Source organism: Macrotis lagotis, chromosome 1 (assembly GCF_037893015.1).
Source record: "Macrotis lagotis isolate mMagLag1 chromosome 1, bilby.v1.9.chrom.fasta, whole genome shotgun sequence".
In the NCBI taxonomy this organism is placed as follows: domain Eukaryota; kingdom Metazoa; phylum Chordata; class Mammalia; order Peramelemorphia; family Peramelidae; genus Macrotis; species Macrotis lagotis.
The window spans coordinates 286,528,394-286,656,672 of NC_133658.1; the positions used below are offsets into that span (position 1 = coordinate 286,528,394).

At 40.5% G+C, this 128,279-nt stretch overlaps 2 protein-coding genes across 8 annotated transcripts; one reads left to right on the forward strand and one right to left on the reverse strand.

Moving 5' to 3' along the window:
- The first annotated feature begins 5,818 nt into the window (after positions 1 to 5,818).
- FAM163B (family with sequence similarity 163 member B) lies at positions 5,819 to 64,862 on the forward strand. 3 transcript variants are annotated; one of them, XM_074227678.1, is made up of 3 exons: positions 5,819 to 5,889; positions 61,903 to 62,018; positions 62,393 to 64,862. In XM_074227678.1, the coding sequence occupies exons 2-3, from the start codon at positions 61,926 to 61,928 to the stop codon at positions 62,783 to 62,785; spliced, it is 486 nt and encodes a 161-aa protein (XP_074083779.1). In that variant the 5' UTR covers positions 5,819 to 5,889; positions 61,903 to 61,925; the 3' UTR covers positions 62,786 to 64,862. The 3 variants fall into 3 exon arrangements, with proteins under 3 accessions (XP_074083779.1, XP_074083765.1, XP_074083772.1); XM_074227664.1 differs by lacking the exon at positions 5,819 to 5,889 and adding an exon at positions 6,011 to 6,299; XM_074227671.1 differs by lacking the exon at positions 5,819 to 5,889 and adding an exon at positions 6,801 to 6,846.
- A 3,584-nt stretch (positions 64,863 to 68,446) lies between these two features.
- ADAMTSL2 (ADAMTS like 2) lies at positions 68,447 to 117,748 on the reverse strand. Of its 5 annotated transcripts, XM_074210768.1 has the most exons (20): positions 117,632 to 117,748; positions 117,253 to 117,354; positions 115,005 to 115,116; positions 113,456 to 113,598; positions 112,580 to 112,655; positions 110,774 to 110,876; positions 108,855 to 109,000; positions 108,624 to 108,747; positions 105,589 to 105,669; positions 102,084 to 102,259; positions 100,074 to 100,422; positions 98,455 to 98,830; positions 86,822 to 86,919; positions 79,569 to 79,695; positions 76,757 to 76,970; positions 74,474 to 74,629; positions 73,658 to 73,828; positions 73,392 to 73,568; positions 70,788 to 70,932; positions 68,448 to 70,086 (listed from the first exon to the last, which is right to left on the reverse strand). In XM_074210768.1, the coding sequence occupies exons 1-20, from the start codon at positions 117,709 to 117,711 to the stop codon at positions 69,968 to 69,970; spliced, it is 3,075 nt and encodes a 1,024-aa protein (XP_074066869.1). In that variant the 5' UTR covers positions 117,712 to 117,748; the 3' UTR covers positions 68,448 to 69,967. The 5 variants fall into 5 exon arrangements, with proteins under 5 accessions (XP_074066871.1, XP_074066869.1, XP_074066870.1 ...); XM_074210770.1 differs by lacking the exon at positions 110,774 to 110,876 and having other exon boundaries at positions 68,447 to 70,086; positions 108,860 to 109,000; XM_074210769.1 differs by lacking the exon at positions 117,253 to 117,354.
- Between the last annotated feature and the right edge of the window lie 10,531 nt (positions 117,749 to 128,279).

Sequence of the window (128,279 nt, forward strand, 5' to 3'; positions counted from 1 at the left end):
ATAAAAAGGGTTGTCTCTATCCTCAAAGATATAAACTAATCTAGCTGGGAAGCTATTAGGAAGATACCTAAAGTTAACATGTGTATTTGAAATTGTCATCTGTTTAGCATCTAGCTAAGTAATAATAGATGATCTAACACCTTCAAGACTCCATTTGCCCTGTAAAATTATCACTACCTCATTGTCTCACATGTTTCAATGTTATTTGGGGGTTTTTCAACCCATCTTGGCCATCTGTTTGATTTTGGGACATGTCCAGTAAAGATGCGTGCTATGGAAAGATGTTGGCAGTAGGGACAAAGTGGCTGCCATCCCATGAAGTTGCCATGCAACTGAAGTGTATTGTGGAGAAAGGAACAGGCTGGCTAGAATCAAGTCTACCTCCCCAGCATGATCTAGCCTTAAGCCTATCCTGAGAGAGCTGTTTATAGAACAAATCCTCTTTCACATGTACTAGGTTCATTTGCTATTTAAAGGAATGCAAGGGTATATGTAACAATAAGAATGATCCCCTCTTCATACAGATATTTGGGCAAATGCAGGTTTTTCCTATATCATCTTTACTTTAAGTGAGGTACACTCATAAGTGAAGTAAATTGGTATCATTCAGTGACTAAGATCTGGTCCAGTTTGGGAGTGACTGGTGTCAAGTAAGCAAACATTTATTAAGCCCTTATTATGGGCTAGGTATTGGGAATGCAAATAAAAGAAGAGAGACAGATAGTCCCTGTCTTCAAAGAGCTTCGGTTTTTATGGGGGAAGACAATAAGTAAAAAGGAAGATGAAAATTGGAATGGGGGTTGTTATCATAAACAAATATCATTAACCTCTCGCTGAGAACTTTAATTTTACAGCAAATGGGAACCCATTCATATCTCAACCAATTTATCCTTTATAACATCTCTCTTACCCATTCATTCACACAGCCACCACCCTAGTTCAGACCCTATTAGAGCAGCTTCTGAATTGAATGTGTGTCTTCTAATCTCTAATAGCCCATCCCTACACAGTCAGGAGTCTCCATTTCCTAGCATCCCTAATTTACCTGACACAACAAGCATCTGTGGAGTGGGGGGAGGGGGGAGGGGACAGTTGATCAACTATGTGCTAAGTTTTAATGATACAAGATAAAAAACAGAACAGTCATCAAGGTGCATAGATGGAATTGAGGGGTGGAGGGGAACAATAAAATACAAATAAATATATACAAAATAAATACAGAGCAATTTAGAGGAGACAACTTGGGGAATTGGAAAAGGCTTCTTTTAGTCCTGAGTGGTTTCTTGAGGAAAGATAGAATTTCTAGAGGCACCTAGGTGACATAGTAGATGGAGTTTTGGACCTAGGGTCAGGAATATCTGAGTTCAAATCCTGCCTCAGACATTTACTAACTGTGTAAACTGAGGCAAATCAGTTAACCTTAACTCAGTTTCAATTTCTTAATCTATAAGATGAGGATAATAGCACCTATCTCCCAAGGTTATTATAAGTCACATGGAATAATATTGGCAAAAGGCTTCACAAACCTTAAAGCACCACATAAAAGCTAGGTATTGTTATTTAAGGAGGGTGGCGCATTCTAGGAGTGGGAAGTAGCCTATATAAAGGCATAAAGTGGAAAATGGAATCTCATCTATGAAGATCAACAAGAAGACCTATTTGGCTGATACATAGAATACTTGTTGGAGAATAGTTTACAATAGACCTGGAAAAATAAAGTGAAGCCAAATTGTGAAGGGTCTTACATGCCAAACAGAAAACTTTGTATTTTATCCTAGAAGAAATAGGAATTCACTGAATCTTCTTGGGCAAGGATGTGATATAATACTAACTTGAAAGCTATGTGAAGGATAGACTGGAGAAAGGAGAAGATGTAGACAGAGAGACCAGTTAAGAAGCTATTACAGTAGTTCAGGTGAGAGCTGAAAAGGGCCTAAATTAAAGTAGTACTGATATATGAGTGGAAACAAAGAGGTAGAGGTGGATACAAAAGATGTTGAAAGATTTTGTGAAAATAGAATTAATTCAACATTCAAAATGATTGGACATAAGGGAGGTGTTCTGAAGAGGTGAGGATGACCCTAGTTGTGAACTTGAGAAGGATAGTGGTGACTTCAAAGACAAATAGGGAAGCCAAGAAAATGGATTTGGGAAAGGAGAAGATGGTGAGTTTTGTTTTGGACAAATTGAGTTAGAGATTCCTTTTGGGACATCCTCCAAAGCCTGCTTCATATATTACCACCTTTTCAAAGAAGCCCCCTGAGCTATTGCTGCTATCTCCCTCTTCAAATTAACACATATATTCTTCTCCTCTCCTCTCATCCAAATCCTCTATTCCAGTATTCGGGTGTTGCTTTTTATTCTGTCTTTGTTTCCCCCAGTACCAAGCACAATGGTGCAATGAATAGAGCACCAGCCCTTAGACAAGTCACTTAACCTTGATTACCTCACATCCAGGGCCATCTCCAATTGTCCTATTACATATCTGACCACTGATCCCAGATGACTCCAGAGAAGAAAGTGAAACTGATGACTTTGTACAGCACCCCCTCACTCAAATCCAATTCATGAGCTTGTCATGTCAGGCTTCCACATCACAGAAAAAAATCATTGTTCTATCTATCCTCTATCATATGCACAAGAAAAACCAAGAGATTTCTTGAACCAAGAACTCAAACCACCATCAGGTCTGCAGATGTTTACAGATTCTCATGAATACAGCACATGGCTAAGGAATTTTATAAAGCTCAAAAAATAATTAAAAATTGACATTAAAGAATTCGACATATATTATATCATTATGTGCTATGTTCTAACATTGGATCTAACATTCCATGGTTCTAATAATTTGTGGTTCAAAGTACAAACTATCAGATGCATGATCTTGTATCAGTAAACCATCTCATTCACTTTCTATAATCATATCACACACACAAATGTGATCATTTATGGATAAAGAAAATAAAATTTCTTGGAGAAATTAAATAATTTGCTCATGGTTGTTCAGTTAATAATTGTCAAGGATGGGCTTTGAATCTTCCAAGTTGCAGGGCTTCAGCTCACTATCCACGGGGGTGCACTACCTTTCCAGGAGCAAAGATGACATTGCTTCCTAATTTTATTTGAGCTTCATGATAACCACATTTTACTATCCTCTCTGCCAGATTAATCGACTTAAAAATTAAAAAAAAAACTTATAAGACCTTAGAGCTGTTAAAAAAAATAAGTTTGGCTGTCATCACATACATCACAGTTTATGATAATAACTAGCTGTTATATAGTGATTTAAGGTTTGCAAAGCACTTTACATATTACCTCATTTGAGATCACCTGGGAAGCAGGTTATTATCTCCATTTTACAAATGAGGAAACTGAGGCTGAAATGACATCAAAGGTCACACAGTTAAGTGTTTGAGGTTTGAATTCAGGTCTTCCTGACTCCAAAACCAGATTTTTTTCTTCTAAATAAGTCACCTAGGTTATATCATTAAAAATGCTTTACATATATAATTTTATTGGATCACCTATCAATGATTTGGTGATAAAAAAATTGCTTCAAGTAATTGCTAATTGTTCCTTTTAAATTTCATTTTAGATTCAGTCCAGTGTCCTCATATGTTCTGGTTTAGATCTTTTTTATTTTTTTAAAACAAATTTATTTTTTTCCAATTACTTGAAAAGATGTTTTCAAAATCCTTTTTTTTTTGGAAAGATTTTGAGTTCCATATTTTTCTCCCTCCCTCCCCTGCCCTCTCCCCTTGTCAGCTAATAACCTGATATAAGTTATACATGTATAACTATGATAAACATATTTCCATATCAGTCTTGTGAAAGAATAATCAGAACAAAAGGGAAAAATTACAAGAGGAAAAAAATAAATTTTAATAATTAAAAATAGTCTGCTTTGTTCTGCATTCAGACTCCATAGTTCTTTCTCTGGATGTGGATGGTATTTTCCATCACAAGTTCTTTAAGAATTGACTTTGATCATTGTTCTGCTGAGAAGAGCTAAGTCTATCATAGTAGATTATTACACAATACATCCATTAATATGTATAAACTTCTGGTCCTGTTCACTTCACTCAGCATCAATTCATTTAAGTCTTTCTGAAGTCTGCCTGTTCATGATTTCTTAAAGCACTATAGTACTCCATCCCAGTCACATACCACAATTTGTTCAGTCATTACCCAATTAATGAACATCCCCCCTCAGTTTCCAATTCTTTGCCACTACAAAATGAGCTATTCCAAATATTTTCTTACATGCATTCTTTTCCCCTTTTTTATGATCTTTTAAAAATTCTGACAGACATCTAGTTTTTAGCTCTCTCACCTTTGTGTCATCCACAAAGGTGACAAATATGACAAAAAATTCTTTATTCAGAGCACTGATAGGCCAGGGAATGGATGATTTCACAGAAATAGGGAATTTCTGGATGAGAATACTCTGTCTACCAATGTAGATCAGCTCTTTCTATTAGAGAATTTCCTACAACAAAGTGATATCAAGTGACTGCCACTTGCCATACTACCACTTGTCAGAGGCAAGAAAGACTTAAACCCAGCTCTTCCTTCCTAAGAGGACAGCTCTCCATCTACTGCAGTACACTTCTTACACAAAGCACTGATAAAAACATTAAATACTAGAGGACCAAATACAAATTCTCTTTAGCACTTTACTGGAGACTACATTCCATTTTGACAGTGAACTATTTTGTTCACTCTCTGGATTCAACCAATCAACTAGCTTTCTAATCTACCTAAATGTATTTTTGTTTAGGTAATATCTTTGCTTCTTGTCCACATGAATAGCATCACTTTGTTAAAAGCTAGGTAAAGTTTGTCTACAACATTTTTAGTCTTACTATTGTAATGGGAAAGAAAGGAAAAAAGAAGAGAGAGGGGAGAGAGAGAGGAGGGAGAGGAGAGGAGAGGAGAGGAGAGGAGAGGAGAGGAGAGGAGAGGAGAGGAGAGGAGAGGAGAGAAGAGGAGAGGAGAGGAGAGAGAGAAAGACAAAGAAGAAAGAGGTGGAAAGAAAGAAAGAAAGAAAGAAAGAAAGAAAGAAAGAAAGAAAGAAAGAAAGAAAGAAAGAAAGAAAGAAAGAAAGAAAGAAAGAAAGAAGGTGGAGGGAAGGAAGAAGAAAGAGAAAGAAAGGAAGGAGGGAAGAAAAGAAAAGCTTATTTTGACATAGCCTGTGCTTGCTCTTTAAAATAATTTCTTTCTTTTCTAAATATTTCAGGGAGTCTGTCATGGGGACACAATGATGAAGTACTTGACTACACGTTTGAGGGGGGAGGAGGGGCAGAGGAAAGGCAAGTTTAACCATTTCTCTCTACATTCCTGCTGCATGATATCGTGCAAATTACTTCTCCTCTCTGACAATTAATTTCCCCATCTATAGAATGGGAGGATTGACTAGACTGGTCCTGGTTTCCTCAGTACAGTGACCTGACATCTCAGAACTGGAAGGGACTTTAGAAGCTATATGGTCTAGCTCCTATCTGAAGCAGAAATATCCCTCTTCAGTATCATTTGCCTGAGCTAGCCCAGCGATGGCATAGGCCTTCTCTGTGCAGCCAAAAAGATCCTCTTGTGGCACGTCTAACCGCTAGGAAGTTTTTCTCTATGGGGAGTCCAAAGCTGCTTCTCTGAAACTTCAACCCAACGTTCTTGGTTCTATCCCTTGGACTCTCAGAGAAAAAGAGCTTCCTCCTCCTTGCACACGACAAGCCGCTTCTTCTGGGGGCTGGCCGTCTCCGGCGCTGCGGTCCCCCTTGCTGAGCCACGTGAGGGGCCGGTGGTCGGGGCAGTGGGTGCTCGGAGAATTCGCCCTTGGAGGAGAGACTCCAGGCAGCCGCCGCCGCCCCTCATCCTCGGAACTGACGCAAGGTTAGTGGCGGGGCCGCATCGGGTTGTGTGGTCTTCGGGGAGGGCGCCCTGCGGGGCAGCCGGCAGCCTGGGCCCGGGGAGGCTTCACGGACAGAGCCTGGGCCCCTAGAGAGTGCCCCCCACACACGCACACGCACAGCACACGCACACACACACGCACACAGACACACAAGCACACAGACACACACGCACACACAGACACACACACGCACGCACACACACACACACAGACACACACGCACACACAGACACACACACGCGCACACAGAGACACGCACACACACGCACGCACACACACAAGCACACAGACACACACGCACACACAGACACACACACACACACACACACACACACACACACACACACACACACACACCGGCACACGCACACACACAGCGGGACCGAGGCAGGTGAGTGAGGCCGAGCCCGGCCCCTTTCTCACACCGCGGGCTCCAGGTGGCTCTGGAGCCGACACCTGCGGCACGAAAAGCCCCCGGACAGGGAGCGCCCCGGGCCCGAACGCAGGCGCGCGCCCTGCTCCCCTCGGCCCCCCTTCTCCCCGCACCGGGCACGCGCCCCTCCCCTCAAACTCTGGGCCGGAGGAGGCGGCACGCGCGGCGCGCTCCTCGCCGGCACCGGGCTGGGCTCGCGCCGCGCGTGCCGCTCGCTCCTCGCTCGCCGGGAGCCGGGGCAGGAGCCGGAGCGGCGGAGCTGCGAGGGGGGGCGGCGGCGCGGGCAGCGGCTCGCGACTGTCCCCGGAGGGGCGCGCCGACCCAGCCGGCCCGTGCCCGCTATGCCCCTGGGCACCCCCCCGGGCTGGCCTCGGCGGGGGCGGCCGCTCCTAGCGGGCGCGAAGGGCCCGTCACGTGCAGCCGCCTCGGACGCCGAGGCGCTGCGGGCGCGGGGCGCGGAGAGCCCGGTCCGGCCCCAGGGCAGCGGCCGTTCCCACGGTGAAAGGTAGGCGCTTCGGGCGCGGAGCCGGGGCGCGAGGGGCCGGGAGGAGGGCACGGCCCGGGGCCGGGGCTCCCGTCCGCTCGGGCCGGCCGCGTCCAATCCCCGGCCCGCCCGGGCCTGAGGCCGGCCCGGGGTGCCCGCGGAGCCCGCGGAGCCCGCGGAGTGCGGTCCGGCCGGGATCCTGGGCAGCCGCTGCAGGGGCGGGAGCCCCGAGGAGGGGAGCGGGGGGTGCATGCGGGCTCTGCCGCCTCCTGCGCCACATCCCCCCACGGCCCAACGACTGGCAGGCAGCAAAAGTTTCCCAAGGTGGTGACGGCGGGAAGCTGCCCCTCGTCTGGAGCCTGGAGCTTTCACTGACACCTCCGTTCTGCCGAGCCCCCAGCCCAGGCCCCCTGCAAACCCTCAAGGCCCAGGAAAAGCTTTTGTCCCAGCCGTGACGAACAGACCTTCACATCACCAGAAGCCAGAGGAGAGCCGAGAGACCTTGATTATCCCCTCACCTCACCCAGGAGCCCCCCTTCCCTCAAAGGTGACAAACAGGCTGGCAAGGACAAAATAGTCGAGTGTGCAAGGTCATTAGAGCCAATTTCAAGGAGAAATGGAGGTCTTTCCAAAGGGCATGTCAGCATTTGACCTGCAGCCTCACTGGAAACGGCCTCCTCCTCCTCCCCTCCCAAAGGGAAAGTATTGCCAAAAAAAAAAATAAGACCCCTAGTAAATTTCTAGGGGGCTGCCCGGATCCCCAGCACCCCCAAGCTAACATAGCCAGACCTAGGAGCTCCCAGGCAGTGGCAGGGATTCAAGCTGGAGAAAAGTTTTGACTGCATGGAAAGGAGTTGACTTTGAGGCTTTTTCCACCTTCTTGCTATTTTTATAATTAAAGATAAAATCCTTAAAGCATTTGAGAATGAATACATGAAAACTGGAGAGTAGATGGTTGAGGGTGGACCTTCGGGCCATGGATAAAGATTCTCTCCTTATGGCTAGAATGATGATTTTTAACCCATTTATAACTGGACCCAAGCCCCTCAAAGAAACTGGGGCTTAGCTAGCCAATTGAATTGTGATTGGGGCAGCAGGTTCAATCTACTGACCAAGCAGATTCAATGGCAGAAAAATGAATTAACTGACAGGAAAATGCCTTTAGAGGTGGATCGAAGTGCTTTCCAACCTGAACTGAGAATGAGAGTGGAAAAGCAGCATATGAAAGCAGGCAATTTTCTTAAGTCTCCCAAGTCCCCTTTTCCTGTAGAGCTAAAAAGAGGGGGACTTTTAGGATGAGCCTTTCCTTAAGAGTCAAGTCCAAGAGAAACCATTCTCTAAGTAGGGGACCATTAACCTGGGATCCACAGACTTTGGGAGTCTCTGGTTTCTCAGGAATGGTTGTAAATTTGGAACTTTGAACATTTTAATAACTATTTCAATATAATTGGTTTCTTTTGTAATTCTGTAGGTTCAAATTTATGCATTTAAAAACATCATTCCAAGAAGGAGTTCATAGGTTTCACCAGATTACCGGAGGGATCCAGCACCCCCAAAAAAATGGTGAAGAACCCCTTCTGACCTAGGTGTTTGATGCTGTCATGGCAGTGGTAACTTCTTAATTCAAACCAACAAGGTTTTATTGTATGCCTTCTGCAGGGATGGCATGGCAGTGGACCCAAAAGCTTATTTTTAGGAGCCAAGAAGGACACCTGGCACTGAAGAGGGATAGGGGATCAACTCTAGCCTTCCTACAGGACTTTTCCTAAGAATGCACATACCAGAACTGTGAAGGGAAGCTTTTAAGTTTAGATGGAATCAGAGAATTGGGTGGAGAGAATAGTTCTATTTTTTTTGTTGTTGTAGGGAAGGGTTAGGTAATGAATTAGAGGTTGATGGTAGATCTATCTATGAGTCTCAAGGCTATTTTCATACTAGATGGCAATCCCCCCACACACACACTTATTGGTCTACTTGAGTCACTGTCTATGGGTCTTTTTTACCATGGCTCTAAGGCAACTAGCTTCAGACAGCTCAGCCTCAGGCCCCCCAGTGAAGCCTTCAGAGCCCATAGAGAAGTGCCACTAGCTTGTTTTTTTGGTGTTCCTGATGGTAAAAGGCATCGGGATCAGCTCCTATAATTAGAGCTTTGAGTTCAGGCATGCTGGGCTTCAGCAGTAGAACAATGGCTTTGGAGAGCCTAGTGAGCAGTAATTACTGTGCTCAGGAGGGTAAAAGGGGGAGCAGAATTACTGAGAGTGATTTATTACATCTCAGTAAATTACATCTGACTTTAAAACTCTAGGGGCAGGGGGGAAATGGGAACAACTGTGCACTCATCTGTTATTTCCCTGTCCGGGAATGCAGATTAGTGATTTGCCTGTTTCCAAAATATCTGTTCCAGCAAAGGAAAGGGAGATTTGAAGCAAGAGAATTGGGATGGGAAGAAAAGAAGAATTGATTGGTGCAAGGAAGAAGGTAATTAGCCTACTGAATTGAAGACCTATCTCCCATGTGGTTGGGAAGGTTGGTTTGAATACCAGGCATTACTCAAGTCCCATAGCCTTACATCAAGTATTTTACTCCTAGAAACAGACCAGAGAGAAGGGGCATAGAACTCATGCTATTAGGGCTAGAAGAGACCTTTGACTTCACATAGAGTGTCAGAGCAGCAAAAGGGGCCTTGAATATAGATTGCTAAAACTGGAAGACCCTAAAGATCATCCAATCCATCCCCTTTCATTTCATAGATGAGAAAGATGAGACACAAAATGGGGAGTTATTTTGAAAATTGTAAAGTACCATATACAAGTAAGGATAGGAATGTGAATGTTCTCATATTGTGAACTTTCTAGTTAAGGAAACTCACTCTTCTCATATAGCTTGACCCCTTCTTTTCAAATGAATATCTTAGACAATACTAAGAAGCTAATTGATTTACTTAAGGATCCCATAACTGCATGAATCAGAGGCATAACTTCAAGTCAGATCTTCCTGATTTTGATACTGATTCTATCACATATTGCCTCTCACTACACATAAATTTGTTCAAAGTCTCAGACTTAGTGACTAAAACTAGGCTACAAACAGATCACCTGATTGATTCAGGAGGACAGGTCCAGGTCCAGGTGTTCTCCACTTTTGAAGAAGATAATTTTTGCAAGAAAACTTTCTTCTAAACACTGCTTAGGAACCATTTTGGCAAGGTGAGGAGGTTTGCAGCTAGTTTCACATCATTCTTAATCCTTTAATAGGTAGGTACTTTTCCCAGCGCTCATGTAAAAATGTACGAATCAAATTACGTAGCATACATCCCCAGGTAAGAATTGTACAGGAAGGTGCCTGGCCAAGTTGAAGCCAAGTCAAGTTAAAGCTACCCTCATATCACAAGACAAGTACCTGGAGGATTGCAAATATTTTTGAGCACTCTGTTCTCTTCTTTATTGATCACATGCTGCTTTGTTTCATAACTATTTGCAATGTATTATCTCTCCTATTACACTCCTTGAAGCAGGGACTCTTCTGCTTTTCTTCTCTGTATTTCATCCAGTCACAGTGTCTTGTATATAATAGGCACTTCATGACTGCTTATTGGATTCAGTTTTAAAGTCAGTATGTGAAACAAGATCTCGATGGAGAGAAACAGAAGACAGATCTCATATAAAACTTTTCTACCATTCTTCTGTTTCTCCTGCAAGGTAATGATTTTGTAGAGTTTGCTGAAGTAGGACTTTGGACATATCTTGTGGACTCAATGCATATAGTATTTTTCTATCAAGTGGTGGCATTTAATTGGTTGATGGAGAAGCTCCTAAATGTCTCAGTTTGCAAACTTCCTTGGGTTTTAGGAGTTAAAGAAAATTAAAAGTATTGAAAATTTTAGAAATCATTGAAAATTCAACAGAGCCAGGCCACAATACACTACCTACTAGGGAACAGAATTCCTAGTAAAGAAATCTGCCTTGAGTCTGCTAAAGAGCCCTTAATTTAGCTGGTTCACTACAAAAGTAAAACACAAAGAAACAACAACCTTTTATAATACTTTTCCCAATAAGATGGTTTCATGCCATGTACTCTACAAGATAAAAAGTATGAACTATTCCACCTGAGCATTTAAAAGAACTTTTCAAACCATAAAGCAATAATCCAAATTTAAGGAGTTGTCATCATTTTTTTCATTCATTATCATTTTCCTCCTTATTCTTTCTCCTTTTTTCCTATTTGCTTCACATGGGTGACCTAGGAATATTGGAATAGAGAAAGCCTTACTCTATAGGGCTCTACTCAAATGATCTTTCCTGATCTTTTAGCATTAATATGCTGTCAGGAATAGTCAATAAAGCAGAAGAAGCATTTATGAAGAAACATCATGAGGTTTCAAAGAAAGAGCACATTGAATTTTCAGTCAGTTTGAGTCCCAGGTGTGACACTCACAATCTAACACTTCTCCTTGCTTGGTCTGTTCATTCAACCAAAAAATAAAATAAAATAAGGAACTGGACTAGACCAGGAGATTATTCACCATTTTTGTGTCATGGCTCTGGCTGTTTGATGACCCTCATGGCCAGGGGATCTAGAAGACTCATGAATTTGTACAGCTGTACCTCACCTAAATCCAGTCCACTTACAAATCAAGATGTCACCCTCATGATAGCATTGGACCTCTTTGAGAATAAAGGTTGAACAACAAACAATGAGCCCTTCTTGGAACAATGTTACTAAATGCACAAAACAAAACACATTAGGATTACAAAGGAAACCAATAATATTGAAATATCATTTTCTTTTTAAAAACAAGTTTCCAGATCTCAGGTTAAGAAGTCTTGGATTAGATCATCTCTGGGAGCCAGATCTAACAGTTGATCATCCTGGCATGGAATCTCATCCACAATCAACAGTTCTACCCTAATTTCCACCTATTCCTTTATATGTCTATACACACACACACACACACACACACACACACACACACACACAGGTCCTTATTTCTAGTCACATTGCATTCATTCACCCTCCCGCAGACATACTCAGTACTTTTCTCAGTTTACATCTTTGCTCATTTTCCCTTACACCTAGAATGCCTCACTTCCTATTTACCATTATTGAAATACTGCACATCCTTCAAGGCCTAAATCAAATCTCCTCTCCTCCCTGAGTGTATACTTTAAAATCAAAGTGCTTTCTCCCTCCTCTGGTCAATGATGGTACCCATAGACCTAGAACAGAACAAAACTCAGTGGAGATTGAGTTTGCAAGACTCCTTGATAAGCACACCTGAGCTTACCTGTCTCTCAACAGCCCTGAAAGATTGTTTCTGGAGGAATTTTTCCTCCCCAGTGGAGTTCACACCAAATTTAAACATTCATTCCCTTCTACTGGTGTAGAAGTAATAAGGTCCATAAGAGAACTATTATGCTAGCACATCCTTCAGAAAAGGTATTCCATCCATTTCTTAGTTCAACATCAATCCCTTAGTCCATCGAGAATTGATTTGTCCCCTGCTTCAGGTTTGTTATCAAAGAGACCTAATCTTGTCAAATTTGAACTAGGATAATATTGGATCACCAACCAATTAACTTGTCCTAGGTGTGTTCTCCAAAATCGGCAGTGCTACTTAGAGGTATTTGGTTTTATCATTATTAGAGTCAGGAATGTTCCATAAACAGGGAGACCTAAACCACTGCAGCTAGGGGGCACTTAGGTGGCAGCTAGATGGCACAGTGAATAGTATGCCTGGTCTGGAGTAAGGAAGAGTCATCTTTCTGAGTTCAAGTCTGACCTTAGACACTAGCTATGTGACCCTGGGCAAGTCACCTAACCCTCTTAGTTTTTCTCATCTGTAAAAAAGAGCTAGAGAAGAAAATGGCAAACCACCCTAGAATCTTTGCCCAGGAAAACCCCAAAAGTAGTTATGAAGTGTCGGGCATGACTGACACATAGCAACATAGCAATAACAACATAGCAATAACAACAATAACAACTTCAGGTATCTAAGAGATGGGAAAGGCTGCTTTCCCAGCTGAACAGGGAATAACAATCCCAAAGACAAGTATTATCTCTTCAGGAGTATTCTATTGGTTAAAAGGATTTAATTCAGTAAATATATCTTGTGCTAAGCACTGAAAATACAAAAAAAAAAAAAAGCAAAAAACAGTCCCTGCCTTCAAGGAGCCAATGATCTAATGTAAACAAATATACACATGTATATATAAAGAAACTGCACTATATCCAGGTTAAATAGAAAGCAATTAGAAAAGAGAAATCATTGAAATTTTTAAAAGTTAGAGAAGGATGTATATAGAAGGTGGAATTTAAACTGGGACTTAAAGGAAGTCAGGAAGGGTCATAGTTGGAAAAGAGAGAGAAATGGTCTCAAATTAAGAAAGGCTTAGTTTGGAATTCTGCCTCTGATGCATGCAAGACAGAGAAAGTGACCAGAGCAGGGCAGCTAGGTGGCACAGTGGATAAAGCACCATTCCTGGAGTCAGGAGTACCTGGGTTCAAATCCAGTCTCAAACACTTAATAATTACCTAGCTGTGTGGCCTTGGGCAAGTCACTTAACCCCATTTGCCTTGCAAAAACCTGAAAAAAAGTTCCCAGAGGTGAGAGATGGAGTGTTTTGTTCATGTAACAACCAAGAGACCAGTATCTTAGAATTGAAGAATACATGTTGGGGTGTAATGTGTAAGAAGACTAGAAATGAAGTAGGGGGACAAGGAGAGGGGAAAATGGAAGAATATTTCCAGTCTCTCAAGAACAGTTTATTCAAAGTCAAGATCTTAGATGTCATTTCATAGGTTGAGAACTTCTCCAGATATCTTAAACTTATCCTTTTTGATGATTTATAGGCATATTCCCTCTGAATTTATCTAACACCTTCATGGACCAACTTAAAAATGACTAATACATGTTAGTAATTAACTAACAGAACAACTAGAATATTTTTTTCTAATTGTCTTTACCACTTGCATATTCTATTTTATTCACCTTTCATTGGGTTTATATCTTGTCTTTCTAACTAGACTTTTAGCAGGAACATGCATTTTCCTATGATAATCAGTTGCATAGCCCTTAACCTAAAGCATGGAACTTTCTTAGTAAAGATCTGCTTACTTGAGTCATTATCATAGAATGTCAAAGTTGGAAGGATCATCAGAGATTGTAATTGAGAAAGTCTCCTTAGTAACATCTCCAACAACTGATTATCCAACTTCAAGAGACCTCCACTGATGAGAGACTGTCAATGGTTTACCCATTCCACTTTTGGACAGTTCTAAGTGTTGATGATGTTTTGGTAGGATGGTATTATGCTAGTTGCAGTGATCCTTCAAGAGAGCCAATCTCAAACTTAAGAAGAGATATATTTGTCCTGCCTCTTACATATACTGGTTATGTGATCCTAGACAACTCCCTTATTAAATACTTCTCAGTTGACTGATTGACTGACAATTCCTTAATAGCCCAGGTAAATCTCTTAGATTTGTTATGGAACAGGTGCTGATCTCATGACTCTCCTTTAAATATTTGAAGATGGTGATCATGCCTGCATTCTCCTGTCAGATTCCTCTTTTTACCTCTATTCCTTCAACTTATCCTCATACAGCATGATCTCTAGCTCCCTCACCATCATAGTCACCCTCCTTTGAACATGCTTCAATATCAAGCTTTCTTACAAGGTTGTATTAGCTTATGAAGTCTGTGTCTACATAGCATTGAAACCATTTGACATTTTGTTCAGGTGCTGAATTGTGTGGGAAAAAACAAAACCAGTCAAGCTAACCTGCAGGGTATCTTATAGACAAACAAAGGCACTGATGAATAAAATTTATTACTACCACTGAGTGCTGTAGTATCACACAAAGTCCCCATTGGGAGAATGATATAGAATTTGTCCCACTTGGAAAGAGCAATTCAGCCATAGGAGTTATCCAAAGTCCATACCAAGCAAGGGTTCACTCTTGGCTGAATTGAGAAGGGAATAGGCAAAGGGAAGAGGTAGTATTCCATTTAGAATAAAAACATCTATTTATCTATAGTTTATAGATATAATTCTCAGAGCTCAGAATACCCTCTGCCACCTTCTCTACTTATGCAAATCCCATTCATCCTTCAAGGATGAATGAATGAATGAAACCCAGCCTTTGCTGTAAAGGCTTCCCTTTTTTCTCTAATAATAGAGAAAGAAAGAAGTCAGTGCTGATCAGCTTATCACCTGCCAATCACTGTGCCAAATGTTTTACAAATATTTGATCTTCATTTGATCCTCATGATGCTAGCTACCAGCTGTCTCTTTATCTCTCACCCTCTTGTGGCATTTACTAAATGGACCTTTTGTAGCATTGCAGAATGTCAGAGTTGATAATGGACATTTTTTTTTTCCTTTTGGGGAGGCAATCGGGGTTAAGTAACTTGATTTCACACAGCTAGTAAGTGTCAAGTGCCTGAGGTCAAATTTGTACTCAGGTTCTCCTGACTCCAGGTCCCATGTTCTTTCCACTGTAATACTCCCCTTTTGATTTGGATTTTAAAGGATCTTCTCCTCATTGTACAGATGAAGAAACTGTGGATGATATTGCAAATCACACAACTAGCTAGTAACAAAACCAAGACTTAGTCCCAGAGTCCATAACTCTTAGTCCAGTGTTTTTTCTCCAGTGCCACACTGAGCTTTAATTCACTGTATGCTAATGAAGAGTTGTCCCAAACATCTCTTTAGTGTGTTAAATATATGTCTTTGACTTGTGTTGTTATTAAACTTTTCATACATATATGCCATCTTTCCATTTAGATTGGCTACCTGTAGCTGAGACTCAGTTGTCACATATGGGAAGGAAGCTGGTTATTGTTGGTGTTAAGAATAATGAATGTGGTGATCACTGCTTTCCAGAAAGCTAAAGGCATTCAGGAAGAAGAGCTATAATAGCAAGAGCATAATAACTATAGCTATAATAATAAGAGCACAGAGCCTACAAGGTATCAGGCACTGTGCTGAGTGCTTTATAATTATTATTTCATTTGATCCTCATAACATCACCAGGAGAGAGGTGCTGTGTTGTTCATTTGTTTCAGTCATGTCCAACTCTTCGTGACCTCACTTGAAGTTTTCTTGGCAAAGATAATAGAGTGGTTTGCCTTCTCCAGTTCATATTATCAGTTGAAGTGACTTGTCCAGGGTCATACATCTTAGTAAATATCTGAGGTTGAATTTGAACTTCGGTCTTTCTGATTCCAGATCCAATATTGCATTACCTTTCATTCTTTCAGAAGTAATTTGGTGTCTCAGAGCTTTCTCTTCCTGCTTTTTCCTTTTGTGTTTAAGTTCAGATTCATTTCTTCCTTCAATATATATGTGTTTTTTAATAAGCCTAAGGTTGCCAGACACCAGAGCATAGAGAAAGGACTATCAAAGGGAAAAAAGGAAGCCTTAAAAGGACAAACATAATTCATTCCCACCCAAAGTTAATCTCTGAGGAAACTGGGAATGATAGAAAGATAATTCCTCCTGAAAGCAAAATTTTCTGTGAAAATGAATACTATTAAATTCAACATGATTTAATATGATTTTTTGAAAAATTTCCAAGTTATAAAAGATTGTATTAGGTATATTTCAAATGCTAACTATATGATACTTTAGGGAAAGGGGGAAACTACAACTCTGAGTGAAGCCCCCTTGTCCTAAAACCTTGTAGGACAAATGCATTTAGTCATTTAACATCATTTACCAAACGCTATGTGTTCAGCAAGTATAGTGGACACAGGAAAGATATAGGAAACAAAGGACATGGCCCCTGATCTTGAAAAACTTATAATGTACTCAGGGTGAGAAGACTCACATGAACAATTAAACAGAACCATAAAGGGATTTCACAAAATGTGTAGTCATAGAAACAATGAGTCAGGAAGCCCTGTACCCTGAGATGGCCAAGGCATTCTTAATAGAAGGGTTAGAATAAAAGCTGAACTCTGAAGGATAGTAGACTTAGGCTTTTATTAAGGAAATGGGAAAGAACACACCAGACTGAGAAAGAGACAAAGGCATGAAAGCAGCAATGGAATGGTGTATTAGGGTGATGGTCAGTAGCTATCAATAACGAGAATGCAACCAAACTTGGACAGAGGGATATTGCCCCCATAACCTCACTTGCAGTGTTGCATGATGAGAATTTAGATAATGGGTTCTTTCATCTATTTGAATTTTAAGCAAAAAAAAAAAAAGACAGACCCAGATTTGGAGATGGGTTATCATTGAGTTATTTTTCACTCATGACCCCATTTGGGGTTTTCTTGGCAAAGATACTGCAGTGGTTTGTCATTTCCTTTTCCAGCTCATTTTACAAATGAGGAAACTGAGATAAGGTTAAGTCACTTACCCAGGTAGTCACACATCTAGCAAGTATCTGAGGTTGGATTTGAACTCACAAAGATGAGTCTTTCTGACTCCAGGTGATTGATCCATTTTGCCACTTAGCTGCCCCTAGGAGATGGAAGGGAAGGCTATCTGGGTAACCCACAGAAAGTCACATAGATAGATTTGCATACTGATGTAACTAGATGTCTGGTATATACTCATACTTAAAGCAGACTTTTTAAAGTCATGAATTACAGAATATTTCTCATATATTACTATAAAGACTTCACAGGAGCTGTACCCAGTATATGCAGAGTGATTTATTCTTCCTAGGAGCAGGGGGATTTTAACATAGAGGAGTTACAGATGCTGCAAAGTATCTATTGAAGGTTCCTAATCATTAACATATTTAGGCATCTCCCTTATCCCACCAGCAGCAAGAAAACAGATAAAATCAACACATCCCCCTAGTGTTCTATCTTATTATTTTGCCAAACATGACATTATAGTAAAACTGGCAGTTGGGGGTGAGGGGAAAGAGAAAGGGTATCAAGGGAAGGTTTTTAACCAAATATCAATAAAAGACAGTGAATACATGCAGCAGCCCTTGGAAAATGTTATTAGTAGCTTTTTAACATTTGTCAAGGGCCTCACCTAACAGTTGTTTGAAATGTCATATTTACATCGTGTTTTCCAATTTCCTTTACTTGGTATTTGCAAAAGTTTTACAAATGAAATCTTACCAGTTACAAGAAGAGGTTTTAAAAGGGATGTTAAGGAGCTTTCAAGAGGCAAAATAAACATATACCACTTTTTCCCCTGCAAGTTCAAAGCAAGTCCTCATTTCATATGCTATACTTTCTTTATGAAGGGCAGTCAAATATCTATCTCCTATAAATTTTTATACAAGGAGAACCAGGGTTAGGCAAACTGATGCTTCTTAAAGAAGAATATCAGATTTTGAATGAATGCCTTCATTTATTTCTGTGTCAGGTTCTTGCTTTCATATGTTTCAATTCAAAAATTTATCTTGGTTTTAAGGTTGGTATAGATACTGTGCTTCAGTTTGGACTGAAGAGGAGATCTCTAAGGATAGGGAGGGGGCATGGGGATTGACTGGTATTCTACAAGGAAAATAATAGCTTTATAGTTATAATATAGAGTTTCTAAAATTATACAGATGTAAAAGCTGCAGTTTCTTACCTGTGCTTAGAGTTAGCCTGGTTTTTAAAAAAAAATTCATTATGTAAAAAGCTGTCCTGATTAGATAACATTTGCAAAATTAAAAATTTTGCAATAGAGATACTCAGTTTGAACTGGAAAGAAGATTTAGAAGGGAAAGAAAAGGCTAGTATTTTGTTAGAAAAATAACAGCTCCATGCTTATAATATGGTTTTGAAAGCTTCTGTTATTTACCTGTGTTTAGAATTTGTTTAGTTAAAAAACATTCATTATGCAAAAAGCTTCTGTCTGGATGAGACATTATTTGCAAAATTAAAAATAGTCAACTTTAATTTTATCCTCATGGAACTCCTCACTCATACATAAGTTTACCCACTAATTGCTTAACAGGTTTTCATTTCAGCTAATATACAAGTACAATAATGTGTCCTCTTGAATTTATCTGTTGTTGCGTTTTCTTAGCAATGAATCATCTCTTGTTTTTCCACAGCATCCTTCCTCAAAAGGGTTCAAGACATTTCATCAACATAAGATTGAAACAAGGAGAGAGTATTGTGGTTTGGCAATGTGTATTGCGGTTGTGCCATGAAGTCCTTTGGTGATATGTGTGTGTTTGTGTATGTTTATGATAGGATCTGTGTTTGGGATGAAGGATATCTATTGGATATGGGCACATTGGTGAGTGAACAGGGTTTGTGAATGTGTATTTTATGCCCAACTAATCCCTTGCATCATGTCTTATATGCCAAGATAAGTCATTGTTCTTCTGGTCATAAGAAAATCACATCAATTTTCAAAATCTAAATTCCTCACTTGAAAAATTAGGTTGTACATACTTGCAATGCCTAATTCAGGTATTAAAGAAAGCCTTTTGTAAACCTCAGAGTCCTGCAGAAATGTGAGCTATTATGTGAGCTATTATCGTAGAATTGTGAATTGTTCTACAACTGTGCAGCATGCACAGCTCTAAGACCAGCAATGAAGAGGAATTTAAATAATCAGTTTGTAATTCCATTGCTAGATTCTAATTTAACCAGGTCTCAGGGGTTAATGCTGCCATTCTTGGGGAAAGCGCCTCTGAATATTTAATGAATGCTACTTTTTTTTTAAATCATTTCATCTGCAGGATGGACCCTTTTAACAACACACCCACGCACATTTAAAAATGGCTGAGCTCACTTTTTTTTAAAAAGAGAAAATTGATAAAGTAAAAATTGCTCCAGGCAGGAACTTTGCTTCAACCTCCATCACAAAAGACTGCTCCAGGCAGAAAAGTTGCACACAGAAGTTTATAATAGAACTGCTGAGTCACAACAGAAACCTGCCTAGGATAAAGGGAAGGGTCTCTAGAAGACCAGGCCAGTAAGACCTCTACTATTCACCCATGAAAGTTAAAAACCACAAAACAAGTTGGTCTGGCCTTTGCAGATAAGAAGTATAGATTTTGCAACTAGATACAACATTGTTCCTTAGTTGGAAGATATATTTGGTATCACTCCTTTCTTTCTCAAATAAAAAATGACCAGAATCAGAGGCTAGATTACATCTTTAAGTAACTTGGCTAGGTACTTATTTTTAGAATCTCCTAAGGCTTATGAGTTCCTTCAGGTTCTAAGATTCTAAAATCTTGGTTCAGAGTCACTTTAATAATGTAGTTTATCAAGTATTTTCATGTTCTACTGACGTTTCCCCTTCTCCCAGAAAATTATCCTCCATTTTTTTTCAACCATTCCTGATATGATGGTTTCTAGATCTATTCCGTATCTTGGTAGCCTTTTTTCTTGAACAGCTTGTTGATATCCTTCTTGAAATACATTGTCCATCTTTATTTTTCCTCTATTGGCAAATGTGCCCAGTTATAGAACTTAACTTGAGAATTAACACAACCAATAAGTTGCCAACAATCTGTCCCAACAATGGCTGCCACAGAGACAGCCAATTATTTAATCACAGACAAGACGTACTCTCATGGTGTTCCCAGTGAAGATTATGGACCAGAACATTAGGTCTAGGTTAACATGGATTGGATTCAATTTTGAGAGGTGCTTCTCACATATCATTCTGTGGTTCATGTCTCTCCCCAGTTTTTCCCTGAGAATCTCAGAATTTGGCTCATTTCACATCTCTTCTGAAAATATTAGAATATATATTTATCTCTATATCACCTTGGATCTAAACCAAATAAGGGGTCAGCTCCCATACACTCTAACTACATATTGGATAACAGAACAACTTTTACTCTGTTCCAAAAAAGAAAGCAAAAAAATAAAAATAAAAAAAATTTTAAAAACCCACAAAGAATTCATAAGAGCCCAAAACTATCACTGTTCTCCTTCCCTTTCTGCTAAGTCCCACCTTTCTGTCAGACTTTCATTGTAATTGGTACTCAAATGGAAGAGTAAAGTACTTAGGGCTATAAAGAAATACTCCTTCTTCCTCTGTTGATGAGCGCCTCCCCCTAACATAAAATTTCTTCTTCCCTAAAGGTTGAAAGTCTCTTTAATGAAAAGTTTGTACTTAAGTTCCTAGAAATCAACTCCCTTCTCATGGATGCTACACTGTCCACATATGTTTGGACAGCAACCTGCGGTTGTTGTCATGATACCAAATGACTTCCCCTCAGAGATTAAAATCCATTCTCTGATATCTGTCTAAATTATGTTCTCTCCAGATCTTTAATCTCCCTATCAAATGAGTTTTCTCTCTTTTTTAAGCCTGAACCCCATGGGGTAGTATCTACAGTAACCCTGATCCAATCAAACTTAATCATCATAATATCAGTGAGGAAATGTCATCAGTCATCATAACTTCTTGTTAGTGGGGTTACCCATACTTTTTTTTTTAGTTTTCGCAAGGCAATGGGGTTAAGTAGCTTGCCCAAGGCCACACAGCTAGGTAATTATTAAGTGTCTGAGGCTGGATTTGAACTCAGGTACTCCTAACTCCAAGGCCAGTGCTCTATCCACTGCACCACCTAACTGCCCCCTACCCATACTTTCAATAAGGAAGTATCCTCAAAGATAGATCAAAGGCCTGATCCTTTCATATTCTCAGTCCTGGATCAAGACTTTCATCATTTCCCATATGTAGCTCCTGATAAAGTAATAAAGTGAAAATAAGTTTTAGCATTGCTTCTATTGTAGACTGAGCATCAAAATAAACTGTCCTCCCTATTCTAACTGTTCATGCCTGGAAAGATTTATAAATTCCACCAGTTTAGTTAAAGTTGCCCAGATTAAAGAATCTGTTAATATAATATGAAGATGACCTTTATTCCAAGTCTCACATATTTCTCAGGCATTCAAGGAGACACAATGAACTATGAAGGTGTTAGCCCACTTAGAAAAGTTGGTCATTGAATCTTCATTTTAAAAATAAATCTTTGAGGGGTACAGCCAGGTGGCACAGTGGATAGAGCTCTGGCCCTGGAGTCAGGAAGACCTGAGTTTATATCTGACCTCAAACACTTAATAATTATCTACCTAGCTGTGTGACCTTGGATAAGTCACTTAAACCCATTGCCTTGCAAAACTCAAATAAATAATCTTTGATAGTTGATAGATCCCATTTTCTATCTCCCATTATCTTTTTTTTTTATCATGATGGCAATACTGATTGTCTTATAGTGCCCATAAGAAAGTTTGTTTATCACCACTCCCAAGAAGAGGGAGGGGGAAGGGTCAGTCTCTATTTGGGACAAATATCTTCACAAAGAAAGGAACATAAATCTAGCTGAAGACTTGTTCTTTTAATCTTGGTCAGTTTCTTATAAATGCATATGGCAAGTTGCATTGCACACTGGGTGCAATGTGGTACAAGGAAAACAGTGGTTGTTTCTTTAAGTCAGAGGACCTGAGTTTGAATTAGGGATTTACTGTCTATGTGACCTTGGGCAAACCACTTAGCCTTTCCCAGCTTTAGTATCTAGTGTAATACTTTGTACAGAGTAAGCAATTAATAAACCTCTGTTAAATTAAACTGAATTAATTGGAAGGAGGGCACATCAATTTCTTTTTTCCTGCTCTGTGGCTACTATACCCTTTGGTTGTTTACCAGTCAAAAGGGCTACAGGGTGAAAGAAGATATCTTCAAAAGAATGACAGACAAATACTTATGATCAGAGACGCATGCCTCTGGCTATGGGCAAGACTGTTGTCATATTTGCATTGTTGTCTTGTACAGCAAGTTTATTTTTATGTTTATAACCATCTATAGAAAGAGCAGTTCCCTGGAGCAACCAAAATGTGTCTGATTTCCCCTTCCTCCTCTGAAGATACAAGTTATTACTCCAACCCCCATTAGTGTGATTAATTTATGCTTCTATTAAGGGATTATTAAAAGATTCAGTTCCCTTATTTGTTAAATGAGGGGGTTGAACTAGTAGATCTCTATAAGGACCCTTTTATCTCTGATCCATGTTCTAAGGTCCTTTCCAGGTCTGGCATTCTAACACTCTATATTTTACTATGCCTTTTAGCTCTGATAGTCTATGATTTTAAGATTCATTAAGAATATTATAGCTAGATGGCATAGTAGAACACAGAATGTTCAAATAGCCTTGGATTCTCTATTTTCTTGACCATGGCATATTCAAATGGCAAAATTTAGCTGCTGTCTGCTATATTTGTGCAAGTCAGAATTGCTAAAAGAGATTGAGAAAGAACAGATGAAGGTGACACTGGGTAGTGTACCTCTGTAAGAACAAATATTTGGGAACTGGACATCCTAGTCACTGCTTCTAATTGACTATGAAATCAAGTCTATTATATACCAGTAATTTTGATAGGGCATTATTCTCCCATTAGATCATAAACTCCTTGATGACAGGGACTGTTTCCTTCCAGGAAAGCTTCATTGAGGAGGTGATATATGAGTTGGATCTTAAAGGAAGAGAGAGACTTCACCAAATAGAAATTAGTGAAAGAATCCATTTTGGGTGCGTGGGGGGACCTCATGAATCAAAGGCACCAAGACAGAAGAAGACAGAATGATGACTTCTTTAGCTCTTTTTTTTAACATCACAGGTTAAAGTTACCACCTTCCAATGAGGACATTGGACCAAGTCCTCCTAATGTCGCTTCCATCTCTAAACCCTATGCTGTTCTGAGACATTCGTACAAACTAACTGGACTGGGCAGCAAGTTTCAGGAAAGGAGAAATAGTGCTAATGATGAAGGGTAGAAAAATCCCCAAAGAGAAGACTAAAATATTTTGAATCCTTTGGTCTGCTTATTCACTGTTTAGGATACCAAGGTAATCTTATTGATGGATTCTTACCTTCTCCAAGGAAGACATAATTATGGTCTTACCTGCCACAACTACTATAAATAAGTCAATTCCTGAATAAGTAAGAAGTAAGGATGACAGGAAGAATTTTGGATGAGGAGTCAAGAGACCTAGATTCTAGTCTAGATCTGCTACCAAATCACTATGATATTGGACATAATTCTCCATCTTCAAGTGCCTCAGCCTTTTTTCTCTCTGTAAAATAGGCATACATTCCCCCTTGCCTAAACCCAATATTGATTTTGAGGAGCCAATGATCATGGAAGTGCTTTGAAAATGGTGACATTCTGGATCTTAGATGTTCAAGGGAAGTGAGGCAGGAAGCATGGGACAGCCTTGTCTGAAGACAAGCCCCCTCCGTTTCTTGTGCTACAGGATGAGCAGCCATTTACACCCCAAGATTGGAATAAATAAGGAACCCAGATCTTTTTTGCCTTAGTGAAAGCTGAACCTATGTGCACATAAGAACAGCATAAAGTTGTAGCTAAAGAAACTCCCTGTAGCCTTTAAGAAGTGGATTTGAAATTGGGCTTTTAGCTTTGTTTTTTTGGGGGGGGGCAGGGTGGTTTTTAAAAAGAAGTCACTAGTATTTTTACCATATACAATTTCCCAGAGTTATAATTAACCTTTCAAGATAAAAATTGTATATATGATCATCTCTATCACTCATCCCATGTGCTTTTCATTTAGAAGGTGTGGGGAAAGTAGTATATATGTTCTAAATGAACTTCAGGCTTATCTTTGAAAGAGATTGGGGGTGGCTAGGTGGCACAGTGGATAGAGCACTGGCCCTGGAGTCAGGAATACCTGAGTCCTGAGTTCAAATCCAACCTCAGACACTTAATAATTACCTAGCTGTGTGGCCTTGGGCAAGCCACTTCTCCATTTGACTTGAAAAAACCTGAGAGAGAGAGAGAGAGAGAGAGAGATTAGGGTTGCAGATAGCAAAGAAATCCTTTGATTATCTTTTGCTTCCTTTCCAAGGCAGGCACATTTGAACTTATGAAAATGAATCTTCCTGATTTCAAGCACAGTGCTCTATACACTGTGCCACCTAGCTGCCCTTGATGTTTCCTCTACACTTTTTCCATTCCAGGAAAGAGAGAGTGGACTTATTCTGCTTGACTCCAAAGGGCAAACAAAGAGGAAATAGAGACAGGGGATGGGAGGGAAGGGGGTTGAAGAGAGAGACAGATTTGGGGTCTAGGAAAAGCATGATTATTAGAACCACCCTACAAATTTTGGCTGATAGGTGGTGCAGTGGCTAGAGCACCAGCCCTGGAGTCAGGAGAACCTGAGTTCAAATTCAACCTCGGACACTTACTAATTACCTAGCTGTGTGCAAGTCACTTAACCCCATTGCCTTGCAAACAAACTAACAACAAACAAATGAACAAAAAACTATCCTACAAATGATATGAACTGTCTCCTGCAGCAGTGAGCTCCCTGTCAGTGGAGGTGTTAAAGCACCATCTGCTTGGGACCCTGTGGGGGTGAGGTGGGGGAGGGAATGAGAGAAAGCTGCAACATCCAACATCCAAGTGACCAAATAAGCAGACGCTCAGCTAGAATATATAAGCCAATAATCAGAGAGGTTTTTTTTTAAATAAAAGAAAAGGTGGTTCGATTTTTTTCAGATTAATAGCAATAATATGTACTATTTTAGAACTGAAAACTTAAGAGACTGTCTAATCAAACACCCTCATTTTCTTGCATTGAATCCAAAACTGTCTCCCTGTAATCCCTCTCTAGCCCTTAAATCTTTTTCCCCTTTCCTCATGTCCCCTTTTATCCCCTTATGGGCCAAGCACAAAGATGTTTCTTTCCCCTGATAGAAAAAAGTATAGAGAAAAAAACATCTACAGCCCAGAGATTCCTAGGGTCACACAAGTAGGACAGAACAAAAATCTCTGATCTTTTGTCTCCCAATTCAGTTGCATCTGACACTTCTTGTCTTTACTTGGGGGTTACTTGGCAGAGATACTGGAGTAGTTTGGCATTTCCTTCTCCAGGTCATTTTACAAATGAGGAACCAAAGACAAACAGGGTTAAGTGATTCGTCCATAATCACAAAACTTGAAATGTCTAAGGCCAGAATTGAACTTAGGAAGGGGAGTCTTACAAATTCTAGGCCTATCACTCTATCCACTGTACCACCTCAGGGGCTCTTTACAATCTATACTTTCATCCACAATGCTCTAGAGTCACACCTCCCAGACCCTGACTATTCATTCCTATCATGGGCCAAATGCTATTGTGAGGCTAAAGGTACATAAGAATATTCTCTGAGGCAGATTAATTCATTATTCATCAGGTATTTATTGAACATCTACAATGTGCAAGGGTACTGTGAGAAAATATAGATTTGCCAAGATTATTTCTCCTTCCGAGAGCTTATCTTTTTGAAGTGGGGACTAGACATAGGCACAAAATACCTGTAATGAGAGGCAACATAAAATAAATGCCACATAAATAGTCCACACAATAAGAGTTCAGAGAGAGGATACACCTTTAAGAATTAGGATGATCAGGGAAGAGTTCCCGGTAGAGATGACATTTGACCTGGACTTTGAAGGAAAAAGAATAGTTTCAGTAGGTAGAGACTGGATGGAGGTGGGGGGAGAAGAAGGGAGAGGAGGAAAATGCAGAACTCATCAGCAAAGAGAATGACAGAACCATGGAAGCAAGGAAATATAAGGAGTATTTCATATAGAGCATAGTCTAATTTGGCTAGAGAGTCATTCAAAAGTTTAATAGGAGAGAAAAATAGAAAGGAAGACTGAAACTTGATTCATCTTAGAGTCAAGATGGCCAGATCTATTTTCCAGTTTTCAAAATTGAATCACATTCCCCCGACTATTGTGTTTTCCCACATTATCCCCTCTTTAAGATATTGTTGTTTTCAGCACCAATCCATTTCCTCAGGCTTCAAGTAAATGCTCAAGAGGCTCCAGTTTCCTCTCCTGGTCCCCACATTTATCTATTTGTGTCTCTGGTGAACTCACAGATTTCACTGACTGGGAGGTTGGGTCAGCAAAAAAGATGAGCAGAGGAGGGAGGAGGTATACATTTCAACTGAGCCATCAGATATGACAGGTAGTACCTTCTAGCTATAGCTTTGTAGGATGGGACAGCTATGTTCAAGGGCACCAGTGGAGCTGAAACTCATTTAATCAATTAATTAATTAATTAGCCTCAAAAAGAGAGGAAAGGAAAAGAGAGAAAAGGAAAGCTATGTAGTCCCTCCACACACAAGTGACTGCAATCCTTTATTATTTCATTACTCCTTATCTTCTCCAATGTATATACAACTTTGAAAACTATACAAGTTCTCCATTCTATTCTGGTTTTGGGTGATTTGGGTCAATGAGAGAATTGAGTCAAAAAATGTTTATAGTTAGAGCTCTAGCAAATACCATCCTCTCTACCTATAAGCAGGTAATCAGAGTTCAGTTATTTATTCATTTATAAAGATTGATTAGGACCTACTGTGGGCAAAACATGGGTTAATACTGCAGAGTATAGAAAGAAGAAGAGGGCAGAAGCCACCGCTCCCAAGGAATTTATAGACTAGCTGATAAACTCTTAAAAAGGGACACTTTAAACAAAAGAGTCATCTCATATCTTCCTAGAATAAAACTCCCATCACCCCAATCTGGAATTTCCTCCTACCTGCTCAAATACATATGCAATTTTAATAATTTAACAAATATTTTTACTTGAAAGGTTTGCAAGAAACACATCTATTGAAAACCTACTTATCCTTTGAGGTCCTTTCCAAGTTTCACCTCTTGCAGGGAATTTTCTCTGACATTTCAGCCCACAGCAATTTCACTATCTCTATCTCTGATCTCCCACAGGACTTTAAGTCTGTACCACATAACCCAGTAGCTTTGCTTTTTAATATTCGCTAGCTGTTTCAAGCTAGAGAATCTAGAATAAAGACTCTGAATGGAGAAAATATTCTTTCTTTACATTCCAAATTTCTATCCAGGTTACCATCATCCTTCCAGATCATCAGACCCACAAGCCTGGAATCATCCTGGATTCTTTTATCTCCCTCACTATATAAGCTAAGCAGTTGCCATGTCTTTTTATTTTATGTTTCAGCATCTATCCTGTTATTTCCACTCAAATGAACTTTACTCTCGTTCAAGCCCTCATCACATTATACCTGGACTGTTGCAATAGGTTTCTCATCCATTTCCTGCCTCGAGTCCCCCACTCACTCTCCTCCAACCCATCTTCGACATAGCTGCCAAAGGATTATACCTGTCAAAATGCATTACTTCCCTCTTCAGTAAATCCCAGTGACTTTCTATGCCTCCACAGTCTAGAACAAACTTTCATTTGCCATTCAAAGCCTTGGTGACCTGACTACTCTAACTACCTTTCCTGGTTTATCACACATTCATTTTATTTATGCACTTTTGATACAGTAACATTGACTTTGCTGTTCCTCACATAGAACATCCTAATTTCCACCTCCATGCTTTGTACAAATTGTCCCCTGTCCCTGTAATGCACTTCATTTTCCTCTTTGCTCCATGGAATCTTTGTTGTTATTGTTGTTTTGTCCTTGTTCAGTCCTTCAGTTTAATACACTCTTTGTGACCCCAGTGGACCAGCTTTCTGTTTCCCCATTGTTTCTTCACTATCTCTCCATTATCTCCCAAGTCTGTCCAAGTTTGTTCCTCCCTAGTAACATGTTGGATCCGCATTATATCCTTTTAGCATTTTAATACTGTCCATGGGGTTTTCTTGGAAAAGATATTGGAGTTGTTTGCCATTTCCTCCTCCAAAGGATTCCAGTTAGAATCTTCAGTTTTTTTTAAACTTAGACTGCCTAGATGTAGCCTTCCCTATTGCTTCTTGCTACTATTGTCTCTCCTATTCTCCAAAAAATATCTTGTAATTACTTTATAATTTGTAAGTTTACAAGTTGTTTTCCCTGATAGATTGTAACTTCCTTGAGGAGAGAGACTATTAAATTTGAGGGCTTATATCTCCAGCACCTAGCACAAAAAAGCTGATTAATGAATTTGCTAGTTGATTGATCAGTTCTACATGAGACTTTGCACAATGGAAGTCAGTAAAAAGGTTCAGTAAACAGTGAGTGTCCCACAGAGCACCTTTTCATTTGCCTGAATATGCTAAAGCTTAAACACAACAGCAGAGAAAGTTGAGGGAAGACATAGTATCTTATTACAATGAAATAGGCATTTTAAATAAATAGTCTCAAGTTCTTCTGAGTTTGAATGACAGTCTAGGGAAGTCAAAGTCTTCTTTCCCCTGGGGATATCCTAATACCTTCACTTAGTCTGGGTCCAAATCTCCCTAGTTCTCCAAGGATCTGGAAGGGTGTCCTCAGTTTTGCCAAGGTGACCAAATGGGACTTGGCCTGAAACTATTATTGGCCAATAAAGAAGAACCAGGGTGATTTGGGACCCGGAAACCCCAAGACACATTCATATTTATGTTCCCTTGGGCAGTATTCCCCTTACCTGCAGGTAAGGGAAGAAAGGAAGAATTAAAAAAAAGAAGAAAAACAATTGTGGATATCATACATGACTGAAACAACTGAACAACTTCTTGGTTCAATGTCCAGCCCTTCTCTCTCCATTACCACTTGAATATGTAAAAATAGTGGTACAAAGTGATTTTTAAAAAAAGGTTACAGAGCACTTTACATGAATTATCACATTTGACCTTCACAACAACCCCGTGGGATAGGTGCTGTAGCTATCAGTTTCTCCATTTTATAGATGAGAATCTAAGGTTGAGAGACTCGCTCATAATAACACAGCTAGTAAATGTAGTAGCCAGGATTCACAACCAGATCTTTCCTGGCTCCAAGCCTGGCTTTTTCTCCAATATACCAGAGACTTAGGTTAAGGCCAAAGTGGTTCCATCTCAGAGATTTCATTGGAACAAAACACTCTTTTTACTCTATTAACTTCCGAGTCTGAACAAGTTTGTTCTTTTAGACATGACTATTAGGGCATGACTTAAGTTTTTTCAACCAGTCCCCAAACAATAACTATTCAATGTCACTTTCCAAAAACTTTTCCAATAACTTGGTCCAGATTCTATGATTTATTATGTTATTGAAACTAAATCAGCAGTTGAGATTGATTGATTGAGACTTGTTCTCACTTAAAGTACCACGATATCATGGATGCAAAAATATCCAAAACTTTCTCAGGAAGGAAAAGTCTGAAAAATTATAGGCCAGTGAACTTGTCTTTAATTCCTGGCCAAACTCTTGAATGGTTAATTAAGGGGATAGTTTGGAAGGATCTAAAATGGAAGCAAGTGATCACTAAGAGCTAATATGGCTTCAACAAGACCTGGTCATGCCAGAATAACCTTATTTCCTTTCTTGACAGGGATTGATCACAGAAATATTATATAGAAATAACATGCTGGGATCTCAAACAGATATTTGAAAGCCCCACACAGCAAACTTGTGGAAATGTTGGAGAAATGTATGCTATACATTTGAAGTGTCTACTTGAATGAAGAGACACAATGAGTTGTCACTAATAGTTTAATGTCAACTTGGAAGTCTACCAAGGAGCTATGCTTGTCCCTATGCTATCTAACAATTTTAATCAATGACTTGCAAGAGGACTATATAGTATACTTACTAGATTTTTAGATATCAAAAGGCCAGAATGGATAGTTAGCACTTTGGAAGAAAAAGCCAGTATCCAAAAAAGTTTTGGCAGAGTAGGACATTGGGCTGAGTCCAGTAAATTGAAATTTAATAGGGAGAAGTATAAAACTCTACACTTGGATTCAAAAAGTGAACTTCTCAAGTACAAGATGGGTAGATAGGACCAAGAGCAGTTTGTGTAAAAAGCATATAGTTTTTGGATTTAAAGCATAAAAGTGTGAAAGGGTAAGCTGAAAGGTTTCATCAAGAGAGCACAGAGTCTAGGAATAGTCCCTTTGTAGTCTGCCCTGGTCATACCACATTTTGATTATAATGTAGAATTTGGGGTACCACATTTTGAGAAGGATTGACAAGCTGGGGTATCTAGATGAAGGTAACTGGGAAGATAAGGGAGCAGGAGACTTTGCCATTTGAAGGGTGGCTGAAGGAACCAGCAAGAGAAAAGAAGGTAAGGGATTAAAAGTGTCAAGGTATGGTAGTGTTTTTATGATTATCAAATGGAAGTATGATTTTGTGGGCCCAGAGAACAAAGTCAGAATCAATAAATGAAAGCTATGGAGTTAGATTTTGGCTTAATTTGTGAAAAATTTGATAATAATCAGAATTGTCCAAAGATGGGACAGGATCCCTTTAAAAAGGTAATGGTTTCCCCATGATTAGGAGGTATTCAAGATCAGTGGGTCCCTTGAGAGTTATACTATAGAAATTGTTTTATAAAAGTAGGTAGAATTAGATGTTCCTACTTGGAAATTCTGTGGATTCTGTTGTATAACTTCCTCTGAGTCTGGCTCAGAGTTTCTCAACAGACTCATGCCCACAGGTCCTTGGGGAAGCACCATTTAGCAATGAAACAAATAGAGCAGAACCCAAAGAGTATGGAAAGAGTTCTAGAATGTGCTGAACTAGGGTGGGTAAAAGGGAATGTGGTGGGAGAAACAGACTTTTTAATATTTCACTGGTAAGTTTATTGCTGATGATCTCATTTTAGGGTTGAGTAGGTGGTTCTTGATACTACACTCCCAAAAGGCTCAAAAGCAAGCCCTAGTCCTAAGTCCTTTTAAGCAGAATTCCTTCAAACAAAAATATTCATTGAGTGCCAATTATTGAATAAAACACTATACAGAGTGCTGGGGAAGATACTTTTTTCAATTAAATGGAGTTTACTGTCAAATGAGAGAATAAGAGTCATATTTAAATATCTCTAATATATAACATTACATGATAGCTTCATTAGAGAGATGCAAGCAAAATTCTATGTGAAGTTCAAGAAGAGAATCATTACTATTAGGGATAGATCAAAGAAAGTTTCCTGAGAGAAATTACATTTGAGATGGTCTCTAGAGAATGAGTGCCAGCAAATTGTGAATGGTCTTGAATGGCAGGTAAAAAAAACTGGAACTTTCCATTTGAGTAAAAAAGGTCTTAAGGCCAGATATCACCAGTCATTTTTAGGAAACTATTGAATATTTTTTGAATGGGAGAATGACTTGACCAGCAGGTGAAGAAGAGTTGGAGGAAGGTGCAGAGTAGAGGCAGACAGAAAGGTTACAATCATTAAGCAGTTCACACTGAGAGCCTATTCTAGGTGGTAGCTGTGGGAACAGAGATAAGAGGAGGTTGGAGAGAGCAGGTTTGAGAGATATTGCAAAGATAGAATCAATGGCTTTCTTTGGAAAATAATTAGACCTGAGAAGTGAAGGGAAGGCAGAGGAGGTTGGATGCATGATGAAACCAAGGACATGCTGGCAAATAACAAGGCCTTCATATTCTTCCTTCTCCTCTTGGTTAACCCCAGTCCTACCTTCCCATCAAGGCCCAGCAGAAGTCTTATCTCATTAACTCTCCCATGCTGATCTTTTCCTGACTTTGAGTCCCTCCAGCAATACACATACCACATTATGTTTACTCATACATTGTCAAGAGAGAAGGAAGGAAGGAGGAATAAAGGAAAAGAGAGGTAGAAGAAAGGAAAGGAGAAGAGACAGAAGGAAAGAAGAAGAAAAGGGAGGGAAGGAAGGAAAGGAGGTAGGTGGGAAGGAGGGAGGAGCAAAGGATAATCAACATACAGAAGTTCTTATAGGCCAGTGAAGTACAATGGAACACTGGTCCCTGGCATTTTGTGCTTCCTGTTCTCAAAACTCAATGCTGTCATTAACTGATTCATTTGACCAGCTTCCTCCTGTGAGAAATTGGTGCTAATGAACAAACTTGTCTTCTAAGTGATTGTACTGTTAATTACATAGTATTTGCAATGCTACAGTGTTTATACTTTGCCTCATAACTCAAGCTGTTGGTGTTATTGAGAGACTGAATTTATCACTTGTTTTGGTTCCCCTGAGTGGAAGAAAGATTGTTAAAACCCCATGAATGGTGCCAATATTCTCTTCTTTACTGGACCTGGGATATAATGTAATGTCTATGATCCAACCATCATCATTAGGATTAAGAGAGCTAACTCACTCTCCTTATTCAGAATCCACTAATGCCCACTGAGCAGCCTGCTGAGTGGGTGCTATACATTCCAAGAACAGATTGGTATCTAATTTTAGGAAGCAGAGATGGGATTTTGAAAACCTGCAGCACTCTCCATCATTCTTCATCCCCTGCAGAGGATTGAGGAAGGGGCTGCCCCCCAAAAAAGTCATAATGAGGTAACAGAGCTCACACCATTATACAATATCCCCTAAACTAACTGACTGACAACCGTAGAAACTCTTGATGGTTGTCACTACCTAATCAACATGCCTCAAGGTGCAGACCACAGTGGCTGTCAGTGAACAGACTTGGCTCAATCCCTAAATGTCTCAGGAATATCTAATCATCAAATTTGAGGAAAAATCTGATCTCACTCAGATTTTGGAAAACTTTCTGTATCTTCATTTTGTGGAACCTCAAGATCTAAAAGCTCATCAACAATAGAACCTCCTTAGTTCAGAATTTTACATCTGATAGGTGCTTCACAATGGTTATGTTTTTGTATAAAATATCAACTTTGCAAGTCATGGGGTATCTCCCAACATCTTCCAACTCTGAAGTTTTGTCTTTCTATAAATCCATTATTTTATTTTCCATCTTTACCTCTTCCAAGGAGAAGTTCCATACATTTGCTTCCTGTTATATTAAAAAAGGGTTATTGTTTCAGATGGGTTTATTTTATCTTACCAATTAGATTACAGACTCCTTGAGAGAAAAAATCCTGTCTGCTTCTTGAATTTTATTCTTGCAAACTATTAAAAGTTGAGACCTTTCTTCCAAAGCTCCCTCTTCTCACTTCTCTAATACCCCTTAAATGCCTTCTCCCACTTATTTCTTTCTTCACTCCTGTCTCTCGTGAAGAAGTGAAAGCTTTTCTTGACAAAGTAAAAACCCCTTTATATAATATGATCCCATGCCATTCCATTCTCCCGTCTATATCAGATTGCCCATTCTATTAGCCCCACTTTCTCATATATTTTCAATATCTCCCTGTCTCCTCACTGCTTCCCTACTGTCTACAAATATGTATCTATGTTTCCCTATCCTTAAAAAATCCTCACTTGATGCTATTACCATTCCTTTCATGACTAAAGTCATTGAGAAAGTGGTCTGATACTACCATTTCTTTCCTCTTGGTCTCATTTTAACTTTCTGCAATCTGACTTCTGACCCCATTCCTTAGTTGAAATGGCTTTCACAGTTATCAAAGGCAAATCTCTTAATTGTCAAATCTCTTGGCTTTTTTCCTCAATCCTTATCCTTCTTGATCTTTCTGCCTTTTGACATTGTTGATCCCCCTTTTTTCCTGGATTCTTTCCTTCTCTCCAGGTTTTCATTACATTAATCTCTACTAGTTTTTTCTTAACTTCCTAAGATTGACTTTGGTCATTCTTCATCCAGGTCATACCCAGTAACCACTAACCACTAATCACTAATCATGTATATTTCTCTAATTCCTGTCCTGGGCTTTCTTCTCTTCTATCCTATTATACTGATTCAATTATTATTTCTATGCAGATGATTCTCAAATCTACATATCCAGTCTCTTCTGACTTCCAGTTTCATATCTCCAGGTGCTTATTTGACTTCTCAAACTGTCCTGTAGACATCTTAAGCTTGGCACATCCAAAACAGAACCTGTTATCTTTTTTCCCAGTCTGCCCCCCCCCCCATTACTTACATCAATAGTAACACCATCCTCCCAGGTATCTAGGCTCAAAGCCTTGATGTCATTTCTGACTCCTCATTCTCTCACCCCATTCCCACCCTTATCAAGTCTGTTGCCAAGTCCTACCTTAATAAATCCTCATTTATGTCACCTTTTCTGACACTCTGCCATCATGATAACCACCCCTATTACTTCATACATGGATAAATGCGATAGTTTTCTGATTAGTTTCTTTGCCACAAGTCTCCCCCACTCCAATTCATCATCTACTCTGCTATCACAATGACCTTCCTAAAGTGTAAATCATGTTTCCTGCCTCCCACCCCATTCAGTCCATTCCAATAGCTACCTGACCCCTCCAGAATAAAATACAAAATCTTCTTTGATTTCTAAAGTCCTTTACCTGATTCCTTATGACTTTTCTTCTTATACCTTCATATATTCTTTCTTGTATTTCCATGTACCCTACAACTTAATGGCACTGGTTTCCTTGATATTCCTGGTATTCCATCTCTTAACTCTATATTTTCACTGGCTGTCCCCTGTGACTGAAATGCTCCCTCCATCTCAACTTTTTAGTTACCCTGGCTTCCTTAAAATCTCACTTAAGGGGTGGCTAGGTGGCGCAGTGGATAAAGCACTGGCCCTGGAATCAGGAGTACCTGGGTTCAAATCAGGTCTCACACTTAATAATTACCTAGCTGTGTGGCCTTGGGCAAGCCACTTAATCCCATTTGCCTTGCAAAAACCTAAAACAAACAAACAAACAAAAAAATCTTACTTAAAATCTACACAGCTAAGTGGCACTGTGGATAAAGTGCTGGACCTAACTTGAAATCTGACCCCAGGCCCTGGTCAAATCACTTAATCTGTTTGCCTCAGTTTTCTCATCTGTAAAATGAGTTGGAGAAGGAAATGTCAAACCACTCCTGTATCTTTGCCAAGAAAACTCCAAATGGGATCACAAAGAGTCATATATGACTGAACAACAACAAAATCTTACCTGCTGGAAGCCTTTCCTGGTTCTCCTTCTGGCTAGTGCCTTTTTCTAAGATTATATCCAGTTTATCCTGTCTAAGATTATATCTAGTTTATCCTAGTAGAATGAAAGCTCCATAAGGTCAAGGACTGTTTGTCTTTCTTTGTGTCTCCAGTGTATAGTACAGTGTGAAGCAACTAGTAAATGCTTAATAAACACTTGTTGACTATCATTGCTACAGTGTTTTGAAACATATAAATATATTTTATCCTCATAACAGTGCTGAGGTAGGTATTCCTATTTCCTAAATGAGGAAACTGAGTCTCAAAGAGATTGGTGAAATGATTTACCCAAAGACAGCAGAAATAGTAAGTGACAGAGTACAGATTTAAACTCTAATCCTTTCATTCCAATTTCAGTATTTGTTTGCTTGTTTCTTCTTAAACCATTGGTTGCCAAATGGAGCAAGTTAATCCCATCTATTTTTGGAAAAACCTAACCTAACCCATCTTCTTTCTTAAAATTCTCTTCTCAGAAATCCTCATCTATTTGGTATAGGAACTCTACATCATTAACTCTCCCATTTGACTCTGGCATCATTAAACAACTTTGTGGTCTTCAGAAAGTAGGCTATTTATTTATATGTGTGTGTGTGTGTGTGTGTGTGTGTGTGTGTATGTTCATATACAGGTATATATATGTATATGTGTATATGTATACATATATCTATATGTATTTATACATTTTATATATACATACATATATATATATATATATATATATTCATTTTGTTTAGGGGGAAGGGGATTCCCCACTAAAAGCCACTAAATTCTGCTAGGAATCATAGCTTCATCAATGTCAAGAAATATGTGGGCCCTTCTAAAATATGCCTGTTCAAACTTCCCATAGTGCAGTGTTTCCCTTTGAAGATAGCCTAGGGAATCATGCCAGAAATTTAGTGCGTCAGTCAGAGTGAGATCCCAAATTAAAAAGAGAAAGAGGGAAAGAAAAACACTATTAGTCTGACAGAGGTAAAATATTATTATCCCCTTGAATTTATAAATTTCATTAACTTTTCAATTACCTCAGAGAGCTGCCAGTAAGCCTGAAATCTGCATCATTGGCGAAAGGCACTCAAGACCTTTCAAGGGAAAATTCTGTTTTGTCCTCAAGGAAGACCAACCTAGATAGTCAATCAGGGAGCATTTATTACATACCCATTATGTGTCTAGCACTCCTTGAGGACAGGAATTATTTTATTTTTGTCCTGTATCTGCAACTTTTAAGATGTACCATTTAACAATGGATCCAAAACCAACACAGAATATGGCCCTTTTCTCCCTGGAGTTTCCACTTACTTAGGATAGACAAGACAATTATGTAACACAGTTCAACTTCAATCCTTTTGGCCAAAACTCATTGCCATGAAACAATGAAAGACTACAGTGCCAAATCAGCTAATATGGATGATATGTGCTATATGTATTCAAAGAAAGGAAAGATGGTTTATTAAAGCCCTGGAAGATCTTCATGGAAGAGAAGGGGCTTGACCTGGAACTTGAAGAACTTGAAGAAAGATTGAGATATGAATAGGCTGCATGAGGTTCTGGATTTCTCCAGAACTATGATGATATGATTGTAACTCAAGAGATGAACATCTAATCAATCCTCTCATTTTACAGATGGTTGAACTGAGGCCAGGGAGATTATGACTTGCTCAAGTTTGAACAGGTTAAAAAGCAGCAAAGGCAAGATTTGAATTGGAGGTCTCTGAGTCCATATCCATCATTTTTTCCACTGTATCATGCAACTCTTCTTCCCCTCTCTACATAATCCTCCATTGGTTTTTTGGGCAGTTAGGCCATGTTGTTACTCATTCATCTAAGTTCCTGGGGGGGAAAGCATGGAGATTTTTTTCCTAAGTACTAAGGACATAATCTAATACTTTTCTCTCATCCCTGAAAACTGGACATCAGATAACTTACATTATGTACTGGGGTCCTGCTTCAGCTCTTCAAAGCTCTAATGCAGATCCCAGAAATTACAATAAAGTGGCAAGCACAGACAACAGATCAATGATTGTTCTGTAGTCTCTTTTTTTCTCTTGATGACCAGCTCCATGGCAGGACAACCACAAAGATTAAGGAGGAAAAACTGAAGAGCTAATGAGAGCTATGAATTGGTCACTGTCTTCAATTAACTTTGTGCCTTCTTACCCCTCCCCACTGACTCTCCCAAGAAAATTCCATACCTTCATTCAGATATTGAGATATCAGTTCTCCTCTGTGCACTGAAATGTAACCTGGAACTAAATTCTATTGGAATAGGAGTTGTTTTGTGTGTGTGTGTGTGTGTGTGTGTATGTGTGTGTGTGAAATAAGTTTAAGACAAATTTTTCAGCTTATTTTCTCATCTGAGAATGAGTACTTTGGACCAAAGCATCTTCAGTGTTCCTTCCAATTCTGGCACTGCATAAATCTGTGATGCTCTGATCTGCTTAACTACTTTAATTCTTTCTTGGTCTCTAGTTACTTACCCTTATACTTATAGAGATATGTTTACTACAACTGTGAAGATGTGAAAGATACCATCATTTCCACTATCCTCTAATAAGATTCAGTTTTCTTGTTTGCATTACATGCCCTAGTGGGGGTTTTCTTCTTAATATAACCCAGTGACCTTTTTCTTAGATAACTGAAAAATTAATTAGCTTGTGTTTTAGATAGATAGATAAATGGAGTGAAAGAGAGAAAAAGAGTTAGATGACATACCTATGTGACCCTGGATAAATGACTTAACATCTGTTAACTTTACTAGTCTTAATCCACTGGAGAAGGAAATGACAAACTTCACCAGTATTCATACCAACAGTATAAACAGTATTCATGAACATTCATGAACAGTATGGTCCACAGGGTAACAGAGTTGAACATGATTCAGCAACAAGAATAACAAATATATATATATATATATATATATATATATGTACATTATTATCTTAGATGTAGAGCTATCTATAATTTATATATATATGTATACACACACACACACACACACACACACACACACACACACACACACATATTACCTTTTTAAAAAGAATGTTGGACCTAATCTGACCAGAGGAAAAAATAATAAGAATCATATTAGCTTCTGTGAAGTACATTCACTCCTTCATCTACCAAAGATATCATTAATTTGAAGGGTCATTAGATCTGTCTAGTGTTAATGATCTATGGCTTTTGTTGATAACCCTCTGGGCAGCTACATTCTGCAATGGATAGAGCACTAGACCCAGAATCCTGTTCAAGTCACTTAATCTATTTCAGTTTTTTCATCTGTAAAATTAGCATAATAATAGCACCTTGGGTTGTTGTGAAGGTCAAATGAGATAATATTTATGAAGCATTTTGCAAACCTTAAGGCACTATAAAATATTATTTTTATTATAACTATTATTTTATGGGAGTCAAATGAACTCTGCTCTCTAATCTCACCAAGAAGACTTGACCCTGACCTACAAATGATCATAAAGCTATTAAATATATCAGAAGCAAAATCTGAATCCACATCTTTCTAAATCTAAATCCATCCTACCAGCTGACAATACCATGGATAAGGCTCTGGATCTAGAGTCAGGAAAACTTCAGTTCAAATCCAGCCTTACATACTTACTAAGTGACCCTGGGCAAGTCATTTAACATGTTTCCTCAACTTCTATAATAGCCTCTACTTAAGTTGAGAGATTTGTAAAAAGCACTTAGCATGTACAAGTTACAATATAATTGCTTATTCCCTTCCTTCCCTGCTGCCCCGCCCAAGACATTTGGTCTTGGAACCTGAATTTAGACCAAGAATAATGGGTTCTGTATTCTACACCTAACCAGATCTATCCTTATGGGAAATGCAATGCACTTTTGTCAATAAATATTTAACTAAATTGAATTAAATTAGCTTCCATGAAACCTCACCCTCATTTACCCTTTTTTTCCCTCTCTTCCATTTTTCCTTTGGCCCTAGGTATTTCTATTTCTTTTGTCTTCTTTCTCCTCTTCTTTATGCCCTGTTTCTCTTCTTTTCTTCCCTTTTACATATTCTTTTCTCTCCCTCCTTCCTGCACTCACTTTTTTCCTCCCTTCTTCCCCTTCCTTTTCTATTCTTTCTTCTGTTTCCTCCATCCCTCTCTTTATCTCTCTTGTCTCTGTCTTTGTCTTTCTGCAATGATAGAGACTTCAGGAAAATAAATGCCTTCAGTCCTTGTGATTGCTCTAATCTGAGATAAGGGTCAGTTAATTTAGGGTAAAGGATTGAAAATAGGGTGGCAAGCAGCACTGTAACTAACTAGTAGAAGTATTAAACTCAGAATCTCTCTTGAATAAGCATTCAAACCAAAATAACCATTCTGTGAATCACAGTCCCACCCCCACAGTGAGCTGAATCTATTATCTTTGTGAATAGCAAGGAGAAAACCTTTTGGATGGCATATGGTTGAATTTACTCTTCTCCTTCTTTCCATTCCTATTTTTCTCTCTCCCCCCTTCCCCCGACCTATCCCTCTTCCTTCTTTTCCAGGCAAAGATTCTTTGGACTGGTCTCTGCCCATACAAGGGTTACTGTAGTCTCCCCCTCTCAACCAGCATGTCCTTAGTCCCGCCCCCACACTTTCCACAGGGAAGACCAGGCCTCAAAATAATGAACAACAAAAAAGCCCAACCCAGAAGAAGCCTTCAGGGAAAACACTGTGATTAAAATATAAACAGAATGACAGATGCATATAGTCCTGGGGAAAGGCTTTAATTATAAAAAATCAGGATGCTAGGGAACCACTTCCTGACACTGCCCAATTGAAAGCCAGATGGCTCCCAGAGGAGCAATCCAGGCAAGAACAGTAAACAGCAAGTGAAGACTCTAGTCCCCTTCTTTCTTCTCTCCCTATTGGTTAAGCACTTTACCTTGATTCTGGATGTGGGAAGTAGATACCTCAGTTCCCACTTTTCCTGTTCAGCATGTACCCATACTACTGGCCTGCAAGAGTAAAATATGGGGCAAGGGAGTGAGTCTTCTGAAGGTGAGTGAGTCTTCTGAAGGTACCAGAATATGAGAAAGATTATTAGACAGAGGAAGGTGCAACAACATTTTATTAACAGGTGCAGCAAACCAAGATGCAGGAAAACAAGATATAACTGAGAAAGGTTACAGAAGGGGAGGATATGACTTTGAAGACTATAAGGGGAACTTGTGGTGGGAAGACATGGTTGTTTGGACTGTTTTCCACCACCACAAAAAGCAATTACATGATAGCTCTTTGTGGAGTCTTCTTGGAGGTCCCTCCATGACTCATGGCCACACTACAAAGGACCTTCTTTGGTTGGAGAGTCTAGATATTCTGGTGTCCTTTGCAGAAGAGAATAAATTTCAACACCACTACAAGAAGACCTCAACTTGTTGGCTTCTCATACAAATCCAGACCCTAAAAAAAAAAATTTCATGCCCTTCAATACATATCTTGGTCAACTTGATGGCCCAGCGGATAGAACTCTGGACTTGGAATCAGGAATACTCATTTTCATGAGCTTAAATCTGACCTCAGGTACATACTAACATAAGTATAAACTCACTGTAGTGTAAGTTTATTACACAAGTAATAAGCATCTGAGGTGGAATTTGAATGTAATTTTTTTCCTGACTTCAGTGATCTAGTCACTAAGCCACTAAGATTTTTCTGCCTCTTCTTTTCCATTTCCATGTGATTCACTTAGCTCAGCTGTGCCCATTCTCTTCCAATCCCTCCATTCACAAGGAATCAGAAGACAGAGATCTTGGTAGGCTAGAGCAGTTGATGAGGAAAGACTTCAGAGAAGAGATAGAACTTTGGCTGGATGTCTAAGGATGGATATGCAGAGATGAGGGGAGTGGACATTCTAGCCAGGGATGAAAGCAGGGATGAAAGCAAAGGGTATAAGTCTGCAAAAGGTACGTTGGTCATTACTGTTAATTTTCCAGATATCTGACTTCATTGGTATAAGGAACTCCCTCACCCAATGCAGATTAGCCATTCTTTTGTAATATATGGTCCCCCAAAAAACACAAGAGGTTTAATTCCTTATACATAGATCACACAACTAGTATATTTAGGAGGCAGGTTTTGAATCCAGAGCCTACATCTTGCTTCCACCCACTATGTAATTTGTCTACCTGATATCACATGATTCAATTCAATAAACATTTATTAAATGCTTACTATGTGCTAGGCACTGTGTTAAGCGCTAGGGATGCAAAAAGAGGCAAAAACAACCCCTGCCCTTGAGAAGTTTACAACCTAGTTGGAGAGACAACAAGCCACCAAGTATATACATGCAAGCTATATTAAGGATAATTAGGAATTAATTTAGAGAGGGAAGACAGTAAAATTAATTGGGATTGGGCATGGTAGAGAAAGTCCTAAGGAGTTAGAGATAATTTGTGGCATTATGTTAAGCATAATGACAAAAAGACAAAGATGAATTAAAAGAAAACCCTCACCCCAGGGAGAGGAAGATTCAGCATGTGTGGATTTATATATATATGTGTATGTATGAATATATATATATATATGTATGTATATATACACACATATGTTTATAAGTCACTAATAAGTTTAGATATGATACTATGAGAAAAGGGAAGAGAATACTAGAAATTCAGGAGACTAGAAAAGATTTCACAAAGGAGGTGGAGCATGTATCAAGCCTTGAAGGAAGTCAGACATTTTAAGAGTCCCATATAATTAGCTCAGAGTGAGGCAGGGGTGGCACCCCATCCTTGACCAATTTGGCTTTCATTCTTAGCTTTTTGCTATTATGAAGTCAGAGCCACCCCTTCCTGCATTAAAATCGGGTCACTGTAATTAGCACTTATTAATATTCAGGGACCTCCTCAAACCCTAAGACTCCCTGGAGCTGCTTAATAAGTGGTTTGGGGTATTTATTGATAAGTGGTTTGGGGATGACTGTAACAGAGTAACTTGAAACATCAACCATTAACTGTTTCTCCAGCAAAGCATCAAATAAACTGTACACCAGGGAAGAGCACACCTTCTGGACCATTAGTGAGAGAGTCAGAGACAGCCAGGAGGGGGAGGCCCTGAGCCTTCTCAGCTTCACTGAGCCCAGCCCTGACTACAGCATAAACTAGCCCTGCCGAGAATTAAACAGCAGGGCATGCTGGGGAATATTGTGAAAAGAGCACCAGTCTCAAAGAAAAGGTTGTCTGGCATGGATGGAGGTGAACAAAAGCGGGGAATTGTAGTTTTTTTTTCTCTATAAAAAGTGAGGGTTTGGGCATTATGACTACCAAAGAAATACCTTTGACTCACATATGTTCTAACATAGCAGTACTCAAACTTTTCAGTCTTGGAGTCACCTTCCAATCTTAGAAATCATGAATCTCCCAAAATGCTTTTGCTTATGTGGACTAAATATATATATATATATATGTTTATGCTTAACATATTAGAAGTTAAAATCATTAACTATTCAAAATATTAATTGATTTAAAATAATAAACATCTGTTAACATAAATAATATTTTATGAAAATAACATATTTTAAAAATATAACTTATGAAAAATATCTAGCAAAATATTTAAAAATTAAGAAGTGCAGTGTTTTAGATATTTTTGCAATTTCTCTAATGTCTGACTTAATAGAAGACAGCTACATTCTCATATCTGCTTCTGCAATATGTTGTGATAGGTGGTTTCGGTTGAAGTAAAAAAAATAATTTGACCTCAGTTATATAATTAGAAAAGGAATAGTATTTTATTTGGAAAATAGCATCTTCATATTTATTATGGAAATTGTTTTGATCTTTCAAATCCCCCTTCAGGAGTCCAGGGATCACACTTTGAGAACCACTGTTCTAAAGATTTATAGCTAGAAGGGACCTTGAAGACCATTTAATTCAATTCCCCTATTTTACAGATGAAGAAACTAAGGCTGCAAGAACAGCTAGGTGGTACAATGGATAGAGCACTGGCCTTGGAATTAGGAAGACCTGACTTCAAATCCAGCCTGATCTTACTAGCTATGTGACCTTGGGCAAGTCACTTAACCCTATTGCCTCACAAAACAAACAACAACAAAAAAAAAACTAAGACCCCAAGAGTAAAGTTGATCACCCTAGGTTACACATCTAAATTGTAGGAACATTGGAATTACAATCCATATTTCCTATCTACAAATCTGATATTGTTTCCCCTCTGTTTGTTATTCTCATAGCTTATGTTTCAAGGTCCTTTCTTTCTCTGATGATTTGTGTCCAAAGGTTCCTTTCAGACCTGACATGCCATGATTTTAAAACTTCAAGTTCTTAGTTCAGCCTAAGATTCTCTTCTTTTTTTGGAATTTTTACAAGGCAATGGGGGTTAAGTGACTTATCCAGGATCACATAGCTAAGTAAGTACCAAGTGTTTGAGGCCAAATTTGAACTCATTCTCCTGACTCCAGCACTGGTGTTCTATCCACTGCACCACCTAACTGCTCCCTACAAATTCTCTTCTGTTCCTGTCTCCTTTCCTCTGGGTCTGGGCTGCTTCTGTGTTTTTCAGTATGAGATCATAAACCCCAACTTCAACTCAGAGTTGAGTAGTATCACACATATGTTTGTTTACTTCAGGGATAAGTCGAACAAAACTAGTTAGAAATCCCAACTTCCCTCTTCTCAATTTGTGCTTGAGCAAGTCAAACTTGACAAATATGTTAGTTTTCCTGATTTAATGAAGACTGATGAATAACAGCTTGTTGCAGTCACCTTAACAGAAACAAGGTGATACAGTGGCTAGAGTACTGACCTAGGAGTCAGGTGGATGGGAGTTCAAATCCAACATTTGACACTTAGTAGCTGTGTGACCTTAAGCAAGTCCTTTAACCCCAATTGCCCTGCATCCAGGGCCATCTCCAGACATCCTGATACATATCTAGCCACTGGACCCAGCTGACTCTGGAGGAGAAAGTGAGGCTAGTGACTTAGCACCCACCACCTCAACTCAAATCCAATTCATGTGCTTTTTATGACATCACCTCCCTGATGTCATGGTCTTTTTTCAAAGAATAAAGGACAAACATCATCATCAACAGAAGCTGTGGTGATAGGAAGCAAGTGGAAAGATGGTTTCTCTGTTTCTGCCACTGTTCTTAGTTCTAGAATATGAGAGCTACACTGGACCTTGGACTATAGATTATTAGAACATAGAATATCAGAGCTTGAAATGATCTTAAGAGATCAGCTTAGGATATATGGATTGATCAGTGAGGACTAGAATCTCTGGTGTGAAGGCTTGCCAAGCCCTTCTCAGGCTGCTCAGCTACCAACTCTCACCTGTAGCTCCAAAAACCTATACAGCATGCACAGCAACCACATCCCAGTAAAACCACCTCAGCAGTTGGGCTAAGCAGGCTGAGGGTAGCTGACAGGCCTTGATCCATTGGTGTTGGGAGAGTGTGGATACTTCTTCTGGCAGAATAGGCTGATGAGAACAACTTGTTCTAGTGTTCATGAAAGTGGCTGAGAGTTTGGTCAAGCCCTGGAGAGGCCAAGATCATTCCAAACCATCACAGTTGTCTTCACTTTTGTGTTGCTAGTGGACTTTGATGACTCTTGAAGAAAGAATGGGGCTAACAACTTTGTGCAACTCTGCCTCACCTAGATCCAATTTATGCACAAGTCAAGACATCACCCCATGATATCATTGGTCCTTTTCAAAAATAAGGATAAACAACACAGATGTCAATTTAGTACCTCCTCCCCTGGCACATTAGTGTGGACTAGTTTGTATGATTAGCTATTTATCTCCTTAGCTTAGTGAAGGTAGAGAAAGAGGGGTTTGTAAGTATTGGAAGGGGGATAAGCCTGAAACTAGGAGTAGGGAGTTGCTGTGATAGACCTCAGCAGCTCAAACAACAAGGGTCACAGAGCTATAGAGAAAAGAGCTTAAAAATGTAGGCTCTCATTAGGAAAAAAACAAAGGGTCAGGATAATTGGGATAAATCCTACCTCAGGAAGCATAATTTCATAGGAGCATAGATAACTAAACTTGAAGATATGCCTTCAATTTTACAGATACAGAAAACTTTTAAGTGATTTATCCAGTCACATAAATGGTTGTGGTAGGGGTGGGACCTTGATTCCAAACCTAGCACTCTTTCCTCCTTACCATGCTGCATCAATTAGTCAGTCACCAAGCATTCCTTCAGCACCTACTATGGTAGTGTCCTTAGTGTTATGCATATAAAGAAAACAAGGAACTTATAATCCAGTGGAGTCATTTCAGGATCTTTTGCCCACTTCCCCAAAAAAGTGACCATCTTTTAAAAAAATTATAAGAATAGAAATTAGGATTCACACATTGTTATTGATACAAAGAAAGCCCTATTATGAATGGTATCCTCTCTGCATCTGGGTCCTCCCCTCCTTCTACCAGGGTTCTGGATAATTTCTCTGAGACCACAGCAGCACTGCAAAATACTTCCCTATATATTTATTACTAAATATAAGAATCCAGGGGCCTGTGGAGCATGAAATTAGGAACAAATGTAAAGGAGGTCTAGACAGGAACTGTTTGGCTTATGGGCCTCCATATGCTTTATACTTTTCTACTCACTGGAGACATTAAAACTTCCAGGTAGAAGGAACTTTTTAACAAGACAAATGTGTTTGTCAGGAAAAGGCTGAAGTCTCTGTTGTTTCTGAGTGTGAGGCAACTTAAAGAAAAGGAAAAAACTATTCTCCAACTTACTACTAGTAGGGTGGCCTTGAGTCCTTCTCTTTCACCAGGGTTCAGTTTCCCCATTTGTAAAGTGACAGAGGATTCCTAACCTTTCAGAAGCCATGATCTCCTTTGGCAGTCTGAGATGCCAATGGACTCCTTTTTAAATGCATAAAATTAGTCATGTAGGATTACAAATGAAACAAAAGTGAAAATAAAGACATAATTTTTTTCTCTCCCAAGTTCATGAATCCCCCTGAAATTATCCACAGATGTTTGGGGTAAGCAAACCCCAAGTTAAGAACCTCCAGTCTAAAATCTCCAAGATTCCTTTCAACTCTGACATGCTATGAAAAATGTCTCTAAAAATTATGGTGACATGAGTACTAATCATGAGGGAGAACAAAGGAAGAGACTGACAATTCTTCAGGAGCTTGCAATATAGCTAGAAAGCTGAGTTTCCTTTTAGCTTTTCATCTATGAATTCATGTTCATATCTGAAACAAGTGGAGAAGAGTACAAAGTATTGGTTGATTGCCCAACAGAAAATACTGGACCTAGAGTCTGAGAACCCAAGTTCAAATCTCAACTCTGCCACTTAATAGCTTTGGGCTATTAGATAAATTACCTAACCTCTTTAGGGTTTATTTCCTCATCTTTAAAATGAAAGTGTAACCCATAGTTAACAGACATGACCTGGATAAATATGGAGTAAAGAAGATGAGAAAGAAGAGTCAAATAGGTAGAAAGGGAAACAGGAGAGAGAAGTATCCTAAAAAACCTAGAAACAAGCTGTTATCAAAGAGAAGAGGATAATTCAAAGTATCAGAGATTGAGGAAAGTTCCAAAAAAAATGAGGATTGAGAAAAGGTCATTAGAGTTGGCAACTAATGAGATCATGATAACTTTAGAGAGAGAAGTTTTGTTTGAATGATGAAATCAGAAGCCAAATTACAGAGAGGTAAACAATGAAAGGGAAGGAACTGTTTAGAGACAGTTTTCTCTAAGAATTTAGTCAGAAAAGGGAAAAATAACTAACAGGGATAGTTGCATCAGATGAGGGTTTTTTGAGGATAGAAGAGACATGGGCAAATTTTTAGGTGACCATCTCTGCTGGATCAGTATCCATTTCTTGGCACAAGGCTCTGTCCCAGGACATCTTCTCTCTATAGATCTTTTTCCTTGGATAAATGCCTTCTGGATTAAATTATCCCTACCAGTCACCCAGGTTCAAAAACCTTAGAATCATCCTGAACTCTCCCCTCTTTTTCCCTCCTCCTCCCCAAACCCCAATCAGATCTTATCAATTCCACTTCCATTAAAATAATCTGTCATATCTCTTCTCTTGACATTTTCACAGACAGGTCCTCATTATCTCTTAGTCCTCATTACCTCTTACTTAAAGTATTACAATAGTTTAACTGGTCGACCTATTTTCAGTCTTCTCTCTCCAATCTGTCTACCATATAGTCTTTCTAAGGCACAATTCTTTCTTATTTTATTTTTAATAAATAAAATAAAACAATAATTTCTATAACATAATATAATTAAAAAGATGATTCTGTATTCCAAACTGACCTCTTTACTATACTCTTAACTCCCTATCCTACTGTACAGGCTTCTCTGCCTTAAATAGCCTTAACTCTGCCTGTGAGAAGCCTTAGCTACCTCTAGGTCCAGCTCAATTGCCATCTTCTACACTAAGCTTTTTCTCCCAAATTATTAGTGTCCATTCCCTTGTCAAATTGACTTATATTTATTAATTTTTAACATGTTGGATCCCCCTGTAAATGGGTAAACAAACTTCTTGTTAGGGGTCTTTTGGGATGGTTTTGGTTTTGGTTTATTTTGGTCTTTATATTCCCAGAACCTAGCAGTCAAGCAGTCAATAAACATTTATTAAGTTCTTATTATGAGCCAGGCACTTTGCCATGTGCTAGGGATACAAAAAAAAGGCAAAAGACAATTTTTGATTCCAAGGAGCTTACCATCTCATGGGGGAAATAACAATTGAACAAATATGTACAAACAAGCTATTCAAGATAAATAGGAAATGTAAAATAAAATTATGTATATGCACATATATCTTTACATATATGACAAATGGGAAATAATTAATAAAGGGAAAGCAGTAGAATTAAGAGGGGTAGGGAAAGACTTTCTGTAGAAGATAGGATCTTATTTGAGACTTAAAGGAAGTCAAGAAAAGTGGAAGGTAGAAATGAGGAGGGCGACATTCCAAACATGGGAAACAACCTGAAGAATTGCCCAGTCAAGAGATGGAGGTGCACTGAACAGCAAGGAGGTCAGTGTCATTGAATCAAAGAATACTGGTGGGGAGTAAGATGTTAAAAAACTTGAAAGGTAGAAAGAGGCTAGATTAAGAAGGGCTTGGAATGTTTTGTCTATAAAGGGTCTTAATAAACATTCAATTGTTGAATTGAATCTTGTACTCTGTCCTAATCAGATTCCAACTAACCTATAATGTTGTTTCTGAGTACCTCATTTTAGGAAGAATATTGATAAACTGGGGCAGATCCAAAGGAGACTGACCAAAGTGGTTAGAGGCTTTAGAGACCATGTTCTATAAGGATTAGCCCAAGGAATTCAAACTACTTAGTCTAAAAGAGAAGACTTTGGAGTTAAAAAATAACAAAAAGGATGGTCTTAAAAACCCAGGAAGACTTGTATTAGAGTGAAGTAATGAGAACTAGGAGAATAATTGTATAACACCAGTCACATTTGATGCAAGTAGATAGTTGAGTGAATAAAGTATCAGGCTTGGAATCAGGAAGCTCTGCATTCAAATATGGCCCCAGACACTTACTAGGCAAGTCACTTAACCCCTATTTGCCTCAGTTCCTCATCTGTTAAAAGGGGGTATGTTGGAGAAGGAATCCGGTATCCTTGCTAAGAAAACCCAGACTTTGTCACAAAGAGACATGACTAGACAATAACAAAATCATCCACATTATAAAGATAACTTTGAAAGCTATGAGAACTCTAATCCATACAATGAGCAACAGGACTCCAGAACATCAGTCAACCACATTCAGCCCATGATGGACTCAGGATGTAGAATGAGGACATGGTCAATGGAAGAATGTATTTTGCTTGACTCTTCATATTTGTTTCAAGGGGGGAAAGAGGGAAGTTGAAGAAAAATAGATTTTTGCTTATTAAAAAATAAAATATTTTTTAAAAACTTCAAGAGATCTTAATAGCTGGTTGCTAGTATTTGAAAAGCTGTATACTTATCCTACTTGGCTTCAAAGGGAAAAACTAGAAGCAAAAAAATAAATAAGCATTTATCAAGAACCTATGTGCTAGGCTCCTTACAAATATGATTTTACTTGATCTTAACAATTACTCTGTGAGGTTGGTGCTATTAATATATTCATTTTACAGTTGAGGAAACTGAAGCAAAATAGAAGTTAAGTGACATGCCCAGGATTAAGGATTTCTTTTCACATACATCTTAGCTTAAGTAACCTCTTAGGTCCTTGAACCCTCTAGATTCTTAATTTAATGGAATGGATTGACTCAGGAGCTAGTATTCACCTCACTGAAGATCCATCTGCAAGCAAAGCCTGGATGATCACTTGTCAGATATGTGATAGAGTGGATTCTTGTTCAAGGATGTGATGGGTTTGAGATATAGGATGGTACAAGGGAAAAGGGTGAAATTTGTCATCAGAGGACCTGAATTCCCATTCTGGATCTTATTATTTATTTTGTGACCTTGGGTAAGTTACATAATTTCTCTGGGTCTCAATTTGTTCACATATAAAATGTGGGAATTAGACTATATATCCTCTAAGTTCCCTTCCTTTCCAAGGACATCTGGGTAGTGCAGTGGATAGAGAGCTGAGCCTGGAATCAGGAACACTCATCTTCCTGAGTTCAAATCCAGCTTCAGACACATTCTAGCTGTATGCCCCTGGGCAAGTCACTTAATCCTGTTTGCCTCACTTAAGTTATTTGTAAAATGAGCTGAAGATGAAAATGGCAAACCACTCCAGTATGTTTGCTAAGAAAACCCCAAATAGGTTCACATATAATATGAGGGAATTAGACTAAATGACCTCTAAAGGGTCTGAAATGACTGAACAACAACAAAGTCACTTCGGGCACTAGATGACCTCTAAAATCTCTTCCAGTTTAAGACTTATTTAGCTCTAGAGATTTAGAGAATGAAAAGATGATTGTAGAAGTATGATCAGGCCATTCAGGAAGGGCTCCATGGAAAAACAGCAGTTTGGTTGGGGAAAAAGACCACTTGGATCCCCTTCTGGGGTAATCATCCCTCCCCCCAGTTTATAACTCCCCAGTAAAGTAGAAGACTCTTAATTAGAGTTTATCTAAGTGTTTCAGTCTCCTGGTTTCTGAGAGCAGGCATAGGGGACACAAAAAAGGACTACCCACCATGTAGGAAATTGGGGTCAGGATTAAGGGGGTGCAGTTCCCATCTCACATTCTCTTCTTATAAAAGTGGGGAGAAGAAGTGTATAAAGCTTTTAAACAGTTTATGGTCCAGAGGGACTGATTAACAGTTCAGTGAGATGCTTGCCAAATTATCTTGGCTAGTGGTTCTGATATTTCAGTAAACCATCAGAGAGAGAGCATTTTTAGAATTGACAGATTGGTCCTTTACTTCAAACAAGAACTAGGGTGGCTTTTCTATAAGAGTTAAGACCATCCTTGTTCCTCCAAACTGCCCTAGCACTTTCTACCAAGTCTCCTGACTCCATCTAGGTTACTATAGGAACCCTGAACTTTGTCACCATATTCATTCATTCACCCTTTCAATGGATTTTTATAGGACCTGCTATGTGTAGCACTGTGCTAAACAACAAGAAAGATTAATAATTAAATTGAGAAATAATTCCCATTTTTAAAAACTCCCATCTTTTAAAGATGGGAGGTTTATAAGTGCAATACATCATCCATTTTTTTCAGATTTTTTTCTTTTTCATTTTTGTTCTTAAAATATTATTTTTTATATAAAGGCTCTCAGGGAAAGGGAGAGAGGGATAAAGGAGGAAATTTGGTGCCATAAAAAGCAAAAGACATCAATTAAAAACAGCTAAACAACAACAACAAAAAAGACAAATTCATCCTCTCATGAAACTTACAAAAATCTTGTAGGCAGGTAAGACATAAACTCAGATAACTATATTGCACAATATCACACAACAAGTATATAAGAAAGGTACAAAACAGTAATATGTGAGATCTCTGGGAGTTCAGGGAAGGTGATATCTGTGGGCTTCAAAAACTTGGCAGGAATTCAGCAGGTAAATAGAAATCAAGAGGACATTTCAGGAACAGGGAGCAGGAAAACAAAAAGACACATGGTACCTGTTTGGAGGGAAGTTAACAGAGGGGAACCACGTGGGAAAAAAAGTTTGAAAGGTAGGATTTGAATTCTCCCTGGTAGACAGTAAGGAACCCTGAAGGATTTAAACAATTTTGCACTATCTTGCCTGGTTCTTTGGAGGTTAGATAAACAGGAGCAAACCTGTAAATAGTTTTGTAAACCTAAAATGCTCAAGATGGCAAGCATTATTGTTTTTGTTATCATTATCATAGCATCATAATAATTATTGCTATTGTAGTCTTTGTAGTTAAAGTAAAAGGTCTTCACTTCTCACCTAAACTAAGGCATTACTTAATGGAGCAAGTAAAATGGTTTGACTTAAATTGTAGCAATTTAGATTATAGATGACTATGTCATAAATAGAACACTGAACTCACAGGCTAATAACTTAGGAGTAGTTCAATCCTGCTTTGAACATCACTGGCTTTGTGATAGGTAGCAGACAGATCACTTAATCTCTTGTGCCTCAGTTTGTTTCTCTGAAAAAATAGAAATAATAATACTAGAACTAGCTGCCTTACAAGATTTCTCTGAGGAAAGAGTGTTTTGTAAACTTTAAAGTACTCAATAAGCTTTTTATTAGAACTAGAGACAAGTATAAGTGAGTACATGTTTAACAACTGGCTCTCTTTGGAGGAAATGTACACATAGCACACTTTTAAGTTTAATTATTAACATTTTCTCTGTAACTTTTATAAGTCTAAACAATCAACATAACAATAAATTGAGCCCTTATTTGTTGTAAGAGTTAAGAGATGTATATGTTCACATTGAAAATGTAATTATTGAGAGCTGGTAAAAGTTATCTCTAGCATGACCATCACTAGAGGGAACTATAGAATTGTCTGCTACAAATTTCTCTTTTAGATGAGGAATGCTGCAGCAAGTTCAAAAAAAGTGACTTGCCTAAAGTCACTCAGTGACTTAGGAAAAAGGCAAATCTAAAACCCAGTTCTGGAGAGGCAAAATGATAGAATAGGGAAGGCACTGAATCTGCAATCAGAAGATCTAGGTTTGAATCTCATCTGCGGCTTACAACCCATATAGCCTGAAGCAAGTTATTTGACTACTCTGGGCCTCAGTTTCTTCATCTGTAAATTGAGAGAGTTAGATTTGGTGATCTCTAAAGCATCTCTTTTAACTCTAAATCCAGTGATTCTAGAGACTACAATCCTGTCACCTGTCTTGCAGAAGAGCAATAAAAATTGCTCCACCACATCTTCATTCCCTACTAGCTAGCGGCACCTAGATATAGCAGTAGATAGTGTGCCAGGCCTCTGAAGTCAGGAAAACTGAGTTCAAATTCAGCTTTGACACTTACTAGATGTATGACCCTGGGTAACTCAATCTGCCTCAATTTGCTCAAGTATAAAATGAGAATAATACCTTCCTCCCAGGATGGTTGTGAGGATCAAATGAGATATTTATCATGCCCTTAGCCTAGTGTCTGGTACATTGTAGACCCTTAATAAGTACTTGTTCCCTTCCCTACCAGGTAGCAAGGTTGGAATCAGTTCCCTTGCTCGGGCCACCCTTACATCCAAATCAAGAGCAAGTCAAGACATCACCCCATGATATCACTGGTCCTTTTCAAAAATGAAGGACCAACAATCACCACTCCAATGGGATGATGGTGGCTTCCCCCACTCCAGGATTACAGACTCTTTCCTGCCCATAGGAGGCTTCTGCCTAAGAATAGTCCCTCTTCTGCTTTTCCAACTAAGGAAACCAGAGTTTCCCCAAAGCTCTTATTAAAAGGAGCTAAATACTAGATTTGTGAATTGTTATATCTCCTTTATAAATAATGATTGAGTGGTGTGGGTCTGACTGTAAGTGCTCTGCTGGTTGAGAGAAAAGAGAAATAAGATTTGGAATGAATAGGGAAGACTTCCTCAAAGGGGTAGAACTTAAATTGGGTTATGAAAGATGATTCAACTTTGAATAGAATGTGCAAAAGCATGGAAAGAGGAAGGAGGGAGCCCAGGACCCTGGAGACTGGTCCCAGTTAACAGTGAAGCTGGCCTCCAGCCAAGGGACTGATCTGTCATTGTGTATGCATGGACTTGGGCCTTGGCCTCTCTGGCCCTGGCATTCCTCTGAAGCATTTCTGTTCCTCAGCATATCTATAAAGCCTGGGATCAGATCCCCTGTACTCTAGTGTGCTCCAGCTGGCACAAATACAGGTGTCATGGAGATAGCTGCTGACAGCCGTTGGGGTTGGGCTGGGAGTCTTCTATGGGCCAAGTACAGAGGGCTGGATGACGTTCCTCATCACACCACCAGGTTGCTGTCTTCTTCCAAGCTCTGCAGAGAGTCAGGGAGCGGCAGCAAAGAACAGGACCCCTCCAACTCTGTGCTTGTGGGGAAAGAGGCTCAGATGACAGTGGGCTCAGATGAACTTCCAAAAGCTATTTGGGAAGGTGGCATGAGGGACAGGAAAGAAGCCAGACTGTTCTGGGAATTGCTTATAGGCCTCCAGTTGGCCTTAGCAGTGATCATGACAATGATTTGACTCCTTAACACTTACAATAACTAGGGGTGTGGTGGTCTTAGAGTCAGAGCATCATGTTAGGTCAGAACTGGAAAAGATCTTAGAACACAGGATGTCAGAGCTGGAAAGAGCATCAGGACATAGAACACAGACCTAGATGGAATGTTAGAGTTTAGTTCAAACTCTTTTTCTTGCAGGCAAAGTCCTTAGCCTTTCAAAACTGATACTAGCCTTTCTCAAAAGGACTCTGTACCAGGGGCGGCTAGGTGGTACAGTGGATAGAGCACTGACCCTGGAGTCAGGAGTACCTGAGTTCAAATCTGGCCTCAGACACTTAATAATTACCTGTGTGGCCTTTGGCAAGTCACTTAACCCCACTGCAAAAAAAAAAAAAAAAAAAAAAAAAAGGACTCTATCAAAGTCCTCCCCTCATCCACACTCCAAATGGATATTTTCAAATGAACAAGAAAGGAGAAGGATGATGTGGCAAAGAACATCTGCAATAAACTCTCTTTTGGACAGATGTACAATTAAGGCACATTCTGGTCTTTCCAGTCACTCCCAATCCCCCAACCCATCTCACAGGCTACTGCCAGATTCAATCTTCCAAAAACATACATTTCCTCATGACACACCCTTGCTCAAAAATCTTCATTGTCTTCCCATTGTGAATCTAGTAAGAGATAGATAGGAACCAGGGACCCAGATTCACAAACTAGCTGACATCCTTGACTCTCTCACCCCTCATATCTAATCAATTGTCAAATACTATTACTTTTACCATCATAAGTTCTCTCAAATATGTTTCCTTCTCTCCATCCCAGGCTAGGCTCCTTATATCTAGACATTCGTGAGAGCATGTTCCTGAATCTCCCTGCCTCAAGCCTCTCCCTACTGCAGTTCCATCCTCCTCCCAGGCACCAAAGTGAGCTTCCCAAAGTGCAGGTCCAGTCATGTCAGCCTCTTGCTCAGTCAACTCCAGTGGCTAATGAGATAACATAAAATGCTCTGTTTGACATTCAAAGCCCTTCATAACTTACCTCCCTCTTACCTTTCCAATATTCTTACACCTTCTTCCCTTCTGTTTATTCTACAGCACAGTGACACTGGCCTCCTGGCTGTTTCTGGCATGAGACACTCCAGATTTTGACTCCATACATTTTCAGTGGCTATCTGTTATACCTGGGATTCTCTCCTTCCTGCCTCTTGTCTTCTTTCAATTGATCAATCAATAAACTTTATTAAGTGTCTAATAGGCTCTAAGTAGCTAGAAGACAGTGATAAGGAAAGAGAGAATCCCAAGACATTCAACTCTGTCTGCCTCAGGTTCCTCATCTGCAAGATGAGCTGGAAAAGGTAATGGCAAACCACTCAAGTATCTTTGCCAAGAAAATCCCAAATAGGATCATGAAAAGTTGAACATGACTGAAAACACCTGAACAACATCTATCACTATGTACCAGCCCACTGTGCTAAGCACTGAAGATAGAAAAAGAGGCAAAAGACAGTCCCTGGCTTAAAGGAGCTTGCAGTCTAATCCTTCAGATCTCAGCTAAAATCCCACCTTCTAGAAGCTTTTCATGTTCCCTCTGAGATGATCTCCAACTTATCTATTCCGCATAGTGCTTGTAGATGGCTTTCCTGTCGTCTCTCCCATTAGAATCTGAGCTTCTTGAGGGCAGGGACTATCTTTTGCCATTCTTTCTATTCCCAGCCTTTAGCACAGTGCCTGATATGTACTAGGTTCTTCATAAATGCCTCTTGCCCTGACTTGACTGTGTACTCTTGTTGAGCACCTTGCTCCTGCCTCCACAGATTGTAAACTTCTTGAGGTCAAGGATAGTATTATTCCTTGTATCATCCATAGTACCTAGGAGAGGGTCTTGCCTAAAACAGGAAATCAATAAATATTTGTTGGATGTGTTGTATCAATAAGGGAATCTATAAATGTCTCTGGAAATTTCTCTATAAATTCTCTTTAATACAAGATGCCTTGTTTTAGAAGAGGACAGGCTATATCTCCCTTATCATTTGTGGTTTCTCCCAAATTATCCTTGCATTTAATGATCTTCTTTTATATATAGATATATGTGTGTGTGTATGTATGTATGTATATTCGTGAAACTCTTATTCCCTAAACTAGATTTAAACTGCTTTGGATCAGAAATGGCGTTTTCTGTTTCTATCCTATTCACCTCAACACCTGGCAAAAGCCTGGAAACATAGAACTTTCCCAGTAAGTTGGTTTGTTTGTGGTTTGGTTTGATTTGGTTTATTTGTTTGTGCTTGACCTCAAACTTCATAATTAATAATAACTTAGGATATAGGGAGATTACTTGGTGCAATGGATAGAGGGCTCACCTGGAGTTATACAACTCTTCTTTCCAAGTTCAAATCCAGCCTTAGCTACTTGCTAGCTGTGTGGCCCTGTGCAAGTCACTTAACTTCATCTGACTCAATTTCATCATCTGTAAAATGAGCTGGAAAAGGTAATGGCAAACCATTCCAGTATCCTTGCTGAAATAACAACAACAAAAAAACCCAAGTAGGATCACAGAGTCAGGCACGACTAAAACAATTGAACAACAATAAAACCCATTCATAACCCTTTGAGGTTTGCAAAGTACTTTCCCTATGTTATTTAATTTGATCCTATAAGCAGTCCTTTAAAGGTCAGTGCTATTATTAACCTCTTTTCACAGATGGGAAAACTGAGGCTGAGATATTAAACACTTGTACAAAGCCACACAGTTAAGTAGTGTCTGAGAACAAAATTTGAACTCTGGACTTCCTGACTCAGGATCCAGTACCACTTAGTTGAATTATGGCTGCAGTTGGATGTGCTCTATCACTTGTACTTTTAAAATTCTACTTCAAATCAAATCAATATTCATTTACTAAATGCTTACTATGTGCTAGCAACATGCTGAGAATAAAAATATAAGCAAAAAGACAGTCCCTGCCCTCAAGAAGCTTATATTCTAATAGATCTTCTATTAATCCAGGTTTCAGCTACATGGTCTTGGCCAAGTCTTTTCCTTCCCTGGAATAAAGATACCTCCTCTATAAAATAATAATAATAAATAATATTTACATAGTACTTACTACATATTGGACAATGTGTTAAGTACTTACAAATATCTCATTTGATCCTCACAACTACTCCAGAAGATAGGTTCTATTATTATCCACATCTTACAGTTGAGGAAACTGAGGTAAGAAGAGGATAAATGATTTGCACTAGAACATACATCTAGTAAGTGTATATGGATGGATTTGAAATTAGGTATTCCTGATACACCACCTTACTGCCTCTAAAAGGACAAGATTGGATAAAATGAACCCTAAAGTCTTTCAAGTTAGGATAATCTATAATCTCCTATGAATTCCTAAAGTAAAGGTATAGCTTTTATACAAAGACATTGAATTTGAAAGTCAAAGAGCTTTGCATTCCAATTCTACTCTGCAACTCACTCTTTATATGACCATTTTAAAAAACAGTTGTTCTCTCTGGGGGCCTCAATTTCTTCATCTATAAAATGGGAGTGATAATCTAAGCCTTGCTTCCCTCACAGGGTTGGTGTGAGGATCAAATAAGATAATGGATGGAAAAGCACTTTGGAAAATACAAGGCAATATATGAGTAAAAGGGATTATTGTGGCACTTGCTTTACCTGTTGAGTTGGGAAAAGGCTAAACCAAAACACAGCTGGTTTTGCTCAGAGCTAAGCCTCCACATTAACCAAGAGGGAGGGAGGGCTGTGGAGGCATGCAATTTAAAAACTCTTCCTTCCACTCTGAGAACCACTGCCCAATTTATTTCTCCTCACCAAACTGGGCATCAGGAGGAGCATAGAACTTGTCTGGACACAAGAATCCCTCTCTTGAACCCCAATCTCAACCATCAAGATGCACACCCCCACCTCCACCTGCCCTGCCAACCTCTACTCCTCCCTCCCTATACTCACTATGGACTTGGATCCTGTGCTTGTCTTACTCTTGTAGTCAGCAGAGCCCAGGCAGGGCCAGCTGGCTCAATTTCGACTCTGGCAGCCAGCCGGCCAAGACTGTCTGTTGAGCTTTGCAAGAGCTGTGTAAGTGTAAAAGTGTATGTATGTGTGTGTGCATATATGTGTATGTGTAGGTCCTTCCTCAACCCAGGGTTGGGACTAGAAACCAGCAAAATCCTAATGACCTCAAAGGGTTTTTGAAAACTCCCCCTTTCCCTTGCTAGGGGCATATCCTTCTGGAGAGGCAGCAAAAGTTTAGTTTAGCCCTAAACTGGGCATCAGAAAACCTGAATTCTGGTCCCAGCTCTGAAACTAAATGACTGTGTGACCATCAAATTACTTCCCCAGTAATTATTATTACCCTAAATTACCCCAGTAATCAAATTACTTGTCCAAAGGGGGCCTTTATTTCCTTATATCTGTGGTATCATGGAAAGAATATTCCTCAGATGAGGAAAATGAGAGGATTCTAGCTCTGATAGTCAATGATTATGTGAGAGTTCATAGTCACCCAGAACTCATGTACCCCCTCCCCCAGACTAGTGGGCATATTTCCAAAACAAATAGGGCCCTTTCTCTTCTGTGGTATACAATGTAGTATTTTAGAATGAACTCTAATGATCATCTGGTGAACTTCTTAAACTTTTTTGTGCCATGGAAACCTTGGACAGTCTGGTGAAACCTATGGACCCCTTCTCAGAACAATGTTTTTAAATGCACAAAATAAAGCACAGTTTTACAAAAAAAAACTAGTTGTATTGAAGTAGTTATAAAAAAAATTTTAAAAACAAGTTTACAGACAAAAACTAGTTATATTGAAGTATGGTTATCAAACAACTTTAAAAGTTTACAAGTTTACAGACCATAGGAAGCATCTCTGATCATCTATATCAGTTTGTTTGCTGCTATGAGGAGGAGAGTGGTGGAAAAATGTGGAACTCAAAAGCTTGGAAAAGGATAAATGTTGAAAACTATCTTTACATGTAATTGGAAAATAATTAGAAAATGACTAAATAAGTAAACAAATGAATAAATGAAAGAATGAATAAGAAAGTTTTAAAAAGGAATCTCTCATCTAATCCAGTTCCCCTCATTGGGTCTTGCTTTAAGTATCAGAGCTGAAATTACTCAGGGTCTAACTTGGTAAAAATCTAAGGAAAGTTGTAGAGATGGAGGGATGGAGGGACACTGCTTTTGTAACCCACAGGGCATCCAGAATTGACATCCTGATCTGACACCAAGGCAAAGGATAGGTAGGACTTGATACAGTCACTCTCTACATTAGACCCATGGATTTGTCAGAGAAGATTCAGAGACTTGGGGGATTTTTGGAGTCTAACTCTAAAGATCTTTGTGGATAGGAAAGAACAAGAGCACCAAGCCAGGAGATATGTTTTTTCTTTTAAATTGATATCTTTTATTTTTTATATTACCTTTGTTTCTTAATATATTCCTTTCCCTTCCCCCTCCCAGATAGTTATCTCTGAAACTTTTTCTAATTAAAAAAATGGAAAGGAGAAAAGGAGTGGGTAGAAATGATTCTACAAAATTAAGCAATATTTAAGCCAAGTCAGATAAGATAGACAGATAGACAGGCGGATAGGCAGATGGACAGATAGATAGATGGATGGATGGATGGATGGATGGATGGATGGATGGATGGGTCCATGGGTCCCTACCTCTACAAAAAGGGAGATCTATTCACATACCTCTCCATTAAAGCCAAGCTTTATAATCATAATTTCAAAGCAATGATTTTTTTCTTTTTTCTCTTTTTTCACTGTCTTTATGCTTTCCAATTATTTTGTAGTAATTGTATATGATTTTCTCCTGAATGGTTATACCAGTCTCATCAATTTATATAAATCTTCCCATGATTCTTTTAATTTTTCACATCCATCATTCTCATAGCACAATAATACTCCATTACTTTCTTGTATCACAACTTCATTAGCCCTTCTCAAATCAAAGGGGCAATCTATTTTTTCCAGTTCTTTGTTACTATAAAAATTGCTGTCTAAAGGTATTTGAGACTCCATGGGACCTCTCCTTCTGGAACTGCCATTTCCCAATTTTCTGCCATTCACTGAACAGCAAAATCCCAAAGTCTGATCTCTCACATTCAGCAAGGAATTCAACAATATTTATTAGGTACCTACAATATACTAAACCTAGTGTAGGCCTCTGAGAATCTAGAAATGAAAAACATCAGTGTTAACAATCTCACATTTCTATACCACATTTTAAGGGTTACAAAAAAAGCCTTCCCTATAAGTCCCTAAAATTAATAGCATATAAATGTTATTATTATAACCATTTTACAAATCAAGAAACCAAGGTTCACAAAGAAGTGACTTACCTGGGGTAACAAAACTGATCAGTGTCTGATCCAAGAAATAGAATCCAGGTCTCCTTTCAAATCCTATATTCTTTCAACATCAGTCCTAGCCTTCAGAGAGTTCATAAATTGAGGGAAAGAGGGAAGAGTATGACAGAGAAATAGAAGAGATCTAAACAAAAGGCTACAAATAGGAACTTTGAGGAGCTAGAGAGATGGTTCTATCATGATACCTCAATTCTCTCATTTCCTAATTATATGACTTTGAGAAAGTCACCTAATTTCTCTGGGTGTCTTTAAAATGGGATGAAGAATTCCTATGCTGCCTCCTTCACAAGAATGAATGAGATAATGGAAGTGAAAACTGAATAAGATAATGGATTTGAAAACACTTTCAAGAGGATAAAGAACTACATGAATTAGAGAGATTTCCCCAATCTTACTCATTTTGATCTTAGATAATAGTAGATTGACTTAATGACTTGATTCTGAATATCCTTTCCTATGAATCCCCTCATCAGTCCTCATAGATGATATATTATTCCACATTTCCTAGATATGGAAATGAATACACCAACTAATTTTCCTGGATCCAAACATCTATTGCCACTCCCCTTTAAAAAAACACACTTTTAATAAAATAAGCCTTTGAGCCCCAGATAGCCCATTGGTTTATGCCATTCCTCCTCTAGATTTTCCAAGACATAGGTCAGTCAGAGACATATAGGAACTGAATCCCTGTGGGCTGCTGACCCTTTTCCCCAGTGCCCTCAAAATTTGTCCAGGTTAAAATAAATAAGGACCCTTTTGCAGGGAAGAGACCTTGCCTAAGGTCTAGAGGAAACTAGATAACATAGTGGAAGCCCTGAATTCATATCCAGCCTCAGACAATTACTAAGCAGTAAGACCCTGAACAAATCACTTTTTCTGCCTCAACAGCCCCCATCTCCCCAGGGTTCTTGTGAATGGCTGGCACATAGCAGATGTTTAATAAATGCTTATTTCCTTCATTCCAAAGAAGAGCCTGAGGGGAGAAGGCATGACCAAAGGGGAAGAGGTAGGACCCATTTTGCCTTTTAATGACTGGATCTATGTGAACTTTTTTTTTAAGCAGCCTAATGTAGTGGTGAGAATGGTAGATTTGGAATCAGAAAACCTGGGCTCAAATCTGTTATTTACTAGCTATCTTACCTATGGCATGGGACTTCACCTCAGTTTCCTCTTCTGAAAAATGAGAGAATTGAATCTTTGAGCCTCTTTCAATTCTAAATCCTTTAGTCCTACCAAGTTTCCGTTTTTCTCCCTCACTGGCTGCCTTCCTGCAGGCTTGGCTGTTTAGGGCTCCCTAAATAGTGACTGGGTTGTGAGCATTTTCCCTCTCACTCTAGAGCCTCTAGAGAGGCTCAGGTTAGTTCATACAATCTCTGCTCCCTCTAACCCAGTCCTCCCCATCTCAATATCTTCTGTGATTTCAAATCCTGCTTGTGTCTTTCAGGCAGTTAATGGAGAAGCGGGCGAATGACAGCCGGGACTGTGGTCATCACAGGTGGAATATTAGCAACAGTCATTTTGCTCTGCATCATCGCAGTCCTATGTTACTGTAGGCTTCAGGTACAGTAATATATGCTTCTTAGATTGGATTGGATTGGATTGGATTGGATTGGATTGGATTGGATTGGATGAGGCTATGTTCTCCAGCTCCTAGCTTCTGAAGAATGGTCCCCTATTGAAATCTGAAAATAAAGACAGGCCTATATAAATACAGGCTGTCCCAGCCTGATGCCCAACATGGCCATTGTCTCACCCTGTGAGTTTCCCCATCCGTAAAGCTAGCGATAAAAGAGGGAAGGTATTATTGACTTTTAAATGAGCCTGATAACTAAACTGACTCCCTCCCTGGAATGTTGTGAAAGTCATATGTGATGATGAATGTGAAAGTGCTTTGGCAATGTTAAATACATTGTTACTTCTTCTTTTGCATCCAGTATTACTGTTGCAAAAAAGATGAGTCAGAAGAGGATGAGGAAGAGCCTGACTTTGCTGTCCACTCCCACATCCCACCACTCCACTCTAACCGAAACATCATGCTGACTAATGGCCCCTCACTCTACCCATCTTCTTCCTCATCTTTCAACCAGAAATCCCCCCAGTGCCACACTGTCTGCCCCAGCTGCTCTCACTACGAACCACCAACCTTCTTCCTTCAGGAACCAGAGGAAGTTCGAAATGGGGGTGAGCGAATCAACTATAAGAACATCAGTCAGGAAGACATAGAGCTGCCAGTGACCTTTGGTGGACTCCAGGCCCTCAACCCCAACCGCCTCTCTGCCATGCGGGAAGCCTTCTCTCGAAGCCGTAGCATCAGCACCGATGTCTGAGCCTGGACTGGGAATGGAGATCTGGGTTCTAGGCACCCCTTTGCCACCAACTCATAGTGTGACCATGGGCATTCCATGGCCTCAGTTTCTTCATTTGTAAAAAAAAAAAAAGGAAGGGGCTTTGACTGGATGGTCTCTAAGGTTCCTTCCAGCTCCACCATTCTTTGATTTGGTAACCTTCAGCCCATCCCCCACCATTGGACAGCAGTTTCACCACCAAGGAGTCTGACTGAGAACCGATGAGATAATGAATGTATTTTGGTAGTTCACTGATCCAGCAACAGAAAAGTCATTCAGTCAATCAGTAAACTGGTTCCCAAACCCCTACAGTGTGTTCTGCTCTGCAATAGGCACCCTAGGTTACACACAAAAAAAACCACATTCCCCATCCTCAGAAAGTTGACATGTTAGTTGGAGAAGCAGGGCACACAACAATAAAACAGTAATAGGCAATCTAGAGTAGGTGTTTAATGCTTAATGAGGAATACAAAGCATGGGAAGATATGAGGGAAAGATCCCAGTGATATGGGGCAATTAGGCAGGGAAGGTTGTTGTTTAAGGATAAGCCTCAGAACCAAAAGTGGTTAAATTCCAGCTAAGAGATGACAGTAACTATGGGGTTGAGGGAGGGAGGAATTCAAGAATTAAGGTAATTTAAGCTGTTGCTTCCATTTTATTAAAGAAATTTTGGTACCAGGCTTTCTCTGGCTCCTAGGACTGTCCTGAGTTTCACCACACTAGGTGTTCTTGTCTCACATATGAAATGGCTGCCTGAGGTTGGAAGGACTGGAGTTTAGAAAGAAAGAGCCTCCTCCAGTCTTCAGTGGACATGAAGATATTCTTATCAATATCTCCTCATCTTCTTGGGACCCTTGATTCCTTTGGATCCAAAGTGGTTTCTGGCCTTAGTGACCCCATGGTTGAAAAGGGAACAGGATGTGCAAGGAAAGAGAGAATGAGGATAAAGATATTAAAACATCACCTAATTTCTAATCAATAATAATGAAGTATGACTATTATCCTACCCCCAGCATACACAGACAAACAAAAAAACAGACAGTATTTTTTAAAAAGTGACCCAAATTCACCTGAGAAAAATGAGATGAGCTCTTGCTGGTTGACATAGCCACGTCTGCTAGAATAGTCCTTGGAGTTTAAGTCATTGTCCCAGATATCTGTAAGTTTGGCCCATTCTCCTGCCTCCCACACACCTTCCACACTGAACATTGATAGGCAGGCATAAACAATAGAATCCACTCCAAATTGTCTCTCAAAGAGACTCTCAGTTCCAACAATTTTTCTCCTGAAGTATTTTAAGCTCAGCACACAGTCCTTCTCCTAGAATTCATCTTCCATGTTTAGCAGAATAAATAAATCAGTTTTAAAAATATATGATTAAGAAATTCCCTAATCGTGATGCTGGGCAAGTGACTTAACTTCCAGTGAAAGCAGACATTTGAATAGGTCTCTTATTTTCTACTTAGTAAAATGCAATGTTTACTCTTTGGTGTCAGTTTGTTAAACTATATTTTTAAAAGTGGCCCCTGAGCTTCTCTCTTAATGCCTCCAGTTCTGTCTTTGAGGATTTCCCCTTCAAGACACTGCATGGGATTTGGGGAAGAATAATCCTTGTGAGACAATCTGCTCACAACCAGAGAAGAAGATGCTCCTTACTGAACTCTCAATTAAAACTTCATAGAAGACATACTCTTGGAAAATGACAAGCTGTCATTTTAAGAATTGTGGTTGGTTTATAAACATTGCGTGTACTGTGACAAGATATTTTCTTCTCTTTCCCAGAGGTTTCTAATTCCCCAGAAGAGGTTTTGAAGTACATGAAAGATTAACCACTTTTGGTATTCTTGATTTTCTTTCTTCTCCTACTTCTGCCTTGGTCTTTAGCACATTAGTTTGCCTGGTTTATCCATCCCCGAGTGGAGCAAGTAGTCAGTGAAGCTTTGATGTGAGTATCTCTGCTCAGGATGGTGTTCTTAATTGTCTGATGTCCTAACAGAAGCTTGAACCAAACTTTTCCTTTGTACAATTCTTATCTGAAGTTGGTTCTGTTGCATTTGACTTTAGGGGGGAGGGGGTGGGGAGGGGCAGTTTCCTGTGGCTGTTGTCTATTTTCATGTTTCCTTTTCTGATCTATACATAACTATAAAACATATAAACATATATACCTTTGAAGTGAAACAAGATACAGGCAACTTAATTTCATGGAGGTGGACTGTTGAATGGGACTAATTCCTGGGCCCGCTGAAAAAAACAAAAGGAAATAAACCTTATCTTTGACATTACTATGGAGAAGAGGTTCTTTAATCTGTCCCAATTTCCAGATCACTCTTTTTAGTGGTTTAGGGAAGAGAGGTCATGCCAGCCACCAATGACATTGTACATTAGTCTGACTTTAAAAAAAAAGTATCTGGTGAGTGAGGTTAAGGTCCAGCCCAGACATATAATTGGTGTATGGTATGGTTTTGAAAATGAAAGGTTTAGAATTAAAACTATTACAGTCATCAGAGTGTAGGCAGGGGAGTGGCTACCATAAAGCCTCCTTGAAAATATAAGAAAGTATTTACCCCCTAGAATGAGCTTTAGTGAAAGGAGCTAGCTACATTTCAAGGATATAAATGAAAGCATAGCTGACTTCACAGATAGAATGGTACCTTCAGAATAATCTGTCATCAGGTATTCAGTCCCAAAATAAAGGCAGCCCTATTGCCTTTATTCCCTTGAGTCTTAAAGAATCCCCCTTTAAATGCAAATAATCCTCAGTAGAGCATTTTTGTTATTAGCTAGTCTTTTAATAGTATTACTAATTAATAATATTAACAATAATAATAGTGATGAATTAAACAAGAATACAAATGAAATATGAGGTGAGAGACTGAGGAAGGAAATGATTGCAAAGTCAGATTTGTCTTGCTTCTCAAATTGAAAGGATAAAGCTTCAGGGAGACTAAAATGAGATGGGCATCTTCTTAGCCACATGACTTCTGATACTAGCTGGGTAAGCTTGGGCAAGTCTTTTAAGCTCTTTGGGCCTCAGTTTTTCCATCTGTAAAATGAAGAGGGTTCAGACTAGATGTCCCCTAAAGTGTCTTCTAACTCTAAAGCTATGATAGCCCTGTGGATGTCCTCATTTTGTCACCCAGTCCTCATAAACCCTGAACACTGAAACTAAGTCAGTCTTCCCACGTTAAGGGAACTTTCTCATTAATGAACTCCAGGAAAAGGAGAGAGCCACTCTGATAATCACAGTAATTCATAGGAAAGAGTGCTGATTCTGAAATCAAGGGACTTAGATTCTGATTCCACCATTGCAATTTATTAGCTATATTACCTTGGAGAAGCCACTTAATCTCTATAAGGTCTCTCCCAACTCTAAATCCTTGATCCTATGACACAATGGATTCAAAAGCACCACAGTGCTCAAACAGACATTGGTTTGAGGCAAAGATAACCCAGTTAGTGATAACCCAGAGAAGTCTAGGTGTTATGTCACCATGACAGCTCTGCCAGTCTTGGAGCAATTCTCTTTTCCTCCTCTGGACCTTTTCTGTCTGGACTGTGATGGGCTGGGACTTGGTGGGCCCAGCTCTAAGGTATTTCTCTTTCATGGAAAGGTAAATCTGAAACAATTCTACAGACTGTCCTACCACTTACCCCCAAACCAGATTTGGGAAAGGACAGGCCCTGTCCTCATGGCAGCCAGAGACACTTGTTCACTAACCAGTTAGCCTACCTCCCCTGCCAACAGGTGCTTTTGACAATGCTGAGACCCAATCAGCCCCACAGTGGGTTAAGTTCCTCTGAACTCAGTCACAGAGTAGGCAGCAGTTCTCCCCAACACCCCCTGGAGGGATTAAAGAATCCTCATCCAAGGTGGGTTTTTTCTGAAGTTTTTTTCATGCCTGCTAGGTGGTTCACCACCTTCTAAGAAGAGAGGAAGAGCAGGGGTCTAAGCTATTGTATTTTTCCAGGGCTGTACTTCTTGTCAGGCTCGAGGAAAAGAGTTGTGATCTTTGTCCCATCTCCCTTCCCTCCATTTCTCTCTCTCCCTCCATCTCTCCCTCTCCCTTTCTCCTCCCTCCCCTCTCCCTCTCTCCCTGCTCCTCCCTCTCCCTCTCTCCCTTCCTCCATTCCTCTCTCTTTTCTTCCCCCACTCTTGCTCTCCTTCCCTTCCTCCCTCTCACTCTTCTTCCCCCTCCCTCTTTTCTTCTTCCCCTCTCCTTATCTTCCTCTCTCCTCTCTCTCCCTGCTCTGTCTTCCTCCTCTATCTCCCCCACACTTCCAATACTGGCAGCTGGTAGCACAGCAGATAAAAGTGATGAGGGTGGAATCCAGAACAACTGAGTTCAAATTTGACTTCAGAGGCTTACTAGTTGCATAACCTGGGGCAACTCGCTTAAAAACAAACAAGCTAAAAAAAAAAAAAACCTGTTTGCCTCAGTTTACTCAGCTGTAAAATTGGGATAAGAGTAATGCCTACCTCTCAGGGTTGTTGTAAGGATCACAGGAGAAAATATTTGTAAAAAGTGCTTAGTCTGAAACATAATAAGCACTCTAAAACTTTATTTCCATTCTCCTCCCTGGGGAGCACTGCTAACTGTGACCCACTTAGAGAAGTTGCTTGCTCCCCTTCAACCCAGTGGTGTTTGTGATAAAATAGATGTAAATTTACAAAGCTTGTTGTTCAGTCCTGTCTGACTCTTCCTGACCCATTTCTTACAGCTGAGGAAACTGAGCCAAACAGGGTGAAGTGACTTGCTTCAAAGTGTGTGAGGTCACATTTGAACTCAGGATGATGAGCTTTCCTGACTCCAGCCCTGGCCCTCTAGTTATTGTGCCACCTAGCTGCTATTTGCGATCCTTAAAGTGCCAGTTATCAGTGTGACTATTCGAGATGGCTGCATTCCCTGGGCCATTGATTACACCCCTGCTGAGCCAGTGATGTTTATGGAGCAATGCAGTGGGGGGTGCTGTTAAATGTTAAACCAACTGGGATCTTGGGGTGGGCAGGGAGGGTCTTTTCAATTTAATTTGCATTATTAACAAGTCTGGGCAATCAACAAATCAATCTCTTATTTGTAGTGCCCATTTCTGAAGTGTAAATGCTCACATTGAAAATTTAGCAATCAGAAGTAGCTCCTAGCTGCTCCCCCTAACTTTCTGACTGCTTAGTTTTGCCCTACTCACTCCATCATATGCTGATTTTGCTTTGAGAAGCAGAATACTTTTGTGAATGAAGCTCAGGATTGGGAATCCAGAGACCTGGTTCCTAGCAACACCTGGCACATTTTTGTTGAGTTCTTTCTGACTTCATGACCCTGGGTAGGGTTTTCTTGACAAAGACACTAGAGTGCTTTGCCATTTCCTTCTCCAGGGGATTAATGAAAACAGGTTAAGTGACTTGTTCAGGGTCACACATCTAGTAAACATCTGAAGCTGGAAGTCTTCCTGACTCCAGGCTCTATCCCTTGCATCATCTAGCCTCCTCTTATGCTGATGGAGGGCAACTAGATGATGTCGTGGTTATAGCACTAGGATGATGAAGACTCATCTGCATGAGTTCAAATCCAGCCTCAGCCACTTATTAGCTATGCGACTCTGGACAAGTCACTTAATCCTACAGAGAGTCTATAACATCTCTTCTGACTCTGACATTCTGATACTATGTCTTAAGGCATCTTCTAGCTCCAGATTCCCCAATTCTGAGATTCTTTCCAGTTCTGAACCTGTTCAAAGATCTCTCCTAGTCCTGACATTTCATGTTCTAAGCTCTAACATTTTATATTTTAAGGTCCCTTCCATTTCTGACATTTCATAATGTATTTTTTTAAGTTAGCTGGTACAAAGCAGGCTCATGGGTATATTTACAAAACTGCCTTGGCCTGGTTGTCATCAAGCCCCAGGACAGATTTTTCTGATCTTTTCCGTGTGAGGTTTGTGTGTTATTGATGTTCCAATGAAGGCAAAAGTCCAGCGCTCTCCCTCAAAGCTCCCTGTTCTTCTTAATAAAAACTAACATTTATATAACACTTTCCATGAGCCAGGTACTGCACTAAGCACTTTACAATTACTATTTCATTTGATCTTCACAACAATCCTGGGAGATATGTCTATTATTATACTCATTTTACAGATGAAAAAACTGAGGCAAAGAGCAGGTAAGGTGCCGAGGGACACACAACTTGTTAGTGTCTCTTCAGGCACAAGCCACTAGCTTGTCTTTTCCTCTATCTCCTCCCAGTTTCCCTTACCCTGTCCAAAGCATCTACTATCTAGAATCCCACGTAAATGAAATCAGATGCCAGTCATAAATATGACAACTTTATTAACATACATAGATGAGTACTGATTAATGATTATAGGGATAAAATCCACTGTTTGTAAACAAATATATTAAACAAATGCATCTTTTTGTGATATAAAGTGCAGGTACGTTTCATTATATACACTTCTGTCAGCACTGATGATCTTTTATAAGGACTATGAAACTGACATTTGATTATGAGATAAAATTCTCTGAAAAGTATACACCTACTTTTACAGTCTTCTATTCTCCTCTTCTCCTGTGTACCCCTCTCTCCAGGGCCCAGAAAGAACCAGGGGACAAAAGCATTTCATTCTAAGGCAACATGTAAAATCAACAGGATGGTCATCTATTTTCCGATATGCTTTAGTTGCCAAATATGCTACTCTGATATTCCCCACCTCCCTCTGGACTTTTGTAAGAGCAAGCAAGAAGCTGGGAACAGATGCAGGAGACCAAAGGCTGAGGGTTGGAGAAGAAAGTTCCCACAAAGACTCCAATCTAAAACAGAAACAAATATACAAGATCCTATGTACATCCTTCCATCTATCCAGACACTACTAACATGCAGTAATGAGGAATCATGGATTAGGGTTCCCAGCCTTGAAACCCAATGCAAGTAACCAGTGGATCTCTCTCTCCCATGGAGATCAGGTGAGGGAGAAGAGGTTTGCAGAATGTGGTCAAAATCCCTTCTCTATAAGCAGAGGGTCAATGTTCATTTTTCACAGGCTTGTTCTCCCAACCACCAGGAAGAGCTTCAATTAAAAGAAGGGGTGAGGAGTTCCCCTTCCATGGACTACCCCCAGTCCTTCAGTATGGTAGTCCAGACCAGGGTAAAATATGTCTCTCCTCCAAGGAGCCTAGGAGTGGGTAGGTCTACAGGAACGACAGCAGGCTTTGCTGTAGTACCAGTGACTACAAAGGTTGACCTTGATGGCCAGAGCACAGTTGGTCCCTGGCTGATCTTGGCAGTTGTCATCTGAAGGAAAAAAAATAGATAAGCATGATGAAGGGAGATACCAGAAAGAAAGCCATCAGGATCATAGGGCAATGCCTGCTCCTAACCCCTCCTTCCTAGAATTTATCTGATCTCCCTTTATAGCCCTCTATATCTCATGTGAGCTTGCTATTTGCAAAGTTAGCACAAAGCTTTCTCACTGACACCTAGAGGGAAAGCCATAGACAGGTAGGGAATATGCCACCTATTTCTTTGATTTCCCCCCTCCTGCCAGTTAACTAGTCCATAATTCCTAGACTAAAGGATCCTCAAACCATAGTGTGGCCTAAAGTCTAAACTCTAACCTCAGATCAGTCATAAGCACCTAGATTTCTTCTGAGCCTTAGCTTCCCTATCTGTGAAATGGGGATATTTCTATTTTGTTTTCTTTCCTTTCCCTACCTGTCAACCATATTCAGAGGGAGCACAAGGTATTTCCTACCTATAAGGAGATTTGATCTGTGCAAAAGAAAGTCACTACAGAAATTTGAAGTAGTAGCAGATAAAGCTGAGGGGGGGGGCTAGCTGATTTCACACTGGAATGAATAAAATGATGTGATTGTGAACATTGAACCATTTCTAACAGATACTTAACCAGCAAGTATTTACAAAGCCCTGACCACAGTGATTCTCTACCCACCATATCTCTAGCCTTCCTCCTCCCACGTTTCATCTCTCCTCACCTGGAGGTTCAGTAGGGCATGGCTGCAGGTCACAGGTTTGTTTGGCAACAGGCTTCACCAGTGGGTCACAGCCCCGAACAATATCTGTCCCTTGATAGCATTTCACATCACGCATTCTCACACCTACCCCACAGGTTTTGGTGCACTGAAAGGAGCAAAGATGACTCTTTGTTAGGCAAAGATCCTTCCACCTCAAGTCAAATATAGCTGTTTGCTATATAAGACACATTTTCAGGTTAGCCTGATCCAATCTGGATATCCTCTGAGATTGAGACTGGGACAGTACATTGATAAACATATAATAAACATATAAACATAAAGCTACATGACTTTGGACAAGACAATCTCATAGGAAAATAATTTCCTTCATCCATCAAATAAGTCTTTAATATTTAGTTTTATTTTATTTTAAGATCCACATTCTCTCCTCATGAAAGAAATGCAAAATACATTATAATAGTCACCCAAAACAAACTCTCCCATTGGCCATGTTAAAAAAAATTATCTGTACCCTGAGTCCTTCTCAGGAGGTGAATAGCATTTTTCTTTTTCTTTTTCTTTTTTGATTTTTTGCTAGGCAATGGGGTTAAGTGACTTGCCCAAGGTCATACAGCTAGGCAATTATTAAGCATCTAAGGTCACATTTGAACTCAGCTACTCCTGACTCCAGGACCAGTGCTCTATCCATTGTATTACCTAGCCTCCCTAAATAGCATTTTTCATCTGGAGTTTTCTGGAACTGTGATTGGTCACTGTATAGATTAGCGTTCATAAGTCTTTCAAAGTTGTTTTCTTTACAGTATTGTTGTTATTGTATAACTATTCTGGTTCTGCTCATTTTGTTCTGCATCAGTTCCAACAAGTCTTCCCAGGTTTCTCTGAAATGATCCCTTTCATTTCTTACTGCACAATAATATTCCATCATTCTTATACAACTTTATATTTTAACCTTTAGGCATTCTCCAACTGATGGGCAGTTTCTAATTCTCTGCCTCCATAAAAAGAGCTTCTATAACTCAAATGGATCTCCTAATCTCTCTGCCCTCTCTTCACAGGGCTCTTGTGAGAATTAAATGAAATAATGGATATGCAAATTCTAAAGTGCAATACAAATTGTTACATATTCTAGTGTTTGAGTAGAGCTGGGGGAGCTGGAATTTTTTTCCCACTCCAATAAAAGTCTTGTTTTGTTTTCCAATTAAATCAATCCTTCCCCAGAGCTCCCTGTGCAGATGTTGCCCTTGGAAAACCCCACTTCACAGCACAGAGCAGTGAAGATGTCTGCTGACCCTGCCTCACTCCCTGCCAAGATCTCACAGACAGCAGACACAGCCCCCCTCTTTCTGGGTTCTTTCCTGCCCCAGTACAGGCGACCCCACATTACACAGCCAAGTCTGAGGCCTCCAAGCTGTTTATCTGTTGCAAGTCCTGATTAGGGCTTGGTTGGGAGGGCCTTGGAGGATATACACAGCCAGCTTGGCATCCTTAGCCAAAGTCTATAATCAGCCTCTGGTGATCACCCTGAAGGAGTCTTGAGGGGCAGCCTGGCCCCTCTCAGGCCAAATGCAAGACATTTTATTCCAATTAGGTCCTTGCTCTCAATTGCCCCTGGTGGCCCAGCTGTGTTTCTGGACGACAGGAAATTGAGGTATTGTGCTTTGGGAGTGAAGTGGGCCTACACCAGTCCACTAACCATGGATCACGGAGGTAGCTACTAACTCTAAAGGTCAAACATGAAGATTTCTGAAACAGAGAGGGAGGTGTTACTCCATCTTCTCTTCCTCAGGCTGCTCTCCACAGTCACCCCACTGACCTTATTTCATCTGATTAAATCTATAGGGTAGGGTAGAAGTGTGTTTGTTCCCAAGCCCTGAGAATAGCCTGACAACTCTTTTATCTCCTCCTCCCTCCCTCTCCTTTAACCTAAGTCCTGGACTGGAAAGATGGTACTAAGCAGGAAATGGTGGGGACAGGAACAGCAAAGAGAAATTTCAAGCTCTACCAGGTCAAGAAAGAAGGGAAAGAGGAAGGAATCCTATTGGATCCCATAGGTTTGTCCTTCCTTCTCAAAGACCATGACATCAGGGTGATACCATGACAAGCACATGAATTGGATTTGATGGGAGGAATAGGCTGTGCTAAGTTACCAGCCTCACTTTCTCCTCCAGACCATTTGAGTTCAGTGACCAGATATGAATCAGATCCATTAGAGATGGCTCTAGATATGAGACAATCAAGGTTAAGTGACTCACCCAAGGTTACACAAATAGGAAGTATCAAGTGTCTGAGATCAGATTTGAACTCCTGTCTTCCTGACTCCAAGGCTCAATTCATTGTGCTACCTATCTGCCCTATTGGATCCCATACAGAATAGAGGAAAGGTCTTGTAGTCAAAAGATATGAATTCAAATCCTAACTTGTGTTTTACTTAGAGTTGGAATTGAGTGATCCCACAGGACCATCTCTGCATCTTCCTATTCCATGGCAGAGAGACCCATGATTATGACATCATGAAAGATGCCCCAACACTTGCTCTTGACTTCTTCCTTGAGCAGGCCCAATCAGATCCTTCACAAGTCTAGGAGGAGACCCCAGACCGCTCACCTCAGACCATGGGGTAGTGTACCATTTGAAGCACGGTCTCTCAAAGCAGGTACTCTCTTCTGTGGGTTTCTTGGTAATGTCACAGTCTGAGGGGCTCCTTGTCTTCAGTTTCCCATTAGCCAACTCCAAACACAGCACAATCCTCTTCTTCACCCCACGCCCACAAGTTGTATTGCACTGGAAGGAGAGGCAAATAGCAGAAGGTCAACCCAATGAAGATGAAGGTCAGGTTCCAGCAGGCTTCCCATGGTAGCAAGGTCACTCACCCGCTCCCAGTCCTGAGCCAGCCAATGAGCGGGACAGTTCTTGTCTCCACAGGGATGAATGGCTAAGGGTTTGGCTTCCACATTACACTGGGATTCAGGCACAACTCGCCCATCACTGGTCTTGCAGTAGACGTGTCGAATCATCCTCCCCTGGCCACAGCTTCCACTGCACTGCAAGGGGAGAGGAGAGCAGGAGAGAAAGAGACAAAAGGAGAGTGGAGAGAGAGAGAGAGAGAGAGAGAGAGAGAGAGAGAGAGAGAGAGAGAGAGAGAGAGAGAGAGAGAGAGGAGGTAATTTGAAGAGAAGGCAGGAAAAAAGGAGAGAGCAGCAAGAAAATGAGGAGTCAAGGGTAAGAGATAGGCAAAGGAAGAAAATAGGAGGAAAGGAAGTGTAGAGGGGGAAGGAGGTAGGTAAGGATAGGGATAGAGAGGGAAAGAGGAATGAGGCAGTAGTATAAAAGGGAGGGAAGAAGAAAAGAAGGAGATATGGAGAGAGAAAACACCCTGTGTTAGAAGGTTTCAAATCATAAAAATTTGGGGAAGAAAGATGAATTTGAAGGCCAGGTAGGTGATGATTTGCCTCACTGGCCTAGGCTCCTTCCCAAAGGAGAAAATGCTTCAAGCATCAGGGAGTTACCATGGTGACAATTTATTTTTAGAGAATGCCAGTATCCAAAAAGATAGAGAAAAAGCCCAGGAATCCCCAGGCTTCGTAGGGTTCTTTTCCAAACATACCTTTCCTACCTTCTTACTCCCCATGCCCAGTCCAGAAAGATACCTATCCTCTGGACTGTTTCATATGCTTAGTGCCACTCACCGGTCCCCAATCTGAGACAGTCCATTGGCGGTCACAGGGGGGGCCAGTGCAGTTCTTCTCTGCCACAGGCCTGGTATTAGCATCACAAAGCTTCTCATCCTCAGAGCATCGGATGTCCCGAGTTACCACACTCCTCTCCCCACACCTAGCTGCACACTGAAGACATGGGATAAGCAAAGAACAGAGTGAATCATTAAGTCAGTATCCAGCGACTTCTTCCTAAACCAGAAATAATTATTTACCTGGAAATAGAACTGGTTTCATTCATAGTTATAATTTGAGGAACATTGGGAAGGACCCCACTAACCCAGTCCAAATATCTCTGATGTCTGAAATTCTACCATTAATGATTCATTCCTTTGGACCAAGTATTTCCCTTTATCTGAACTTTAAAAAAATGTAAATATTCCTGGGAGGTAGTATATCAAATGCCTAATACCTTAGAATGAATACCATTTTTCCTCTCAGTCATGAGACCATTTAAATATTTAAAGACTCTCTCTCTCTCTCTCTCTCTCTCTCTCTCTCTCTCTCTCTCTCTCTCTCTCTCTGGGGGAGGGGGAAAGTAGAGCAGAGAAGACAGAATAGATGAGAGTGCCAAAAGGGGAATCTGTATCCTAACTTCACTGACTTCCCAATTTTGCTATGTTCCAGTCCACCCCTGGAGCAGCCACCACTGGGTGGTGCAGTGGATAGAACACTTGGCCTGGAATCTGGAAGACCTGAATTTGCTGAATTCGGAACTGGTCTCAGACACTTGTGTCTGCTTGCCACAGTTCCTCATCTGTAAAATGGGGACACAATGAAGAAGAAAAGCATGACAGTCTCTTTGTTAAGAAAATCTTGTGGGCAAAAGTTCATGGAATGACATAGAGTCAGTCACAACTAAACAACAGTTCTACCCTACCCACACCTGTCTTGGGGAAGATCCCACTATCTTCCTTGTTTCTAAGACAATAGCCTCAGATCCACCCCAAGTCTTTCCAGAGAGTGCTCTTTGCTCCTGAGAATCTCCACACCCCTTTGTGTATACCTTACTTTTGCTCTTATGTCCCATATTATGTGATTGTTTTATATCTATGCCTTTTCCCCTTTATAGGACTGCATCCTGAGGACAAGAAACATGTCTTATTCATATTTGTATCTCCCTAATTCTGAGAACAGACCCAGATCCGTAATTGTTTATTACATTTGCAAAAACTGGGAACTCAGAATGGATCAGTAGTTCCACCCATCTTCCCAGTGGGTCTGCATGAAAAATAGCCCTTGACTGCTGTGCTGAACATGCTATATTTCATATGTGAAGTCTTCCCTCAAGAGACCATGGCCTTTAAGCCAAGAGTGGGGGTGGGATCACACCAAGTGACCAAACTAGGCTTTCCGGCTCCTCAGGAGACTGATCCCACAACAGCTGAGCAATTTCCTAATCTATGAGTCCATTCATCTCAAATCCAGAGTCCAAGTGGCCAAACTTCAGGAAAACAGAAGAATTTGGACTGATCTTTCAAGATCACTGTACTGGGAACACTTGCCCCAGTGTTCAGAGTGGAAGGTCTCCTCAGAACTGGCTAGATTGGTCCCTGGGAGGCTGGGCTACTATCAAAGCAGAGTATCTCATGGTTCCAGCCATTGCAGATTCCTCCCCCTCCCCTCAAACAAAATACAATTTCTCCTGGGATCCTGGCTTCTGGAGAATCCCTAGCCATCACTCACATCCTTTTAGAGGAGGGGGAAGGAAGTATTTTCTTATAACCAGAACTGTCCAAAATAGAATGTGTTATCCAATGAGATGTGACACCCGGTCAATTATTCCATAGAAGTTGTCAGAGATATGACGACCTCTAAGGTCCCTTCCAACTGTGTCATTCTATGATTTTATGGCTATTTTGTTTAGTTATTTTTCAGTCACGTCTGTCTCTTTGTGACCCTATTTGGGATTTTCTTGGCAAAGATACTGAAGCAATTTTCCATTTCCTTCTCTAGCTCATTTTACAGATGGGAAAATGAAGCAAACAGGATTAAATGATTTGCCCAGGGTCACACAGCTAATAGGACTGAGGCTAGATTTGAACTCATGAAGATGAGTTTTCCTGATTCTAGGCCCAATGCTCTGTTCTATCCACTGGACCACCTCGCTGCCCTACCAAGGTTATAGGTCTACATATTCCAAAAATATACAAGTGACAGTGGTGTTCAGGGTCACAAACGAGCTCTCTCCTCTCTCCCTCCCCCCTCTCTTTCTCACCCCCCACACATATATGCACATCCACAGTTTGTCCTTACCTCTGACCATTCCGACATCTCCCACTGGGGCCCACATGCTGGGTTCTTACATGTCTTACGCTCATCAGGCCTGGTGATCTCTGCTGACTCACACAAGTCACTATATACAGAGCTGTCAAAGCCAGGTGAGATCATCTTCCAGCAGCGAACAATTCGGAACTGATAACCCTCCCCACAAGTTCGGGAACACTCACTCCAGCTACTGGTCTCCCACCTGCAGGGCAGAAAGAAAGGAATGATGGAGAATTCGACTGGCTCTGCTTCACCAAAGAGGGCAGATTCATAGAAGTTGGGGGGAAGTTGCAAAGGGGCAAATGTAGACTTGATGGAAGAATCAAATTTGTAATTAAACAATACTCTCCAAAAAGTGGAATGTGCTAGTAGGACAAGGTCATACTAGGTTCCTCTTTGCTATTTTGTCTAAGATTTATATTCAAGTAGAGATAGTCTCTGAAGTTCCAACTTGGAGAATTGGTGATTTTTTGAGGGACTTTTAGGTGGAGGATCAAGGAAGGCAGTCCTGAGAGGGAGTCTGCCTGGTCTAGTGTTGTTCCCAGATTCCTAGTGATGGTTGTTGTTCTTTGTCCTTCATTTTCAAAAAGGATCAATGTGATCATGGGATAATGCGTGAATTGGATTTAAATGAGGCAGAGTTGCACAAGGCCTCATTTTCTCTTCCAGAGTCATCAAAATCCAGTGGCAACACAAGTAGGTGAAGAGAACTGTCGGTCATGACCCAGAATATAGTGAAATAACCTTGGCATCTCTGATGTCTGACCAAGGTCTAAGCACTACACAACACCTGCTTCAGTTGCCTTCATGGCCATTGGAACAAATTGTTTCCATCTTCCCATGCTTGGGGTAGACAGCCCCTAACTTGCTAATAGTGTGAAGTTTGTTCATTACACTCAACCTGGTTTCATTTGTTTGCCAAGCTAGTTTACCATGATGTGATTGCTGCACAAGCTACAACTTCTTAGAGATGAATGCCAGATAGACAGCAAAAGTAGATGAGCAGCCCTTAAAAGGGCTCAGGAAGCCCTCCCACCAGAAATGTTAGTCTTCATTAAATACCCATGCGCCCCAGATTCCTAGGTGGTACAGTGGACAGACTATTAAATCTGAAGTCAAGAAGATTAGAGTTTAAAGCCTCAGACACTTGCTAACTGTGCTACCTTAGGCAAATCACTTAGCCTCTGCCTGCCTCAGTTTCCTCAACTGTAAAGTGGGGGGTCATCCATAGCACCTACCTCCCAGGGTTGTTGAGAAGATCAAATGAGATCATTTTTGTAAAAAGCACTTGGCATAGTGCCTAAGCTTAATAAATGCTTTCTTTGGCCTCAGAAGACCTGTGCTTAAAGTCTAATGGTTCTCTTTGAGCTTCAGATTTCTCATATATAAAATGAGATTTTTAACTAAGATGAATTTTAAGGTCTCTTCTATCTCTAGAGCTAGAAACCTATGCATCAAAATTAAATAGCTTAGAACTTAGTCTTTTGGAGCAAGGGAGTGAATATTCTTTGAAAGAATGGAGTTCTGGGGCGGCTAGGTGGTGCAGTGGATAAAGCACCGGCCCTGGAGTCCGGAGTACTTGGGTTCAAATCCAGTCTCAGACACTTAATAATTACCTAGCTGTGTGGCCTTAGGCAAGCCACTTAATCCCGTTTGCCTTGCAAAAAAAAACCTAAAAAAAAAAAAAAGAATGGAGTTCTAAGGCCAGCCAGGCCTCAGGACAGGGCATCCAGCTCAGTCAACTGCTGGTCCAGTCCCTGAAAAAGCAGAGAAGGTTAGCACTCCCCAACCCTGCTTTGGGAATGTCCTTATTCTACCCTCAGAAATTGAGATGCCCTGTCCTCCATGACCTCCCTGCCACCGCTGTCCCAAGTGCCTGTCCTTTGGTCCTGACCACATATTCCAGAAGAAACAAGAGGCTGTTAAGAGCCTACATATGGAGCTTGAAAATGCCTGGCAGTCCTCCGGGAGCTCTCTGCCTAGCTTACTCTTTTCCCTTTTGCAAATGGGGGTGGCCTAGTTCCCTCTGGCATTTCTCTGACTGTATAGGCACATTCTTCTCTGATTAGTCTTTGGGGAGAAGTAGTTAATTGAGGCACAATTTGCTTTTGGGAGGAGAAAGGGTTCTACTTTGGGTAAATAGAAGGCCTGGAAGAGGTGGGGAAGAAGGAATTGAAGAAGGTGAATTTGGCTGTACAGACAGTAATGCTCAATTTACAAACACACACACACACACACACACACACACACACACACACACACACACACACACAACAATACACCAAGCTTGGCTATATAAGGACTAAGAACCTCATCTCATCATCACTGGAAGGAAGAGAACTGACCAAGAATTTTTCATACAGTTAGAACTGGATAGATAATATAGGACAAATAGAGCTGGATTAGATGCTTAGGGATAATTTCCAACAACTCATTTAAAAAGAATTCAAGGCAAGTAAAAAGGAGAAAGAAGCCCATCCTTGTTCCCAAATCCCTGGAATTCACATGTGACGTGGAATTAGAAAGCACTACACACATACATACATACCAACACCACCACTACCTACAATCCCAAGAAAATACATCAGCAGGTCCACTCAGGAAGTCGCATTGGTTCCCCTAGCCTCATTCCCCATAACAGTGAGGAGGCAGAGGCCCTACTCTGTCCTTCCCAGGGTTCCTCACATCTCTAAGCAGTGGCCCACAGAAGTTCATCCGACTACATCTCCTCCTTCCTTCTGCTGAAGCCCAAGAGTTCTGGCTGCAGAGGAGACCATGGAGAGGAGGCCGGAGACATTACCTTGGCTGGCATTCCCTCCCAGCACAGAACTCGTGAACAGGCTCCGGACGGGTCAGGGCATCACAGTAGCTGTCATCAACCTCAATCCCATCATAACGGACACACATGGCATGCGTTGACATGACCCCTAGTTTCAAGGCAGAGGAAAATAAGTGCATTGGGACTTTGAAAAACCTGTTCTTTCCTGATATGACCTGAAATATGGATCAGGAGCCTGGAGGAGCTAGTCATCACAAATCTGCCAAGCCAGCATGTGGCTCAAAATTTAGGCAACCTCTAGAACCATTTTTCTGGTTTGTTGCATTAAGCAATGTTGACCAACCAGTTTGCTAAGGTTATCTAAGGTAACATTGAGACATGCAGAGACTCCTAGACTTGGAGCTGGAAAGGGCCTTAGATATCACCTAACCCAGCTCCCTCACTTTATAGATGAGGAAGGTAAGACCCAGAAAGGTTAAGTAGTTTGTTCAATCTCACAAAGTAGAGCAAAGATTTGAACCCAGGTCATTTGATTCTAAATCCTTTCTACCATAGTAGACTGCTTCCTACTCCCCTGCTCCCTTTTCCATCACCCTTTCCATCAGTACTCTAAACCCAATAAGTCTACTTCCAAGTGAAATTGGACCTCTATCACCAAGTCAAAAAAGATCCAAAGCTGAGATTTAAAGACTCTGCAGAGGAGGGATCATGATAATCTATCCTCTTTCCATTTCCCTCTAGGCCTATCTGAGTTAGAAAAAAGTCAGCTCTATCAGAGAGTTGCTGGGGTTGGAAGTACATAGGAGAACCCTTCGCTATCTCTGTCTTGCTTGGTTCCAATTGCTTCTTGCCATGGGACAATGGCCTAATACCCCAATGCAAGGTATTAATACTCTTCCTGAAAATAGACAAAAATCATCCTTAAGGAATGATCAGGTCATGGACTCCAGGACCTCAGGCCAACCTCCACTCCCTGGGAAGAGACAAACAGGACAAATTATCCCATCTCTTCAGTTCTTAGGCACCTGCTGGCTTGTCCCCTGGGGGAGGACCTTCCCTACCCATCCATGGAAACCTACAGAGAACTACTGGGAGGTATAAGCACAGTGTCAGCTCTCTTTTGCCTGGCTCCTGGAAGAATTTCTGACTTCTTTTTCCCTGACTCTCCTATAGCCCCTTTCTGAGACCAAAGGGAAACTGCTCAGGGTGATAGGCAGAGTCAGAACCCAGGGTGATGGAATAAATTATCTGATTCCAGAGAGGTTACAGGACCCAGAGGAGTAGGAGTCTATTTGGTCCCTTTTTCTGCTTTATAAATCAGGATTCATCCAAACCACAGAATGTCAGAGCTATGTGGAACCTTTGACACCTTCAATTGCAACTCCCCCAATTTGCAGATAAAGTGAGGCCAGAGAAGAGCAGTAACTGAATGCACAAAGCCACACAGCAAGTTAATGGTTGAGTCAGAATCGGAACCCAGGTCCTACCTCCTAACTCCCTATCCAGCTGTCTTTTCCCCAATCAATGCTGCTTCTCAACAATTATGCAGAATGGGTCTCAACTTTCCTGTCTGCATAATGAAAATGCTAATACTCAGGGACTTTTATGGGTCAAAAAAACACAAGATTCAGTTATCATTCAACTCCCACCAGCCAAGATTGCATTCCTGAGAAGCTGAAGGTATAAAATACCATTGAACTTCGCCTTCCCTCTATCCTTCAATGCTCCTCTAGAATCCCTATGAAGAAGAGTAAGACCCTGGAGAGAACTGAACTGCCAGCCAAGCATGGGACAAAATGAAAAGTGGGTTATTGTTATGCCCTCTTCCCACATTTCTCCTGAGAAAGGACAGCGAGACTTAAGCAAGGAGACTAGGATGGGTTGGGGGGGGGGGTGAGAGGGAGGTGATTGGGGAGGGAAGAATGAATGTTTCTGAGAAATGTGAGGTTGAAAAGGTATATTTGGATGGAGAAAAGTAAGATTTTTAAGGCAATTCCTTCACTGGCTACCAATTCCAAACTCTCAGGCAAGATGTCCAGAGTTGTCCTGCCTTAAAGTTAGGACAATTTTATAACTTAAAATTATAAAGTATATTTATATTTTCAAAAATTTCATGTGAACATAATAAAATTCATTCATATCTAAACATGAAATGGTTGAATTTACAGCTACAAGGCCAGACTCATGTTTCCTGAGTCTCTTTGGACAGGAAAAATCTTCCCAAGCTGTAAATATTTATTACTCTTAGGAAAAGCACTGATAAGCACCAATAAGAAAATATTTTTGATTTTGAAAATGACACTGATTTCTCTGAATATCAGCAATGAGAGGAGTTAGAATTAACACTGGATGAAAGGTAAGAAAGGAGAAAGAAGTAGGGCAGGAGCTTTGTCTAATGGAAAGAACATCATGCTCTTAGTCCAAAAACTGGCTTTTCATTCTGGCCCTGCCATTGACTCACTGCCAAAGACCCTAGGCCCCTCTCTCTCTCTAGGTTTCAGTTTCTCTCTTTTGTAAAAACAAAGTCAAATTGAGATGGTCTCTTAGGTCCCTTTAAGCTATAATGTTCTGACCTGGAACACTGTGAAATATTAGGAAATATTTAATTCCTTCCTAGCTTGCCTACAGCACATCCATGGCCTGATTTCCAGCCTCATCTTCCCTACTAATTTGTCCAATCCTAGGAATCTGGGATCATTTATTTCTCTTGTCCCTAATTCCCAACACCACCTAGTACTTTGTTGGACTCAAGGGGAATTGACTGAAATGAATTGACCCCCTAAAAGAGAGAGAATCATGTGCAGTCAAGTTAATATGAATATTGAAGAGGGGCAGCTAGGTGGCAGAGTGGATACAGCACTGGTCCTGGAGTCAGGAGTACCTGAATTCAAATCCAGACTCAGACACCTAATAATTACCTAGCTGTGTAACCTTGGGCAAGTCACTTAACCCCACTGCCTTAAATAAATAAATTTTTTAAAATATGAATATTGAAGAGAAAGGAGGGATATTTTTGGAATACCAATTGGTATTATAGAGGGAAACAGTTGTAAGACTGATTTTTCAAGGCTACCTTCTCATAATAGACTCAGTGTTGAAAGAACATGGAATGTTGGGACATAGAATATCAGTACATGGAACATTGGCATTAGGAGGGATTGTTAAAGCTGAGAGGGACTTAGAACATGGAATATCAGAGCTGGATAAGACCTTAATTATGGAATATTAAAATACAGATTATCACTACTAGAAGGGATCCTGAACATGGAATGTCAGGACTGGAAGGAACTAAAGAATATAAAATTTCAGAGTTGAATGGGGCATTAGAACATGGAATGTCAGAACAGGATGAGATCTTAAACATAAAATGTTAGAACATAAATAGAGCATCAGAGCCCAAATGTTAGTACATAAAATATCAGTGCTGAAAGGGACACCAAACATATAACTTGATGGGATACTGAAAATGAAATTGTCAAAGCTGGAAGGGACTTTGAACATGGAATATAAGAACAAATGACATAGAATGTCAAACTGGCAAGGACCTTAGAATATAAAATATTAATCCTAGAAGGAATATTAAATGAGAAAAATAAAAACATAAACTATAGAATATCAGAGCTGGATGAGAATTTCAAATCAATCTAGTTCAATTCTCTCAAAGAAAGTGGAGAAGAGGAATGGGGTATAAGTAGATACAATACAAATAGTCATAATGTACTATAACTATATACCATAAGTGCATTTGAAAGATGAAAATTAATTTCAATGTGAGGAAAAGATCATTAGTAGCTGGAGATCTCATGGAGGTCTCCCTGGAGAAAATCAACTTTGAGTTGAGTCAACTTTTAAAGATGGCTAGGAATTAAAGCCACTAAAGAATTCAGGATTTATTATAAGCAAAGGGACTAAAACCAGCTATGATCTTGTGATAAAATAAAAAGAATCTTAGATTCTGGAGTCAGAACACCAGCTCTTACTGGTTCCAACATGACTTTGGACAAACTATTTTATCCACATCTCAGATTTTTTACTTGTAAAATGTAGGGGATAATATGATTTCCAAGGCTAACTGCTGATTCAATGCTTGAGGCTGGTTCTTGTGAGGACTTCGATTTCCCCACCAAAGACACTCAACTTGATTCTCCCTAATCTCACCATCTGTGATCTTATCAATATGAGTATTCTCTTCAACAATATTGCCAACCCAAATAAACTACTGCAACATACATTAGGAAAACAAAACAATACCACCTTCACAGCATCACCTCCCTGCTGCCATTTCCTTAAACTTCAAGCTAAACATACCAAACTACCTTAAGAAAGAAGTCATGGGCTTTTTTCCTCTCCTGCTCTATACCACCACCTCCCACCAAAAAAAAAAAAAAAAAAGAAAGCATAGTCAGATAACATATACTATTCTGTCAAAGTTAGATTGTATAATCTTTAGCCTTGGGGATGAGAGTTTTCCTAAGCAATCTGATTTCAATGTCCCACTGCCCTGAGGGACTGTTATGTCTAAGTCACTACAGATTCTGAAAGTCCACTAGACCTTTAACAGTCATCCTCTCTGACATTCTAGGGAGTGGTGTCAGCCATGAGGACATTTCTAGGAGCTAATTCATTACCAGTGAGGAACCAGATCATTTCCTTTGTCTCACAGAAGCAGAGTTGAAAGGAAACTCAAGGGCCATCTAGTCCAATCTCTTCATTTTATAGATGAAGATACTGAAGATCCGAGACATACAAGTGACTTGTTTTAGGTCATACAGGTAGCTATTGTCAGAGGTGAAATTGGAACCCGTGTCTTCTGACTCCAGAGTCTTTCCATTGTACCACAAATAAAACATTCTTGTACTCCCTTACAACAACATTCTAAATAGATGGAGATTGCAACATCATTGCTGACTCAGTGTCAACCCAACCAGATCATTCAGGACCAAAAATATACTTTGGAGTATCTATCAGTATTCAAATAATCAGATACTTATCATCTATGGATTCATTCAAAGACTTAAGGAGGAAGAAGAGATGAGGTTTAAAATATTTACATCACTAAACATTCTAGGACATAAGATCTGAGGGAGATATAGGGCAGAAGATTAAAGTTAATAGGGCTAGAAGTCTTTATGTATTGCTCTAGGCACAAGTGTATATTATCATTACCACACACAGGTCTATTATTATACTCTCCCTGAAGCAATAGCTTTCCTTCCTAAAATGAGTAGGATGCCAAGATTGCTAGGCCTCCATCACTTAATGCTTCTGTTTCCTGCTGCTTTGTGTATCCTGGCTCTCTTGGCACAATCAGAAGCCCAGGGAAGCAGGGAGCCATCTGCTTGTCTAGGATTCTATAATGAATTGACCCCAGTCCCCAAATATTACGATTCTGATAGATCGCCCTAGCCTGTGTGAGATGATGCACCCAGAATCCTCTCCCACCTACTGTTTCACCCCACCCTCACAACTACTTTTTGGGAGAGAATTAGCTGGTACTCTTTCCACTTGACAGATGAGGACAATCAAAGCCCAGATATATGAAGTAACTTGTATAGCATCTCTCTTCAAATTGATGACAGAGCTGGAACTCTGCAGTCTTCTGACTCTGAGCAAAGGAATTCTTTCCACTTTCCATCTTTCCATCACAAAGCCAACCTCCTTTAAATCTGGTCTCAGAAAGCACTTCTATCTTTATTGCCAAATAGAGTCCTGGAACCTTAGAGCTGGAAGGGACCTTGGAGTCTAGTCCAACTCCCTCACTTTATGGAGGAAGAAACTGAGACCCAAGGAAGGAAATAATGTCCCCAACCAAGGTCACATATTAAGTTAGGTTTTCTCAGCTAGCCACTTAATTCTGTCTATGTGGTTGATGAAAGTTAATTTTTATTTAATATGGAAAGATCAAGTCACTCTATCAGAGATTTGGCATAGAGCCAAATTGGAGAAGTTGGTTCATTTTTAAGGGGTTTAAGATAGCCCTGATAGTCATATTTTATGATAATCTCTCTTTGGTATTGACTAGTAGGTGGCTAGCTTGCTCAGTAATCAATACACAGTGCTATTCAGGGGAAAGCTTATAGGTTAATTCCATGTGTGCTAACTAACTTTTTTGTGGTCATAGAAGGCACAACACCAGGCATGCATTCTACAAAATCTGTCCTTGCTTTCAATGGGGTCTAGGATCCAGAGTCTACTTGGTTCATTTTACCCATACCCATCACTGGAAAAATGACTCAAAGCAAGTACCTTAATCTTGATGCTAGGAATTGTTAAGCTTTAGACGTAGTCTTAACAGAAACTAGTACTCACGTTGACTCTCTCATCTCTAACTGAAATTTCTCTTCCCCACAAAATCCAAATAATTTCCAAATAAGCAAAAGATCATCTAACACTAAAATCTACTGCTCCCCCAAAGCAATTTTAATCAAATATTTTTCTCAATATCTTGTATTCAGCATGTTTCTTTCACATCTCTCTATGTTTTAAATTCTCAATTGTTCACATGTTATTTTTCTAAGACAAATATTTAATTCCAGGGTAGTCTTTTTTTCTGATCATTCACTCCCAGGAGTTTCTGAGACAACTCCCTTCCCTTCCAACCTCTACCTCACATCAGCTTATGTTCAGTCTAGAAAAAGAACAATCACTTAAATACCACATTTTTCAATCAAAGTAAAATTAGGAAGGAAAATATGTTAGGGGTCAAATGTGTGGCAAAATTAAATCTCTGTGACTTTTTCTTTTCAATTCTTCATCAGCATAGATAATTACAAGTTGATCATAACTGGTTTGTGAGCTTCTAGAGGGTAATTTTGTGATCTTAATTGTGTACACAGTGGTGTCAAACTCACATAAAACTGAGTGTTGTATTTTCATATATTTGGGGAAGCATTTCACAATTCCATTTTTAATCTGACCTAGGGGCCACGAATTTGATTCCTCTAGTGTATAGGATCTGATGAGCAATATAATTTCTTATCTCTAAGGTCTCTTTCCTGCTCTGACCATCATTGTCCTCTATCCTCATTTCTTTAAGATCCTGTTCCAGTCTAACAGTCTAGATTCTAGGGCTTCCTCCAGCTCTGATATTCTACCCATCCTCAGACCCCTTTCCAATCTGACATTCTGTGGTACTAGGAGTGTTTGACTGATGTTGATGATGATGATAATGGAGATGTGATGGTGAAGGTGATAGTGAGGGAATGATGATGACTCATGCATTGGGATGTGGGCTCATTGGTGGCTGCAAATCAAAACTCATGCATGACAACTACCTGTTGTGCAGGTGGAGCTACAAGGCTCGTGGGAAGAGAGCTTCCACCTGTACATGTCAGCAGGACTCACACCTTGCTTCCTGGACTTGGGCCTCGTCCTAGAAACAAAACCAACCACAGAAATTCACGAGGAAAGCTCCAGCCCATCCCACAGAGCCCTCCAGCTGATCTGGGCTTGGATTTTGGCAATGTGACATAGAAAGGGATTAGTTTGGGCTTATTGGGGATTTTTTTTAGTGTGTGGTTTTGTTTTATTTTGTTTTGTTTTGTTTTTTAATAACATACCTGTCCTGATTCCCCCAGTAGAATCCCCAGCCTGGTTAGAGTTAGAGCTTCCACTCTCTAGAAATAGAGATAATGGGATAAAAGCACCCACAAGGAGAAACATTTTAGAACTGAAAAGAAGTCTGCATGTCTGTTTTTTACTGTAGTTTTGTTTCCCAATTCAAAATCTCAATCTAAATATCCCAGGTATTAAAGTTATAAATCTCCTTTCAGAGGAGATGTGAAGAGTCCAGAGCTCAGTGCCCTCATGGACACTTTGCTCAGCTCAGTGCTCCCTACAAAAAGTATGAGCTTTGGGAATGTGAGCTTCTCAAACTCTGATTCTCAGATCTTTTCCTCTTTTGCTAAACTGGAGTGGTAAGCTATAGGACTTTGGGGCTGCAGAAAAGGCATCCCTATACTGAAAACATCTGAGTTCTTGCTGCTTCCCCCTCCTCAGCTGGAGATGTTTAATTGAATGGTGGACACCAGCCACTTGGCCAGCAAAGTCTCATAAAAGTCAGCTGTGAGTACCGCAGCCCTAGTCTTCTGCACTGCCAAGTCTCCTCTTTACTCCCCCTGTTCACATTTCAGCTCAGGTCTGGGTCTACATACACAAACTGGCTTTTTGTAATTTTTTTAAAAGAAAAAGTATAGAGGTATTATAATTATATGGAAGTGATGGAACTGAAAGGGACCTTAGAACACAAAATGTTCCAGCAAGAAGGAACCTCAAAACAGAGAATATTAAAACATAAAATCTCAGACCTGAAATAAAGTTAAAGGACCAGATTCTAATCCACCCCCCTTCATTTTACAGATGGGGAAACTGAGGTCCAGAGAAAGGAAGTGCCTTGGTTCAAAGTCAGATCACTAAAGGTAGAATTAGGACCAGATTCACTGCTCTCTCTTTTCACTGCATTCTAGTAAGGTTAAATTTAATATTCTTAATCTAGATCAGAAGTACAAACACAACCTAAAAGTTCAATTTAGAAACTAAATTTGTGCCTTCTACCAATAATAGCAAGCCACCCTAACTTTTGGGCTTCACTCCCAAATAATCTAGGATGTTCTGGGAAAGCAGAGGAAGTATAAATGAGACCTCAGAGAGAGTTCTTGACTGAATTACTCCAAATTCTGCACAGACAAGGGGAAGTATGGTGAGAATCCTATCTGATTGATCTGAACCAGATTAAGTTGGGTCTCGAAACCCATTTTAAGACTTGAACCATATTCTCATCCTATATTCTCTTTGCCTTGGAGCCATGAGACATTAGCTAAAAGTTGGCTTGGGTTCATGTCAGTTTAATAGGACCCAGGTTATTAGCAGATTCAATGACCAGTTTAGTATAATGCAAAAAGCATTGAACTTGGATTCAGAAGACATGAATTCAAGTTCTAATTTTCCTTGCTGGTCACGTGACCAGTGTGGGAAAGGTAGGATTTACCCCATAGGTTTGCTGTGTTGAAAGTTCTTTGTGAACTAAAGTACAACAGAATAGTAAGTGTTACTAACCAGTATCATATTTCAACAGCTATTGTCAACTAAAGCCATCTGTGAGTTTAAATGAGGAACTCCTGTACACATTTCACAAGCAAATGTGAATATTACTCATCTTCCAATTCCCAGAGGAGTACTGCCCTTTTGATAACATGGGACCTTAATTATCCCTACAAATAAGACTCTAGTTAATGGATTTATTCATAGTTGTTCTCTTTTTACTAGAGGCAACCCAAGTTTTGAATTTTAGTCAGGAGGTGGGGAAAAGAGGGAAAAATAAAAGAAGAGAAATGGAGGGAAAACAAGAGTATTAAATAGAAGGAAAAGAGGAAGAAAATAGAAGAAAGAAAGAGAAAGAAAGAAAAAGACAGAAAAGAGAAAGAAAGAGTAAGGTAGTAAGGGAAAGAAAGAAAAAGAAAATGAGAGAGAAGGGGACAGAACAAAGGGAAGCCCATGAGGAGAACAAATGAGAGAAGAGAATAAAAGAGGAGAGCAGGAAGAAGGAAAGTCTGGAAGAGAAGACAGTGGAAGAGAAAGAGAAAGAGTTGGTATAACCAACCCCCTCATTTTACAAATAAGGAATCCCAGAGAAGGACTTCACTTACCCGTGTCACCCAGGTGGTAAGTTGACAAAGGTGATATTTAAACTCAAGTTGGTCCTCTGACTGCAAATCAGCACTCTGTCCTTTGTACCAAACTGCTTTACTTGAAAAACACATGACTGCCTATAGTCTCTAGAGTTCTGTTTTTTAATAGCATTCCATTTTCCCTCAATCTAGGAGAAATTAAATGAGCCACACCCCTCCAGAGTAAGGAAATGCTGCCATCTTTGTCTAGTTACATTTTCCTGGTGGTTTTGTGTGACTGCATTCAACCCAGTACAGTGACTAATACTTGATTTGGGGGAGGAGGGGGGCAAAAAAAAAGTGCTATTCAAAAACTGCTCTTGATTTTTCAGAAACAAAAGGTATTTTTCAGGAGTAACTGCCTACACAGCATTTTCACCACAGCACACTCTGCATCTTTGGGAAAAAAACATCTCATCTATTTGCATAACAATGCCAATAAATTTCCTTCTTGAAAATACTCAAAGACACAAATTTGGAAAGAAGAATCAGGAAAATGAGCTGGTGAGGACCCACTACTCATGCCAGAGTAGCCCAAGGCTGAAACAGACAGTACTGCACCTTGATTGTAATTGTATCTTGCCAGGCTCAGAATTTACCAAGACTGTTAAATTGTGACATTTTAAAATCTCATGTCACAAAGAGTGCTCAGGTCCATTGTTTAGCTATTTCTTACCCATTGAAATAGGCAGCTCACACTTTTTTCTAGATGGGAGAAGCTCTGAAATGCCCATGTCAAAGCATCAACCCCCCCCAAAAGTCTGTTTTTCAGGGGGATTTTTGTGGGGGTTTTTTGTGATTGTTTTTGTTTTTAATTTCCAAGTTTTTAAAAAAGGGACATCATTTGTTTGAACATTTGATTCCAGTGGCCCCTCCCTTAACTGTTTGTAGCAGTTACATAGAAGAATGGAAATAGCATTTCTTTTCATGTTCTTTTTCAACCTCCAAACCCCGGCTCTGACTTTACCTTTCAACTGGGCAGACATAATTTCCTGTGTTTAGAGCTGAAGGGATACGTGGCTATTTTAGCCTACTCATTTTTCAGCTCACTGCACCAGGGGCTTTATCTCTCCCAAACATCTTTGCCTCTGTGCCCGCCTCATCGCCTGATGGTTCCTTTGCCCAGGGGAATAGCTCTAAATCTGGCACCACCAGCAAAAACAATGTAAGATGTTGCCTTTCTCTGAGACTTCCCCAGAACAACCAACCTCTTCTCTGCCCCACCACTATGCACACATACAAATCAGAGACTCTTTCTGGGTGGCATACTAAGCAGCCCCAGCCATGAGCCTTAGAGGACCCCATTAGGAAGCAGAACTCCTTAGAAAGTGGGGTCACAGGAAGCCATGGGTTCAGAGGGAGACTAAGATCAGTTTTGCTCAGATGCTTCCCATGACTACACAGAACAAAACAGCCTTCCCTGACCACCATTCATTCTCCCATATGTAAACTACCTGAGGACAGAGACAATCTCTTTTTCATATCTCTTTCATGTCTCTTATTCCCAGAGCTAAACACAGTGCCTGTCATATAATAAGCTTTTGATAAATGCTTTTCATTCATTCACTTATTCATTCATTCATTCATCACTCAGAATTGAAATGCACAACCCAGACTGAAATCTAAATCTGTTTTATGGAATCATCTCATTCTCAGGACTCAAAGAGACTTAAAATACAACCCTCTCTTAACCAAGGAAACTGAGGTTCAGAGAGGGGAGGGGACTTGGCCAAGGTCACCCAGCAAAATCATCCTGAAATGCAGGTCACTCATTTCCAGACTAGCAATCTTTCCAATATGCCTGGCTGTTTTTCTGGAAGGGGATTTCAGGCTCAGTTTCTTGCCACTAAATAGTTACACCTCTGCTACTCTAGAATGATGTGTTAGCATCTCAATTTAAGTAAGATAAAAATCTCTAGCATTTTGACTATTAGAAAACCAACCCTCTCCAGAATTCCCTAGGACCTGCCTTGGGACCCAGAAGCCATCCTTTGTTCACACCCTTTCCCAAGTACCTTAAAGCTTGGAGGGTGGTCTTTAACTGAACTGAGATATTTGGTCCCCTTTTGTCCTGCACTGGCTTATAAATAACTGAAATGCCTTGTCATCTGGAAACATTTAGGCTCTGGACCACATGGAAGAGCAGACATAACTATTATTCTACTTTGTCATCTGAGTACAAACAGCAGTAAGCTATTATAGAACTTCTATCATGTAGGGAAAGAGTTAGAGACACAGAAAAAGACAGAGAAAGAGAAATAGAGACAAGAGAGAGAGAAAGACAGAAACAGAGAGATAGGAGCAGGGAAACAGAGAGTTTTCTCTCCATGTTTCTTAGTCTGAGATGACTGGGTAGTAGAGCAGGAGCCAGTCAAGGTATTTCAATCTTGAAATTCTTTGTTGGAGTAGAGAAGTAGCATAAGAACAATCTTTTCCCTTTGGCAGGAATTCTCATATTGGAATTGTCTGTTACTTTGGATGTCTAGTGTCAAAGCAGAATCTTCTTAATCACCCACACAAAAAACTTGATGACCACACAACCAAAGATCCTTCAGCCTTCTAGGCTTGGGTTTCCCTGAGGTCCTGGGAAGTTGAAGAGTGAGGAAACAAGTGACTTTCCCAGAGCTTTGGTTCTGTGAATGGTTCCAGAAGACAGGGGAGACCCAGAGATGGCCAACAACCAGCCACGTGTCATTCAAGTCACACTTTGGAAACAGAGGCTATTCCTCCCTGTACTGCCTGCAGATGAAAACAAATATTCTCCCCAAACTATTAAGGGACAATTTGGGGAAGGCCACAGGTTTCTTCTTTTACATGAACTCAGAAAGTCCCCAAATACTCTCCCAAGAATATTTTCTTGAGATGGATATATCTTAATAAGATCAAGTTTTCTAAAACTTTTCTAGGCCTACACCAGCCCCATTTCCATCCTGCTCTCATTCAGAAGTTTGCTTATTGAGCTCTCACTATCCTTATGACTGGATATTTCAGTCTGGTTTATTTGTGATGGACATTCAAATCTGGACAGTCAAAGACAACACCAGAATCACAATATCAGAAGCAGACAGGACCTCAGTGAACTTATAGTCCATGCCTGAATTAGAATCTATCTTCAGTGTTTCCAACAATTAGGAATTCAGCCTTTGTGGGAAGCCTTCTAGTGAGGGCCAAAGCACTGCTTCTTGGTATCATTTATCCAAGTTTGGAACTGCTCTCATTATCAGAAAGTTTTTCCCTATATCAAACCTGAATCTGCAGCCTTTCAAAAACACTCTTTCTGTCCTCCACCACCCCACCCACCCATTCTCTTTTTCATATTTTAATATCCTCCTTCATCATCAACTTATCATCACCATAACCTTGGGGTTGCTAAGGAGGGTGGTGTTTAGTGCCAGACCTTTAAGTCAGGAAGACAAATTCAAATCCACTTGGTATCAGTATGACTCTGGGCAAGTCATTTGACCTCTTTCTGCTCAGTTTTCTCAATAATAAAATGGCAATGATAACAAAAGCACCTACCTTACTATTGTGAAACACTTAGCATAGTACCTGGTATATCACAGTTGCTTAATAAATATTTGTATTGAAAGATTCACTATCCTTTTTTTGGATGTTCCCCAACCTATCAATGACCTTTTAAGTCCAAATTTTGTGATCTATTTTATTACTTTATTAACCTCTTGAAGGACCTGTAAGACTACCAAGTATCCTTATACAAATAAAACTATGCCTCTAAAAAAGAGACTGGATTGTTCTATTTAGCTCAACTCTGCAAATTTAGGAGAGGGAAGGAATTTCTTGAGTAGCTAAAGGTTTAACCCATAGGAAATACTCAATGTTTATTGAATGTCCTCATAACCCACCTCTGGTGTTCCCATTCTCAAAAAAACTAAAATGAGCAAAAACCCACCAAATCCTGTTAGTCCTTTCACATCTCTCTTCCCACTGATAAATGGTTCAATTTTCAATTGAAGTTCAATTCAGGGGTCACGATAAAAATCACCATCACCATTCCCACTGTACACCTACACATAAACAGCCTAAAATAAAGGCAGTTTCTGTGTAGAACAAGGAGCTCTCTGTAAGTAACATCATAAGGTGAAGTGAATCACTACAAAGAAGGACAGCACAACACATTGTAGTTAAAAGCAAAATTGCCCAGAAAGAAACTTGGGGTCTCTCCTTCCCCACCTCCCCTTGGGTTTTATGTCAGTCCTGAAATAGAACTGAATGGGGGGCGGGGTGGGGGGGACCAAACCCAACATCAGTAACTTTGTTTTGAAGTTTATTGCCTAGAGAAAGGTCAATCTGTTTGCATTGTGATCTGCAATGTTCTTAGTCTCCCCTCTGGGAGAATATTTCAGAGTCAGAGACCCTGACATAACTAATCTCCTTAAATGTGTAATGGGGCAGGGAGCAAAATGACTTGTAATCCTTGTACTCTTCCAGGTAAAAAACCCTGGACACCCAAAGCTGCAACTTGAAACACTGAGCACCTGTTAAAAATGCCTGCCATTTAAAATCCTCTCAATCTGTCTCCCAACTACCTACCTTTCCAGATTTCTTTCATTTTCCTTTCAGTCACCCAAGTTGACAACCATGGTGCCATCTTTGTTTTTCACTTTCATACATTTGCAGATTTAATCAGTTGTCAAATCTTGCTATTTCTAACTCCCCAACATCTCTCCCATGGGCCTCGCCTTCATTAGGCCCTCAACATCTCTCTCTTGAGTTGAGTTATTGTAATAACCTATTTCATTAAGCCTTTTTAGATCTAGACAGAGGAAACTCAGAGTCCATCAACTCCAAGCTCTTTTTTTACCCTCAAGGAAGATTAAGTGATTTTACCAAGGTCACACAGGTAGTAAGAATAAGGAACATGATGTAAGTATGGGTCCTTTGGCTGTAAATCCAACATTTTTTTCCTTTTATATCATCCTGCCCCCCTCTGTATCACAATGTCTCCCCACTCTAATCCATCTTCAGTATAACCCCCCAAAATCCAGTTCTTATTATTTTATCATTATACTTAATCATTCAGTTTTATCTCTGGTTCCTCCCTTTTACTTCTAGAACCAAATATAAACTCTTATTTGGCATTCTGACCCCTTCCTACTTTTCTGTTCTTCTGTATTCTCTATAGTTCAGCCATCCTGAAGTACTGCCATTTTACACACACACACACACACACACACACACACAAACAGATAACCATCTTCCATCCTTGATTGTTCCCCATGCCTTGAAGTTCATTTCCTTCTCACTTAGGTTTCTTTGATTGACTGGTCCTATTCAATTCCCAGTTCAAGTTTGACTTTCTTTTTTATCAAAGCTTTCCTGATCCCTCAGCTTTTGTTATGCTGTTTAGTCATTCAGTCAAATCTAACTCTTCAAGGTCCCTTTTGGGATTTTTAATCATGCAAAGATGCTAGAGTGGTTTGCCATTTCCTTCTCCAGCTCATTTTACAGATTAGGAAACGGAGGCAACCAGTGTTAAGTGACTTGCTCAGGTTCAAACAGCGTAAGTGTCCGAATTACCTTGTACTGACTTCCGTATATGTATATGTATGTATATATATATATGTATATATGTATATATACATATATATATATTTATATATTCTATATACACTCATATGATGGCATTTTGTCTCCCTGTTACAATGTAAGCTCCATGAGGGCAGATATTGTCAAACCTTTGTCTTTGGATTCCCACTATTTAGTACTGTGTCTGACACATGGCTGACTCTTAGTCACTTTTATGGATTGTGCTGTCCATGTTTTGCTTTGTTTTTTGACAAAGAAACTGAAGTGATTTGTCATTTCCTCCTTCAGTGGATTAAGGCAAAATTAGATTAATTGCTCAGGATCACACAGCTAATAAGTATCTGTGGTCTGCCTAAACTCAGCTTTTCCTGACTCCAGGCCTGGTGTTCTATCCACTGAGCAATCCAGCAGCCTCTGCCTGGCACCCAGTAAGTGCCTAATAAATACTTATTGGTTGACTCTAGTCAAGCTGGTGTGCTAGCCCTTCCCATTATACAGCAGTTTTTCATCATTATGCCTTTGCACAGATGGCCAGCCATGTCTGGGATGTATTACCTCTTAGAATCCTTCAAATCCTTCAACAATTAAATTCTACCTCCTACAGTAAACCTTTTCTGTTTGCCCCTAATTGCTAGTACTCTTTCCCTCTTGGAATTACTTTGCATATACTTTGGGCTTACTAATTTGTATGCCTGCTCTATCTCCTCAATAGAAAGTAAGCCCCTTGAGTACAGAAATGTTTTGTCTTTGTCTGTCTTTGTCTCACCAACACCTGGTACTCATAAACACATGTGATTCTGTTCTCTAGCATTTTCCCAAATGTAACCCACCTTCATCAGTAGAGTTCACAACTCCTTGCACTTGTCCAAAAATGTAAAATAAAAGCACCAAAATCCTTTGCCAAAACTGATATAATTTTGATAAATTGTCACTCAAAACCTACAATATACTTCAACTACTAGCCTAGTCATCTTTGCTCATGCTGAACCTGGTTCCAAGAAACATTAAGTCCAGGGTGTGTTCCTAGTCAATAATCGGTTGACCCAGACAAAGATGTTTTGCTAACAATCACATTGACATGTTCACTCAAGGCCTAGCTGAAGGATCACTTCCTCCTGATGTCCTCCCCAGACATAACCTCCTCCCCTCTCCCCCCACCCCCTGTACTCCCACAAGAATTCCTTCCTCTCTTAAGCACTCACCACACTTTACTTTATAGCATAGTTATTGAAGACATGCCTTAGATCCCCTAGTAGAAAATCAACTCCAGGACAGGAACCCTATCATTTTACAGCCAAGATAAACAATGGGCAGAAACTCAATGATAGTTGCATTTGTTGAATTTGAGTTCTCTCCATTAATAGGAATTAATTTGTGCTCACTCATTTACACTCTCTTGCTCAGATTGTATAAGCCTTCTACAAGTTAGTGCTTTCCTGATTAGACTGTCTTCAATTTACCCTTCATATATCCTGTTGGACATCACTGTTTTTATGTTATTTCATTCTTTAGATCATGGGTATCCTTTTAGTTCTTCTGGGTTACAGTGTCCAACAAAAACTTGTCAAGGGCCACATATAGAATTTAATATTTATTTATGACTACAATGTAACAATGAAAATAATAATAAAATGTAATAATGCCACATGAATGGGCTTTGAGGGCCACATGAAGCCCATGGGCCATGGGTTGAACACGCCTGCTTTAGACCATGAGATCCTTGAGGATAAGGTCTGTTCTTTACCCTTTTTTTGTATACAATACTTAACATATAATAAGCAATTTATAAATGTTTGTTGATGACTTGGGCCCCATTTGAATTCTTGTTCATAGTCCCCTCAGTTGAACCATCTTCATGCCTAGGTCATCAAGGTATACTAATTTCAACCTGTCTAGATTCCAAGATCCAAACATAGGAATTAATTGTAACTAGAATTTATATAGTACTTGAAAGTTTGTGAAGCGCTTTATACATATCATGTCATCTGAAACTTACAATTACCCTGAGAGATAGAGGTTATTATTATCCCATTTTGCAGCTGAAGAAACTGAGGCAGATGGTGGTAAAATGACTTGCCCAGGATCACATAGCTAAAATGTGAGGTCTGATTCAAACTCAAGTCTTCTAGACTCCAAGTCCTACATTCTATCCACTGTACTATCTCACTGTATAAAATTGGAATAGTCTTAAATCAACTAGGAAGAGTCCTGGGAGGGTCACCAAATACAATCTAGCTAGTGCTGCCTGTTCCTTCCTTTGACCAAACCTTCTCCTGGACTTACAGTCTTTTGATATAGTTCTGATGGACCATAAGATTAATGCTGCTCAGCTATAGACATCTGTTCCCCTGGGGAAAAAAATTTGATGAAAAGATGCAGAGATACAGATTTTGGTTCAATAAAAGAAACTTTCTTACAACAATTAGAAATATGTAAAAGTGGATCGGGCAACCTTAGGAGTAAAGCTTTGGAGTGCTTTCAAATAGAGCCTTAATGTCCTCTGGTCAGAGATGTTATAGAAAATATTCCTTCAAGCATAAGCTAATCTAAGATCCTCTCTTCTAGTCAATAGTAGTCATTATAATAACAATTATATAGCATTAATGTTGTGCTATAGCTTTACAGACCTCTATTTTGATTCTCACAACAATCTTGCAAGATGGATGCTTTTATTTCTATTTTATAGTTGAGGAAACTGAGGCAAACAAAGATTAAGTGACTTGCCCAAATTCACACAGTTAATATCTGAGATTGGATTTAAATGCATTCTTCTTGCCACCTGATCTAGCATTCTTCCACCACATCATGTAGCTGCCTCTAGAAAGCTCTGAGAATTCTGTTGTCCTGAGAAAATCTGTGATTTTGTGCAATATGAGTTTGGTGACACACTGGAACAAGACCTGGACAATCTGCTTCGTACGCTTTGTCCAGGAAAACCAGAGTTAGAAGTCACAAAACAACAAGTCTGCTTCCTTACTTAGATATCCCTAATCAGAGATTAATGGTACAGTGCAAAGAAAGATAGATTTGGAGCCAAAGGTTTTGGATTCAAATTCTGGCTTTTCTATTCACTACCTGCATGACCTTGAGCAAGTCCCTTAACTTTCTAGGCTTTAATTTCCCCATCTGCAAATCAAGGAATCTGTACCTCAGTCCTATAAATTTCTTTCTTTTTTTTTTTTTTTAGGTTTTTGCAAAGCAATGGGGTTAAGTGGCTTGCCCAAGGCCAAACAGCTAGGTAATTATTAAGTGTCTGAGGCTAGATTTGAACTCATGGACTTCTGACTCCAGGGCCAGTGCTCTATCCACTGAACCACCTAGCCACCCTCAATCCTATAAATTTCAAACCTAACCTGGGACCTGATGCTCATTAATATTCTGCCCTAATTTACCTAACTCATTATTATAATAAGAAAGATCATGTTAATTTTTAGATTCTTGAGATAATGCTAGAAACTAGAAAAAAAGAGATCCTTTTATAGTGCTCTGCTCAATGTCCTTTGAATAAGTATGAACAGTCCTTTCTCCCCCAACTAGCCCTCCTGATGAACAACTGACATTTCCATGCCAAATTTGCACCTAGTTAAGAATCTCAGTCAGTGTAAAGAAAAAGCCCATACTGCTTGTTCCCCCTGCTTGTTCCCCCTTAGGTGTCGAAAGGTATATGTATAAGGCTGTAGGAAAAACTCTCCTACCTTGCTTTGTGTGTTCTGTTTCCCGGTGAACTAGGGAGGGTTGCACTGGCATTGGGGAATGGTGTCTCTGAGGATGTATTGGCCATTCTATCACTGGTCAGCTCCAAGAAGGTACCATTGAGCATGTAAGCCCCCTCATTCTCTTCATAGTCCAAATAAAGGCTGTCCATGGGGGAGCCCCCTGGATGGTGTGGGTCACCCTGAGCAAAAATACTGTTCACTGTTACATTCAGAACAAATTCCTTTGAGTCAGAGCTCTTGCCCAAAAGCTGGTCCGAGATGGCGTTCTCTGAGAGGAACTCCTGAGAGGCAAAGTGAGCATCGGTGTCTTGATCCTCCTTTTCTCCTGTATGAACCACTTGGGTAGTATTTGAATCTAATATTTAAAACAAAAAGAGTGGGAGACAAAATGAAAAGAATACTTAATTAGAAAGTCAAGAAACCCAGCTCTGTCTAGTTGTGTGATCTTAAGCAAAACAATTCCCCCTCTCTGGTCTTTATTCTCCTCATCTTTGAAATAAGGGCACTGAATAGGAAATTTCTAAGGTCATTTTCGGCTCAAATAATCTGCTTATAAGGGGGCAATGACTGCAGCCAAAGGGATCTTTATGCCAGCATTAGACATGCAAAGAAGTGAGGGATCTGAGTAAAATCTAAAAAGTTTCTGAACCTAAAAATCTTTTTCTACCATCACTGAAACCTGATCATTGTAGATTGAGAGGGCAGTACAACTTTGTGGAGAAAAGGTCAGGGAGACTGAGGTTCAGAATCCACTTGATGTTTACCAGGTCATAACCATTGTAAACTGCTTTCTTAGCTCTCTGTATCTCAGTTTTCTCTTTTGTGGGGATAATACATGTAGTATCTATTGCATAGGCTTGTTGCAAATTTCAATGACATAATGTATATAAAAATAAGGTTCAGTGTTATTATATATTTTTTTAGTTTAGGCATTGCCTTCTTGGAGGATTGGCTTAGGTCAAATGTCCTGGGGAAAAGGGGGAAGGATGTTAGGGGTTGAAATGTTAGAGAACTGGTCTTCTGGGTGGGGCTGCAAGGGACTTAAAGTAGAGAAAAGAGCAAAAAATAGGGGGTTCCCCTTCCCATTTTTTGCTGAGGACTGACTCTCCATCTGTGGGAAGGGCCTGGCTAAATCTTGGACCCTGGAGAACAAATGTCCCTATTATTTGTACTACTGCACAAAGTCAAGATTATTTCACATGGCAGGGGCTTCCAGTACATAGGTTAGTCAGTGCAGAATATTCAGCCAACATTCTATACAGCTACCCCTGATCAAAGCTATGTGCAAGAATTTTGTGCTAAAGAGGCTGGAAGAATATTTTCAGGCACCTAAGAACATAACTGAGGGAAGGTAGGAGACTTCTGACAGAAGCCCAGACATCCCCAAAAGACAGAGTGCATCCAGTTTCCCTGTGTGACTCTGGCTATCAATCCAAATGACAAGTAGACCTGTGTCAAAGGGTCACATGGGAGAAACCTTCCTGTCAAGCCTTTCACTAAGAAGAGAGAGCAGCAATGATTAAAGTCACTGGGCATTGCTCTATGGGCTGGCATCATCCCCAGTGGGGAAGACACCCCTTCCCTTGCTAGCCCATTACCTCGGAAGGCCTTGCCCCTCAGTGGAGCCTCGCAGTCCATGGCTCCTGCCCTCTCATACACCTCATTGGTCTCCTGGCCCTTGCTCAAGGTGAGATCCTCAGAGGGGCCCTGTTGGCCAAACAGCTGGTTGTCTAGGTCTAGCCTCTCCTTTGATGATTTCCCATAGTAGCTGCTGTTGTGCTGGACAAAGCCCACCAGCCCCTCGCCATCAAATTCACGGCTCTCCGCACTCTCTGAAGCAGTTTCGGAAAAGGTATAGTAGACAGGCTGGATGCTCTGGGGGTGGGTCTTTCTGAGAAGAGTGTATTCAAAGGTAATTGAAGGACTCTTGCCATTTTGATTCCACACCTGGAGGAGAAATAAATTATTCTCCTGTGGGCCATGTAACCCCTCCCTCTTAGATCAGAAATCATAGAATGTCAGAGCTAAAAGAGACCTTAGAACACACAATGTTAGAGTTGGACAGCAAGTCAGAGTTGGAAAGAACTTTAGAACATAGAATATTACAATATTATCTTTCAAAGTTGGAAGAGACTATAGAAGATAAGACATCAAAGCTAAAAGAGATTATCTTTATTCATTATAGATAGGATCCAAAGAGAGGAAATTGATTTACCCAAGGTCACACAACTCACTGTAAGTATTTTTTAATCAGGTAGCAATCAAGGGAAAGGAGACAAGGGAAACCCAATCAATTAATCTGATTGAGGGTTAGATGAGAGAGAATATAGGCACTACCCATTCTAAATTTTGGGATGACCTGAGTGTATCAATCACCTATGCCCTTTCAGTCTTTATTTATCAAAAGTATACCCAGAATATTTAAATTGATTTGAAGCAGAAAACTATTTGAATCTTGCTCTGTCAAAATGCCATTTGGAATTTACAGTAACCTATTTTAGCTAACAGGATATTAAAAATAAAACTAATACAGTACCCATACAGTTTAGAACCACTATTCATAACAATATCCTGTGAGAAGCATAAGTGTACTCTGGATCATCAAAGACCAAATTTTCTTCCAATCAACTTTAGCATTCAATTAATTCATAGGAATTCTGATGTTTTATAATTGTCAAGCCATGATGGGTGTATGATAAATCAATGAACAGAATGTGAGATTAATAACAAAAACCTATCCTGAGCATGTAGTTTCAATGTTTTAGAGCTGGAAAGAACTTTAATTAAAGATCATCTAGACTAATATTTTACAGATAAGAAAACTGAGGTCCAGAAAGACTAACAGACTTGCACAGGGTCACACAGGATGTAAGTGTCAGAAGCAGAATTTGAATTCAGGTCCTCTGATTCCAGATTCAGGCTCTTTCAACTGTCCCACCCTGAGAATGCATTTTTTTGTCATAGTGCCTAGAAATTAGGAGTTCAAGGGGAATTTGTACATCTCTCCTGTATTGAAGGTTATAAAACATCCTTGCAAGGGATTTGATAGATTTGACAGAATGTTCTTAGTTTCCTCATGCTCCCCGGTTCAGATCCCTAAGGCCCTGAATGTTTGATGAAGGGAGATCATGAATCCTTGGGAGGATTCTAAGGTCATTTGGCAGCTGCTTTCTTCCTGGTGTAAGGTTAGGGGTAGGGTGTGAGTTCAACAGACTCAAAACAGACTCTCTAGCCTAACAAATTTCAAAAGTAATAATTTGGGCACACAACCCACAATCAGGGACAGAAGCAGGAGGGAAACAATTAGATTCCACTTCAGTCAACAGTACCATATACTCAAATTCATTCATCCTACCAGCTCATCTTTCCAACCTTGATCAAAATAAAGCATGGTGATATCTCTTACACCAATATTATCACTTCCTGTTTATATGATATCATCACGAGTCCTTATCACTTCTTATTTCTGGGATATCACTGGTGTTCACATTATTATATCCTGTTTCCTGATTCATTTGGGACTATAAAACTTTTCTAATATTCAACATTTCCCTCTGGTTGTATACTTCATACACAATAAGTTCCCCATTTTCTATTGATAAGCATACCATGACATTCAGACCCTGGTTGGTGGGGCCTTGGGCTACAATGTACTCAATGCCAGTTTCATATACATCCATGGGCCGTCGATACTTGACAATGGTGCCAGCGATGTTGAAGTTCTTTGGACTGTCTACTTTGTAGTTTCCATTAAAGAAATAGTAGCCAGCTTCATCAGCAAGAGCTAGAACAGCAAAGCATGCACAGATAGTTAGCCAGGAAGAAAGCTTTTGCTAGAATTAAATGAATATCCCTGGGCTGAATTATTCTTTCGATGGACTATCCATGACAATTGGGAGACAATTCTAGGACCAACCAGCTATACCATGAGGAAGTCAGACCACTGGCTTTCAGAGGACTCAACTTGGCTCCATCCTGAACTCTACATATAAATTTGCATGCTGACCCCTAATCCTCAAATTCCCCATCTATAAAATGAAAGGTCTAAATAATAGATTCAGTGATCTCTAAGACTCCCTATCTACCTTTAAAGTTCTATATTCTAAAGTCCTTTCCCGCACTAACCTTCTATGACTCAGGAGACTCAAACTCCCTTCCCCACCCCCCCCCAACATCCCTCCCACTCTCCCACCCAGCTTCTAAAAATATCTCTAAGTTCAGGACTTTTGCCACGTGGGTGAGTCAAACTTTGTGTCCGTGGCAAAAGTCTAACCCAAGTTAGTGCATGCTCAGGAAATGCACTCCTGTTTTAATATCAGCCTAAAATAAACAACAAAGGACATGTCTAGACTATTGAAAATAACTGGCTTGAGGCCCATTTGGTGCTGCTATTTGGGTTGTCTTGATGGATGGTTTGAATCGCTACATGGTGATTAGCCATTGCTACAGCCAATGAAACAGGCCCCAAGTGTTTAATTCATTGACCAAAAGAAAGAGGGGCACAGATGGATTCTATGGTTTCCCCCACTTCAATTAATCTCAGTTCTGGATCCAGTTCACACATTTATCACACAGCCATGGGCCAGTTCTTTCACAAACTAAACCTCCATTTCTCCAATTGTAAAATGTAGGGCTAGGGAGTAGATTAAAGGACTAGATTCAGATTCAGAGGACTGAGATGGAATCCTGACTCTGGTATTGCCTATAAGAACTTGAGCTAATCTCATTTAAACTCATTTGATCTAAGTTTCCTCATCTATAAAGTGCCAGGGTTGAAAGCAATGAACTCTAGCTAGGGTCCTTTCCAGTCATATATTCTCTGAGTTTCAGTTTCCCTATCTGTAACAAAAGGGTTGGTAAATCATTCTCCAAAGTCCCTTCCAGTTCTGGCATCTTCTTTTCTATGACACCCATGATACTGATCCCAGTCAAAAACAAAAAGAAATCATTTTTGGATTGCTGGTGACTCTACTCCCTGGCTCTTTGTACAGAGTGCCTAAAGCCTTTTTTCCCCTCTGGTCTGGGAAGGATTAAGTTCCATTGTCTGTACTGAAAAGAAATGCTTTGTCAATCAGCAAGTTCTGATTGGGCACCTAACAGGGGCCCATCCCTGAGCTAGGCTATTCCAAGAGATGAGAGAGCAGTATCCTTATATAGTCCTTTTTTCAGAGAACTTTCAAAAATTTCCCAGCAAGGCTCTGACCCAGAGGCACACACATAGACAGTGGGTAGGTTCGGTCTGACCCAGTCCCCACCCTCTGTTTGACACCAAAAACTCATCATAGGTAATCAGTGATTGTTTAGATATCTACAGACAACCCATTTAACCCCAGGTGAGAGGAGAAAACCTGTCTTTGAATTAGTAGATTCAGCAGAAAGCTTAAATTTTCCTGCTTTCTTGAGAGTTTTAAAGTACCCAAAAAATCAGTTCACATTTCTTAACTTGAGGAAAACTGAGGCTTTCTGTCCTCCTTATTACTGTCTTTTAGAGAAACTTATACTGAGACTGGGCAGAATCACAGATTACTAAAATTGGAAAGAGTCCTTAATAGTAATCTAGCTCAACTGCTTTCTTGTAAACAGAGACAGACTCTAGGAGAGATGACTTGGCCAATTATCACATAGCTAAGCTGGGAAGGTGACAAAGCTAGGATTCAAACTCAGATCTCTGGACAACAAGCCCTGTGGGCTTTCCTACATTGCACTACTTCCTGAAGACCAGAAGTTGGAGGAAAAGAAAGCAGAATTATGACCTGGGTACAGTTTGTCTTCCAAAACGTGTCCTCTAAAAGTTTATTTCAGGAACTGGAATGGCCCGCTAGAGAGTAGGAGTTTTGCTTCCAAAGCTCCTGATGCAATTCAAGAAGTGAGAGAATGGTGGAGTTAATTATTATCAGATAATCAAAAGAAATCTAATTCTGAGTCAGAGGGAATTGTAGAGTAAGTCAGTCACACCCACAGACCCCCAGCAAAAAGCTGTCTGTCTGTAAAGGGTTAAACCTTCATCCCAGATCCAAAACCCGTTTCCTGACAATAATGACCTTCCTTCCTGCGGCTTTCCTAATGCTCAGAGTCTTAACTTGGTATTTCCACGAGTCTGTTTCAAGTAAGAAAGCTCGGGAGGCAGCCCAGAGAACAGTCTGTTTCCTGGACTCTCCGTCCCTCCCATTGAAGAGGACAAAGTAACTGGCTTGTCTGGATACCACGGTTACACCAAGCTGCTTTCTCCAGGAGACCTTGGCCAGGGCAGACCATTCCTGGAGGGGCAATTCGGGGAGAGTCCCAGAGGATGGGATATTGTTCTGGGAAGGGGGGCAGCCACATGGCTTAGCACACTGCCCCAAGTCTGGGCCTCTTGGGAGTAAGCCCAATTGGCTTTGAAGTGGGTCTCTCCCCAGATCATCAGGACCCCACCCAGCCCTAAACCTCCTGCTTAGTCTGGGAGAGTTGCTATCCTGTTGGGGATCACCTGCATAAGAAGAATCATTCTGAGGACATATTGCCTAACAGAGTATAATATATGGAATAAACAAGGAGAAAGTTCATACATATGCTGTTCAGTCTTTCTACTGATCTGTTCTTGCTCTTCTTATCCAGAATTGAAGGAGAAAAGAATCTGAAATAATCTTAGCTTCAGAAATTGTCCCTGAATAAGACTCACAGACCAACTAGTCCCTGTGTCATGTTTGGGACCACATTTGCTATTTGGGGCTCTCTCTATCACTTTTTTATAGAATCAGAATTTTAGCTTTAGGAGAGATCTAAATCAGCCTCTCATCATCCATAGAAATCTCCTTCATAGCATTTCTGTACATCACTAGTCTACACTTGACCTCCAATGACAAGGACCTGGATACTACTAGATATAGCCCATTCCACTTCCAGATGGTTCTAATTGTTAGAAAGTTTTCCTTTATGGAGCTAAAATCTATCTCTCTGTAACATTTATCCATTGATTCTGGAACTACACTGAAATGTGTTTCTGCTCCTACTTGACCAGAAATTCCCTTATTTTTCCCTTCAGCTATAAATTGTACCCACTGATAACAGGATGGGGGATGGGGGTGGGGGGAGGACAAATACTGCCAGACTATCTGCCAAGGCCATACACACCTAAGACGTCTGCTGACTTCTTCCGTTCTACAATCTGAATGTCTCGGGCACCAGCTGGAATGTGTGTTACCAGGGAATAGCCTGTGGGGGAACTATACATTAATGGTCAGGCAACTTTCTTGTCAGTTAAAAAAATAAAACAGGAAAAATAGCACTATTTCTATTTTCAAGATTCCTGGGTAAAGTAGAAGCAATCCATATATTTGACTTTTGCACAATCACATGTGACATTTTCATGTTCACTATCTTTTTACCTCAGTGAGCTGTTTCCCCAACTAGACTGCTCACAATAAAGGACAGGAACTACACCTCAGTCTTACTTTTGTATCTTCTACCTCACTGGACTTAGGGCAAGTCATTTTGGTTGGTTGTTCAATTGTTTTCAATCACCTTTGATTCTTTATGACCTCATTCAGGCTTTTTTTTTTGGCAAAAATACTGCAGTGGTTTGCCATTTTCTTCTCCTGATCATTTTACAGATAAGAAAACAGAACTAGACAGGATTAAGTGACTTGCACAGCTAGGAGATTTCTGAGGCTGGATTTGAACTCAGTTCTTTCTGATTTCAAGCCTAGTGCTTTATCCATTGCACCACCTACCTGTTCAAGCAGATGGTAAATGTATTAACATGCCTATTTTACAGATAAGGAAACTAAGGCTCAGAGAGGCCTCCCATGTTCACAAGGTTAAGTGTTGGAATCAGGATATGAACTGCCTTTGATTCCATTGCTTAGAAAGCTTTCTACTATACTATGCTGACATCTTATTGAATGACTAAATCGGTAGGCTATAATAATATTGGGGCAATTGGGTGAACTTCCTTATCTGAGGATTCTTGAACTCTTCAATAAATCTTCTTGCTTTTTCCAGTTACTGAATTTAAATGCATATATACATACATATATGTACTTAGGAGATCTAGCTTTATAGAATTCCTATGTTATACCCTATCTACAAATAGCCCAGAAATTGTTCTTTCCCTCACAAGGGAATTCTTAGCCTTCATAGGGACCTATTCTACTTTCTAATTCTTTAAAATTTCCTGTTTTCATATCCTAAGCTAGGGGAGGGGAACAGTATAAAAAAACAGAGGCACCTGGCTTATAGTCCTAGTTCTGATATTTATTACTCAGGTAACATTGGACAAATCATTTAACCTCTCTTAGCTTCCTCACTCATAAAAAATGGTTATTGGATGAGATGATACCTAAAGTTCCTTTTTGCTTGAAATCTATAATCCTATGAACTGTAGTAGAGATCTTTGGTCAATTTGAAAAATCCATTGACCTTTATACCATAGCTACCAAACAGTACAAGAGGGCATATAAGGCTCTCTTGATAGCCAAGGAACTTTTTTTCTGCCTTCATTACCCTTGGTTTTTGGATTGTTTCCAGCTTGAAACCCTTCAATTGCTTGTCTTTGAACCAGTCTCATACCCAAGAAGCTCTAAACCAAAGATTCCCTAGAGAGACCTTCCTCAAAATGGCACTCTGTGACCATATGCATAGATTAACCATAGCACCTTTTGAAAATATCATCTTTTGAACAGAATGCTTGCAGAAAAACCTGACAAAACTCACATGAACTGATGCAAAGTGAAATGAGCAGAACCAGGAGCACACTATACATAGTAACAACAATATTGTATGATGCTCAATTGTGAATGATTTAGTTATTCTCAGCAATATACAAAGATCCAAGATAATAAATTTGAATAACCTAAGATAATAAATACTATCCATCTCTCAGAGAAAGAATTCATGGAGTCAGTGTGCAGATTGAAGCATATTGAATTTACTTTCTTTTTTCTTTTTCTTTTTAGTGTGTTTCTTTCATAATGAGACTGATATGGAAATGCTTTACATGCCTGCACATGTATAACCTTTATCAAATTGCTTGCCTTCTCTATGAGAAAGGAAAGAGGGAAGATTATAGAGATTTGGGAGTTCAAGATTGTAAAAAACAAAATTTGTCTTTACATGTAATTGAAAAAATGAAATATTAAAATTTTTAAAAAAGAAAATACCATAAGAGCTTGTGTGATCACATTATTTCTTTTGTGCTAAACCTATCATCCTGTCCTTCATCAATATGTTTGCAGGTTCACATGCAAATCTTACTGAACAGAAAAAAAAAACAGAGGCTAGATTACAGTTTTCCATACAATAATCTTTCCCCATGGCTAGGATTTAATTACAGTTTTCCCGATCTTTCCCCATGGCTAGAATTTTAATTACTCCTTAATAATGTCTCCAATCCAACTAGGCCAGCCTCTCTCCTATCCTCTGCAATATGCCTACCCGACTTTTCCCCCAATCTTTATATTTTTGTTCACAGTGTTCCCCTTGCCCAGTAAGATCCAAATTATTTTGTTATGTCTTTATTTTGACCTGAACCCATGATTTCATTGCTAAAGGAAACTCTTGGGTGAGGAATGTCCCTCTACGAATGCCGGCAATGGCAGGCTAAGCAACTTGTCCAGCATCATACAGCCAATGTGAATCAGAGGTAGGATCTGAATCCAAGTCTCCCTGATTCCAAGACTCCCTTTTTATCCATTATACCATATTGTCTCTCTCCTATCCTTGTTATCCCAGAAAAATCAACATTGTCATTTGATCCAAAGAGCAATGGAGAGATGCATGGTGGGTATAAATATGGTGTAGCATTTTACATTGATAATTTATGCATAAGAGGCAGTGCAATTTAAGTGATAACTAGAAAATATGGGAGGCTAATTATGGAACAAGTGACAGGTGACTTCCTAGGTATTCACAAAAATTTAAAAGCATCAGAAGACATTCAGTGTGTTAAGTGTATTTTTACAAAGAAATTATGCAAAGATCTGAATGAGAAGTTGAAATCTGCATAGAGAGAAGACCACTGAGATCATCATTGAGATACCAGGATCATCAAAGACTTGATGTGTTGTTATTATTGTCACTATATTTTTGGATCTGAAGCTCACATGTTTCTCTGTTCCCCTTCCCTCCTGCCCTAAAACCAAAGTGTATAACCAAATGAGTTTACTTACCCAGGTGGGCATTCCCTTTCCTGTAATTCCCTGTCACATGTGTGCAACTGCTGCCATCACCCTGACAAACTCCACACTTGTCCAGAGTATGGGTGGAGAAGAGAACCCCATCACATCCAATGGGCTGGAAAAAGTTACAAAAAAGAGCATTGATGTGCAGGCCCAGGGGGTAGGATCAGGGCTAATTTCCTGAATGTTACTGACAGTATTTTTGCTATAATGTTTAACAACCTCACATTTTCCAGACACGCAAACCCCTCGGAAGTCAATGAATTTGCAGGAGGTCCCATCACGAGCTGGTACCATAAGTTGACGTTGGCCATCCACTGTTGTGCAATGCAAGTCACAGGGCTTGCTTGAGATGTGCACATAATCATCTGGTGGGAAAGGAAAGCAAGAGAGACACCCACAGGATCAATGGGAAGAGCATGACCATCAATGGCCATGCATGGGGTTGGGAGAGGAAGCAAGGAACAACAGAAGAGAGAAATTTTCCCAGAGACATCAGTGGCCCCTGGAGGACCTCCAAAAGACCACTGTCCATGAGGTTCCAGCTCCAGCGACATCAGCAGCCCCTACCAGGTAATGTTTTCCTTGAAAGCAAATCAGAAGGGCAGGGGAGAGTGGGAAATAGAAGGACAAATCAAACTGACAGAAGCACACCCAGTAGTTTTCTTGGTGAATTATCTATAGTTTCAGATCCCAAGCTAAATTCCCTGCTTTCCATAACTCTAACACACACCCAAAGCACACACCTATAACAATATCATGTTGAATAGCCTGCCTCCTACTCTACAACTTACAAAGTACTTTCATATTTTTTATGTTATTTGATCCTCACAACAACTCCATGCCTTCCAAGAAATAGACCTTACAGAATTGAACACACTTCTCCATTTTACAATGAAGGAACCAAGGTCCAGTGAGGGGAAATGATTTCTCCACGAAGCTATTAAGCAACAGAGCAAGGACCAGCACCTTATCTTCAAGTTGATTATCTAGTGCTCCTACCACCACTGTGGGCTAACCCCTTCTCCATTCATTCTTCCATCAGTCAGTTACTTTTTGTTCAGGAAAACCACTTTAACATCAGCCCAAGCAACACATAATAAGAAAGGAAAATCACTCCAAACCTTCCTCCTAAACACATGCAAGGCACTATTAATCATAGCATGAATTCTAGAATCAAATATAGTTTAATTATAACCCTTTTCCTTCTATTTTCCATTCTCCTGGGTCTCTTCTCTCAATTCTAACTTCACTCAATCTACAGGCAAAGGCAACTGAGGACTGGGAAGCAGCATCATTAAAACAGATGCAAGGCTCAGTGTCAAACAGACACTGGACAGGAAACCATGAAACTTAGACTTTGGATCTGGATCTACTACTAGATCTGCAACCACTGTTGCAGAGCTCTCAGCAAATCCTGCATCTGGACATCAGTTCTTTCATCATAAAATAGAGATTATAGATCATAGGATCCCAGATCTAGAATTAGCAGGGATGTCAAAGGCCATGTGGGATCTATGAATTTGGAATTTTTAAAAATATTTTTGATAACAAATTTTCAATATGACATATGTTTAAAATTTTTTTCTTAGAATAAATCTATAAGCTTAACCTGACTGCCAACAGACTACATGACATTATAAACAAATAAAATTCTCTATTCTTTTTCAACCCTCTCATTATAGGTGGGAAAACTGAGGTCTAAGAGCTGACCTGATTTTTCCAAGGTCTCACAGGCTGTGCAATTGTCAGAAATGGGATTTAAACCTGAGTCTTCTTACCCTATAATCAAGGCTCCTTCAATAATCCTTGCCCTTTGGTCATCATTGAACTATTCAGAAGGTCAAGTAAGAAAATGCATGTGAAAGTTTTTTGAAAAGCATAAACCACTCTTCATATTCGAAGTGGAAGTGCTAATAGCCCAAGCCACACTGTTGCTGTTGGAGCTGTGTGTGCCCTAACCATCAACCCACCAAAGATTCCAAACTCCACATTGGCTCTGGTCTAGGGCAGCCTTTTGATTGAACACCTGAAGCCCATATCCAGTACAATGGAGGAGGCTTTGAGATGAGCAGACCCATTTCTCTGAAAGAACTGAAGACTTAATTAGCATTGTAAGACAACAAGGAGATTCTTGTTACCAGGGTATAAGGGTTTCCATTGATATGTCCTTCCATTGTACACATGAGAGTTGAAGGATATGCACTGTTCCTCCCTGAAGCTTCTTCCATCAGAAGGGCACTCCTAAAAGAGGATATGTTAATAATATACTTGTGAGAAACATTTTTAAGTCACTTTTTAATCATGTCCAATTTTTTGTGACTCCATTTGGAGTTTTCTTAGAGATATTGGAGTGACTTTCCCACTTTACAGATGTGGAAACTGAGGCAGGCGAGGTTAAGTGGCTTGACCAGGGTTACACAGTATCTGAGGCAGGATTTAAACTCAGGAGGATGAATCTTCCTGACTTTAGACCTGGTATTCTATCCATTGTACCACCTAGCTGCCTCAAAGAGAAAAACAGACAAGAATAAAAGGAAGAGATCCCTGAGAAAGCAAGCAGATCAGGTAGCCTTTCTCTTTTAAAGGGAACTGACATCCAAAAGGCTGGCACTAATCATGAAACCTAGAAGAATTTATGCCAGGTACAGGGAGGTGGAGAGAAGGCACAATAAATTAGTCCCAGATGTGCATTATTGTGCAAAACAATTCACCCTGGCAAGGTGAATAGAGCCCTGGACCTGATGGGGGAAAGACCTGAGTTCAAATACAACCTCAGACCCTTACTAGCTGTGTGAGGTCATGTAACCACTATCTGCCTCAGGTTCCTTGATTGAAAAGGGGGAATAATACTATCACCTACTTCCCTGGGTTGTTGTGAGGATCAAAGCCCAGGGGCTGGCACATAATAGGAGCTTAATAAATGCTTGTTTCTAGTCATCTTTAAAATGGGTGGTCTTGAAATCAAATCATCTCTAAGACCCAAAGATGCCCTCCACTCAGACTGAGGTTCTAATGCCCTTTCCAATGCACACACATATACACACACACAAACACACCACTCATATACACCTCATATACACACCCCACTCATATGCACCATTCACATACATACCATACACACACACACACACACACACACACACACACACTCCCCATTTCCTCCTTGGATTAGTATTGTAAAGACTACTTAAAATGAAGACTTCCTTCCACTAGCACATTCTGGGAATCTCCAGCCAAAGCACCAACATTTCTGAGATAGATACTGTATCACCAAAGGCTCTAACCATAATAACATTAATAATAAGTTATATTTATATATTGCTACAAGGTTTGTAAGCACTTTATATATGATTTCTTATTTAATTCCTCATCAAACATTATGAAGTAGGTACTATCATTATCCTCATTTTATAGATGAGAAAACTGAATTTGGAAGGAATTTGCCCAGTCACATGCCTGAGACAATTCAAATTCCTGTCTTCCCCTCCTTTGCTCCGCTTTCCCACCACACAAACCCCAGGTGAAGCTCTATTCCATGACAGTATCACAGAATCTCAAAGGGAAAGACCTTACTGATTTCCCGACTGCTGCCTCCCTCTCTGTCCTCTCCAGCCTTTGAATATCCTTTGTCTTGTCCACCTATGACTTACTTAGGACCTTATGATACACAGTCTCATTTTCTACATGCCTCCTCTCCTAGATAGTAAGCTTCATGAGGGCAAGCAAATAGGAAGCCTCGAATAAATGCCTGCATTGAATTGACTGGGAAAGGAGAAGGGCAGGGTTGTTTCTCTCCCAGAATTTGAAGGAAGCAAAAGAAGAACAAGGGCCAGAGTCCTCAGACACTCCCCCAGGACTAGGCTGGGGCTTCCTCTGTCAGCAGAGAGCTGAGTCAAGGGTGGAGACTGAGAAAGGTAAGGCAGAAACCAACTCCCCCCCAATACCTGTATTTTGCACAGCTGATGTCTCTTGGAGGTGCCTGTGCAGGTCTTGTTCCCAAGTCCTGAGGTGGACTTCCTCCTAAACAGAGAAGCAAAGTGTCATGTGTCACAAGACTTCTCACCAATGGTTTTATAAGGATGTGCAGGCCATGAATCCTTTTCAGAAGAGACCCCCATCCTAATTGCCTATGGACATTTCCATCTTGCCCAAAGGGCCTCCCCGGCTGAACCAAGAGGGACCATTCTATTCTCCTACTCCCTAAAAATGAGCCTCCCATTTTGGTTTGTCCCCATGGCTTCCCAAGGAAAAATCTGGCTGGCTCAGAGGAGACCATTATACAGGGAATCTTAAGGTATTTGGTTGCTCAGGTCAAATTCAAGCAATTGTCTAGAATTGGATCAGTCAGTCAATGAGGGGAAAGGAGAGGACTCTGGTGACCAACAAGAAAGAGTCATAGACATCAATTCCTGCCACAATGGTTGCCTCTGTTGTAACCAAAGCAGAGCTAAATAAAGGCTGTTTATGCCCCTTGGGGCAGAGACATTTCCCTTTTGGCCTTTTGTATCCCTAGCTCCTAGGGAAGTATCCATTACATAGGAAATGCTTAAGAAATGTTGCTAGAATTCTACTGAACTTAATTCTTTTCCCCTTCTGGGCTACCACAGATAGTCATTTAAAGTCAGCTTCATCGAAACAGGAACCCCACAGGGTGAGTGACATGCTCTGCATTTCCCACAGACCAACTCACCTGACTGAAAAGAGTGTCCTAAATCCCCCAAGTCTCTATTCCCCACTCCCCATGTGAGGAAATCAGTCCTTTTTTTTTTTGCTTCCCTTCCCTCTGAGACCCAAACTGCCTCAGTCCTCTGAATCCCTACCTCTGTCGAAGACAGTGTCTCTCCTGAGACTTCACCCCTCCACCACAAGTCCTGGTGCAGGCCGTCCACTTGGTCCACTCTCCCCACCAATAGGCAGTAGCATCTGCTCCTTCTTCTAGGCTATTCGAGGTCTGGGCATTACCCTGTGCAAGAGCCCCACACCCACCGCCCCCCCAAGAAGTCCCCTGTCAGGAGAGAAGGATTCATAGATGCAACGGAAGGTCAAACAAACAATTCTGCCCCTCACCCCTGTGTCCCTAAGCCTCAGAGATAAAAAGGCAGGCTCCCTTCTGATCTACAGTCAGACACAGTGCTCTTTTAAGTTACAACTCATTGGAAATCCAGACCAAAGACATAAAACATTGTCAACCTCCTTAGCACACCCTAGATCTTGACAGGGTTTCTCAGCCAGAGTCCAGTTGTTCTGATTCTCACTGAAAAAGTCCAGGGCCTGCTTTGAAGAGACCTATACCTGTGGCCTGAAACATTCTGGAATTCCCCAGTCACCCCACTCTTCACCAAGTCACACTGGACTCACCCACCTCCTGAGACACTAGATGCAAAACTGCTAGCCAAGTTAACCCCTTGTCCACTAAGAGCTGTTAATGTAAGGATGGGGCGGGGATTGTTGTTGCTGGAGGGAATTAGAGACTTGGCAGGTTGAAAGGCAGCAATGGTCTGGTTACTATTACCTGGCAGAGCATATTAACCATGACATGAATGAGCCTAAGCAATGAAGGGGGGAGCTGATGGCCAGGAGGAAAGGAAATATTTCCTCATTAGGGGTCCATTGGAAGCCCCTCACTCCCATAGTGAAGCTACAAGCAATCTGTACTGCATTTTGAAATTCTCCATCCCTTTCTCAAAAGATAGAATGGAATCTCAGTTCTGTTGGACAGGTTTCTGCCCAGGAATGAATTCTCTTCATACATATCTTGACTGGTTCCAACACCACCATTTGAAAAATGGGAAGTTCAGCCAATCAACCCATTGTTTGGTCTAACGATGTATTTGACTGACTTTTCCACCCAATTAACTGATCTGTGGACTGGATTGACTAATAGAGCCAGGCCTGGACAATTTAGAGCTGGTTGTCATTGTATAGTCTAGCCCCCTTCATGATCCAAGTGGAGAAAATGAAGTCTAAAGGGCCCCAAGGCAGAGGGCTAATAAGCAGGAGAGCCAAGGTTCAAACCCAGACACTTTGAGAGTTAAATCCTGTGTCTTTTCCACCACACCATACAGGTTGTGACTGTGTCTGGGTATACCTCATCTCCTTACTACCTTGTCACTGCCAGAGGTCCAGATTTCAGAGGAAAATATAACCTCCACCAAAACCAAATAATCCAGACACCCTGAAAAATTAATGAAATCATTGAAAAAGTCAATGAGTCAACTGGCTATCCAGATGATTATATGTTTGTTTTGTTTTGACTGAATAGACTCAGTATCTTAGAGTCACAGGTATGGCCATTGAATATGACAAAAGGCTCCTTCGTTCTCTGATGACCCAAGATTGAGGACTTCTGAAAGAAACTTCCATGCTCACCTTAGCAATAACAAGCATGACATTCCCAGTCACCAGCACGACAGCCAAGAGACCCTTCAGTGGAAACCAGGTCAAGAAGCCCCAACCTGAATGTCGCCATCCAGCATCCATCCTAGAGAGAACAAGATCATCATTACACTAAGATGCTATTTGTGTGTATTTTCCAGTGACTAGGCATGCCCATGGGGGAGAGAAAACATAAAATCCTTACCAGGGGTCCAGAGACTGAATCCCTACCCTAAGACAGAAGTTGCCTTGAGCTGCAATCTGAATTATCATCCAGACATTTGAATTAAAAGGGCTAAGTCATGTTTATCTGTCCCCTTTCCCTCCCAAACCAACCTACTATAAACAGAGCCGATGATTTAGGGAAAACACAATCATATGGAATCATCTCTCCTCCCCTCCTTTCCTCAAAGAACCAATTATGAGGCTGGGGGTGGGGTGGGGAGAGGAGACAGAGGAGGAAAAGCCAAGTATCTAAAAGTTGGATTGTATACAGTCTGATGAACTGAACTTCAATGGTCCTGAGAAGCTAGTTCCCAGCCTGTGAATGACTTTCATTATGCCCATCCCAGTGGGGCAGGAGGTTTCCAGACAAGGAGCAGGCTCATTTTCCTAGGTTTCATTTCAACTTGAAAGTAGCCAGTTGTTGGGGGAGAGAAAAACCTACCCCAGGACATAAAGAGCTCAAGGCAATGCTGACGGGCACCATTTCCTCTCCTCCTTTTTCATAAGCCAGGCTCTCAGCTACCCACCCTGGCCCCAGCAGGTGGGGGAAACCTTTTTCATGGCAGCAGAGAAATGTTGAGCCTCTTGGGAAGGAAGAGGTGGAAGTGCTTTTCATCCCTAGCCAATGCTGTATCTCTAAGCAAATAGCTATGAAGGGTACTTTCAGGCAATCCAGGAAAGGAAAGGGCTGAGAGGATCTCTCTCATCCTGAGAGCTGACACTCTCCAAATCACCCAACTCAGAACAGTATAGGACTTAAAGATTAAAGGGACCCTAGAGGTCATCTAGTTCAATCCACTTATTTTACATGTTAGGAAGCTGAAATCCAGAGGCACAGTGACTTACCCAAGGTCACACTGGCAGTAAAGTAGCAGAACTAGATATTCAAATCCAGATGCTCAGTTTTAAATCCAGGTACTCTTTCTATTGTACCAAACTACATCCTCATCTTCCCAGTTAAATTTTAATAGTCTTGTACAATAGAAATCCCTTGAGATTTTCAATGCCAACTTTGTTGCACCCCATGAGCCACTTCACAAATGCAGAGAAGGCTTCTCAAAGAAGCCTCATCTCTAAGGAAGTTTCCTGAATCCTTGGAACACACCCCATTCCCTACCAAGCTGCCCACCACATCTACTTAGCCTCCTCCATCCAGGGCAGCATCTGTACATATATTCCCATCCTTCCTTGTCCCAAAATCTGGTCTCCAGGCCAGTGGACTCATTGCCTAATTGGAGCCCAATGCTCCTGGCTGGCCGTCCTGGAGACAGGTGCCGGAGACGGGGCTTACACTTGGTTTTCATTAAGGCTTCCAGACGCCACTGGCCTCCAGCCAGAGAATGGCTCGCTCTGGATCCATCCCTTTTGGGGTCCAAAAAACCCAACCAGAAATGTTTCAAATGAAAATGAAAGCCACAAATCTACAAACCCTGGGGCCCCACCAGATCCTGGTGGCAGCGGAGGGGAGGGGAGGCACCTTAGCATTCAGTTCAGAGAATTATTTTGGTCCTTATCCTTCCCCTCCACCCCATTCCCCTCATTCCCCTCTTGGCCTGAGCCTAATACTTAGAGTTATATAACTGCCTTCAAACACACACACACACACACACACACACACACACACACACACACACACACACACACACACTCTCTCTCTCTCTCTCTCTCTCTCTCTCTCTCTCTCTCTCTCTCACAAAATGATTTTCTGATTCTGCATTTCCTCCAAAGTGGAGGCTGGAAGGACTGTTCTCCCCCAGTCTCACCACCCACCCTAAGATTCTCTCCAAGGAATATCCTCTGCATATGTCCTGCTGCTGGGTTTCCTGGATTTTTCTCTCTCTTTTTCTTTTTTTTCTTTCTTTTTTTTTTTTTGAGAGGGTCTGGGGTGAGGGTGAGTTTCTTAAGGAGAAATCCAAATGTGTGTTTCTCAATGAGAAGAGGGAAAGCTGGGAAGGGTATGGGGACCTTGGGGAATAGGGGGGGAAGAGAGAGGGGAGAAGAGAGAAATAAACCATACCTGGCCCAAAGGCAAAGTGTCAGCAGGTTAGCAGGGGGGGGAAGAGGCAGGAGATGTTCCAGACACCAGGTGCGAGCTTGTGTGTGTGAGGGGAAGAAGGGACTAAAAGAAACAGCAGAAGCAATAAGAATTGTTCTCTCTCTCTCTCTCTCTCTCTCTCTCTCTCTCACTCTCTCTCTCTCTGACTCTCTCTCTCTGTGTGTGTGTCTCTCTGTCTCTCTGTCTCTGACTCTGTCTCTTTCTCTCTATCTTTCTTTGTCTCTTCCGTGTCTGTCTGTCTGTCTGTTTCCCCCCCCACCGCCTCTCTCTCTCTCTCTCTCTCTCTCTCTCTCTCTCTCTCTCTCTCTCTCTCTCTCTCTCTCTCTCTCTCTCGTCTCACCTCCTTCCTCCTTCTCTCCCTCCCTCCCTCTCCCACTTCAATGGGCGTCCAAGAGAGTGGGGGTTTCCAGGCAAAGGCATTCAGCCCCAGTGGTTCTCTCGGCTGCGTTTCCCTGCCTTTATAGCTGTCAGACAGACTGGGAGGAACTCACACTTCTCACCCTGCTGCTCCCCCCCCACCTCCGCCTGGCTCACGCTTTAACCCACTCTGCGCCTCTGGACCAGGGCCAGCCACAGCTGCCTGCTGACTAGAGTAGCCAAGAAGACAGAGAGGAGAGGAACACATGTATCTGTGTCTCCCCATATTCTCCTCCAATCCTATACCCCCCTGAAAATCCCAGGCTCACTAGAAAAGTCTTGGGGAAAGGGGGGAGAAGAATGGAGATCATAGAATTATAGAATATCAACATTGTAAAAGAAGGAACTCTAGTGATCTAGTCCAATCCCATCATTTTGTAGAAGGGAAAACAGACCAAGACAAGGAAAGTGACTTATCCAAGGTGACACAGCTAGTTAGTGGCAGAGTATAGACCAGAATCTAGGTCTCTTTATTGTTCTATCTGCTATAACATATGGCCTCTTTGAGAATGAACCTCAAACTCAGTCTTCTGGGGAAGGGGAATCTGTGTCCGGGGCACTGATAAGCAGAAAAGACCTGGAAATGTATGGGGAAAGCATCATGTGCAGAAGAATGAAGAATGAGATGAGGCCTCTGGGTGGTCAGGGGAGAATTTGTGGGTTTCCTAGATGGTTGACAAGAAAAATTGTGGGCAGGAAGCAAATAAAGAATTTGGATCAATTGGGAAGTGATAAAGGAACCTCCCCTGAGTCCTTAGGGTTAGTAGGTAAGAGTAAGTGATAGAGAGGGGGTACTGCCCTGCACCATAGTGACACAGGGAAAGAGGCCAGATGAGGACTTCTGGGTGTAGGACAGATGTTTTCAAGGCAGCCAGTCCAGACTCTGTTATTACACAGGGCTGGGGTCTGAGTTGGGGGTGGGGGTTAGGAATTCTCTGCAGATGTTTAGCACCAACTTGGCCCTGGATGAGGCAGTGCTGGGTTCCCGCCAGACGGGCAGCCCTTGGACAGTCTAGTCTTTGATGCCAGCTCTTTGTTATTCGTCTCTGAGTCAGACTTTATAAAATACACTTTCACGGTGAGTTTGTACTGAGGAGCAAGGCTGGCTTCAAAGCCCCTAGGAGACTGGATTCCATTCTTAATGATCTCTAATTCCTTTCCCCCCCCCCACCCCAGGGAATTAGTTTTCTTCTTAGACCCAAGCACCTTGGCTTCCCTTCCAGACAATCTAAGACCTCGCCAGATGCAGGTGAAGAAGTCCTCCCAAGATGATGAGCTGCCACACGAGGGGTTGCCTAAGCTACCCTCCTTCAAATATTCCCCATAACTTGATGTCATCATTTACTACTCTGAAAACCTTAAAGCACTATAGAAATAACAGTATTATTATCATCATAAGTAATTATTCTGTCATAGCCCTGACTGGTGTCACTTCTGGGGGGAGGATGTCTGAGAAATTCTGAAGTCAGTAGAGATAAGCACAGAGATCCTAGAAAGCTGAACACACCTTTTGTTCAGTCAATTCATTTTGTGTCCATCTCTTTGTGACCCAATGGACCATAGCACCATAGGAGTATTGATACTGTCCATGAGTTTTTCTTAGCAAAAGATACTGGAGAAGTTTACCTTTTCCTTTTCCAGTGGATTAGGACAAACAGAGGTGAAGTGACTTGCCCAGACATGGTAAGTGTCTGAGGCCAAATTTGATCTCAAGTCTTCCTAACTCTAGGGTCAGGATTCTATCCACCGAGCCATCTTGATACCTCATAAGGGAAGTTTTCTTTGAGATTACCTAATCCAACTTCTTCATTTCATGAGAAAACTTCTCACTGGATCAGATGATTAAGTTTGGTGGAAGTTCCCTCTTAGATTTCTACTGCCCATATCCTCCACTCTTTATTTGGGACATTTGGGATGAGAATAACTAAAAGAGCATCAGCTTCCCCCCACTGTTTTCTCCCTGTAGCAACTTCAGTCAGAGCCCTGCACACCACCACTGGCCCAGAGCCCCATGTCTATTTTTGGCTTAGAGATCCACAGTTCCCCCACATGTTCAGTGACTAATGTATTCCCTTGGGTGGTGCCTCAAAGCTGACCAACTAAAACATCACCAGTCTACTACTCCTCAGGACAGTCCAGAATCTGGGGACCAGATCTTCTGAGAACTAGACCTTGAGTCTCATCTTCTCAGTTCTGTTGGTACCTTAATGTGTGAAAATCAGCAAGTCCTTTAATAACTACTCATATGTCCTTTGATAACTACTTCATGGAGCAGAAGAGACTTCTGAAAGCTTTACTGGGCAAATACATTTATGTGATCATAGACACCATGATTTTGGTTTTTTATTGCTGTTTTACTTTTGCAAATTCATGTTATGAAATTTTTTTAACATTCATCCATATGCCTATGAAATTTTCTAACTTACAAAATTTCCTTCCACCCTCCCTTCCCACTCCCCTCAGTGGTGAACAGTCAGGTTAGTATTGTACTTACACATTTGTGTTCAGCATGTTTAGATGTTAGCCATTTGGGGTATGAGAAATTAGAATTGGGGCAGCTAGGTGGTGCATTGAATAGAGTACCAGCCTTGAAGTCAGGAGTACCTGGGTTCAAATCCGACCTCAGACACTTAATAATTACCTATCCGTGTGGCCTTGGGCAAGCCATTTAACCCCATTGCCTTGAAAAATATAAAAAAAAATGAAAAGAGAAATTAGAATTAAGGGAAATAAATACATAAGAGATTTTTTTAAAAAGTGAATGTAGTGTTCCTGAGATTCTGAAGGATTTTGTTTTGTTTTGTTTTTCTTCCTCTGGATGGGGATAGTATTGTCCAGAGCCAGTCTAATAGGGTTGTCCTAGCTCTCTGAACTGCTGAGAGCAGCTGCATCCATCAGGGTTGATCATCTTACAATGTTGTTGTTAATGTGTACATTGTTCTCTTGGTTCTGCTCCCTTTGCTCAGTGTCAGATCCTGTAATTCCTTCCAAGCTTCTCTAGAGTCTGACCATTTATGGTTTCTTATAGAACAATAGTTTTCCATAATGTTCATGTACCATAACTTGTTTAACCATTCTCCAATTGATGGGCATCCCCTCAATTTCCGATCCTTTGCCACTTCAAAAAGAGCTGCTATGAACAGTTTGGAACATGTGATATTTTCCCATTTTTTATGATTTCTTCTGAGTAAAGGCCTAGATTTGGAATTTCTGGGTCAAAGGGTAGGAACATTTTTATTGCTCTTTGGGCATAGTTCTATATTGCTCTCCAGAATGATTGGATCACTTCACAACTCCACTAGCAATGCAATATAGTCCCATTCCTCCCACAACCTTCCCAACACTAATTATTTTCCCTTTATATAGTCTTAGCTAATCTGTTAGGTGTGAGGTGATACCTCAGAATTGTTTTAATTTGCATTTCTCTAATCAATAATGATTTGGAGCATTTTTTCATATGATTATATATAGCTTTAATTTCTTCATTTGAAAACTGTCTATTCATATCCTTTGACCATTTATCAATTGCAAGATTGCATTTATCAATATGCAAGATACCATAATTTTGTAACCAGAAAAAACTTTATTCAGATAGCTCATATATACCTTCTTTAATTTAGTATTTAACTTACATAGCTCATCTCACTCATTCTACAGAAAAAAGAATGTAAGACCCAGAGAAAGGAATTGACTTGCCCAAGTCAATGAACTAGAAAACTAGCACACAGGTCTCTTTTCTCCCAGTTTTGAGCTGGGAGAAATATTCTTCCCAAGTTTTGAACTGGATAAGATTTTCAGGATTTTCTTTTTTTCCTTTTAAGTATTTGGGAGGGAGGGCAGAGCCAAGATGGCAACAGGAGAGGATCATCTCTTAGGTGCTCTCTCTCTCTCTCTGATATTTCCAAACTTATAAACTAAGTACTCTAACTGAATTTTTGAGAGACAGAACCCACAGAGGGATCCAGTGAGGCAATTCTCCAGCCAAAGGTAACCTGGAAAAGAGTGGAAAGGCTCTGCTCCACTGGGTTAGAGGAGTGGCTACCAGAGCAAAGGATCTTCAGCCTCCTGGCGGCAGCCCCAGGGCACTGGGAGCTGCAGCTGGTGGGGGGGTCATTTCCTGATCTACACCCCAGGGAGCACAGAGCACAACTTGGGTGATCAGCACAGGGACCTCCACCAGAGTGAGTGTGTGAAGCCCAGTCCTAAGGGCACTCAGTGAGCAGTGTGGCTGGGCAGCCCAGATTCAGGAGCCAGAAGCAGGCAGAGCCAGTAAGCAGGAACCCCTAGGCATGAGTTCTGAGCCTAGGTAGGAGAGTGAAGAGAGACTGCCTCAGTCTGTCCTCTCTCCCTGGAACAGGACTCTGGGGCTCTAACCATATTTAGATGCTGATCACAGTCTAGGGCCCCCATAAAACAGCAGGCCTCTCCCACCTCAGCCCCATGGGTGAGGGGTGCGCTTGTGGTCATTCACAGACCAGGAGGGAGGACAGAGCTGCACACACTGAGATCCTTATGGGGGGGGGGTGTCCCAATAATACTCAAAAGCTCAGGAAGCACCTCAAAACCAGGCACAGGCTGGAGAAATGAGTGAACAGAGGAAAAAGGAGGAACACCATTAAGAAATACTTTGTCGGGGCAGCTAGGTGGCACAGTGGATAAAGCACCAGCCCTGGAGTCAGGAGTACCTTGGTTCAAATCCGGTCTCAGACACTTAATAATTACCTAGCTGTGTGGCCTTGGGCAAACCACTTAACCCCATTTGCCTTGCAAAAACCTAAAAAAAAGAAATACTTTGTCTATGAACCCAAGAAGGATCAAAATATTCAATCTGAAGATGAGGAAGTCCAAGCTCCTGCATCTAAAGACTGTAAGAAAAACAGAAACTGGGCTCAGGCTATGACAGAGCTCAGAAAAGACTGAAAATCAAGTGAGGGAGATGGAAGAAAAATTGGGAAAAGAAATGAGAGAGATGCAGGAAAAACATGAAAAAGAAATCAGCAGCTTGGTCAAGGAGATCCAAAAAACTGCTGAAGAAAATAACATGTTAAAAACCAGCATAGGTCAAATGGATAAAACAGTTCAAAAAGTTATTGAGGAGAAGAATTCTTTAAAAAGCAGAATTGGCCAGATGGAAAAAGAGATAAGAAAACTCTCTGAGGAAAACAAATCCTTCAGATGTAGAATGGAACTGAGGGAGACTGTTGATTTTATGAGAAATCAAGACACAATACTTCAAAACCAAAAGAATGAAAAATTAGAAGAAAATGTGAAATATCTCACTGAAACAACAACTGATGTGGAAAACAGATTCAGGAAAGATAATTTAAAAATTATTGGGATACCTGAAAGTCATGATCAGGAAAAGAGCTTTGAACTCATTTTTAAAGAATTCCTACAGGAAAATTGCCCTGATATCCTAGAAGCAAAGGGCAAAATAGAAATTGAGAGAATCCACCGATCTCCCTGAGAAAGAGATCCAAAAAAAACAACCCCCCAAGAATATTATAGCCAAGTTCTAGAACTCCCGAGTCAAAGAGAAAATATTACAAGCAGTCAGAAGGACACAATTCAAATATCGTGGAGCGGCAGTCAGGATCACACAGAACTTAACAGCAACTACATTAAGGGTTCGTAGGGCTTGGAATATAATATTCCAGAAGGCAAAAGAGCTTGGAATGCAACCAAGAATCAACTACCCAGAAAAACTGAACATCCTCTTCCAGAGAAAAAGATGGACTTTCAATGAACCAGGGGAATTTCAAATGTTCCTGTTGGAATGGCCAGAGCTGAACAGAAAGTTTGATCTTCTCAGGTGAAGCATAGAGAGTAGAAGAGAAGGGGAAAATATGAGAGACTTAATGATGATGAACTGCATGCATTCCTGCATAGAAAAATGATACTTATAATACTCATAATTTAATAGAGCAGGTAGAAGGAGCTTTTATAGATGAAGCACAGGAGAGAGCTGAATTTGAAGATATAATATAGTATAAATGGAGTCAATGGCTAAAAGGGAAATGTATTGGGAAAAAGAAAAAGGAGAGGTGGAATAGGCTAAGATATTTCATATAATAAGATTTTTTATTACAATGAGCTATTGCAATGATATGGAAGAGGGGAAGGCAAGGGGGAATGAACCGTCGCTCTCATTAGAGGTGACTCTGAGAGGAAACAGCATATATACTCAATGGGGTATAGACATCTAGATTAAGAAGGAGAGAAGGAGGACATGGGGAAGGGGGGATGTGAGTGATGGAGGAGAGGATGGACCATGGGGGGAGAGTGGTCAGATATAACACATTGTCTTTTTTACTTATTGCAAGGGGCTGGGATTGGATGGCATGTCTGGGACCATAGAGTTGGGTGGATGCTGGGCCTAAGGGGTGGTATGTGGACTCAGGGCCTTTTGGCCCCAGTACCAGGGATCTGTCTGCTGCACCATTCAGCTACCCTACAGCACATTTAAGAAGAGGGACATAGTGAAAGAAGAGAGAAAATATAGTATATGGTAGTGGGGAGGGAGTTGTGATCAGCAATGGTGACAGTGGAAAAATATGGAAATAGCTTTTGTGATGTACTTATCATAAAGAATGTGATCCACCTGTGACAGAGATGGAGGTGTTGGAACACAGACTGAAGCACATTTATTATTATTACTATTACTATTATTATTATTATCATTATTATTTTGGGGGGTTGTGGGACAAATGGGGCTGGGTGGCTTGCCTGGGGCCACACAGCTGGGTGATTGTTGGGTGTCTGAGGCCAGATTTGGACCCAGGTGCTCCTGGCTCCAGGGCAGGTGTTCTGTCCCCTGCACCACCTGGTCACCCCTACTATTATTATTATTATTATTATTATTATTATTATTATCATTTATTTTATTTGGGGTCTTTTTTTGTTTTTGCAGGGCAATGGGTTTGGGGTGGCTTGCCTGGGATCACACAGCTGGGTGATTGTTGGGCATCTGGGGCCGGATTTGGGCTTGGGTGCTACTGGCTCCAGGACCTGTGCTCCGTCCACTGCACCATCTGGCTGCACCTATTATTATTATTATTTTTTTAATTTTAATTTTTTTCTCTTTCCTTTACTTTATTGCCCATGTGGGTCTATATTTTGGGGAGGAGGGGCTGTTATTTAATCTTAAACAATAATATTTTCATAATGTATAAAAAAATTGTACAAAAATAAGAATAAAGAAAGAAAAAGTATTTTTTGTTTATTTATATTATTACAATAATCTTGTTGTGAGAGTAATCATAAACTGCCCTCCCCCAAAAAAGATGAGAAACCTCAAGAATAGAGAGAAAGGGAAAAAAAGTGTACTTCAGTCTGTGTTCAGATTCCAATGGCTCTGTCTCTGGGATGAGTTGCCTTCCCCATCATAGCCACGAGAGAAGTTGCTTCAATATTTTTCCCACAATTGCTATCACTAGCTGTATTTCCCTCTATTCTATTCCTCCCCACTCTCATCTATTCCATTCTCTCTCCTCTTTCATCCTGTCCCTGTTCTGAAGTATGTTATATCTGAGTACCCTCTCCCACAATCTTCCCTCTCTTCTATCACCTACTCCCCCTTCCCTCCCCCCCATCCCTTTCCTGTCATTTCCTCTAGGGTAAGATAAATTTCTATACCCTATTAAGTACGTATGTTATTTCCTCTCTGAGCCATTTCTGAAGAGAATGAAGGCTCACTCATTCCGCCTCGCCTTCCCCCATTCCACTCCATTGTCAAAGCTTTCTCTTTACTCTTATGTGAAATATCTTAGCCCCTTCTTTCTCTCCTTTTTCTTCCTCCCAGTACTTTCCTTTATCACCCATTGACTCAATCTTTTTATTATATCATTATATTATGCAATTATATTCAGCTTCTTCCTGTGCCTTGTTTATATATGCTCCTTCTAAATGCTCTTATGAATGAGAAAGTTCATATGAGTTATCAGTATCTTCTTCCCATGCAGGAATACAAACAGTTCAACATCATTAAGTCCCTCATAAATAGTTCTTCTCCTTCATCCCCTCTTCAAACTTTCTGTTCAGCTCTGGTTGTTTCAATAGGAAAGTTGAAAGTCCCATTTCCCTGAAAGTCCATCTTTTCCCCTGAAAGAGAATGTTCAGTCTTGCTGGGTAGTTGATTCTTGGTTTTAAACCAAGATCTTTTGCCTTCCAGAATATCATATTCCAAACTCTATAAGCCCTTAATATAGATGCTGCCAGATCCTGTGTAATCTTGACTATACAACCACTGTAGTTAAATTGCTTGTTTCTGGCAGCTTTTAGTATTTTCTCTTTGACTTGGGAGTTTGGCTATAATATTCCTGGGAGCTTTGCTTTTGGGATCTCTTTCAGGAGGTGACTAGTGAATTCCCTCAAATTCTATTTTACCATCTGCTTCTGGGATCTCAGAGCAGTTTTGCTGTATTATTTCTTGAAAAATGACATCTAGGCTCTTTTCCTGGTCAAGACTTTCAGGTAGCCCAATAATTTTTAAATTATCTCTTCTGGATAAGTTGTTTTCCAATGAGATATTTCACATGTTCTTCTAATTTTTTTTGGTACAGTTTTGTTTCTTCCTGAGTTCTCACAAAATCATCAGCTTCCTTTAGTTCCATTCTGCTTTGAAGGGGTTATTTTCTTTAGAGGGCTTTTTTATTTACTTTTCCAGCTGGCCAATTCTGCTTTTTAATGCATTCTTCTCCTCATTTGTCTTTTATGTTGCTTTTTCCATTTGGCCTAAACTGGTTTTTAACATATTATTTTCTTCAGTATATTTTTGTATTTCTTTCACCAAGTTGCTGACTTTCATGACTTATCTGCATCACTCTCATTTCTCCTCCCTTAATTTTTCCTCTACCTCCCTTAATTGCTTTTCAAAGTCTTTTGGGTGGTGAGGGGTAAGGCAATGGGGTTAAGTAACTTATTAAGTGTCTGAGGAGAGATTTGAATTCAGGTCCTCCTGACTCCAGGGCTGGTGCTCTATCCACTGAACCACCTAGCTGCTCCCTTCAAAGTCTTTTTTGAGTTCATCCACAGCCTAAGCCCATTTTATATTTCTCTTGGAAGTTTTGGATACAGAAGCTTCGATTTTGTCATCATCTGAGTATGTGTTGTGATCTTCCATGGGACCAAAGTAATTCTCTGTGGTCAGATTCTTCTTTTTCTGTTGTTTGCTCATTTCCTCAGCCTATGACTGATTTACTGCACTTCCAAGGTGTTACAGTGTTTTAGGAACACCCCACGGTGATCTTAATTCCTCCAAAATCTTATGAGAGGTTCTCTTGCCTGTGTCCAGCCCCCCCCCCCCCCTGCCCCGCCTTGGAGCTGTGAGGATGATTCCTGCTCAGCTATGGTGATTGGGAGCCCAAGATGCAACCTGGATCTGAGTGTGGGCAAACTGATGAGTCCTTCCCCAGGGAGAGCAGAGAGATCTCTGCAGTCTCCCCCAACCCCTTTACCATCTATGGACTGAGAGCTCTGGGCATTCTGGGTGGCTCTGCTGACTCCCACTGCAGGTTTTCACTGCAGGAATGCTCTGAGGTCCACGCTTCACTCCACACTCATTCTGGTGCAGCAGAGTTCTCTCAGCACCCCTTCCAGCTGTTCCCAATGATTAAACTGCCCCTTCTGCCATGGATCCAGGTGCCCAGCTGGCTGTGCTGTGCTGTGACTGTGGCTGTACTGCGGCTTTTTCCAACTCTGGGTCCGGTGGCAAAGACTTGTCCTGGAGATCTTCTAAGCTATCTTGGACTCGGAAATTGTATCACTCAGTCTTTCTGTGGATTCTGTCCCTCTAGATTTTGGTCAGACTCATAATTTGATGGATTTTGGAGATTTGGGAGGAACAAGTTTCCAGGAATTCCTGCCTTCATACTACCATCTTGGCTCCACCTTTCAGGATTTCTAAGGCAACTCAAATTCAAATAAGAAATCCCCCAATTCTTGATGAATAGTCCAACCTTGGCTTGAAGACCACCATAGATGATCACTTGATGGTGTGGTTTGCCCTTCAGTCTCAAAGAAGATCATGACATCAAGGGAGGCGATGCCATGACAAGCAAATGAATTGGATTTGAGTGAGGAGAGTGCTGTGCTAAGTCACCAGCCTCCCTTTCTCCTCCAGAGTCATCTGGGTCCAGTGGCCAGATATGAATCAGGATGACTGGAGATGGCCCTGGATGTGAGGTAATCAGGGTTAAGTGACTTGCCCAAAGTCACACAGTTAGTTAGTGGTAAGTGTCTGAGGTTAGTTTGAACTCCCATCCTCCTGATGCAAAGACTAGTGCACTATCCTCCTACCCTCCAGTGATAATCAGTTAGTCAATCAGACAATAAACGTTTAATCACTTACAATGGTAGAGGCATTGTGCTAAGCATTTGGGGATCCAAAGAAAGACAAAAAACACAGTCCCTGACCTCAGAGAGTTCACATTCACAACTTGAAAAAAATGTCCATACCAGATATATAGAGTACTCACCTTTCATAATACAACCATTCTATTTAGGAATAACTCTGATAAAGGGGGAAATTTTGCTTACATCTGCCTCTGTACAGCTAAGACCACTGGTCCCAA

What these genes read in the sequence shown, in the direction of transcription:
- FAM163B (XM_074227678.1), top strand. Translation starts at nt 61,926, where the DNA reads ATGACAGCCGGGACTGTGGTCATCACAGGTGGAATATTAGCAACAGTC. An exon ending in TATGTTACTGTAGGCTTCAG is followed by an intron (nt 62,019 to 62,392) that starts GTACAGTAATAT and finishes TTTTGCATCCAG; the next exon opens with TATTACTGTTGCAAAAAAGA.
- ADAMTSL2 (XM_074210768.1), bottom strand. Translation starts at nt 117,711, where the DNA reads ATGCCTTTGCCTGGAAACCCCCACTCTCTTGGACGCCCATTGAAGTGG. An exon ending in GGGAGAGAAGGAGGAAGGAG is followed by an intron (nt 117,355 to 117,631) that starts GTGAGACGAGAG and finishes TGTTTCTTTTAG; the next exon opens with TCCCTTCTTCCCCTCACACA. An exon ending in AGATGTCGGAATGGTCAGAG is followed by an intron (nt 74,630 to 76,756) that starts GTAAGGACAAAC and finishes CCATGTCTTCAG; the next exon opens with TGTGCAGCTAGGTGTGGGGA.